General features: G+C 37.2%; 12 protein-coding genes and 1 pseudogene across 29 annotated transcripts; 6 read left to right on the top strand and 7 right to left on the bottom strand.

Annotated features, from left to right (window-relative positions):
• LOC122009812 overlaps window positions 1-10012 on the top strand; it is a 29410-nt pseudogene extending 19398 nt beyond the window's left edge.
• Window positions 10013-12188: 2176 nt separating this feature from the next.
• On the top strand, window positions 12189-16450 carry LOC122012049. 3 transcript variants are annotated; one of them, XM_042568501.1, is made up of 10 exons: window positions 12189-12843; window positions 12984-13403; window positions 13489-13652; window positions 13754-13856; window positions 14601-14651; window positions 14981-15098; window positions 15435-15523; window positions 15749-15810; window positions 15911-16007; window positions 16161-16450. In XM_042568501.1, the coding sequence occupies exons 3-10, from the start codon at window positions 13648-13650 to the stop codon at window positions 16167-16169; spliced, it is 534 nt and encodes a 177-aa protein (XP_042424435.1). In that variant the 5' UTR covers window positions 12189-12843; window positions 12984-13403; window positions 13489-13647; the 3' UTR covers window positions 16170-16450. The 3 variants fall into 3 exon arrangements, with proteins under 3 accessions (XP_042424435.1, XP_042424434.1, XP_042424433.1); XM_042568500.1 differs by having other exon boundaries at window positions 13474-13652; XM_042568499.1 differs by lacking the exon at window positions 13489-13652 and having other exon boundaries at window positions 12196-12843.
• Window positions 16451-16495: 45 nt separating this feature from the next.
• LOC122012050 (photosynthetic NDH subunit of lumenal location 3, chloroplastic-like) lies at window positions 16496-17932 on the bottom strand. Of its 4 annotated transcripts, none has more exons than XM_042568505.1 (3): window positions 17880-17932; window positions 16852-17118; window positions 16496-16753 (listed from the first exon to the last, which is right to left on the bottom strand). In XM_042568505.1, exons 2-3 carry the CDS (start codon window positions 17098-17100, stop codon window positions 16652-16654), a joined length of 351 nt encoding a protein of 116 aa, XP_042424439.1. In that variant the 5' UTR covers window positions 17101-17118; window positions 17880-17932; the 3' UTR covers window positions 16496-16651. The 4 variants fall into 4 exon arrangements, with proteins under 4 accessions (XP_042424439.1, XP_042424437.1, XP_042424436.1 ...); XM_042568503.1 differs by lacking the exon at window positions 17880-17932 and adding an exon at window positions 17615-17832; XM_042568502.1 differs by lacking the exon at window positions 17880-17932 and adding an exon at window positions 17672-17831.
• A 1359-nt stretch (window positions 17933-19291) lies between these two features.
• Window positions 19292-25196, bottom strand: LOC122012048 (calcium-dependent protein kinase 26-like). Its single transcript, XM_042568497.1, has 7 exons — window positions 24271-25196; window positions 22881-23024; window positions 22653-22805; window positions 21684-21799; window positions 21270-21437; window positions 20131-20355; window positions 19292-19664 (listed from the first exon to the last, which is right to left on the bottom strand). The coding sequence occupies exons 1-7, from the start codon at window positions 24983-24985 to the stop codon at window positions 19548-19550; spliced, it is 1638 nt and encodes a 545-aa protein (XP_042424431.1). The 5' UTR covers window positions 24986-25196; the 3' UTR covers window positions 19292-19547.
• A 20667-nt stretch (window positions 25197-45863) lies between these two features.
• On the top strand, window positions 45864-47424 carry LOC122011418. The gene has a single exon (XM_042567807.1). The coding sequence runs from the start codon at window positions 45942-45944 to the stop codon at window positions 47019-47021; it is 1080 nt and encodes a 359-aa protein (XP_042423741.1). The 5' UTR covers window positions 45864-45941; the 3' UTR covers window positions 47022-47424.
• A 1467-nt stretch (window positions 47425-48891) lies between these two features.
• Window positions 48892-68462, bottom strand: LOC122012046 (polycomb group protein EMF2B-like). Of its 4 annotated transcripts, XM_042568494.1 has the most exons (23): window positions 68295-68461; window positions 67718-67918; window positions 64897-65104; window positions 64573-64738; window positions 64366-64421; window positions 62634-62748; window positions 62397-62556; window positions 62196-62264; window positions 59351-59487; window positions 58679-58738; window positions 58478-58596; window positions 56552-56616; window positions 53710-53762; window positions 53582-53635; window positions 53419-53478; window positions 52795-52841; window positions 52484-52686; window positions 52138-52393; window positions 51954-52002; window positions 50601-50684; window positions 50387-50466; window positions 49647-49736; window positions 48892-49310 (listed from the first exon to the last, which is right to left on the bottom strand). In XM_042568494.1, exons 3-23 carry the CDS (start codon window positions 64929-64931, stop codon window positions 49187-49189), a joined length of 2082 nt encoding a protein of 693 aa, XP_042424428.1. In that variant the 5' UTR covers window positions 64932-65104; window positions 67718-67918; window positions 68295-68461; the 3' UTR covers window positions 48892-49186. The 4 variants fall into 4 exon arrangements, with proteins under 4 accessions (XP_042424428.1, XP_042424427.1, XP_042424429.1 ...); XM_042568493.1 differs by lacking the exon at window positions 67718-67918; XM_042568495.1 differs by lacking the exons at window positions 53582-53635; window positions 67718-67918 and having other exon boundaries at window positions 68295-68462.
• Window positions 68463-69573: 1111 nt separating this feature from the next.
• On the bottom strand, window positions 69574-71161 carry LOC122011453 (transcription factor bHLH93-like). The gene is made up of 4 exons (XM_042567847.1): window positions 70450-71161; window positions 70176-70361; window positions 69931-70101; window positions 69574-69798 (listed from the first exon to the last, which is right to left on the bottom strand). Exons 1-4 carry the CDS (start codon window positions 70990-70992, stop codon window positions 69715-69717), a joined length of 984 nt encoding a protein of 327 aa, XP_042423781.1. The 5' UTR covers window positions 70993-71161; the 3' UTR covers window positions 69574-69714.
• A 2656-nt stretch (window positions 71162-73817) lies between these two features.
• Window positions 73818-74348, bottom strand: LOC122011371. The gene is made up of 2 exons (XM_042567754.1): window positions 74146-74348; window positions 73818-74063 (listed from the first exon to the last, which is right to left on the bottom strand). Exons 1-2 carry the CDS (start codon window positions 74341-74343, stop codon window positions 73938-73940), a joined length of 324 nt encoding a protein of 107 aa, XP_042423688.1. The 5' UTR covers window positions 74344-74348; the 3' UTR covers window positions 73818-73937.
• An 11921-nt stretch (window positions 74349-86269) lies between these two features.
• On the bottom strand, window positions 86270-89076 carry LOC122012043 (amino acid permease 4-like). Of its 2 annotated transcripts, XM_042568488.1 has the most exons (7): window positions 88902-89076; window positions 88641-88776; window positions 88268-88501; window positions 87880-88188; window positions 87259-87416; window positions 86936-87163; window positions 86270-86831 (listed from the first exon to the last, which is right to left on the bottom strand). In XM_042568488.1, the coding sequence occupies exons 1-7, from the start codon at window positions 88947-88949 to the stop codon at window positions 86403-86405; spliced, it is 1542 nt and encodes a 513-aa protein (XP_042424422.1). In that variant the 5' UTR covers window positions 88950-89076; the 3' UTR covers window positions 86270-86402. The 2 variants fall into 2 exon arrangements, with proteins under 2 accessions (XP_042424422.1, XP_042424423.1); XM_042568489.1 differs by lacking the exon at window positions 87880-88188.
• Window positions 89077-91053: 1977 nt separating this feature from the next.
• Window positions 91054-97684, top strand: LOC122012042 (calcium-dependent protein kinase 26-like). Its single transcript, XM_042568487.1, has 7 exons — window positions 91054-91990; window positions 93879-94022; window positions 94097-94249; window positions 95736-95851; window positions 96054-96221; window positions 96569-96793; window positions 97435-97684. The coding sequence occupies exons 1-7, from the start codon at window positions 91282-91284 to the stop codon at window positions 97555-97557; spliced, it is 1638 nt and encodes a 545-aa protein (XP_042424421.1). The 5' UTR covers window positions 91054-91281; the 3' UTR covers window positions 97558-97684.
• A 402-nt stretch (window positions 97685-98086) lies between these two features.
• LOC122011530 (LIM domain-containing protein PLIM2b-like) lies at window positions 98087-99443 on the bottom strand. Its single transcript, XM_042567919.1, has 5 exons — window positions 99174-99443; window positions 98948-99050; window positions 98815-98840; window positions 98645-98734; window positions 98087-98565 (listed from the first exon to the last, which is right to left on the bottom strand). The coding sequence occupies exons 1-5, from the start codon at window positions 99306-99308 to the stop codon at window positions 98290-98292; spliced, it is 630 nt and encodes a 209-aa protein (XP_042423853.1). The 5' UTR covers window positions 99309-99443; the 3' UTR covers window positions 98087-98289.
• A 5645-nt stretch (window positions 99444-105088) lies between these two features.
• On the top strand, window positions 105089-106266 carry LOC122011693 (transcription factor LAF1-like). The gene is made up of 3 exons (XM_042568060.1): window positions 105089-105234; window positions 105358-105487; window positions 105613-106266. Exons 1-3 carry the CDS (start codon window positions 105093-105095, stop codon window positions 106142-106144), a joined length of 804 nt encoding a protein of 267 aa, XP_042423994.1. The 5' UTR covers window positions 105089-105092; the 3' UTR covers window positions 106145-106266.
• A 3144-nt stretch (window positions 106267-109410) lies between these two features.
• On the top strand, window positions 109411-112442 carry LOC122012615 (probable protein NAP1). 9 transcript variants are annotated; one of them, XR_006120281.1, is made up of 6 exons: window positions 109411-109658; window positions 109727-109835; window positions 110366-110433; window positions 111307-111351; window positions 111422-111564; window positions 112231-112421. XR_006120281.1 is itself a non-coding variant. In XM_042569219.1 (6 exons), the coding sequence occupies exons 3-6, from the start codon at window positions 110353-110355 to the stop codon at window positions 112244-112246; spliced, it is 285 nt and encodes a 94-aa protein (XP_042425153.1). In that variant the 5' UTR covers window positions 109411-109658; window positions 109727-109835; window positions 110341-110352; the 3' UTR covers window positions 112247-112420. The 9 variants fall into 9 exon arrangements, 7 of the variants coding, with proteins under 7 accessions (XP_042425153.1, XP_042425149.1, XP_042425148.1 ...); XM_042569219.1 differs by having other exon boundaries at window positions 110341-110433; window positions 112231-112420; XR_006120280.1 differs by having other exon boundaries at window positions 109411-109835; window positions 112231-112419.
• The last annotated feature ends 29686 nt before the right edge of the window (window positions 112443-142128 follow it).

The following is a 142128-nucleotide window of genomic DNA, read 5'->3' as shown; positions in this document are numbered from 1 at the left end:
CAGATATATGCTTCAAATGACCTCAAATGATCATTCATCATGCCTAATAGGTAGCAGAAATTAGGCTAGTAGGGAACCAAAGTTGGATATGCGGTAGAAGCCTGTATTTTCTTAGTAGGGAACCAAAGTTGGATATGCAGTAGAAGCCTGTATTTGCTAATGGCCAAACAAGCTCATTCTCTTTAAAATGAACCTTTTCCTCAACATTTGAGTTGTTTTGTTAATGTTAAGAAATGATAATTTCTGTGGAAATTTGTTTCTTTTTCATTACAAATTTCTTTTCCATCTGCTTCACTAGACACATGGTAAAACCATTCCAACAAATTTAATATTAATAATTTTCATAGTCTAATTTCTTCATCTATATGGAGTTCCATTTGTCCAGGTACTTCGATTTTCGTATGACAAGCGTCAATCCCGTCCTAGTTACAGATATTCTCGTAGTTTAAAGTCCACAGAGCATGCAAAACATATTGATAAGTACAATTCTGAACCGTTTGGTAGGAAGAGGAAGAGATCTTCTACAGGTGGGTCCCAAAATCTTCTCCTGAACAAATTGAGCCTCCAAGTTGTAGCAAAAGAAAGTACATATTACCCTAGGGATTGGCAGCCAAAACATTTTTTTTTTGATTTTCCAGATGCAAATGAAAATCACCTTTCAGATTCTAGAGATCATGAAAATGGTAGAAATCTTGCTGTTCTCAGTATTGTTCATGCTAAAAGATTCTTCTGGAATGATAGATTGGACAGGTATGAACATGGAATAACAGAGGTTGCTAAAGTATAATTTTCTGATCCCATTCATTTCTATATAATTCTCCTAAATCCTTGACAAGGTTGCTTTATTTTAATGTTTTATGTTTTCTTTTATGGGGCTGTGATTCTTCTAGTCAGCTAGTGATACAATATGCAAGACAGAGGGCAATCCTTGGAACTAGATTTTATCGAGTTGAGTGGAGGTCTCTTTCTGACCTTCCAGCTCTCCCTCTCACCTGTGGTAGAAGAATGGCGTTGTTGAATAGTAATAGCAATGTCAGAAGAGCAGTAATGAGATTATGCAACCTCCTAGGCGAACGCTATGTTAGGTATCTGGAGAAAGCACGCATGGAGAAGGAACCTCTCTCTCAAAACTTTTCACGTAATCATGACAGTGGTTCACAACAGAGTTTACCTCAATACTTCTGGGATAACTCTGAAGATCCTGATGTGAGGACTGCTGTTGATGAAGTTCTTCAATACAAAAGGTTAGCAAAGTTTCAGAATGTTAAGAGACTTGAACACAAGCATCGAAAAGAATGGCCAGACATTTCTCCAACTGATGCCACAAGTTCATGCATCCAAAAATTGGTATGCAGTGTGTTGTTTCTCTGTTTCATTGTGATTTTTAATCAAAGCTCTAAACTGGTTGTTCAACTTATTCTGTCTCAGCCTGCATCCACTGAACACGAAACTGTTTCGAAATGTGATGGAAATAAATCTCTGAATCATATCTCTAGGCACCAAAAAGTAAATGTTGTATCTACTAGTCCAAACAGGTCAAGCTCCCGACATTCTCATGGAAACATTGCAAAGATTCTGAATAGCAGGTATATCATGATGAAGAGGAAAGTATGTGAGTCATTGGCAGTTTCAAATGCTGTTGAACTTCTTAAGCTTGTCTTCCTTAATACGTCGGCATCACCTGAAGCACAAAGCTCTTTAAGAGTAACTCTACAGCTTTACTCCGAGCATGAAATATTTGCTGCATTTAACTTTCTGAAAGAAAAGAACTTCCTTGTAAGTATTAGATCCTTCCCAGGAATTATGCTGATTTCTAATATTTGCCTGATTTACTACATGAAATAGTGCCATGAATAGTTCCTTGCTTGAATCAAACTTTCTAACTTTGTCACTTCAAATTTGAAACCTTTACCTACTTTTTTTTTATATAAACTCAGCATTAAAAAGATGAACACCTGTGTGGTAGTTATTTATTCTCATCTTATTCAATAGTCTTGAGAGGGCTGTCTGTGGAATGGAATTGGAGTGAAAGTGATTAATTTCATGTTACTTTTTAGTCACAGATGCAATATTGATACATTCATTGTACATATTTCCCAACTAATGCAATCAGATTTATGGTCATATATGACAAATAATGTTTTCATGTCTTGAAGTCATATGGACCAGTTAAACATGGAAATGCTCAGATAGGATCCCTGTTCCATTACTGAATAAAGCCGATATAAGAATTCTAACTTGATTGTAACTAGAAGCCTTGAATTATTACGTATGAAAACTATAATTGCAAGAGACTTCTAATTGCATGGATCCACACTGTCACTGAGATACAAAAAACCTAAAGTATCTGTTATATCAGATCATTATGATTGATGACATTGGAATCAGTAAAAAGTTTTAAAAGAATGGAGAAAATAAAATGGCGTCTTTACTTTTAACATATGATGTTCAAAAATTTAAGAAAGATGTATAAAATGCTCATGAAATACTAGTTATTAGGAAATAGGAATATATAGATCTCGTGGATTTATTAAAACGAAAGAACATATTGATGTAGATATCTTTGGTAGGATAAAGAGATAATGGTTTATATGAAAAATAAGCTTCTACAGTCTTGTGGTTCTTCGGTTCAAATCTAGGAAAAAAAGTTTTAAGATGCTTGTTCAAGTAACCAAATTTCATGGATCTTAATGTTGGGCCACAAGAAAGCAATGCCTATGAAATGCTATTGTAGCAGATATGAGAATGATGTTAAAATAGATGTGAGGTTATTACAAAGTAGAATCTAAAATACCAACATAAATGCAAATTGGTTAAGGATTAAGATGATATCAACATATTCAAAGATACAAGAGATCTAATAGGGAGACAAACTGAATCAATTAGAATCAAAAGTGATAGGGATAGAGAGAAAAAATGTTATTTAATGGAATTAAAAAGTGATTTTAAAAAGCTAAATATTACTAGCAGAATAGTCTTAAATATCTGTAGGGACTGAAGAAGCTCTATGTAGCTGACCTCAAATGACTATGAGTCAGAATGTTTCTATACTTATGCTTTCATTTTTGTCTTTAGGATGGCATTCTCTCTTTTGACCTGTTATTTAGCCTATCCTTGATAAGATTTGAGTGATTCTGGAGCTCAGAATGACTGAAACTGAATATGTGCGTAATGTATTTGTTAATTGAGATAAAAAAGAATACACCAACTTTATTGAAGAGTGAGGCATATTTATATACAAACTAGGAATTTAACTTAGGAAACTATAATTAGGCTAATTGACAATTTACTTAATTGGTTGATATAGTAAGTAATATATACAAATAATATGATAACTGTTAAAGCATAGATATTCAGCATACCCAACTTGTTACAAAGATAATCAACCTGAGCCTCATTTAAAGCTTTTGTGAAGATGTTCCCGAGTTATTATTCAATCTTCATATATCCGGTAAAAATCAAGCTTTGTTGAATTTTTCTCACGAATAAAATGACAATCAATTTCAATATGCTTAGTTTGCTCGTGAAACATATGATTCGATGCAATATGAAGAGCAACTTGGTTATCACACCACAATTTTGCTGGTATTGAAATTTTAAGTTATACTTCAGTCAAGAGTTGATATATTCACATTATCTCACACACATAGAGTGTCGACTCTGGATCGTGACACAACATTTTACTTCTTACTCTTCCATGAAATTAAGTTTCCTCCAACAAAGATATAATAATCTGAAGTAGATCTTCTATCCATTTTAGAACCTACCCAATCTGTAATATGAAAAACATTCAATATGAGTGTGTCTATGATTTTCATATACGATATCCCATTCGGGTTCTCCCTTTAAATAATACAAAATTTACCCTAACATTGTCCAATGACGAACGATTGGAGATGACATAAAATGACTGACAACACTAATCGAATATGCAATATCTAGACGAGTTATGGTAAGGTAATTCAACTTCTCAACTGACCTTCAATATCTCTCAGGATGTTCAAATAGTTCTCCATCTCCTGTGAGGTGTATGTTTTGAGTCATTGAAACACTACAAGGCTTTGCCCCCAGTTAATAAGTCTATGACATATTTTCTCTAAGATAGAAATATACCTTTTTTACTCTTCGTAACCTCAACACCAAAATAAAACTTTAACACCCCCAAGTCTTTCGTATGAAATTGAATATGAATGAAAGATTTAACAGATGAGATCCCCATAGTATCACTTCAGTGATAATAATATCATCTACATATACAACTAATAGAATGATACCAGCTATTGACTCCTTGTAGAACACAGAATGGTCAAACTTGCTTTTCATCATACCAAATTTGTCAACTTGAATAAATTTTCCAAACCAAGCACGAGAACTTTGTATCAAACTATACAAAGCTTTTCGAAGGCGACAAACTCACCCTGACTCCCTCGAGCAACAAAACTAGGAGATAGGCCAGCGAGGAAGCTCATGATAGCCATCTGCTCTCGTTGACATTGTTAAACCTTCACATCAAGGATAAAGGGTGACAACATATTAAACTCCTCATGTATCTTCTTGAATGCCATCAAATAATTGATCAGAGGCTCATCTTATTTTTCAACACGGTAAAATATTTTGCAAACCTCATGCATGCGAGATAGATTCCCATTTCCATAGTACAGAAATTCCAAGTAATCCATTAGTTCTTTAACAAATTCATAGTAATTAATTAAACTAATTACCTCACTATCAATATAATTCTGAATTGATCAAGAGAGCATCCTCTCTAAGCCATGTCTACTTCAAATCATCTTGAGGAGGGTCATTACTTCGTAGATAAAAACAGATAGTCTTACTCCAATCCAAATAGTTCGAACAATTTAGTTCATAGTTTGTGATTTTAGGCATCGCAATCATCACATTTGTTACAATAGAAGGCTTATTTTCAACCATAAGATTTTATCCCAAGGTACGTCAAATAAGAGACGAAGCAAGGAAGACTTCTCTATGTTTTTGCCAAAGGAAGAACAAGATGCAGCGGCTGCTCAGAGAGGAGAGTAGTGACGACGGATGCTTGGCGCACGCAGTGACAAAGGAAGGAAGACTTCTTTGTTTTCTGCCGAAGGAAGAACAAGATGCTGTGGCTGCTAGGATAGGAGAGCAGTGACGGCGGATGCTCGACGCACGGGGTGACGAAGGAAGGAAGACTAATTTGTTTTATGCCGTAGGAAGAACAAGATGTTGTAGGTGCTAGGAGAGGAGAGCAGTGACAACGGATGCTTGGCGCATTAGGTGATGTGACTTGCAGTCACACATAGGTGCTACTCACGTTGAGGTAATGATCACAATCCCAAGGAAGGAAGGGCAGCAACTGGCGAGAGGCGACAAGACGAGCGCGGGGCCGTGAGCTTGTTGGGTCAGTGCGCAGGCATCTAGGGCGAACGTGAGGGGTTCATGGAATGTGCCGACGAACAAGGAGCGGTGGTGGCTGGCTTTGTCGCGATTAAGGCTGGCAGTGGCGGCGGAGAGGAACCCTAATTTCGACAGTGGCGGAGATGAACTCTAATTTTGGCGGCAAAGATGAAATAAAAAAAAATGAGAGGGTAGCAATGATGGATATGAACCCTAATTGTAAATCTCTAAGGCTCTGATACCATGTTAATTGAGATAAAAAAGAATACACCAATTTTATTGAAGAGTGAGACATATTTATATTCAAATTAGGAATTTATCTTTGGAAATTATAATTAGGCTAATTGATAGTTTGCCTAATTGACCGATATATATATATATATATATATGTAGTAGAAAGTTAGGATACTCACCCACGGTGAGTGACTGAGTGACACCGTGGGCGACCATGCATTTCACATTTTTTTTATTATTATAATTTTGGCTTGCGGGTTAAGATTTTGTGAGTTTAGGAGTTGGGTTATATATATAATAGTATTCTAGCTTCTGCTTGAACAATTGATCAAAGAGCAGTGCCCCTGTTCCTTTTGTCCCTACTTCATACTGTGCACTAATTCATCACATGTCAGGAAATAACATCTATACTCTTGATGGCAACTTAGATTTACTCAACTTCTCCGTCTTGAGAATTTCCATGATAAGTTTCCCAAAAAGCTTTTCCAGGTTTGGATTTTCCCCAAACCAAGCCACACATGTTGTTTTTGCCTAAATCATTCACCTTCTCACCCCACACCCCAAAACCCCCTAGCTTAATGAACAAACAAGCTTCCTCTTTTTCTAATTATTTGGCCATCAAGGAGTGTTTAAGCAATACTCCTTGAAGGAGCGTTTCAATTAAAAAACACTTGGAACACTCCATTAAAAGCTTCCCATGAAATCTCTGGTATAATTTTCTAGCATTTGAGCCATCAAGGAGTTTGTATAAGACATGGTTTTGGAAAAAAACAAACTAGACATGCCCTTTTGGGAAATTGCCAATTTCCATCTTGCATAATTTTTAAAAGTTTTGACTGATGCAATGCTATCCTGGCCAGAGTTGTATTCACCAGGCCTCTTATTCTGAGTCACTTTTTTCTCAATGCACTAATGTTAGGTTTGCGACAACTTTTTTTTTGCGTATCATATGAATTGAAGCTAAGTGGTTGCAATTAAAACTAGTGTTCGTAGAAAACAATGCTAGATTTTAAATTGACTTATCTAAGTGAATTCCTTTATCGTAACTTTGAATATTGCATTATTTCCTTTTCAAACACAATCTATTTTATTCCATCAACAGGTTGTTGGTCACGGAACACAACCGTTTGTCCTTTCCAAGAAGTTCTGGCATCATGCTTCTTCTTCTCCTTTCCCTGTTGATTCAGGTAAGAGGTCTGATGAATTTTCCGGTTGGCTTGACAAGCACGATAAAGATTTAATGGAGGATGGAGTTAGTCTGGATACGGATTTACAATGTGGGGAATTTTGTCGTCTATTTGCTCTTGTTTCGTCTGGAGAATTTTCTGTTTCACCTTGCTTGCCAAAAAAAGGGATTGGAGAAGTTGATGAAACAGTGGAACAAGAAATACTTGATGATTTAGGTAACCTAAAACGAAAAAATGATGAAGTTGATTTAAGTGATTTCAAAATAGTTAAAAAGCCCAGGTTAGAAATGATGATTGATAATGATTATAACTCTCGTCGAGAAAAAGGTTTTCCAGGAATTAAGGTTGTTATCACACGTAAAATTATTTCTCAAGCTGGTACATTTATGGTCCCTGAAGAACACAAAAACCATGAATACTCTGTATCATATGACATGAACAATCAGGGATTGCCATGTGGAACCAGTGACATTGCCTTGTCAAACAGTTGTCAGAGCTTAGAAAGTAAAGAAACAGTCCCGGACAAATTACCATGGGATGCCCTAATCAGTTATGCTGAATGTTTATCTGGACCTTATGTAACCAATGACTTGACTAAGTTCTCAGCTGAGATATTTGAAGCTGTGCATTCTGCTGTTTGCAAAGCTGGTGAAGAGGGATTGAACATGGAGGAAATTTCTGAAGCCATGAATGTAGAAGGTACCTTTTCCTACTTTGAACATTCACCTAAATGTGATCAGATTGTATGGCGTATAGTAATGCAATCTTGTGTATTCTTCCAGTCAGACAATATACAGAAATCATTGTGGATACACTTGAAGCGTTTCAACTGGTCATCAAGGTATATTTGTTTTTGCCTTTCAAAATTATCTCACATCAACTAGTAGAATACTGAAGTATCTGTTTTGCAATGTTTTAGTTTTCAACATGTTTTAGAATTTAGATACTACGACAAGGAGTTTATATTTAAAACCTTTTTGAACTTTACAAATTTGACTTTTAATCTCTCTGGTTTTCCAACATAGATAATTAGTTATTACATTGTGAACCACAGATATGATGTCATAATTCAAACAGCACTAAATTTTTGTCACCTACATAGATTGACATTTAAAGTTTGAACAGCCATCCCTTAGCTAGGTATGACATATCAGGTGCCTTTATGAAGGTTCATGGGTTCTTGTCTTTTATAGTTTCAGCAGTTTCTTCTTGAACTTAATTCTCATATTGCTTATCTCCTAGTTTGATGGGTCTGCTCGTGTCACCATAAAGATAACATACTATGCAAGGGTATATCATTAGGGAACTTCAAATTAATTAAATAATTTTTATTGCATTAACTAAATTTTTGGAGTTATTTGTGAACATTGTGATTCCATCTCAACTTTCTTTTTTTCATTCTTCTGTTCGAACTATACCGAATTGTTCTCAAATATTAGTATTTCTTTGTTATGCAGTACCTAAATAACTTGGATATCAAGGTTTACATTTACTCAAAACTACTAATATTATATGTAGTTTGTGCATGTTGGCAGCTTTTCACTGTTGCAATCAATTTGATGGGCATCATTTCACTTGGTAATGTCTCATACTATCCAAAGTTCTTATCGTCGAAATCTTGTTCAGGTTAATTCATATGACAATGTTCGAGTTCTTGATTCTTCATACAAATGCAAGTACTTTCTACAGTCTCCTGGAGTCCAGCATGCATATAAAAAAATTCCATGTTGCAAGGATCCTGTAGAAACACATGAAGCATCTAGGGACAATTTTCCACGGAGACCAGATATTAATAATCACGAGCCAAGTGAATATCTATCTGATGGGCATGAAGTGTCTTTTGTTGATTTGCCTAGTGAGACCATTGTGCTGGATGTGGAAAAGGAGTATGTTAAATCTGGCCTCACTCTTCCTGAAGAAAATACACAGGTCTCTGATTCTAAGCCAAAGAAAGATATTGAGGATGGGAATTGTTCTACTGCTTCCTGTCGTCCGATATTACCATGGATAAATGGTGATGGAAGTATAAATACCATAGTTCTCAAGGGTCTTACACGTCGTCTTCTGGGAACCATAATGCAAAATCCCGGCATCTTGGAGGTATTGCTTTCACAATTTGCATTTTATCCATCATATAAATTCAAATTCCAGTTTGTGATTTTTCCAAATGGAATTTTGGTCTTCATCCATATCTGTTTTTTCATAAATTTATGAGCAAAACTATCAGCTAAAATTTGGCTGATTAAAGCTTGTTGGTTTGATGGCAGGAGGAGATCATTCAGCGAATGGATGTATTAAACCCTCAGGTATCACTGTGATCTGAGTTATAATAATCTTGTACAAAGTATAGTCCAACCTAGATGATGATATTTGAAACTTTAGAAAATAAAACTGAGTATACTGTAAATCATGGCTGACTTTCATGACTTGATCAAATCTTTTAGTTCTATTTGAACTTTAATTATCTTATTGGATAAAATTAACTTCTTATCAGACTAATCTGGTTTGGTGCTTAACTAGTTTACATGTGTGCATGAATCAGAGTAGGTTGTGGGAGGTTTCCCATAGAAAACAGAACGTTAGGTGCATTGATAATTTCCAATCCTACATTGACCTTGTGTTTTTATTTAAGTCTGATGATATTATAGATAACTTGGATTTGTTGTTTATGACCTTGTTTGTATCTCTACACAACTGGAACTTTTATCTGATGACTTGTTTTGGATACTATACAGAGTTGCAGAAAACTTCTGGAATTGATGATTCTAGATAATCATCTTACTATGCGGAGGTTGCCACAGACATCATCCTCAACGCCGCCCACTCTATTGCGAAAGTTATTGGGACCCAATTTAACCAAAGTGCAGCCAGTTTTTAGAAAACATTTCTTTGCAAATCCTTTGAGTTCCTCCCTCTTTTAAGTTGGCAACATTTTATCCTTGCCGTGAAGTTGTGACATGTCAGGTTAGTTTTACGCATCCTGCGAAATGTAAATATATTTTGCTCCCCTGCAACAGTGGAGAAAGATTAATCTATTCGTCGGGCAAATTACTTATGTTTTCTTAGTAGCTACTTTGTGATAGTTTTTTTTTTTTTTTGGTCTTATTCCTGCCCGAATGTGATTGTATATGTATTCAAATACTCTGGAATCTTATGTTAATGTTTTCTTCCAGAAGAATCAGCTTCGAAATTAAATTAGTCGAGTTTGTACTTCATGTTGGCTCAAATAATGGCCACCTCTTGTTTTGACTCTTCTAATAAATAGTGAGCCCTCTGTGTTATGGTATAGTGGTAAGATATTCAGGTTATCACTCAGATATCCGTGATTCGAGCTTTAACTATGACGTGTTTGTAGGAATTTTTTTCTAAATAAGACACGTAATTAAAGGGTGTTGGGTTCTTGGGTTGTTTACTGTGAGCGTTTTTCGATTTATTCTGATGATTATAAAAAAATTTTATGAGATCGGACCGGTCATCCAAATTTAATGTTATCTAATTTGATTAATTATTTTTTTTTTCTTCTGATAAATAATGCTTCGAAATTCGCTAATGTCATTCTATTGGTTATTTGGTGTCATGCCCATGAAATAATCGTCCCAACTACCCTTTAAATTCTAATTTCTTCATTATATATAGTTAGTTGAATGCCAATTTCAATTATTAAAAAATTCTACTTTTTCGCTATATGTTTTTGCTGAAATATTAAATTGTCCCCTCAATCATAAGATATTAACCAGCCACTGATTAAATTGTGGATTAACATGAAGACTTTGGAGGTGGACAACCACATGGCGAGCTCCAGCAGTATCATGCATTTGCTTTTTAATTATTGCCAAAATGTAGTGCGCGAGCGACTAAAGCACCTGCGACTTTGTAAAAGCATGCCTTGTTTCATAATTATTGTTGGCTCCTTTTTTTTCTGTTTTTTTTGTGGTGACTCATCACCAGTTTCAGAATTGCTTTCGGACTTGCACAGAACCATCACGTAGCTTGAATTAATTCTTCCATGCATGGTTGTCGATAATATAGTGATCACTGTTCTTTTAATTGTGATATAAGATAATATAATTTTTTATCACGTGCGTCTCGGGGAAGAAGAGTTTCTTATAAACTAGCTAGGGTTCTGTCGTCGCAGCAAGATCATCATAAACACTGTACAAAATCTTCTATTAATAAAACAATATTGCAACACTTAAATTAACGTAAAAGATGCAGTTCGGCAAAGATACATATATTCATCAACTAAAGCAGGCTAGCCGTTTAAGTCTAGCGTCAATAAATTAAGGCAGCAGCTAGTCATCAGCTCAATGCATGATCATGCATGATTTAGCTCCGGAAAGCCATTCAGTAAACGTGAAAGCAAAATTAATATTTAACACACTGGTAGTCAAGAAGCATGATTATCGAACACACACACAGAGTAGAGCACTGATTGAATTGTAGTGGCGAGGATTCTTTCTTTCTTTGTTTGTTTCTTGAAGTGGTGGTCCTCAGGAATCCATGGTCGATAGTGAGTGTAGAGCCCTATATTTTTAGCTCCACATCATGGTCACTTGCGACTATACATCGCGGCATACATAATTCTTATTGTTTATTGAGTTAATTATTCAGCAAGTATATATATTAGATGGAACCTCATCAGGCTAGCTAAGCCTAAATGCAATTGTTCAATATATCCCCTCGACAATATTCTCCAAGGTCACACGTGTTCTTCTGCACCGGCCGCCGCCATCCACCAATTCCCAGCAGAATTGTGATTTGCGCCAACGCCTGCTGGGCCTCCCCGCCGGATCCATCTCCGCCCCTACGTCGTTTACCTTTAAATTTTATAGTGATGATTCTTCGAGATTAATATTTGCATGATGTAACTCTACAAATATCAGAATCCACTGTGGAAGTGACTGAAAGAATTTTGTCATCTGGCAGTTTGAGTGAGCGAGTGAGTGGCCTTAGCTCGTGAGCTGCTTTAATCAATGAGCTGCTTTAATTTTGTGTTTAGCGCAGAGAGTAGCTCCATTAATTCCGCCGTCGCTATCTGTGATGGACTAATCATCGAGCGTTGACAAGTTGACGACAGCCGTCATATATAGAGAGGTTGGATAGAGTTGTACGAATCTTCAATGCAATATAATCTCTGAGTTGTGTACTAGATTGCAATTTTTAATATATATTTTTCTTCTTCTTTTCTTTTACTTGTATATATATATGATTAGTGTGCATGATTTGTCGAGAAATTAAGTGTGACTTCTCGAAATGATCTTGATAGGACATTAATTTGTAGATTGATTAGTTGGAAAAAGAAAGTCACTTTCTTTTGTCGATGAAAGCAGTTCAATAAGTGCAGTATTATTGAAACATGTCAAATCGGCATCGCGTTAATGCCTACTTTCTTTCATTCATATGTTTTAATCGCTCAGGAGCTTTGCAATCACAGCACATGGAATGCAGAGGCGAAATCATTTGGACAAGACGTTTGCCTTCTTTTCAACAGATTATGGGATTAGGATGCAGAGTTACGGAGAACTAGATAATTGATGATTCTTGTGAGTTGATATTCTTTTCCCGTGACACAATCATGGAGGGGGGATTCCTCCCTTCACTAAACTAATCGTGCCAAACAGAATGTCAGAACAGGAAGGGAGTAAAGAAATCGGTTTGGGAAGGAGCACCAAAGTAACCATGTCGTTGTGGCAGTAAGACCTGAAGCCAAAAAAGGAAACCAAAAGTAGAGAGGCAGGCGTATTAAAATCGAAGAGTGGTATGGACGGAAAGGAGCGAGGGAGGAGTCGGGGGAGCGGTGCGGTTGAGAGGGCGACGAAAGGATTCGCGCGAAGTGGCAATTTATATGCCTCCACTACTCGAATGGCTGCGTCGCTTTGCTGATTACTCCTTGTCCCCAATTTCAACCTTCGTGAGGTTTATTAATTTCTCCAAAAATTGAAACCTTTTTGGCTTCCAGTTCTTTTGTCGTATGACGCGCCGCGCCCAAGTTTTCTGCTCGAAAAGTAAACGTGTTTTGGCGAAGAATTAGGTCAGTCTTTGTGGTTTCGCTGCTCCGTTTCTTCCGCCCGTTTATTCTCTTTCTCGTCAAAAATCAAACTTTTATTCCGCAGATGCCATTGTTAGGGCATGAAACTTGAATTGATGGTTGCTTTTTCTTGTCATTAATAGGGAGAAGAAGCGTTCTTCGCAGGAGATAGTTTGTTCTTGGTCTCTGATTTCCTTTGGGAAAAAAGTTACTTTTGGGATGAGAACGTCGGCTGATCATAATTGGAATTTTAGTTATGGTGGAGTTTTTCCTCCATCTTTTAGCAATCAAATCGTAGTTCCTCTTCAGCCAGCAACGTTGAGCAATGTGACAGACTTGATATCCGAGGGAATGCGTGATTCAGTTGACGTTCGTAGCATGGCAGGATTGATCTTGCCTGGCAACCTTGTCACTCAGAGTAATTCTTCACCTATAATGCCACTGCCTGGTAATCTTTCAGGAAACATCGTTCTTGACCCAGTGCCCCCTCTCAAGCTCAGTCCAGCGGCAGCTGCTAGTTGGTCTTTGGAGGAATTGTATGTGCTGAGGCAAGGCCTTGTAGAGTAAGTTGATTTTGCTTAGTTTTGATATTGTTTCTTTGCTCTGCTAGTACATGACGATCAATTATGACAGTCTACAATTAAATAGAGCTCAATGGTGGTATAAGATCAATGTAGAAAAGACCAAATAGTTGAGAAGCATGGATTATTGTGCGAAGAACCTCAATTGAACTACATTGTGGGGAAGACTCGAAGTTTTGAAGATGTTTCACTCAGATTTTTTATTCCGACATCTCTGTTCTCGAACATGAAGTAGTTGATGTTTTAACAAAATGTTTTTCTCTGGCATGTTAGAGAATTTACATCCTTTGACATGTGAATTTTATTCATATTGGTGCATGTCATATACTCAGATATGCTACTGAACCAACTAGTATAATGAAGTATATCAAGATAGCAGCTAAGCTTCCTGAGAAGACAGTGAGGGATGTCGCCATGAGGTGCCAGTGGATAGCTGTGAGTAGATACTTTTACACTTTTAGTATTTCACATTTTTACAAACATGTTTAAAAGGAAATTCAAAGTATGCCCTTCACATGCTTCATACTGCTTACCAACCAGTTGGAAATATTATTGGTAGGCAAATGCTTAATATCTATTTGAAGTACTGAAAGTTTTATTTTCTCTATTTCTTTGGTGATTTCATTATCAAATTTAAATATCCATTTGTTTCCTTATATTTTCCTAATGCTGTTTAAGGTGACAGAAAAATGAGGAGGATCCTCCAAGTATTTCATAAGAGATGAAATGAACAGGGTGCCCTCCATGCTGTTCATCCAATAACAAAAAACACAACAGGATTTTGACAAAGTAATGAATATATATATATATATATATATATATATATATATAGAATGCAAATCAGCTTCTCGAGAAAGTAGTATTGCCTCACATGAAAGACTCTCAGGAAAATCATTAGCAACAACATATGTTGGTCCTCATCCTCCATATGCACCTTGGCTGACTTATGTCACAACAGAAGTATTTGTAACTAGATATTCTCCTGAATTTCCTGTCATACTGATTACTAATACTAGTAGGTCTACCATTATCATGTTTTAATGTTCATTCTACTTTATTCTGTGTTATTTGAGAATAATCATACTTGTGCCCGTCCTGGTCTGAAGCAGTAGAAAAAGTAAGATTTTTATGAATATTCCCTTCAGATATTTTTGACTGATATTTTGGTTTTCCTTGTAGAAGGAGAGTGGGAAAAGACGCAAGTTAGGAAGTTACTATGCCGAAAAGAAGGTAAAAGATGGCAACTCTTAACGTAATACAATTTTCAGTATTGCTGATCGCGGATCACCTTCTTTTCTGCTTGTATAAAGTCTTGATGGATTCTAGAGTTTGTACTTCTTTGTCTCTTCAACTAGCTTTTTCCTTTTATTCGATCACTTATTGCTCATTAGATTTATCTATTTCCCTTATTTGTATCATTCATAGTTTGACAGTCCTTAGCTGAAAGAAACAAGTTGTGTATTTTGCGCTCTCTTGTTGTATGGAAACACAATGAGTTTGGGAATTTCTATGATTTTTGCACACAAGTAGCTAAGATGCTGATGTTGAATTTTCTTCAGGAAAAGGTGGTGTATTCTTCCTCACTGAGTACTGTAACTTCTGTTCAACCAAAGGGCACCACCTACTCTTCTTTGAGGATATATGATGTGCCCAGCAATAAACAGCCCAATCAAGGAGGTTAGGCTATTGAAATAGTTATCTTTTACCATAATTTAAATATTCTGCTTATCGCATCTCTTCATAATTTACATTGGAACAGCACTATAATCGAATCATTAAGGCAAGGGTCTTCTTTCACTTTTACTAGTGTAGTAACCAATATGTAAAGTTCTGATTACAAGATTTTTAGGCAGGCAATCACATAGTTTATCGTAGACCTTTAGTTCTTTTTGTGAATTCTCAAAGATGACAAGAATAATTTGCCCCAATTTCTTTTTTTTTTAAACTTTCTTATTTGTTTTTCTCCTTTTCTGAATTATCTCATTGCAATAACAACTTTTTGTTTCTCAACAGCTTCTCCAGTGAACACTGAGACACAATGCCTTCTAATGGAGAATTTTAACCTTCTCAATAAGATTGGGTCAAACCTCGAATTGAGTAAGGTTGATAGCATATGTCCTCTACCTTCTATTTTCTTCCTTTTGTTGCCTTCAAGTCTTACATTATCGTCGCTACTTGATACAAAGCCAATCAAGCTCGTCTTTCTTGCCAAAATAGTTGGACTAACATGACTTGCTGATGATGAAGAGTCTTTGAATTATACTTTATCAACCTTTTGCGATGAATTATTTGTTACTGTCGCTTCAATTCTCTATGATATATTCCAGCTAGAAGATAATATCAACCTATTCTACCGGACAAGAGTGAACATAGCAACCGTTTTAAATAGGTAACTCAAATTTCAACTATTTCGATTATAGCAGTCTTTTAGGTGATAAATGCTCCAACTTCTTTTATAAGAGAGTTTTCCTTTTTTTTTCTTCGATCAGGATGAGTGACAAACTAGGAATGATGAGTCAGATGCCTCCATTGCCGGTGTTAATTGATGATAACCTTTTCCAGCCCATTCTTCCCCTAGCTAGACAGGTAAGCTTCCAGTGTTTTGTTTTTCCTTCAACTATGTGTGATCGTCATTGGACATCAAATCTTCATTTTTGGTTTCAAGTTCCCTATTACTCTTTCTGATCTATTCATGGTCACTTTAAATTGATATTAATATTGGTTTTGCTTTTCTCCAAGGTTCTGTAAGAGGAAGATCATTTGCCTGCTTCATGAATGCTGCTGAAATTTCTGTCGAAGCTTGTTTGTAGGTATACTATGCTCTTCCCGGGTGATCCAATCAGGTTTATGATCATCAACCTGAAGATCAACTAGGTTCCGATCGATGCCACGACATTCAGTATAATCTAGCAATGAAAATTCAACTTCTCCTGCAATTGCCCATGTATGTCCATCTGATAGCAAGTATTCCGGTCACAACTGTATCAGGTTGAACGAACTATAATGGAAGAGACAGGACACTTTTATCATTTCTGAATGAGAAGCTTGAAAACCATCAAACGCAACACACGATCAGAAACAAGAACTCTTAACTTTTCAGCCAATCCATAATCTTTTTTTTTTTTAAGCCATTTTTCTTATGCATGACCTGAACAAACAGAGCACGCATCTTTAGATTCTGCTCCCTCGAATTAAACTCCACACACTTATTTACATCGATTCTGCATCTCTCAAAGCGCAAGAACAGCCGCGACTTCTTGCAGAACCAGAGCTGCCTCAGTGTACCTGCTCTGTGTCACAGACATGCTTCTGCTCTTCACAGCACCGTCCAGCTGAAACCAATGAAAATTTCAAGCGAATAGCTTCGAAAAAAGGGTAAATATTAGATCGATTAATGGACAAAAAGCATTGAAATTATGCTCGGCATTGCCTGCTCCAAGTTGTAGAAGAGCTTGTTGGCGAGGTCAGTGAGGAGGGCCTTCTGGCGCTCATCTCTGGCACTGGAGATCACTTGATTGAAGTCGCAGAACAGGAAGGTGGACTTGAGTCGAAGGGTGGTGCTCATCAGCTCCCATGTCTCTTCGTCTTCTTCCTCCTCCAGATCCTCCTCCATGGACAGGAGATCCAACACACAGCTCCTCATCCTACAAACGCACCCCTTCCAGTCCATGCCTTCCATGGCTGTTCTCGCAACGATCTAAAAAAGGAAAACAGGTCAAATGCACATGATCCAGAGAGTCTTGAAAAAAGTCAGCTTTGTTGCTACAAAGGGAAGCTTCCTGATCTTTTAAATGTAAACCGAGAAAAGGAGCAGGGTTTATGCTTTTGATGCTCAGAAATTGATCGCGCTCGGAGAAAAAAGAAGGGAGAAGATTTCTCTTTGATTGTTATCCAAGAAAGAAGAATCCATGAGTTCTGTGTCGTCATTGTCTTGTTTGACCGCACTATGCTACGCTGTCTTTTTTTTTCTTGAACTATTACCGAATAATAGCAAGAAAATGAAGGAGTAATTAAAGTCAACGAATGAGAATTACATCAAAAGCCAGTCATCACTTCAAAATCCATCTCTCATGGAAAAAAGAAAGGTCAATCTTTTTTTTTTTTTTACCAGAACAAGAACATTCGCTTGGGTAATCTTTCACCGAAACCATTAACAAATACTTAATTTACAAACAAAAAGGAAGAACCCAAACATGAATCAGAAGCAAACAGTCTGCATCCCTAGCACAGAATTCACAAGGAAACAAAACCTGCAGAGTTCGCTTTCCAAGCTCCAACTAGTTAGGGCCAAAGAGGAGAGAAGAAATCAGGGGGGGGAAATAACACTGACGAGAAAAAAAAAACATTGCCAGAGTTGTCCTTAAAGCTGCTCCAAAGGAAGAAAACAAAAAACACAACTGGATCTTCTCTGGGTCTCTTTAAAAAACATAGAATAGAAAGAAAAAAAAAGTCGCCCACCTGATTGGCTGAGTCGTTCTTCTCTTGCTCGTGGTATTATTATTATTATTATTATTATTATAGATTTTTTTTAAAATTATCTGTATTGTGGCATCTTTATATCTAATGAAATGGCTCTGCAGACAATTGGAAAAAGGACGGTACCAATGATCGGTAACGTCAAATCTAAGAACAGAGAGGTTTGTGTACGTGCCTTATTACTTTTAATTACTGAAACTTATTAAAATACGACAATTAACGCATGGTCCAAAGCTCACTTTATTTCGATTTTACTTTTATGCGTTGGCTGATAGTAAATTTTTTTCTCTTCGTCGTTTCTTTTAAATTAAATTAAAATTTTCTCTATCCCTCCTTTACATGATATACTGGTTTTTAAAAATTAATACTATTGATTTTTAAATATCAGAATTGTAATCATATTGATATAATTAAATTATGATTTAAGACATCCTGGTAGTCTGTCTTCAGATGATATAAAAGTAGGTAAATTATAATGTTAATCTATATTTTATCATCAAGTCACTTAGAAACTATGTCTAAAATTGATCCATATTTTATTATAATAAATTTATCATCTTCTAATCAATCGGATATTATATGAAGACTAATTGTGATGATTGTATGTTATATTAAAAGGTATTTGGAAGTAGATCTTTTGGTCCATAAAAAAATGGATTAGGGGATGATTTACTCTCAATTGAGGTCGGATCGTAATTGATTGTGATCTCTTCATAGGTTTAACATCCCCTTCAAATTATAGTTTGGATCAAAACGGATGATCGAAGAGTAAATCTTCTCTGATTATTTTTTTTAATGGATCAAGAGATCTGATCTCTCCAAGGGGATTAAAATCTAAATAAGATGAGTCTTTTTTGGACAATTTCAAAATTCTCGGACAATGTTAAATTTTGAGTTGCCCTAGTAAATTGCCTCTTAAAAATCTAGAGGAAGAACAGGAGGAGAGGAGGAGGAGGTTTTTTTTTTTTTTTTTTTTTTTTTTTGATAAATTTCAAAGTTTTGTGCGTCGTCGAATAAATGTTAAATCTTAACTGCTCGCAAATTCAACGTGTCATTGTCCTTGTCCTTGGAGTGAAGGCATGCACAGAGGCAGAGCGGAAAAGGAGGTACCTGGAAGAGACAAGACGCCACCGACTTTGTTGCAGCTCAAAATGAAGAGGGCAGAGGCTCACGTGAAAGTCTTTTGTTTTTGTCAAGGCACGTGAAATTGAAAAAGGCATTTGGCGCCGTTAGGACTTGGGAGTGACATGGCCCTTGTTGTTTATAAGTTTGAATTACGCAAAGCTAATAAATTGGACATGTCAAAGAAACTCATTGTGCTGAACGAGCCAAAGCATATTTGAGGGATGCCAACTGGTTTTTGTTTATGAAAACATTTAAAAGGCACAATTAAATATATAAACAAACATATCTTAGTTATTATGAGTTTGAGTGCATGGCTAATCTAATCAATTAGCTTGCAAGACAGATCCCAATTTGAACATCAGATTTCTCAACCTACCGTCAACAATCTATTAAACTAGATTCTAAGAAACATATTTTTCCACATTATCTCTCACAACTCAACACAGAAAACAAAACAAAAAAAATAAAAAAGACAAGGAAGCTGTCTTTTATAATAACAGATTAGAACGTTTACGAGTTAAATACTCAAAAAGTGGCATCCCTCATGCTTACTGTCAGAGTATTTCTCATTGTTCGCCTTCCCAATCCCATACTGCCCCTTTGCATCATAGCAACAAACTCCCCATAGTCGATACTCCCATCCTGAAACATTGCAGTACCAAAATTTTGTTAGGATAGGGGAAGAAGATAGAGACCAATCTTAAGAACTAGTAATATTGCAAAGACTTGGACATCTAAGGACCTTCAATGGTTGGCAAAACATGGAAACAGTTCAAACTGAAAACTTGATATATGCATTTGATATGTCTAGAAATGTCTCTTGTATAAATCTTCCTAAAATACATGTTGAATGCACTCTGGATATTGGATCTCCACACAATGACTATAGAGATTGGATACTTGTTCAATACTCATTTGATACTGTGCGTCTATTAAACTATATTTACGGTAGACAATATGGCTGTTGGGCATGTATCAATATGTGAAATTTACTTGCCTTAATGAAAGAAAAGCTGCAATATTTCATGCAAGATGACTTCCATGTACTCCCCTTGCTTGGCTTATGAAAGAAAAGCTACAGAATTTTCAAGCAAGGTATATCACTTACGTTATCTTGGTCGACTTCTTTAATTATATCTTCAAGAATAACGTCCGTCATGTTATGCTCTTTACAAGCCTGTTGGAGCTCATCAACAGTAATATAGCCACTTCCATCCTTGTCAAAGTATGAAAATGCTGCCATTAAATGTTCTTCACGTTCCAGCTTGTTCAGATGAATTGTTGCAGCAATAAATTCACCATAATCAATGGTACCACTGTTGTCAATATCGGCCTACTCAATTATAAAATGTAAATCAGTAAAAACTAATGAAGGACGCAGTCAACATTTTTTATAAACTCAGTTTCTCAGGGGTGAAAAGAAACCAAAAACTCAGCTTTGGGGGAAAAATACCATAAAAAGCAAATTTTGATAGTCACATCACTATTTTGCATATTGTAGCTAAAGCAAACACTTTTATAGAAAAAATATCTTTCGAGTCGTATTATGAATTGTACTACATTGATGTTAAAAAAAGGATAGTTTGGACATTGGAAAAAAATACTATGATAGCAAAAAGTGGAATCTACCACCCCAGCGGCCCCACACGATCGGCCCCACCACCATTTGTGAGGAGGTAAATTGGGAAGTTGTAGTTGGCCAGTGCGGGTAGGGCTTTTGCCCTCGACTTTGCAGAGACTCAAAACCTTGCCCTATGATAGCAAATCTGCCCCCGCACTAGCCAACTCAACCCCGAGATTCGAAAAAGACACTAATGCAAATGTGTGAGAGCCATGAATAATCTCCATTGACAGCAAAATTTTCTCATTGTTTCTCCTTTTTATTTGGTCAATCATTTATCTTTTCTGGTTGAAGTGAAAGTAAACTGAAAGTAACACATAAATAAAAAATCTAACAAGGCTAGTTTTCACATTAGTTCTTGCATCTTCCTAACAGAAAAGATTTTGGGAGAAGAAAAATCAAACCAATGTGAGAGGAGTTCTAGGAAATTCAATGAGCCAAATTTGGTTTCATCTATCAGGAGTTTAATGGGCACTGGGAAGAAGAAAATTAACATTACATGATGCAGAAGGTCTATTGCTATTACACCAATACACACTACCAGAATATTCAAAGTAATATGTGGGTCATGGAACAAAAATATTCTTCAAAACATTGTTGTCTTTAATCAAGCTAGATCAACTTACCGCATCCATGAGATCGCGGATCTCAGTATCCTTCATTGTAGAACCATATTTTCTCAACCCTGCTTTTAGCTCATCAAAAGTAATTGCACCACTGTTGTCTGTATCCATAGCTGTGAACATTTCTCTAAGTCCAGCAATCTCCTCCTCTGAGAGGCTTTCAGCTATAACCTAAAAAGACAGAATATCTTGTTATGAGAATACACAAGTATTAAAGGAAAAGAATAAGAGATTCTGGCATAATACAACTTTATAGGAGTTCCTAAATGATCCAGACACTTGTCAATGCATTTTTCAAGTGCAAACTGAAGGAAGCATATGGAATTCCTCAGATAAAATAATGTATTTCTTTGGAATGAGGATAAGTTGTTGCCCAAACTTATTATAGTAGCTACGGTTCATTAAATCTTCACTCACCCTCAAGGCCATCTTCTTTAGCTTGTTCATTGCAGAAAATTGTTTGAGACGGGAGAGAACTGCTGGATCTAGAGCTCGGTCAGAAGCAACTCCCTGCTCAATAATCCAGGGATGAGCTGAGCACAACATGAACAACAAAAGATGTCAGACAGCAAAGTAAATCTTAAAACAGCCATGGATTTATGATTTAGTGATATAGATATAATCATCTAGAAGTTACTCTTCTCAACATTTTGCACTGGATTTTGCTCGGTAGTTTTGAAATAGCTGGGATAGTACTGTTTATTTTAATAATGTCAGGTGTCCAACCATGCAAACGACCTACTTAGTAGGATAAGGTTTGGTTGTTGTTGTTGTATCTAAGCATGCAAATACCAAAACTTACACAAAGGATAAAATATACTATTTTAGCATACTAAATTTGCTCTTAAAGATGACCCAGGTTTCAACTTCAGGTTGTCCTTACTGAGATGGCAAAAATTGATTAGCAAAGTCACTTGGAAACTGTCCTACAAGCAAATTCTGGCAAAACCAAAAGTTTAAGAAACTAAAGAGGACTTTACATTAAATAATCAATTCATAATTCAGTATGTTATAAAAATTATATTAATCACTTATTCACTTATAATTGATCTTTCCATGTTATTGGCTATTCCAGTTTTTAGGACTCTAGTCAAATGCTGTCTATGATACTTCTGGTGTGTATAAATATTATGTATCATTAGATTTGCTAAGGGGGAAGACAAGGTAGACAATGGCTATTCTTATCTGTGGTCAGGAATTAGTAGAGGTATTTGTATCAAAGAATACTAGCCTAAATTTAAACAATGAAGTTGAGTGAAGATAGCATTTGCATGCCATCTTATCAAAGGGTTAAAAAAGAGTGTTTAACTTTCCTCATGAAACAACATCAGACCATTAATCAGGAAGTCAGCTAATAAAAACAAAAGATGATTCTCAGTCACCTACATAGAACTTGATGTGCTGTCAATCGTTCTGAAGGAGGAGAGTGGAGCATTTTCCTTATAAGATCTTTGGCACTTTCAGAGATCAAAGGCCATGGATCTGAGTCAAAATCAATGGCCCCCTTTATAACAGCCTCAAAGATTCCTTGCTGAGTTTCTGGAAAAAGAAGGATCTAACTGAGTGATTCTACAATCATGAGGCCACATAAGCTTGAGAAGAGTTGCATCATACCAGCCCAAAAAGGTGGCACACCACTTAACAGTATGTAAAGTATAACACCTGCTGTCCAGACATCAGCTTCTGGCCCATAACACTTGCACAGTACTTCGGGAGCAACATAATATGGGCTTCCAACCACATCTGTAAATATCTGACCTGATTATGCACAAAAACAGAGTTAGAGAACTAGGGACCTGCGTTTCAGCTTTCATTTGCAGTGCAAGGGCCTTGTAAAAAGCAGCTAGTAGTTCTAATCAGGAGAGCTAATCAGCGTTATGAAACCCACTAATAACAGAAAAAGGAAAATGATTACTCCGATTTGCAAGTGCAAGCTTGACAAAGAAACTTCTAGTAAAGCCACATAATAGGGCCCTCCTTGTACCTTGCATTTGCACTGTAAGGGAAGTACTTGTATATGTGCAACTGACAGTTCTAATCAGGAGAACTAATTGACCTTATGAGACCCACTAATGACAGAAAGAGAATGATTAGTAGGATTTGATGTAATTATATCTAATTTAAAATAGAAATGGTTACTCTGATTTTTCTTTTCTCTCCTCATGGTGTTACACTTTAGAAACAAATATCATAAAGAGATGACAATTGAGATCTTTAATATATCACCTGACTATCATCCTATGGCAAACTCATAGCACAGTCTACATTTTGAAGAACACATTTCATTTCAGTCTTCTGCATGCGTTTCTTCAAGTCATGGAAATTCCAAAGTTAATATCCTATTACAAATTACAAGACTCATTATTTGGTTGTTTAGGATTTGTCTTTTCTCCATTTCTTTGAGCCAAGTTGGCGCTGCCAAGACAAGGTATATAGCTCAAGAAAATAAGAAGACTGCTAATAACTATGTTCAACTTCAATCCTTACTACTTCAAAAGAAAGACAAAAGCATCAAAAACTATAGTTTGCCCACACACACACACACACATACAATTTGAAGGGTAATTGTATAGTTGTTCAATGCACCGGCAAGCAATGTAATTGTCAGTTCTAAATTTGTAAAAAGGAAAGAAAAAAGTGGCAATTTCCATTAAAGGTCTAAACATCAAGGACTAATCCAATAATATCCATAACTTAAATTCTTAATCTTCTTCGGGTTTGTTTTATAACATATATGATCAGCAAGATATTAGATCCTTAGTTGTTTGGGCTGCTACTCGCTCTAATATTTGAGGACCACCAATGATGCAATGAAGCATAATTTGACAACAATGCAACTCAGAGAATACGCCAAATCTGTAGTGGTTCATTCAGCAATCAAAATGAATTTTGAATCAAAAAAGGAAAGTTAAGAAAAAGCCAAATGGAGTGAACTTTACAACAAAAGGATCGTGGTAAGTCAAATAAAGTGAATATAAACTGCTTGAAGCTATCCATTCTAAACCTGGCTTAAAGAATACTGAGAGCCCGAAATCAATGAGCTTGAGTGATGAATCATCGTCCCTGTTGACCAATAAGAAATTTTCCGGCTTTAGATCCCTATGCATGACCCCCAAGGAATGGCAAGCCTCAATAACCCCGACAATGATCCTGATGAGCTCGGCGGCCTTGCGCTCGCTGTAGTGCCCGCGCTCAATGATCCGATCAAAGAGCTCACCTCCGGCGCACAGCTCCATGACTATGTGCACAAATTGGGCATCCTCAAAGGCGCCTTTGATGGTAACAACATTCTTGTGGCCGGAGAGGTGATGTAGGATCTGGATCTCCCTCCGCACGTCCTCCACGTCCTCCCTGGAAATGAGCTTCCGCTTGGAGATGGACTTGCATGCATATTCCATCCCGGTGGCGAGGTCGGTGCAGAGGTAGGTCGTTCCGAACTGCCCCTGCCCGAGCTTGTGCCCGAGGGCGTAGAGGTTTAGGATGTTAGGGGTTGGATGCCCGAGGACGTAGAACCCTCCAGATGCGACGACGGTGGAAACGGCGGGAGAGTCGTTGCCCAATCTCATGACGACGGCGGCGGCAGCGGCGGCTTTAGGGGTGTCCGAGGAGGAGGTGGAGCCGGAGGAGTTGGAGCAGGAGTGGGAAATAGATTGTCTATTGGATGAGGGCTTGGGAAGGTGGACTCTGCTACTAGAAGAACCACGGCATGTGTTGCCCATCAAAGGAGACGTTGACCTCGCATCGATGCGTACCTCGTTCTTCCCCGATTACCAGTTCCAGAGTCGATCCCACAGGAATCAGACGAATCTTGAAGGAGATCCGGAAGCTGGAGTTTCATGTGATCTCAATCAAAATGGAAGAAGAAAAAGATTGAACGGAGGAAGAAGGTGCTGACCGACTCTCGTCTTTATTTTGTTAACACAAAGAAATTCGTAAATTATAAAGAATGTTATCCGCACTGGTCTGCTTCACTCGTCTCATCTAACCTGCCAAAGAAAAAGACAGCATGCGTGGCAGGCCCCACCGGCTGTCTAATAGTCACTCGCCACGTATCGAACGGCTATTCTTCACGTGAAAAACGGCGTGCGTGTTGGAAATTTCGACGCGGTTCGCGGGGTGGAAAAAAAACTCAAGTTGCGCTCTGCCGACCGCCGTGAAACAAAGATTTAGAACTCGCACCCCAGGGGAGGAACCACGTCCGACGTGGATGCATCCAGATGATGACATAGGAATTTTGACGGTTGGATCTCTCAGGTTCTATTGTGGGTGTCTCAGCGGTGGGCAACGAAATGAGTTGTGTAATTGGTTAATGAGAAGTTGGTCTTGAGGGGGCGGCGGAGTGCCGTCCCTGCGTGTGCCGCCTGGCTGCTTCCCAGCGGGCTCGGACCCTGAACAACTCCAAGTCGCCTTGTTCGATGAATGTGACCGTTTGACGTGCGAAGACGTCTAGAAAACTCAACACTTTTTATGAATTTTTATTTTAAATTGAGAATAAATCATATTGTCGAATAAAATAAATTCTATAAATTAGGGCTAAATTTTGATGATGATGATAGAGAAGATTCATGGAAAGTAGTAGTGGCACGGTGTCGTGGCTATGTCTGACTACCGGGAAGGTTCTGAAATCATTGGTGAACCGCAAATTTATATTAAAAAATCTTTTTTATATAATAAATAGACGGGTTTTCTTTTTATAGTTTTAAAATTTGTTCATAATATTTAATTTATTTAGGGTCCTAAAGATAGATTAAATAAAAAAAATATTTTAAGCGCTCTACCTTTGATGATTTTAGAAGTTAAGAATATCCCTTTAATTTTATCTTTTTTATATAAATTAGCGCACAGTAGCAAATTTAATAATTTATCAACCGACTAAAAATCAATTTGCATAAATGCATTTCATAATTTTGAAGAGACCAGTCGAAATACTCGCTGCATAAATTACTACTAGGGCACTAAAGCTATGTTTATTTGGAGGTGCGGATCGAGTTGAGAAGGAATCCTACGGAAATAACATCTTTGGAATGAAGAAAAGAAAAACGAAAACAAAAGAAAGGTGAGAAATAAAATCCGGTGAGGAGGAGGGAGACACCTTCCTCCGCTCTTGTCACTGTCATTGCCAGGATGTAAGGTGTAATTGAGCTAAGTTGAGTCGAGTCGAACTTTTGGATGTTTGAGTTTGGCTCGTTTATAATCGAATCGAGCTCGAGTTTTATTTAACGAATATATTCATGGCTCACGAGCTTATTCGAATTTTTATCGAGCCTAAACGAGCTTAATAAATATAAATTATAAATTTAAATATTCATTAAAAATGAAATTATATATTTTTAAAAAATTATAATATTCTTGTTAAAATTTATAATTTTATTCTAATAAATAAATTTAATATATTTGTCTATGTTTTTCATAAGTTGAGTGTAAAATCTATAAATTCAATATCAAAACTATTATTTTTTAATTTAAAAGTTTATTTATGAACTTAACGAACATGTTCATGAGCTAACGAGTCGAATATTATGAAGCTTAAGCTTGATTTGTTTATCTTAACGAGCTTCATTAAATGAGCTTTTATCGAATCGAGCTTCGAATAGCTCACGAACGGCTTGGCTCATTTACACCCCTACCAGGATGATATGTCCACCTTAATTAAAACCCCTCTTCTAAGCCGGTTCTGAGATATGTCAACGGGAGTAATGTCCTAGCACCTTTGATTTTTGGGACCTCAAATTTGATATATATATATATTATTTTAATAAAAGCTAAAATATATATATAGTTGGATTCTTTTAAAAAAAGCAAAAAAATTGTATATTTATCATTAAAATTTAAAAAATCTAAAAAAGAAAATAAAGAAAAAAAAATCAAATTTTCCTTTCCAAGATTTTATTCCTTATATAACTCTTTATTCATTAATTCATATACAAAAATTAAAAAATTCTAAAAAGTGAAGTTAAATCCTGAATATCAATTTCCTCCCTCCTCTTTTAAATCTCATCTAATTAAATCTGAAAATTTTATTCTTTAATTAAAATTTTAAATTTATCAATATATAAACCTGCAACATAAATTATCTACTTATATGTATTTTGTTATTCTCAATATTCAATATTAATTTTTAATATTGTATTGAAGTATAATATTTTATAAATTTTCTTATAGATTTGAAATAGTTCAAATAAATCATCCTAATTTTAATTATCATAAAATAGATTATATCAATTGCTTCAAGTGCAAAGCAAGTTTTATTGCTCTTTCACTATTATTTTTACTGCTTGTGTTTGTTTCGTTGCTAACTTTATTGTTGGTTTTGTGTATTTTATTTTTACGTTTAAAATTTATAGTACAAACATGTTTCCAAAGAAATATCAATCTGGGAGTCAGTAAAGAAACAAAAGAAAAAGAATGAAATAAATTATTAAAACTCAAAAAGGTGCTCTTCATATTCAGTTGATAAATTACAAAAAAAAAATCAAGAACTAAATGATCATGCAACAAATGATCAAGAACCAAGAAATCAAGAAGAACTAAATGATCATGCAATCAATAAGCATAAAGAATTGAGAAAAAAATGATGATAATAAACATACAACGAATGAGCAAGAACAATTGAGAGAAAATATTGATAATGATTTGAATATAGAAGTTGGTAATATAATTGAGAATGAAAATAAGTTAGAGCAAACTAGTAATGTTTTGGATATATATGATCTAAGATCTTGGGATAACATTGATAATAAAACAAGAGATCTTTTAATAGAGAACTGTCCTATAAGAGAAGGTAATCATAAGTTCCCTATAGATGAGCTTTCGAGACATTTTTCATGTTCTTATTACATAAGAAAATTATCAAATGGAGAGAATCAAAATAGAAAATGACTTGTGTACTTGAAAGATGCGATTAAAGTATATTATTTTTATTGCAAATTGTTTAAATCAATGAACAATAAAAGTTTGTTGGGTCTTAATGATTGGAAACATTTAAGTGATAGACTTAGACAATATGAGAATGACATTAAACATATTACCAGAACTTGGATTGACTTTTAAATTAGATGGAAAAAGAATAAAATAATTGACAATGAACTCTAAGTGCAAATTAAGAAAGAGAAAAAATATTATTGGAAGTTTATTTTAGTAAGGATTATTTATGTTATATGGTACGGTGATGAAAATGAGCTCCACCAAAGATAGATCAAAGTAGGGAAGAGCGGCTGACGTGGAGGTCGAAGGCAAAAAAAAATAGGGTCTATAGATCAGCCAATGTCGGCTGAACGGGGCAACAAGGTCGGACGAATAGTATGCCCGATCCGAGCGAACAAGAATAGAGTCGAACGGATGAGCCTGTTCGAATGGCCAGTCTCTGAAAGCCTGCGACGAAATGATAGAGACAATAGTAAAATCCCCAGACCATCATCTCGGTCGATCGGTCATCATGACCGAGCGGCTACCGGTCATCCCACAGCGGGACCCCTTGCATATCCTATCGTACCCTTTTGAAGGTTTGTGCCACTGACAACAGAGCATGTCTAGCAGGCAAATCATACTTTAGAAACTTCTAACTTGTCACATCAGAAATTTCCATGCTCGCTTAGGGAAAGATGTCAGGGACACTTTTTAACTTGTCTTTTCCTAAGACGCTTTAGAAAACATGCACATGCTTTGAGATGCATGCACAAACACTACAGTTGTGGCAAAAAAAAATGAATACGCTCGTCCCCAACGCCCCCACCAACCCGTCCCAAGGTCAACACGGATGAGGTAAATCACGGGTGGATACTAGCCTTTGGAATAGTGACTAGCACATAAGGAATGTATTTACCTCGGCTTTGCCGAGATTCGAACCCTAAACGCTACAGTGACATTATAAAAGGTGGTTTCCATCCATAGGTAGAGGTATGTGATGCTTCACTATTGAACACGCTTTTGCTACAACATACTTACTATTTTCTTCTATGTTTGTCTGGATCACTGACTTGAGTGTCGGAGGATCAATGCCAAGAACCCCTTTTCGGCCCGACACTAACATCGTTCTTGTTGCAAGACTGCATGGAGTCTTCACCTCATCAACCTTCGAGTCACATTCTCAGCTTGTCATCTTCTCCGCTTTTGGACAGGATCATTGTGAAATGTCTTGCTAAGCGTAATTTATCTTTTCATGGGGATAAGGAAAATTTTTACCAAAATAGTTGATCTTGTCTAAAAGTGGAGGAGATGGGGCACTGGCTAGGGGGATGTCAAGATGGGTTGTATGTTGGCTGGGAGAAGACTCTGAGCTGGAAGAAAGCAGTGCTAAGTGATCCTGGAGCTAAGAGTTGTGAACCTCCGTGCACAATAGATAAAACCAACGGGAACGTTAGAGTGAGAACCAGGGAAGTGTTAGGATGTATACTAAAAGCCTAGCTTTTGATATAAACATTTATCTAGAAATAAGAATCACATTGTTCAAATGTCTACATTTATGATAAATGTAGTTGTTCAATTAATTTATATTGTAGATAACATGGTGTGTGGTGTCACACACAGAGGATCATGTTATCAGTACCTTATAAATTATAAACAGTAGCTCACGACCAAGATGGAAAGGAACAAACCATTGGAAGGTCGTAGTGTAATTAGGTATTAGTTTATCTTAACTATATAATTACACTAGTACACTTAGAGTGTATTGAGTAGGATCATTTGAGGTCGTTTCTTTTATACTGACTTTATAAAGGAACAAAGACCTCAGTTATTATGGAAGTGTGTGCTCTTAATCCTAATATAATAACAAGCACATATATTTGATATTTATTTTTTTAATTTATCAATGAGTGAGATTTAGTTCGATAAATCAATAAGCCCGATAAGTTGGGAAATGATATCATTTATAGTCACTACAAAAATACATGAGTTTAACGACGGGAGTACCAACGGAATATTAACTCCGTCGGCATATACCGACTGAATATAATTCTGTCGGTACGTACAGACGGGGTTTAGGTCTGTCGGTACTCACCGACGGAATGGTAATTCCGTCGGTAATCACCGACGGAATTATTAATTCCGTCGGTGGTTACCGACGGAATTCTTAATTCCGTCGGTGGTTACCGACGGAATTCTTAATTCCGTCGGTGGTTACCGACGGAATCACCATTCCGTCGGCGAGTAGCATAATATCGCCGTTAGAATTTTTGGTTATTTCCGACGGACTTATTATTCCGTCGGTAAATAGGCGGGTCCGGGTTTAAAGAATACCGACGGAATGATATTCCGTCGGTAATTAACGGGTTTAGGGTTATATTATACCGACGGATATATGATTCCGTCGGTAAATTTCCCCGTACCCGTTTCCTCTGCGTTCGCTAAACCTAACTTAGCCGAAATCACCGACGGAAATAAGCATTCCGTCGGTAATTACCGACGGAAGTATATTTCCGTCGGTAAATCTCGATTTAGGGCACAGAATTCCCTTTCCTCTTCGCGCGATCTTTCCCTCAGCGGCGGCGGCGATTTTCCGGCAGCTCTTCGAGCGATCTCGGCGGCGCCCTTTCCTCCCGTGCACACCGTTCCGATGATCTCTCAGGTTTGATCTTCTATTCTCCTCTCTCGTTTGCGTTTTCACACGCCGGCAGCCGCGCCCTGCTCGCTGATCGCTGCCGGCGGCCTGTTCACGGCCAATGGGGTGCTCTAGGCTGGCGGCCAGTGGGCTGCTCGCGGGCAGCGGCCTGCTCGCAGCTAGCGGGCTGCTCTTGGCTGGCGGCCTGCTCACGGCTCGCTACTCGCGGCCAGCAACCTGCTCGCAATTGTAGCGGTGCTTTGTTACTGTTCGTAGCTGAGCACAATGTAAACCCTAGAAAATTTAAGTGTTGTGACATATTTTGATCAATTTCGCTATTGTACTTGCATAAAATGTAGTTTGATCGATGCTTCTCATATATGTATGATTATTTCATTTGATAATGCTATAAGGAACAACATGTTTATAATAGTTTCATTTAATTGTTCTAGTGTAGAGGTGATTTATGGTAATATGATATGATGATTGTGAGATGAAATTGTGCACATAATTCTTTATTTAAACTTATTTCAAGTGATACAACAAGTTTAATAATGTTTCAATTTATATTCTCTTTAGGTTATACCAATGTATATGAACAAAGCTTGGATGTACAATCGATTAGACAATGGTTTTATCAGAGATGATTTTATTGCTGAAGTTGAACAGTTTGTGATTTTTGCTAAAAGTCATCCAGAATGTATGAATGGTTCTGAGTTACGGTGTCCGTGTAATCATAAAAAATGTCAAAATAGAGCATTTCGTGATGAGGATACCGTAAAAATGCACATATGTAGAAATGGATTTGTGCCAAATTACTACAATTGGTATTGCCACGGAGAGCCTTATATATATGAACCAATTGGGTCATCTGGTGGTTCGTATTCTGGGACTACTGTTACAGCTCCTGAAGCATCAAATAATATTGATATTTCAATGCAATCAATGGTTCAAGATGCAATGAATGCAGTTGATTATTCGAATATAGATGAAATACCAACCCCTGAATATCAGCAACTATATGAAATGTTAAAGGCTAGTGAAAGAGAAGTGTGGGAAGGCATTCCTTCTGGTCATTCACAACTATCAGGTACAGCAAGGTTATTGAATATGAAAGCAGAACATCATTTCTCAGAAAGATGTTACGATGACATTTGTCAATTGATGTCAGAGTTGCTCCCTACTGATAACATAATGACTGATAGCTTCTATGAAACAAAGAAATTGATCAGAGGTTTAGGTTTGCCTGTAGAGAAAATTGATTGTTGTATAAACAACTGCATGATATTTTGGAATGAAGGCAGTGATTTGAATGAATGTAAAATCTGTACTCACCCTCGTTTTAAGCATCGTAATCGCATACCAGGGAAGAAGAAGATAAATATTGCTTGGAAAGTAATATATTATTTTCCGTTAACTGCTAGACTTCAACGCTTGTATGCATCTGCTGCTACAGCTAACCACATGGTGTGGCATCATGAGCATGAGCATGAGCATGAAGAAGGTATAATGTGTCATCCTTGTGATTCTCCTGCATGGAAACATCTTGATAATGTGTTTCCCTCCTTTGCAATGGAACCACGAAATGTGAGATTGAGACTTTCTGCAGATGGATTTCAACCATTTGGTCAGTCGGGACAACAATATTCATCTTGGCCAGTTATATTAACACCGTACAATTTACCACCATGGATGTACATGAAAGATGAATTTATGTTTCTTACCGTGCTTATTCCTGGTCCAGTCAATCCAAAAGATAAGATAGATGTTTTCTTGTAACCTCTAATTGTCGAGCTTAATGAATTATGGAATGTAGGCTCGGTTACTTATGATATTGCAAGTAAAACTAATTTTACATTGCATGCGGCCTTATTATGGACGATCAGTGATTTTCCAGCATACTCAATGTTGTCAGGATGGAGCACGGCTGGTAAATTAGCATGCCCACATTGCATGACAGAGTCTGATGCATTTTCATTACCTTGCAGTGGGAAGATATCTTGGTTTGATAATCATCGTAAATTTCTACCACTGGATCACCCTTTTAGGCGAAATAAGAAAAATTTTCTAAAGAATGTTGTAGTCAGAAAACCTCCCCCAGCAGTCCATGCTTCAGGTGAAGAAATCATTGAACAAATAGATAGTTATGGATTCCTCCCAGTATCTCAGCCTAATTCTGATGAGATAAATAAGTATCTTGTGAGGATGAGCAAGTGTGGTTGGAAGAAAAGGAGCATATTCTGGGAGTTGCCTTATTGGAAGTATCTACTCATTCGACACAATATAGATGTGATGCATGTCGAGAAAAATTTCTTTGATAATATCTTCAACACTGTGATCAATGTACCTGGAAGAACTAAGGACACTGCAAAATCACGTGAAGAATTAAAAGAACTAGTCAACATACCAGAATTGCATCAGAATGAAACAACCAATAAGTTTCCAAAAGCTTGTTATACATTGGACAAAGATGGTAAACAAGCTTTATGTAGTTGGTTAAAAGAAATTAAATTTCCAGATGGATATGCTTCGAATATGGCTCGATGCGTTGACATGAACAAATTAAAGATGTTTGGAATGAAGAGTCATGACTGTCATGTGTTCATGCAAAGACTTATTCCAATAGCTTTTCATGATTTACTTCCCAATAATGTTTGGCAAGCACTTACAGAGTTGAGTCTTTTTTTCAGAGATTTGACAGCGAGGTGTATTATGACGGTTGATATGATTCAGCTAGAGACTGACATTCCTCTCATACTTTGTAAGTTGGAGCATATATTTCCACCAAGTTTTTTTGATTCAATGGAACATCTACCGGTACATTTACCATATGAGGCACGAATAGCTGGTCCTGTGCAGTACAGATGGATGTACCCATTTGAAAGGTTTTTAAGAAAATTAAAAAATAATGTTCGTAATAAAGCAAGAGTTGAAGGGTCAATATGTAATGCTTATCTGGTGGAGGAAGCATCTTTGTTCTGCTCTTATTATTTTGCTGATAATGTTAAAACTAGACACCGCAAATGTCCTAGAAATTCCAATGATACTCAGAATATAGATCCATCGATGCTTTCTATTTTCAAATTTTCTGGTAAACCAATGGGTGCATCTGTTTCTAGATGGTTAACTCAACAAGAATACCATGCTGCAAGAACATACATACTCTTAAACTGTGATGAGGTCAAACCCTACATAAAGTAAATTAACTTCTCTAATCAAGCTTTTATTTCATTGTAGTTAATTGCTTGATATCCTAATTTTCTTATAATTATCTTTTTTCAAAGCTTGTATGAGCAACAATTACATCTTCAAAATCCATCAATAACTGCAAGTGAGGTTGCTGAAAAGTTAGAGACCGAATTTGCATTATGGTTTCAAATATATGTGAGTTAGAGAAATTTTCATAATTATTTATTTATAAAAATTTGGTCCTAATTTTTCGTATTACTATTTTGATAGGTGAAAGACCGAAGAATATCTAATATACAAGATGATAGAATATTGAATCTTGCATCTGGACCCCTACGCCAAATAATGGTCTATTCGGGATACTATGTTAATGGTCTCAAATTCCATGTGAGACAACGAGATTCGCAGAGATTAACTTTTAATTCTGGTGTCTGCGTTAAAGGATCTATCGACACCAATAACACTGAGTTTGATTACTATGGTAGACTTGAGGAAATTATAGAGGTTGAGTATCCTGCATTACCGATAAAAAGGTGTGTGTTGTTCAAATGTTCATGGTATGATCCAACCCCAAGAACAGGTACCAGAATACATCCAAATTATAATTTAGTAGAGGTTAATGCAAACAAAAGGTTCAATAAGTTTGAACCTTTCATTTTTGCAATACAAGCGGGTCAGGTGGTTTATCTTGAATATCCTACGAAGAGAAGAAGAGCTAGTGAATGGTTGTCTGTTTGTCGATTGAAGTCTCGTTCAACCATAGAAATGCCGAACACTATTACTGCTCAAAACCATGATGCATTTCAGAATGACGAAGTAGAGAGACATTCGGTTGATTCACAAATCCAATCTACATCACAATTACTTGTAGATGGTAATGCCACTGACGAGGAGATAGATGATGGAGAGAAATCCAGCAGTGAGGATTTTGTTGAACTAACAGAGTCTAGCGACGACGACCTACAAACTGTTAATGTTGAGTAGAAATGCTTCCAGAGTCTAGCATTGATTAAATTTTAGCATTATTATTCATCTAGTAAGTTATGCTTTAATCATGTTTTGTTGCTTATTTATCATGTTATTAAAGATTTATTATGATGTGTGCTAATATGGTTTTTGTAGATATAAGGTATCATGACAGATCTTCCAGCACCACTTCGTGGATCCACCGTACTTAGGGTTGTTGGAGAGTCGTAAGAATTTTTTTTATTATTAGTAATTCAAGTTCTTTATTTATAACATATATCTTATGTCTTAATATTGCTTATATGTAGGTTTACTCCCGACGGCCATCGAGTATCCACCTATATCACACGGAAATTTAAGGAAAGAGTCTGCATATCTGGGACTACATGGAGACATGTAGATGCTGGAACTAAGGATTTCTATTATCAAGAATTTGTGGTAAGTAAATTGAATATGTACATTATATTTATCCTTTAATATTCTAAAATTTTATCTTTAAATTGCAGAAAAAATATACATGGGAGGAGGGATACGAGGTAGAATTTGCAAAAACTTGGAATATTTATTGTGCCAAGTTGTACAAAGACCTATTATACTATGTGAGAAAGGATGGCACACGGCCTGCTTATGTAACCGAGGAGATTTGGAGTGCATGGACGACCACTTGGTCTGCAGAAAGATGGCAAACAAATGCTCTAAAAGCTCGAGCGAATAGGAATACAGAGTCAGGTGGTCCGAGTACTGGATCTGCTCGACATACATCAGGATCTCGTTCCATTGTTGAGCACGCTATGGATCTGGTGATTTAAATTTAAGGTTATATAAATTAAATTTTTATTTATTAATGAACTTGTATAATTTTAGTCAAATTTGTTTGTGCATGCAAGAGCGTTCTTTAGAAAGACAACCCACTTGCTTGGAGATCTTTCTCAAAACTCACAAGAGAAAGGATGGCACATATATTGATGATCGATCAAAGAACATTGGGGTTTGAATTAATTTATATTTAATCTTTAATAATGATTAATTAGCTTTACTAATTGTGTATAATATATAAATTGTATATTTTTTCTACACAGGAGGAAATGACAAGCAGGGTTGCTCAGGCATCTCAGCCACCAGTAGAGGGAGGGGAGTCACAGGATCTATCCACCCAGGATATAAATGAAATTTATTATGATGTTGTGGGTGGAAGAACAAAGAACTCCTCCCTCTACGACCTTGGTTCCCAGGCGAAGGTGGTATTTGATCGCTTGAGGACTCCTAGGGGTCGTGCGAGTTCCTCTTCTTCTTCTTCTGAGGTGGAGTCATTAAGAAAAGAAAACCAAGACTTGAAGACTCAGATGACTACCATGGATCAGAAGTGGGAGAAGAAGTGGGCTGCACAGGAGCAGACATTGGCCCAGATGCAAGCAATCATTGCACGATGGGACCCATCATAGCAGCCCCAGTCAGAGGAGACCCCAGACCCATCAGACCCAGACCCCGCTGATGATTAGATTTTGTTGAGGTATGTTTATCTATAATTTGATTTTTTTTTTATATTTTTTTAGATATTCATTAAGTCAAATATATTTATTGTATATTATTAGATACTTATCTTAAAGTGTTTTACATTTTTCAGGAGTTCATACTGATACATTCACCATCACCACTATTATTGGTTATCCAAAATATAATCCAGGTATTTTTTTTTTTACAAGTAAAATTAGTCATATATAACAATGTTTGAGTTATATTACATTTGCATCGAGTTATTCTAATCATAATCTATTGTATTTGACTTTTACAGGATTATATTCGGATATATGTATAAGTGATGTATCATGGTATGTATTTTGGATATTTTGTATTTGTCGTTCACTTGTATAATTTTAGATACTTTTGATTGTGAGAACTTGATACTTAGATTTTATTATAGTTTGGAGATTTTCTATTTGTCGTTCAGTTATGTTTATATATTTGTTGTATGTTGTATTTTAGAGATTGTGGATTGATTTATATTGTGATATTGTTAATATATTGTGTGGATTGTGTTTGTGATACCATCGATTGTGATGGTTTGTATTTGTATTAAATTTGTATATGGGAAACTAGCAAAACAGGGGCTGGATTTCAAAATTTTTCCAGATTTTTACCGACGGAATTATAACTTCCGTCGGTAACTTATCGAAAAAGCACAGGTTTTCTTCGATATAATACCGACGGAATAACTGATTCCGTCGGCAAACACCGACGAAAACCCTAATTCCGTCGGCAAACACCGACGGAAACCCTAATTCCGTCGGTGTTCTCCGACGAAAAAGGCTCTTCCGTCGGTGTTTGCCGACGGAAGAACTGATTCCGTCGGAATTATACCGACGGAATTAGGGTTTCCGTCGGTAGTCTCCGTTCACCGCCATTTGTTTTTTTACCGACGGGTAAGAATCTTAGTCGGTAATATACCGACGGAAATATATATTCAGTCGGTAATTACCGACGGATGTATTTTTCCGTCGGTAAAGTTATTGCCGACCAAAATACTTCCGACATCAGAAATTCCGTCGGCATTCCGTCGGTAATCTCATATACCGACGGAATACCGACGGAATATTCCGTCGGTAATAATGGTAATTTTTGTAGTGAGTGTGTGTTGTTGATTATAGAAGGAAACTGTGTCCTAGTGATCTAGGTTGAGAATGTCCCCAAGAGGAGCTCATAAGGATTGTCATGTTAAACTCTGCAGGTGGACTTAGTCCGACATGACGATGAAGTTGAGTGGTACTACTCTTGGAGCTAGATATTAATTAAGTGAGTTGTCAGTAACTTACTTAATTAGTGGGCATTTGTTATCTTAAACACAGGGAGACTAACATACTCATAATAATAAGGAGCCCAAAATGTAATTTGGGATTGGTGCGGTAGTTCAATAATAGTTCTCTAATGGAATGAATTATTATTGATAAAATTAAGTTGTGTGTTCGGGGCGAACACGGGATGCTTAATTTTATCGGGAGACCAAAATCAATTCCTCCTCTCGGTCCCTATCGTAGCCTCTTAATTATAGAGTACTATACCCACCTTCTTACCCATCCCATAGGGGCCGACCAAGCTAACTTGGACACCAAGCTAGGGTCGGCCAAAGTTTGGTTCATGGGTGCTTCAAGGTGGCCGGCCCTAGCTTGGGTTTAAGCTTGGTGTGGCCGGCCTAAATTAAAATAAAAGGATTTTTATTTTTTAAAATTTTCTTATGTGGATAACATGATTTAAAAGAGAGATTAAAAAATTTAAATCTTTCCTTTTATAAGATTCTACAAAAGATTAAGAGAAGAGCTAAATCTCTTTCCTTATTTGTAGATTAAAAGGTTGATTTTTATTTTGGTAAAATCTTTCCTTTTAATCATGTTTATTATTTAAAAGAAAGTTTAAAAATTAAAAATTCTCTTTTATTAGTTTCTACAAAAGATTAAGAAAAGATTTGATATCTTTCCTTATTTGTAGATTAAAAGAGATTTTAATTTTTAGAGATAACTTTCTTTTTATTCACATGTTAAAAGAAAGATTTTAATTTATAAAATTTCTTTTTTATTAACCAATCATGAAGGGAAAAATTATTGGAGAAATTTTTATAAATTTCCAGAAGCAAATAAGGAAGTTTTAATTTGTGTTTAAAATTTTATTTGCTTGGAGATTTTATGGTGTGGCCAGCCATTGTAAATTGAAAAGAAAAATTATTTTTTAATTAAATAAATTTTCCTTTTCAATGGCAAAAGAATTAAGGAAGTTTTTATTAAATTTTCCTTATTTGCCAAGACCAAGGATTATAAAAGAGGGGGTAGAGAAGGCTTCATGGTGAACAACCTCTATTATTCTCTCCCTCTTTTCCTTGGTGTTGTGGCCGACCATCCTCTCTCCATCTCTTCCTCTTTGTGGTGGCCGAAACCCTCTCTTGCTTGGAGCTCTTGTGGTGGTCGGATACTACTTGGAGAAGAAGAAGAAGAATGAGAGAAAGCTTTCATCCCTTGGAGTTTTGGTTGGTGTTTTTCTTCATCCTTGGTGAAGCTTTTGATTTGGCCGAACCTAGCAAGGAGGAGAAGAAGGTGCTTTGGTGGTCCTCATCTTGGAAGATCGTTGTCCACACAACATCCGAGGTTAGAAGAGGAATACGGTAGAAGATCAAGAGGTCTTTCTAGAAGGTATAACTAGTATTTTTCCTTCCCGCATCATACTAGTTATTTTTGGAAATAATACAAAATACAAGAGGCATACGATTTTAGTGTTTCGAATTTGTTTTCGATGTAGTGTTCTTTTGTTTTTCTTTTCCTTGTGATTTGATTGTTCTTTTCGGTTGACCTAAAGTTATTTTAGGAAATTAAATATTAGTTTTCCTTAAAAGGTTTTGTCTAGTCGGTGGTGGTTGCTCTCATATCCAAGAAGGCCATGTGCCTCACCACGTCAGTACTGGAAACCAATTTTGGAAATTAATATTTAATGGAATTAATAACCTAGGTGATTTGGATCGAACGTGTTAAGTTCCGCAGGAGATCCAAGTCAAAACCTAAAAGAACAAATAGATTAAATTTTGGATCAAACGTGTTAAGTTCCGCAGGCGATCCAAGTTTAATTTAAAAGAACACATGGTAGCTAGGAAAAAGGTTCAGACCTTTGTACAAAATTTTTGTACAGTGGAACCATTAGGTTTTCCGAGTAGCAACCAACAGGAAGAGGTTCCGAGCGCAGATATTCCGACACTCAAGTCAGAATAGTAATGGGTCGAAATGGAGAACACGATGAACAGTAGAAAACAACAGTGTAAATGTATGAGTGCCCGGATGTGTATGCATTCATGCACGTACCTAGCCAACAAAGAGGACCCTCATTTTTATATCGCCTCTCATAACCTTCACATTAATGGGGCAGCAGAGAATGTCTGGTGTCAGATTATGTTGAATGGCGGAGTATGTACAACAATCTTCCTATAGGTGGAGGAAGGCTCTATTGCATGCATATGTCAGAATAATGACATATTCCCTGACAGGTTGTTACAATTCTCTAATAATGTTGTCTCCTAGAGAGAGTCTGACCTGCCCTAGGCTAACTGACTGTAGACTAGGAGTCATACTCATGTGGAGAACTGGGTCCTAAATCTCCGAACAACGCTAGGGCCAGGTAGATGTAAACTGAGAGTTATTCTCATAAGAAGTGGGGAGTTGAGCTCCTAAGGTTCAACCGACCTTTAAGCTGACCGAGTTTATGTCGGGGATTCGGCATCCGCTCGGATAATATGTGTTGGATCGAGAAATTTGCTAGAGGGGGGGTGAATAGCGATTTAAAAAACTATCGTATCGAGAGTAAGCAGCGGAAAAGAAAAAAAACAACGCTAGCACAAACCAATTTACTTGGTTCGGAGCCTTGGTCGACTCCTACTCCAAAGCCCGCACTTGTCGATGCTTTCGTTGGGTAATCACTAATAGTTCATAAAATCGGATTACAATTTTGAGTACAAGAACTATTAAGAACAATATCGACAACAAAATAAAGGAAAGAAAAACTCTTTACCAATACGATGTTGGAGTAGCGTCACAGCGTTGTCGGAGCACAGCGCAGTAGAGCAAATATCGTTGTTGTTGTGAAGCTCTGGAGAAGACCTCCTTATATAGGAAGCTCCGGGCGCCTGGATCCCTTTCGGGTGCTCGGATTCCTTCCGGGTGTCTGAACTGTGATGTAGCCTAGCCAACCAGAGCGCTCCACGTTGCGACGTCGCTTGGGGATAACTTTTGCATTCCGGACGTTCGGATCCCTCCCGGGCGCCCGGACCTCTATTTTCTAGCTACCTATAAGAAAACGTTAGTCTGAGGTAAAATGCAAATTATACTACCCTGAAAGATAAATTGTTAGCACAGTTATATAAGGAACGAGTAGTAATTATATTTCATTTCACCGAGATCGGAATCTAGTCAAAATCTCAACTTATAGTTTTGAAATGGTTCTAAGTTGGATCGGCGCCTAACCATCCTTCCCGGGAACACATCCTCACAGTCACTCCCCTCTAGTGACTTACCTGTCAGACGTCCGGTCAGCCCTTCGACCCGTCTGGACATCGTGTCAGACATTCGGTCAGCCCTTCGACCCGTATGGACTTCGTGCCAGCTATCCAGTCGGTCCGTCGACCTAACTAGGCTTCGTGTCAAACATCCAGTTAGCCTGTCGATCTGTATGGTCCTCGTCCTTCTGAGTGACTCCTGCTCGAGCGATATGGCTAACTTTGTCTGCCCGATTGGAAGAATTTCATTGGTAGTAAATCTGTACAGCGGGGTTGTCATTGGCAGCAACTCGCCCCGGTCGATTTGGAGCTGGTCAAACGCCTTCTTAAAAATTATACTCACCGAGCTGCCGGTGTCAATGAAGATTCGGTGAATAGTATAGTTAGTGATTACCGTTCGGATGATGAGGGTGTCGTCATGAGGAACTTCAACTCTCTCTAAATCTTTGGGCCCAAAGTTTATCTCAAGCTCATTCGCCTGCTCTCGGCTGCAGCCTACTGCGTGGATTTCCAGTCACGGGGCGTATAATTTTTTGGCTCGATTGGGGTCTCCGCTGGTCGGACCACCGGCGATGATGTTGATTTCGCCTCGCGCAGCATTACTTCTATTCTCCTCCTCCCGAGCGAACGATCTGCTTCACTCGCGTGCGGCTCGGGCGGGGTCGGCTCTTCTCCTATGGGGCAACTGGGATGATCCCCTTGCATCCTCTCATCGCCCGGTGTTCTGATGCCCGGGTCACTGGTCAGGGGAGGGAGATCGTCAGTAATAATTTTTGGTCGTCGGTTGTGCGACCGAATTAAATCCGTGACAATCACGGTTATTGTGAGTTATTGACTGGTGGAAGGAACAGAACACGGGGGTCCATACCTTTCCTTTTAATTTTGGACACCCAGAGGCCACGTGCTGAACGACGTGTGACCTTGCTTCTTGGTGTGGTCGTGTTCCTTCGGCTCGGGGTCCCCGTGACGGCCGATGGCTGATCGACGACCTTCGTTCGGTCGGAGCCGCTGGTTCGGATGGTGTTTCCTTTCTTCTCGTCGCCTGGGCCTCTTCCACGTTTATATATTCGTGGGCCTTCTTCAACATGTGGTCGTAATCCCGAGGTGACTTTTAGATGAGCGACCGGAAGAAGTCTCTGTCCATGAGCCCTTGGGTGAATGCATTTATCATGGTCTCTGACGAGACCGATGGGATATCCATAGCTACCTGATTGAAGCGTTAGATATATGCTCGGAGGGACTCTCTGGAACATTGCTTCATGGAGAAAAAGTTGACGCTCGTCTTCTAGTAGCGTCTGCTGCTTGCGAAATAGTGTAAGAAAGCCGCTCGAAACTCTTTGAAGCTCCTTATTGATCCGTCTGGCAACCTTCTGAACCACCGCTGATCCGAACCAGAGAGCGTTGTGAGGAAGACTCGATACTTCACTCCATCTGTATATTGGTATAGGGTGGTGGCATTGTCGAACTTTCCCAAGTGGTCGTCCGGGTCAGTCGACCCGTTGTATTCCCCGATCATTAAGGGAGTGCAGTGCCTTGGTAGTGGATCATGCAGTATCGCCTCGGAGAACTGGCGATTGATCCGCTCAGGAGACAAATAAGCTTGGGGCGCTTTTCCTTTTCTCGCATTTTAAACGGGCGCTTCATCTGAAGAAGAGCCCCTCTCCTGATTGGCCTGAGAAATCTCTGAGGGCGTTTGAAACAATGTCTAATGGAATGGAATAGGCGCAGGTATAGCCTCTCTGTGAGTGTCGGTCGACATTTTATTTTGCCCCTATATGGAGTATTGCTCCGATCGGTCTTCGTGAGCCACCCGGCCTCCCGAAGTTGAGGTCGCTTGTTGTGCTTGCCGATCGGGTGCTACTGTTGTTGCTCGATTATCTTCGCAGCTCGTGCATGTATGAGCACATCGAGCTCCTCCTGGGTGAGCGTCACAGCGTGCAATCGTCTAGCTTCTTCCATCTCCTCACTCGTAATGCAGGTGTGTTCCCACAGATGGCGCCAAATTTGATCATATCCGAGAGTCGAGGCGGTGAACGCTGGGGGTGTGACGCTCACGCTGACTGGGTGTAGACTTCGAACGACTGAGACCTACAACCACAAAACGTCAGTGCCGAGCCAGGGAGGGGTTCCCCGACATTGACCCTCTGACGCTCAAGTCAGATCTCCAGCGGAAGCAATAAGGAAGTGAAGGGAAACGAAAGTGGCAGAGTAACAGTAGCTACAGTAGAATCGAACATATATCTGTCGAAGCTTGAGGTCCCTTATATAGGGCTCCCTGGAACGTGCGTGCACGCTTCTTGAGGCGTGCACACATCTCAAAAATTTCCCTAATAATACGTGTCAGAAAAATATCCCTAACACCATACCTCAATAGCCCGAGCATATTCTGACAAGACAGTTGAAGCTTTTATTGTACGATTCTCTGCCTGACCATGCCGCCCACCATGCTGTCTGTCGGTGGCATAAGTCCCTAAGAGGATAGCGGTTGATCTTTGTTTTGTCGGTTACTTGGCCGAGCGGGATGGCTGCTCGGCTAGCCTTCATCAGGCTACATGCCCTCATACCATCATCCACTATTCGCGCCGAGCGAACTATCCGCTTGGCCTATGCTCTGCTAGTACATAGGTTTTCTGAGCGTCGGAAGCTCGGTTCGGTGGCCGAGCTGTGATACTATCAGGTCAGGTCTTCCGATCGAGCAAGTGAGTTGCCCCCCGAGCGGATGATGGTATGAGGGCATTGACTGCCTTGACTTTAACCTTCCACATGGCCATGACCCCCTGTGGGGCGGGGGCCCCACCTTACCACCGGATCAGAAAATGTATTTTGTATGGTGTATACTTTTTTAGAAAATATTGAGAAATATATTTGTATAGAGTTTATCATATTTTTAAATGAAATATATTAATTTTTAAGTTTTTCTGTCAAATTCTATTCAAATTGTATGTTAGTAATTTTTTTTTCCTATAGGTCCCTTTTTCTCTTTTTGCCAAGGCTCCAAAAATCATGGTCGGCCCTATCAACACTCAATTAGAATGACGAAAACGAAAATCGACTACAATTAAGTAGATCACGCGCACATTACTTAAGATGTCGACGAGTGCTCCCCCTCTATTGCCACCTCTTTCGACATCTCGTTTCTTCTTCGATTCTATGCTCTCGTCGGCGATAGCAAAGGTTCTCCAAGCGAGGTCCAACCGTCGAGTGCGCATAGACCTTCTTCCAGCCCTCGCAGCGTCGCCGACTCAAGGCTACCGCCCTAGGTCAGTCATGCTGCATTTACGCAGGGATAGTGAGGGTGGGAACCGTGGAAGGAGCTAGTTGATTCACTAACATCAACGGTGGTGGAGTGGAGACTCTCCACTCGCTGCCATGAAGCCAAGTCTTTGTCGAAGCATCCGTGCAACCGCGCGTTGGAATATAAGAATAGGGTTATAAATAAACTAAACATTCGTGAACAAACTTGATGTTCGACTCAGTAAAAGCTTGTTTATGTTTGTTCTATATACATAAGATTAATTAACAAACAAACTTGAACAGCTCGTTAAACTAAACAAATAAGCTTAAACTCATATGTATTCAACTCGTTAACGTTCGTGAACAATGTTTACGAACTATATTCATTAATAAATCTTTTTTCAATATGCTAAATAAATAATAAAATAAAATAAAATAAATAATTTTAAAACATCAAGTTCAATAATCAATCAAACAACCAAAAGTTTTAAACAATCAAATAAGCTTGAATTGAGAGCTCGATAACATCTAAACGAACCAAGTTCAAACCAAGCTTAAGTCAAGCTTGAATTGAGAGCTCGATAACATCTAAACGAATCAAACTCAAGACAAGTTTTAAACAAGCTCAAACTTATAAAAAAATAAATCAATCCAAGTTTGAATAATCATTTCAAAAGTTTGGTTCATTTTAAGTTCGGCATGCCTCAGATCAGTTACCTTATCAAATAAACTTAAACACTTCAAAATTGGACTTGACTCGACTCATTTACTGCCCTATAAACACTTCAAAGCTTGACTTGGCTCACTCATTTACTGCAGGAGCCCGGATCCTCTCGATCACTTTTTTCGGTTCAGAGGATGGTCCCTAGACATGTATTAGTGGGGATGAATGATCCTCATCTATTTTATAAATGGGGATAATGTATCCCACCAATGCATGCTTAGGGACCATTCCTTGGACCGCAAAAAATGATTTAGAGGATTTGTCCTCCTAGAGAAGAAGCATGCAAGTTGAGTTTGGTGCATTCTCCTGCGCTTCAGTGGCCGCAGAGGGGCAGGGATCCTCTGGTCCAAGATCCCTAGATCAATTCTGGACCCTTGCATGTTCATTGGATGGATGGACCGTACCTCATCTGTTAAATAGGTGGGGTCCAATTCATTCTATCAATGAATATGTAGGATCTCTCAAGTCCAGAAGATTCTGGATCAAAGGATTTTATCTCGTCGTAGAGGACGAGGAGAGAATGAAGGGGTGATAGGAGAGGCGGTGGACGCAGGTGAACTAGAGCCGCTGCCCGTCTCATGGCGTCAACGGCGAGGTGCCCGTGTGTGCCGCGGCAGAGGAATAGAAATGCTTTCCATCCTATTTGGGCGGACGGAAAAAAAAAAAAATCCATAAGTGATCTGCCTATGGATTTACAAATCCATCCCTCCGTTATTTATTAACGATAAGAAAGCGACGGAATGGATGAGTAATTCATCCTCCTTCACAAGGAAAAGTAAGCGGGCAAATTTTCCTTAATTTTTTCAGTCCGTCTTCTCAAGTAAACAGTGCCATGCCATCTCGGGGATGCCTCCCGCTCACCTGATCTTCCCCGTTCTACTTCCTCCCGAACCACCTTCACCGGCGCTCTATCGCCGCTGATCTTCGTCGCCTCTCATCCGAGATCAGAAGGACGGGAGCGGAGCGATCGTCGATGCGGCGACATCCTTGGACCCGTCGTCGATGATGGGCCTCGCGTTGACGGCGCAGCTCGGCGCCCTAGCGGCGTGCATCGTCCTCTTTCTGCCACTCGGCATGGCCGGATGGAACCTCAGCCGCAACAAGGTCCTCTTCTTCAGCGGCGCCCTTTTCATCTCCCTCGCCGTTGTTATCCACCTAGCTCCCCACCTCTCCTCGCTCTCCCTCTTACTCCTATCCTCTCTCTCGCCATCAATCGGAACCGACGGCACCTCTTCCTCTTCCTCCGATGCGATTCCCGCTGCTTCTTTCTCCTCTTGCATTCCTTTCCTCCACGACATCACTTGGCGTCAAGAATCTCCTGCGTCCTCGGCGGCATGGCAATGGACCCCGGCCACCCATGCTGCGGGTTGCGACTTCCAGAGGGTCTCCCGCCCCGACGCCTCCGACCTCCTCAACGGTTCTTGGATCCTGGTCGCCGGCGATTCCCAGGCCAGGCTTCTCACCCTAGCCTTCCTCCGCCTACTCCTCGACCCCGTCGCCCTCCCGCCCATCGAAGCCGACCTCTTCCGTCGCCACTCTGATTACCACGCCTCTCTCGCCGACCGCGGGATCACCCTCGACTTCGTCTGGGCGCCCTTCGAACCCAACCTCACGACTGTCCTCCGCGGCCTCCGCAGCCGCAGTCCCGCCGCCCGCCCTGACGTCATCGCCCTGGGCTCTGGTCTCTGGCACATGTTGCATTTCACCAACTCGTCCCTCTTTGGTGAGTCTCTCATCTGGCTTAAGCGGGCCGCCGTGGCGTTGCTTTCGACTGCGCCGCTTCACCCGCCCCACATGTTCTGGCTGGGATTGCCGATGCTGGTGAACTCGATGCTTAACACCGAGGAGAAGAGGGTGAGAATGAATGAAACAGTGTGGGATGAGTATGACCAGGAGCTAGCGGAAAGCACCATCCTGAGAAGCGACGGCGGGCCTTGTTTACATGTAGACATTGGATCATTGAGCCAGGGCTGCGGTCGAAGATGTACGACTGATGGGATGCACTACGATAATGTGGTGTATGAAGCGGCGCTTCACATTATGCTTAATGCTCTTTTGATTGAATCTCAACAGCGAATTTGAAACTTGCCGAGCTTGATTACTTAGAGGATTTTTTGAGATTTCTGCTGAAAAGGTGTGCCTTCTGCTTACTGATAACTCTCTTGTGTGCTGTTGAAGATTCTCCTATGTTTTTCACTTCACTTTTGATCGTAGTTTTGAAAATTGGGAGCATACTTTGTGGAATACAACATTCTTTTTTGCCTAACTGGATAAGATCTATGATGTAACTTCATCACGATAATACACAAGGGGAAAAAATATATAGAGAAATCTTACTTGTCCTGTGATGTAAGAACAAATATTCCATCTTTTTTCTTTGCAATGAAAAGTTTTTTGTTCTTCTTTTCTAGAATTATATTATATTTCTATGTGTGGTCATGACTTACCCAGCATGTGTTATTTTCTTCTGAAAGCATTCTTTTTTTTCCACTTAGTTTGAACGTAATTATGATTTGCTGCAGGACAACATTGAAAGTAACTTATTTATTTTTCTTTGCAAGAGATCAGCATCCTCTCTATCAAAAGAAAGATATAAATCGTATTTCCTGTTCACTCATGTTTTAGTATACCATTAGAACCAAATCATCCCGAAAAGTTTCGTATTAATGCTGTATCTGTAAATACAAGATGATCTCAAGGACTTGAGCACCTTACAATCTTGTCTTTAGAAGTTGCTGATCTCTCCTTATAGTGCTTCAAGAGAACGATTTTAAGAGTGCTTCACTTGTTATATCTACAGCACTTGTGATTGGCATTACCATCAGACAAAAATCAATAAGTGGGATTAATTTTTTATGCCAAGTGCATGAGCAGTTTTAGTGCCTCAACCTTAGTTATATAATGTCTTAATTCAGTTGAAGAAATGGTCTTAAATGTTATTTCCAAAGATTAACACATCCTCTCTATCAAAACAAGATAACCAATCGCCTACCTTGTTTCCTAGATTAGCTAAAGAATGCTGATTGACTTAACAAGCATTCTTTGGGGCTTTTGACAATGAACCAATGATTGAATGTTGTTCCTTTGATGTTGTAGCAAACAACTAAACTACAAGCACATGATTAAAAGTACAGTGACTTTACATATTTACCAAGGTGGCGCAGTATACATGATAATATTTAGTCCATTTTATGCTTTAATATGATATCATATTATGTATAAGTAAGATATTCTGCTGGTCTTACATCTCCCAGTGTCCTAAGTATTGTGACAAAAGACGAATACGCTCACCAGTCCTAAGTATGCTTAAATATAAAGTTGCTTTCTATTTTATGGTAAATTGCTTGATTTATAGTACAAATGATTAATATAAGCCACGCAAACTGGTATACTATACCCTTCTATTCACAATGTCCATTAGACTTTTAGTATTTATCTTCCAAGTTCTTGTAGATTCATTTTGGTGCTGGAAGTGCAAATGTTCTCACACGGAAAATTGTGGACTTACAAAACAAGTTCAGACTTAAAATTATTGAACTACTATTTATTTATGCTTAAATATTTTTGCTCAATGGCTGTTGCCTAACAAAATCAACACTCAGAGCTACTTGAGATCTAGCATGTGAATTCTATTTTTTCATTAACCATGTGTTTAGACGGGCAGTTACTGTAAATTACGAGTTGATTTAATTCAACAAAAAAATATTGAAGCTACATTATGTTCATTGATTCGAGCCGTCTTTTGAGGTAATTTATTGAATTTAAATTGCTGATTTAGTCAGCCTATCAAGAAGCAATCAATAATTAATTATACATCTAAAACTGTAAAAGAAAAAAAATAGTCTTGACTGTTCACGTAATTCTGAAAACATAAAAAAGATGCACAAGTATAGCTCAACCAAAGTTCCAGGCTTTTAAACACCAGTAATTGTGAACTATAATTGATAAAAGATTGCGAGAATAAAAAGGGCATCGACGCATTCATGAATCGAATTTGACCATCTCAGAATATATGAACAAACTTGATAATGCGGCCTTAAACAGGCATTTTACTCCCCAACTCACAATCTACAGTTGAAGACAATGATACCCCCAATAAATTACCCAAAACTAAAAAAATGATACATAGGAAACCTACTCAAAAAAATGGTGTAGTTGCAATGGCGAGGGTATAGTGTGCTTGTTCCAAGTTGTTCTGGTTCCTTTACCAGCCGCCCAACCTAACGCGGCCTGAGGGTTCATGCATATCAGATTTGTTTGGGGCCTGAGCTCTCGTTTTGAAATCGCTCGAGTATTAGGCTACAATTGTTCATAGTTCGAGCATCCAAGAGACTATGATTCCAGAGTTTGACCATAAACAACTTCCAGCACCTGCATGCCACAAATGAAAATGTCATAGTTAAGATAACATCACAACCAGGATTGTTGAAAATTTGCGACGGAGACTCAGCATTTGCAAAATGAAACGATGGTTATGAAAACCCTTCCATTAGAAATCTTTATTAAATAACTGGTAAGATGCAATTCAAAATGTCTTGAAAACTCAGAGTAACGACATTTATAACTTCAAAATGAAGTCTGAAGAAAATGACAATGTGGTTTGTGTTGAACCAATGTTTATAGCATGCAACAAACAGAAGGAACAGAAGCAAGTTCGTGTAGTCATGTCGACTAAATATTTAGCACTATCAATTTAAAGAACAATACCGCATTAAAGCAGGGGACTGCATAAGATCTTGCCCATGAAGCTGGGAGAATGCTTCACATGCCCATGGAACATGACCGTCAGCAAGAACACTGCAAAGACACCATATAATAGTTATCTTAGAAATCAAGTCTACGCAATGCAAACAATATATATAAAGGAAAGAAAAATTAAGAGGTTTAGAAAAGTCTGTTTCTACAGACTGCCAAACGAGTTTTGTGACAGGTGGTGGCAAAGATTAGAGTTCTTCAGTTGTAGTACCCAATCAAGTGGCCTATCTTTTTATACCATCCATTAACTACGCACCACCACGGAATTCTTGCTTGCAAATAACTGGAGACATGACTCCATATTCAAAGTGAAATAAGTTTCACTGTCTCTTTGCCTTAACTAATTAATTCACGTCTGAATCAGCTCAAACCCCCCCATCTTCACTCATTAGTGTGATCTCCAATCAAATCACATTTTAAAGTTCAGATTTGTTTTCCAGGTAATGCACATTCGCTTTGTAACCCAAATGTTCAGAAGTGGTAACCATGAAACTTAAAAATATTCATTAAATGCAAAGGTAAAACACATTCGATTATCTCCTCACAGGATACAAAATGACTTTTCCATGTGAGAACTATACACTTAATTAAACATACTAATAATGACAAACAAATATCTTTTTTCAATTAAAAAAAAATAAGGAAGGCAATATCTCAAACGAACATTAGTCGGTCAAAGAAAAGAGAATTACCGTTGCTTCCGGACAAAAGAATTCCATAAATGCATTATTTGTTTTTCATCCCTAGTAACATCCACAAAATCATCAAGCATCTGCATCATGAAAATGTTAGATTTGGAGTACAATAAATAAATGAACAAGAAAATAAAAAACATTTATTCAGCATCTAGTTCTACGTCACAAACTATTTGTGAGGAAGGACAGCTATTCAGTTGAGACAATATACCCTTCTATCTTCAAAATCTGCAATGTCATCATCAACTTCATCTTCGCTATCCCAATCTAAAAATACTTGCTCCGATGCCATTGGCTTCAATATAATAACAATTACAACACAATTTTACAAACTCGAATAAACTAAGTAATGGAATGAAATGAACATTATAGAAAGAAAGTGAAAATCCTTCATGAAAGTTACTAAAATCTAATTTGATTCTACATTACAAAATCTTCTACATGTTTGTTACTTTGTTAGTTCCCATAAAATTAGTCCTCAAACAAATGGTTAAATGGACAACCGAGGTTCATCACAATGACTAGCACACATATCAAGTAAAAATTAACACTTTAAATAATCAAGCATTATCCAGTGGACCAAGTGAAGTGCTAGAACGCCTTAGAAATACAAGTTAGTGTACAAAAACAAGCATATATCACAACTATTTGAGGTAAGCATCATACATTCTATCCCTCCATTTACCACTATGTGCATCTCTAGGAAGTAATACTAATAAATTTTTTCCTTTATATCGATATAAGTTTCTTCAGGTCACTCTTTGCCATTCACATCATATCTAATTTACTAAACTTGCCTATGGAATCTCTTAAGTCCATACTATATTTGATTTTGTTTTACCTCATATTATTACAGAATGCTTATATAATTTCTCATGAATAATAGCATTGTTGTTTTATCTCATGGTAAAGTCCAATAATTTATCTCAAATTTCTTATTTCTATCTGCCAATGTTAGTAATTTTACTGCCCAGTAATTTGATGCATAGCATAGTTAGCCAGACCACTATCATACAAAAAATTTTAGGCATGAACTAGCTTGGCCAATTCATTAAACTGAATAAAGAATTTGTTAATGTCCGTGAATAAAAATTGTGAACTATTTGAAAACAATGTTCATGAACAAAGCTTGTGAATCATCAACAAAAATTTTATCAAACTTGCAAATAAACAAAAAGCTCTTCAAATAAATTACTTACTAACTAACTAAACAATCTTAAAAATATAAAAAATTTCAAACACTCATCAAATCTCAAATTAAGAGCTTGATAACATCTAAAAGAAACAAGCTTAAGTCAAGCTTGAACTAACCTCGCGCTTAAAAATAAAATAAAAAATAAAAAACAAGTCCAGCTTGAACAGCTTCAGCAGCTTAGTTCATTTTAGGCTCAGGTTAGCTTGGCTCACTTACCTATCAAACAAGCTCAAACAACACAATGTTTAATTTGACTTGGCTCATTTACTACCCTAATTCTGGTCAAAAACATGAGTAATATATCTCAGTAATCTCCTGAGAATACACATGCATGCAACAATTCAAGGAAAGAAAGATACAGTGAATCACCTGAGCTCTGTGGGAATGAAAGAACTGCCGCTTTTGGAGAAGTGCACGACTGTCAAATGAGGAAATTTGGTTGGTAAAATAAGTAAACATATTATAAAAACTGATGTAGCACACTCATAAAATTTGATGTCCCTCAAAAGACTGCTTTTCAACCAGTGCAAATTAGAATGAGATGGAAACTAACTTTCTTGGATCAGCCCGTTCATCAGATATCTTCCGTGTCTTTGCAAACTGCAGCATATTTTGTGAAGCTAAATTGGTTACAGATGCTTGCTGGGTAAAATCATTACTGGTAGAAGCTTGATTTATGGATGCACATATGCCTATGGTGTCAGCATGTCGTGTGCACTCTTCAGCATTGCAATGTTGTGAACTGATTTCAGATTTATGCCTCATAAAGTGAGCCTCATGCAGTAGTGATTTACAGCTTTTTCCTTCATCTGTACAAGAGGTATCAATGGCTAATAACAGAAATGAAATTCTATGTATTTACTACTTAAATGTGTTAACAAAAACTGAACTCAGCATACCATTAAGCCCATTTGTAAGTGAACCATCTCTCAAAGATACATAAGGCCTTTGAGAGTAACATATGTCATTGTCTTTGTTATCATATTCTTTGCGAGAACCTGCCAGTGATCCTTCAGGTGAACCTGCTTCCAGAACATGTGGATGCACATGACTTGCTGTCTGAACATTATTCTTTGATCGTCTACACCTCTTGAAGTTTGAGCTGCCATTTCAATTTTATTTTTTTTTACTTTCAGTTCATGGAATCCTAACACTTGAAAAAAAAAAGTGCAAAGACAGACAAGAACTAGAGTATCATGAACAAGACTACCGGTAGAAAAATGTTTGCAGCCTTGGATCATTTCCATCTGATGCAATCTGGACATCACATAAATTACAAAAAACAAGTTAGATACAATTTCCTTATTTTAGACATAAAATCAACAATATGATGGACCTACCAAAAAATCAGGTAAAATTTCCCTAAATCAACAATAGCCACTTTTGCAAAGTGAAACTTTAGGATATTTCCTCTACTTATCTTGATAGACAAAATGATGCAGAAATCCAATTATGTGACGTAGATCTTCAACACCTTTGAACCAATATCAACAAAAAGGCCTTGCTCCTGACTATTTACATTTAAGAGTAATATCTAGATTTGAAACATATTTGAAGATAATTATTCCTGCTAATATTTATTACCATGTCAGTTTAAAACTAAATCAAACCAACATTTACTCAAGAGTACACCATAAACCACAGATCCCGAGTTATTGTAACTTAGGCCCAACGTGCTATCTATGCTCAGCGTAGCACTAGTCTAGAAATATAGTTGTTCATATATTGGATGAAGTGATTTAGGTGCAGCAAGGCCCTTGATCAAGACCAATGATGCTAACAGAAGAAGTATAACCACACAACTTCAAGGAAAGGTATGTTAACTGAATCTAACCTCAAAGCTCCATGTATCAGTTCGCACAGAAACATTCACAGCTTGATACTCCTCGGTTACCTGAAGAAAGGTCAACCAGTCAATATATGCTGCTTGACACAAACCAATAGAGAGAGAGAGAGAGAGAGAGAGAGAGGGAGAGAGATTCCAAAAGCTTACAGACCCAGAACTCAAAATTAAATAGGTCATGAGAAGAGTTTAAGTGATATCTCAGACCCTGTAGGAAAACACTATTGCACATGAAACCAAGTAGTCAAAACAATACAGAATCAATAAAAGCATGCACATTACCTTAAAGCTGGCACACTTCGCTAAACAAAAAGGACAAGAGAAATCTTCCGTGACTGTTATAGAGTAGAGAAGGTCAAAACTTGAAACGAATTGAAAGAGAAGCAACTAACGGTAATTTATGAGGTTTGGAAGTTAGAAAAATTATATGAGCTAGAAATATACTATTCAGGACTATGCCCGTCAGGCCGTCACAAAATGAGACTGGATGCAAAGAAACAAAAACTACAAACATCTTGCAAGCCCTTCATAGAACCAAATTTCAGATACTGATAGGACTTTATGCATTAATTACTTAGTTAGCATGTATGATTCCATCATCCAAACAAGCACCAGTGACAGGCATGGCCAATATAGCATTGATTTACACTTTTCATTATTTATTAAATAAAACCAGAGAGCATAGTTATGTATATTGGCCCGATAAATCATCTAATAATTAAGCCACTATCTTGAAGCTCGGTGGGAACATTATCTCAACCAACAAGGAGAATTTACCAAAAAAAAAAACTTCCAATTGTTATAAAGAATTCCTGAATAAAAACAAAATCTTAGGTGCAGCGGTTCCAAAGCATGTGGAGATACTATAGACAGCTAAAACATTAAAGTAAGGAAATAAAGAGGAAAGCATGAAAAACTTCTGAGGAAGCAAATTAAATATGCTAAAAGATTGATGTTACAAGGACATTAAATGGGCCTAATCTAAATTTGAGAATTACAAACCTAACCCCATTAAATAACTAAAATAAAATCATAGGCATGAAGATCATAGAAGGATGGGGAGATATCAAAGGGAAATTATAACTCAACAATTAGACTGAGAGACATTAAATGCATCGAACGTTTTCATATAAAAGTTAATGAAGAAACTAGTCAAAGAAAATCTAACTACTGAACCTTTATGATTAACTAAGTAATGCATCATTCCCTCTCCCAAATTCCACAAGCCAAACTTGATTCTAACCAGTTAAATTGCAGACAGTGCGGACCCAGCCATTGAAATAAAAATATAGTTCTTCAACTGTGCCCAGTTGGATGGGGTGACGAATCTCTCACTTATGATGTTAAAGGACATGAGTCATTCTTTCTTTCCAACATACTTTTTCGCAAGTCATCATCTTTCTTTCCAACATCTTTATTCTTCTTTAGGAATAACTTCATATATACAAAACATACATATGGACGTACATGTGTATGTAATTTAAATAGAAAGACTGATCTTATTGCAAATAATATATAAATTTTAATATGCCTACTTTTTATATGAGTTAACATAAAATATATTTTCTAATTATTTGGTCGAACCTGAATCAAACCGGAAGTTTCAACGTGATTGGGAAATCTTATAGTTTTTTATTTGGCTTGGTTTTGTTTTGATAAACTATAAAGCGAAATAATTTCAGTTTTGTTTGTAAACCATTTAACAAATCAAAAACTCAACTGTGCTCAACCCTATTCATGGGCCTCCTTTTTTAGTCAGAAGGTGCAATGTCATGAATGGAGGAGGATCGGAGTAAGTGCACAAAACCCAAAGCAAGGATCATAACTGGTGGCAAACTCAAGCATGCATGGCAGGGAGACGCAAGAGATGGTGGTACGATGCCCCATCTCCATGAAGGAGATCAGCGGCAATGGCTTAAAGATTGTGGAGACTCAACTTGATGATGGTAGGCATCAAAGAAGATAATGGATTTAATGATTTTGAGAATGTGTAACTAACAAAGAAGATGGTGGCAAAAGATGGGTTCTTCATCTAGTATAAAGAGATACAGGAAACACAAACTTAATAGAGATGTTGCAGTGGGTGGTGAGAAGGAATGCAGCACGAAACTTTTTTCATGTGCAGCCAGGAATTGACAGTGACACCACAATGGGATTCTGGTGGTTCAACGTGGATTGAGTTGGTCTTATACACCAAGGTTTATTGGAGATGATGGGTAATCATAAATGTCAAGGGTGGTTGAGAAGAGAAAAAATAGGGTATTGAGGCGAAAAACTTAGAGAGATCATGGGAGGAGAACAATAGAGGAAAGATCAAGGAACTGGGGAAAAAATGAGAATAACTAGGGAGGTGAGAAGAGAATTGGAGAAGCATAAGAATACCAAGGTAATCAAGTAAGATGATGGAAAGTGGAGGAAAAGAAGAGAGCTGAAGAAGACAAAAGGGGGGTCCCAAGGGAAGAGGAAGCGGAAGAAGAAGAGCATGAGTAAGATAATAGGAAGATTCTTGCAAAAAAAAAAAAAAAAAAGAATATTATTTTAGATCAACATTGTTTGCATCGACATATTTTACATTAGTTTATCTAACTGCAAAGCTATTGGTACATTATATTACAACTGGAGTTCAAGATGCCCATTTAACCTATGACAATCTGAAAGCAAATAGAATTGATGTGTGAATTTATGTAGTAACCCAAAAAGATTAGGAATCTAATAAATAAGAAAGAGAAAATGTAAGAGTTTATGATGCTTAACTCAGAGTCTAAGATGGCTATTAGTATGGTTGCATAATTGGTCAATTCAATAGCCACAAGATCAAATGACATTTTCCAACATAGTGCTTCAATCCGCAAAGATAGAACTTTGTATTTCGACAAGGAACTGATACTATCAAGAAGAATTATAAACTTGTCATGACAGTAAAGCTAACATACAAAACAAGACTGAGTTAGATAGACAACATTTTAGAGAACATATGAACATCAACTAAAATAGATTAGAAATTCATCCTAGTTAATAATTCCTGTTATAATAAGCAGTAAAGAAACAAAAGGAAAATATGTTTAGTATTTAGAACTGGACTTGTGGAGTATAACAACATAGAGCAAAACGAGAAGCTGATCACCTTCGGTCTTTTGCAGCAAGTTGTTGTAGTATCTGTAGTTAAAAAGAACATTCCCTTTTCTCAATCTACAAAGTGAGGGGAAAAACTAATTAGGAAAGAAAAAGTAGCAGGAAACTAGAAATAAAACTTCCAGAAAAAAAAACCAAGAGAGGTGAGATATAATGATTGGCATGAGCCTATGAACTATGAGAAAAGTCAAACTGTGAGGCAAAGACAAATGCTAACGCTATTCAAAATTAGACGTTAATGTGTCAATATTTATATTCTGTTAAAATACAGAAAGATTTTTCTTATTACTAAAAAAGTTAGTTATCACTAAAAGATATTTCTTATTTATAATTTATGCAAATAAATTTTGAAATAAATCATGCATTACACGTATTATGCTTCATAACAAAATATAAAAATATATTAGATTGTCAAAACTGATATCAAAGCTTAAATAAAGGTTCAATAAATATACCTAAAATGCGCATGACATTAACAATATTACCCAATAATTTCAAGCATCAACATGAAATACTTCAATTAGCACAATCTAATATTGTACCTAACATTCAAATGAAAGTTCAGTAAATGATAAAAGAGATGGTCTTGGTTCAAATAAAAGTCATGATAAGAAAGAGGAAGTGTTATTGTATGTAAAGTACAGTTGTGCACTATATTCGATGATTTTTCACAGTTATTCAATGTATGATAAAGGATTCTAGTTTAAAGAAAGGTTCCCACATTATTGAAGACTATGGCTTTGATCATGAATAATAGCAAGCAATTACCAAGAGCAAGTTAAGGCCCAAACAGATGGCCAGACATTGAACCAAATAATGTGAGTTGCATGGTTCATGAAAATTTTGTGTCTCCTGTTTATGGTTCTCATTTTCCAGGAAAAAATTGGAAATTCAAAAGGAAAATAAAAAATATTTGTCACCAGTGCTTTAACATTATCATGTAATAAGTCTTTTTTTACACAGCAGATGCTTGATCTTCTCAAAAAAACTAAGGTGGCGTTTGGTTTATGGGTTTGGAAATGAGGGAATGGATTCATTCCCAAATCTTGTATTTTCTCTCATCATACTTTCTCTCTCTTCATTTTTTCCCAACACACTTTCTCTCTCATCACACTTTCTCTCTCATCATATGTTTCTCTCACATTTAACTTTTTTTCCCATCTAATTTTTTTCTTATTTTCCAATAAGGGTAAAAAAGGAAATTTAGGTTCATTCCGATTGAAAATATTTAACTAACCAAACATCATTTTTAAGAATGATACCCAAGCTCATACTCATTTCCATTCCATAATACTATAATACTCATTCCCATTCCGATTCCTAGGAGAGAACCAAACGCCCCCTAAGAAAAAAAATTACTATGAAAACAAATTTGAAAATATATATACAAAAAAAGGAAATGTAAACGGAAAACAGTGAATTGTTTCCATACTGCTTGTAAGATGTGATTTTTTCCTGAATGAAATGCCAACTAAATAGCCTAGTAGGGCAAGGCTGTGCTTAATAGTGATGCGAGAGGATGTATAAGGCCTAAAATTCAGGATCACTTCGCTTTTGTTGACACTTCACCTTCAAGCCGAGTAGGAGTAAGAAACACATAAATGACCAAAAAGAGATACTAACCATGTAGTTAAGATACGTCAAAAGGAAGAATCTAGAACATCAAATTAATACCATACAGTTCTTTCCCATAAATTACATTATAATAAACACACTCCAGATATTTATGTATGCATTGGTTAACAATAACATAAGAAAATTAAAACTGCCAATTAGCAGAACAAAGTTGTAAATGTTGCACCACACCAAAGCCAGCTTGAGAAACACTCAAGTGTTATGTAAAAAAACTAAGAAACAGATTAAGAGGTGTATAGGGCCAAAAAAAAAAACTAATTGTGGTATAACAAGCCATAACAACCTGATGATGTGAGGTAAAGATGATGTTGGAATATCGTCATATGAGTAAAGATCATAAGGAGAAATTTCACTTGCTCCCGCCTCTTGAGCAGATATGCTGACTTGGACTTGGCAAGTACTCTGAAATGAAAGAAATAAGCTATTAATGCAAGAGATTTACAGTTCAAACTAAACAAGAAATTATATAAGGGCATGAACTTACAGCAGAATCCATATTTTGAGTTTGAAAAAATATGCAGTGATGGCTTTCCAGGTATTTTGGCTGCTAATACCAAAGGTTTCAGTGTTTAAATGAAACTAATAACAAAAGAACATGATAGAAAATTTTTACAAGAAAAATAGCAAAGAGCTCAGTTCTTTTAACTAATGTAATACTAAATAGATATTAATGTCAATATATAGATATTAAATGTTAATTCAAAAAATGAATACTAAATAATCTAACCTGATCAAAACAATGCATAGAACAAAAGAAAATAACCTTAAAGATTCTTTCTTCTTGTTACTTAATAATAACAATTCATCTTTTGTTTATCATATATTTTAAAAACAATTGTCCTCTGTTATTATTTTCTTAATCCAAAATTATCATTTTTCCAATTTCAATCCTACTGGTCCAACAGATCCAATATGGCTGATATTTACATATTACGACCAACCGCCATGGAATGATATTGATTCCACGAACCATGTTGCACGATGCCATAAAAAATGTTCTTGGAAAAGTTGATTGTGTAAATATCAATGATAGAGATGGATTACTCATGCCCAAATCATATTGAGGCTTAGATAAGCAATATCCATCATAAGAAATAGAACAATCAAGAACAAGTCAGAATGATATTTTTCAGGCACAATATCATGCTTTGCATACCTGCAGAATGCTTGGTTTCATAGAAACAGCTGAAAGCATATCCACTTGGTGTCCTAAGCTCAAAGTCACAGACTTCTCCATGGATAAACAAAGTGAATTAACTGCAATTTTTCCCCAGAGGCACTTTCCTTCACATTCTGATAGTAGGACAGGAAATAACATTTAATTGCTTTAGGTGATAAATAGTTCACATTACTTAAAGACAATAACAGGAATTAATATATATGTAGTCAATATCATATTTTGTCCCATGGTTATCGTCTTTTGAAAAGTCCAACCACAAAAATTAACATAAAAAAACAGAGGAAAGGAGAATGTAAGAAAAATATGTAGGCGTGTATCAACTCCCAGAAAATTGGCAATTTACATTGAAAGATGAATGCTACCAGACTCTTTCTGGGAACAAATTCCCCTTTCTCATTCTACCTTTCCTTTTACTAGGAGAAGTTGCATCCATGGTTTAAAATTTCGACCCGTGCCGAGGTTTCGGTCTCAGGCCGGAACGATACGGTTTCGGTATCGTATCGTGCCGTGCCGATATAGTTTCGGTATTTTTTATTTATCTATAATAATGATAAGATAAATATGTTTATTGTGTATATAAAAATAAGTTATATATTGATTTATTATAAGTTCTCAATTATTGAATAATTTAATATTGTTAGAAAAAATAATTAAAAATAATTTTATTTAAATAGAATTGATATATCAATAATTCAAATTAAAATGGAAGTATCTATTATAATAATAATAATAATAATAATAATTAATACAATATATTATTTTATATTAATAATAATTATATAAATTAACTATTTATTCATTTAATTAATTATTAATTAAATAATATATATTTTAAATAGTAAAAAATATCAAGTAAAAAAATTTTAAAAAAATCAGAATATAAATATAATTTTTTAGAATTTTTTTACATTTTTTAAAAAATTTAAATGAAATTTAAAATAATAAAAATATATTAGAATATAAATAAGAATTATTATATATTTTTAAAAAATTTTGAAATTTAAAATATTATTTTTTCAGTATATTAATTAATTTATTTAATTTATTTTAATTTTAAATATATTTTTTATATATTTTATTAGGATAATTTAACTAGGTTTATAAAAGCCTCTTCGAAATATCACACATGCTCTACCCATCCTCCTTAGGAATTGTTTAAATTAATAAAATAAAATAAATAATTATTAAAAACAGAAGAAAAAAAAAACGCAGTAGCGTACGCGAGATCGTGCTCGCGCGCAATCGATCTCACGGACGTGTCCGGCGAAGCTGGAAGCGTCGCCGGACGCCTCCGGCGGCGCCGGAAGCCTCCGGCGGCGCCGGAAGCGTCCGGCGACCCTGCAGGACGCTTTCGGCGCCGCAGCAGAAGGCGTCGCGCGGCGCCTTCTGCACGCCGAAGGCGTCGCGTGCAGAAGGCGTCGCGCGCGACGCTTTCGGTGCCGAAGGTGCCGCGGGACGCCGCCGGAGGCGTCCCGCGTCTCCTCCAGCTCCGAAGGAGGCGTCCCTCGTCTCCTCCGGCGCCGCCGAGACGGGGACGCCTCCCGTGCCGGTTTCGGCCGCCCGGCGGAACAGTAAAAACCGTCTGTGCCGGGCGGCACGGAACGGCACTTCAAACATTGGTTGCATCAGTTTAGATAATCTTCCAATGTAAACTGATCTCAATCTTGATAAAGAAGAGATTGCCGCATTTTCCACTATGCAATATTTGCAATCATCTTACCAGTTAATTGAAAATTGTAAGAGTGCATTCAGCAGCATACCATTTACTATGGCTAAACATAACCCCATGTAAGACTCATCCATGATATTCCACCTAAAGAGCTAACAAACAAAAAGGGATTCTACAACAAGACCAAGAAAATTGCAACCATGGGGAACCGTTTAGTTGAATGCCTTGATATTATATAAGATAGCTGTTGGGTAGCTGAAAAGAGAGGATTGTTCAACAATATTTCATCAACTAATCACGTTGTAAATTTTCAATAACTAACTTCATGAGATGTTGCAAATATAAATGTAACAATGCTTGGAATTGGCTTTAACTGTAAGTCACTTTCAAGGTACAAAGGGAGTCAAAATCAATTTACAAATATGAAACGTTTGTAGTTCGTGTTGCTAAGCACCAAACTTCCAAAACCAAACTATTTCATTAAAATGACAACAGCCTAAGGCAAAAATTCAAAAGACCATTTTGACAGTCTAAAGTTACTTAGTATTGAAGAAATGATAGAGAAAAGATTATATGAACAAAGTCGAATTATTAGAAAAAATAATAATGAATAATACAAGCTGAAAGGAACTCATAAAATGATTAGTTGCTTCATGTTTCATAAAGTAATTAGAAAACAGAACCTAACAAAGTTTTAAAAAGCAATTATGATAATCTAGAAAACACTCAACCCACTAATCCTTCAAACTTTTGGTTTTAGAAGACCAACAAACTGGACACATCAGAAAACCTAAATAGAGTAATTAAATTTCTTAGCTAAATACAGGATCATCAGCATGCTAACAAGCTTTTCTCTGTTCTTGAGATCAACAATGCCATTACACACTATCTTATGATTTGCAGGAAACTCCTGCTAGTTGCTGAGTTCACAAGGAAGCAACCTAAACTTTCACCCCTCATTCTTAGGAACTTTATTGCAGAATGTCGGTTCTGAGTAACATTCTTAAAACAATAACTTTTTATTGGACATCTCAAATTACTTGTTCAGTTAAATTTGACAGGTCAACACAAGTGATCTGCATGAGAACAATGCCCACACATTATTCCTGACAACGCAAGAATCATAAGATCCTGCAAGTAATTGTGCCTTACTGAGAAAAGAGGGCCACTCTTCACTATCTTTCGACAAATGATATTCACCACAGCCACCATTTGATTCCCCTGTAAGATAAAAAAACATCATTTGAAGCAGCACAAATCTTGATAAATTGAATGTATACCAGTCAATTAAACAAAAGGATAAATGCACAAAAACACAGATGTATGCGTCTGCATGAAATAAGCAACACCAACCCTTGCTGATGATGATAATATCAAGATTGTTAACTCTTGCATCAGTTGTCAGTTTCTTAATCTCTGGAACCAAAAAGCTGGCTTCAGCTTCATCCTTGTTCCCAAACTTGGCAAAATTAGTTAGCACACAAGGACGACTCAATTGGTACATTGAAGAGTGCTGTACACCACGACATCAGGAATAGTTCAGCATTTAACAAAAACAGAAACTTAAAGCAGAGTACGAAGCTTATATACCTCTGCAACTAATGTATCAGCAATAGGTCTAGCTAATAGTACATAGAGTGGAAACACATGCTGTGGTTCTATCTCAGCATTCAGACTTCCAATCAGAGAAATGGTTATTTGTATTCTACATGATAGAAGAAATCTGTGTAAGTAAATGTTAAGAGTGAATTAAAATATGCTTCAACCATTTAATTAGCATGCCAAATCAAAAATACAATTAAAAAAACTCAATAGTGGTATTAAAAAATTGCAATTATGGTGGTCAGTTCCCAAAGGAGTTCAACATGTGCAATGTCGGTGCAAAAGAAAAAAAAGTTTCAATATAAATGATAAACACAATAAAAGTTAACATTCACGGGCATGGAAGCCCAATCTATAATCATAGGAAATGAAGATTTAGCATTATATACAAGAACAACAATATTAACAACCAAGCCATATCTCACTAGGTGGGGTTGGTTATATGGATCCTTTTACACCGTTGAATTCTATCTCCTATTATATCATCATCTATACTTAAATAAATTTTATCTTGTTTTATTATTGCTAACCAAGTCTTTTTTGGTCTTCCTCTTCCTCATTTAATATGTGTGTGTGTCATAGTTTCACATCATCAAATTGGAGTATTTATTGGTCGTCTAAGTACATACCCGTACCATCTTAAACGTGTCTCTCAGAGCTTTTCCTCAATAGATGCAACTCCGGCTTTCTCTCTAATGCTCGCTCTCATTTCTTATTCTATCCATTCTCGTATGTCCACACATCCACCTTAACATCTTCATCTCTACAACTCTCATCTTTTCTCATGTTTGAGTCATAGCCAAACATTCAGCTTTATATAACATAGTAAGTCTTAACTACGATTTTGTAGAATTTTCCTTTAAGTTTTAGAGGTACTTTACGGTCATAAAACACCCGAGGCTCTCCTCTATTTCAGTCATCCTACTTGTATTCTATGTAAGACATCTCTTTCAATCCCTCCATCATTTTGCAAAAATGATCCTAAATATCTAAAGCTTTAAATTTCAGACAACTCGTCATCTCCTATCTTAACAATTATCTCATTATGTCTAATATTACTAAACTTAAATTTCATATATTCTGTTTTTATTCTACTAAGCCTAAAACCTTTCCTCTCTAGTATTTCCAACACGATTCTAGTTTAGCATTTACTCTTGATGTGTGCAATGAGTTCGTCTATAATTAGTGTAAAAAGATAGGGACTTAGAGTTGATCTTTAATGTAACTCTATCTTTATAGGAAATGCTTCAGTTACTCTGCTTAAAATCTTTACTCTAGTCATTACATCCTCGTGCATATCCTTAAGTAGTTCAATATATATTACGCTAACACTTCTCTTTTCTAAAATTCTCTATATAATTTCTCGACTCTATCATAAGCTTTTTCTAAGTCAATGAATACCATGTGTAGATCTTATTTTTGCTCTCAATATTTTTTAATTAATTGTCTAAGAAGATGTATAAGATTTAGCATTATATCAAAGTAGAAAATGGTAATGCTCATAATGATCAATCCAACAATTGAGCAAAATATGTTTTTCATTTGTTATAGAAACAATCTAAACAAGAGCCACATGATCAGTTTTTGTAGTTCAAACAGCTTCAGAACAACTAGTTTATCAATGATACGGAAGGCAACCACAACTATTGCATAGCGAGAATTATTACAAAAACACATGTCTACTCCTAAAAGGGAAATTACTATATCAGAGAACAAGAACCTCCTTTTGTGCTTAGCCTGTATCTTGTACAGCAACGATCTCTGCAGAAATGAAGGCTGGGAGATAATGGAAACAAAGCTGTTAGCATTTCAGAAATTTTTCATATAAACAGGTTTAAAAATACCTTGTTTATGATATACATCTACATTGAAGAGCTTATCCACAAAGTCCAACTTAATAAAAAGAAAACAAAGATCATGCACTTACATTTTGTATTGCCCTACGTTGAAGTATATTGTAAAGTTCAACTGGTTTACAGTATACAGAAAGACTTTCTTCAGCTGCTAGTTGCTCTTCGGTAGTCAATCGAACTCTAGATTGCTGACGGCACATTTGGTTAGTCCTTGAATGGCTACAACTGAAACCATGATTCCTACAAAAGTAATTGGCATGGAAAGGTTGCTCTTGTTCTTAGTTTGGAATTGGTAATATACATGCAGACATAAATTAGTTTTAAAAAATTGGTAAAAATTAAAAATCAAGATTAGAGCTTGCAAGATCTATCAAAATCTTTCTTAGAGTTAGGCTTACATGGTATCTCGAACTGCCAAAGGTAAGCCTGGCATTTCGACAGATAAGAGACCAACTACAAGTTTTCACCACCTTCCACAATCTCACAGAATAAGTGCAGTGACAACCTACTGTGAGCAACATTCATCTGTACTGAATAAACAGAATACACAGGATTTTTTGTAATTTTATCAATGTTCATGAGTCATTGAAATAGGCAGGTTCCTTCCTGAAATGAACAAACAACAAAAAGAATTTTGATAGAGGTAGTAAGTACAAATTAATGCAACAATACAGCAAAAAATATTGTTTTTCCGCAGAGCATAATAAAGGAATCATCAGTTGTAAACATGTATAAGATTCATACATTATATGATGAGGAAAATATTGGCCTTAAAGTTTTGTATCAAATTGTCTGCATTTTGCTGCCAAGTATCAAAAACTTCAAAACCGACCCCACCTAGCGGGATAAGGCTTGATTGTTGTTGTATCAAAAGCTTCAAAATTCCAAGCATATAATTACCTATGTCCTTCTCTCCATAAGATATGAAGAAAAGAATGTTAAATTGTGCACAAAATTTTATATGAAGAACAAGGAATAGATTCTACATATCTCAAGAACCTTATATCTGTTCCCTCAGTAGTTTTGGCTAATTCAAAATACCAAAATATAAGGATTATTTTTTCTCTTAACCTTAGATAGAATCACTCTTTTTATCTTGCTCCCTAGGACTGCTTTTCCCTTAATCTTGGATAGAATTAATCTTTATCTTGCTCCTTCTCCATATTTAGTCCTCAAAAGTAATCTCTATTAAATGGCAGTGACATAAAAACTCACCTTCCTTTACATAAAACTAATTCATATGTAATTAAGGACCCAATTGAACCTTTATAACATAAAATAACACACAAAATTGTGACATTATATATATATATATATATATATATATATATATATATATATATAACACATCAAACAGCAATAACCAAGCCTTATCTCACTAGATGGAGTCGGCTATATGGATCCTTTTACGCCATTGAACTTTATCTCCTACTATATCATCATCTATTCTTAAATAAATTTTATTTTATTTTATTATTACTAACCAAGTCTTATGTGGTCTTCTTGTTTCTTATTTGATATGTGTGTTTGTTATAGTTTCACATCACCTAACTGGAACATTTATTAGTCGGCTACGTACATGCTCGTACCATCTTAAACGTCTCTCGAAGTTTTCCCTTAATAGATGCAACTCCGACTTTCTCTCTAATGCTCTCATTTCTGATTTTGTCCATCCTCGTATGTCCACACATCCACCTTAACATCCTCATCTTTTAAACTCTCATCTTCTAATCATGTACTCGAGTCATAGTCCAACATTCAACTTCATATGATATAGCAGATCTAACTGCGATTTTGTAAAATTTTCTTTTAAATTTTAGAGGTACTTTACGGTCACATAAAATACCCGACGCTCTCCTCCATTTCAACCATCCTATTTGTATTCTAAGTAAAACATCTCTCTCAATCCCTCTATCGTTTTGCAAAAATGATCCTAAATATTTAAAGCTTTCGGTTACGCGCAACTCATCATCTCCTATCTTAACAATTGCTTCATTACGTCTAATATTGTTAAACTTAAATTCCATATATTCTGTCTTTATTCTACTAAGCCTAAAATCTTTCCCTTATAGTGTTTCCCATAAAGATTCTAGTTTAGCATTTTTTCCTTCATGTGTTTCATCTACCAAAATAATATCATCTGCAAATAACATACACTACGGTACAGTGTCTTAAATGTATATAGTAAGTTCGTCCATAATTATTATAAAAAGATAAGGACTTAGAACTGATCCTTGATGTAATCCTATTTTTATTGAAAATGCTTCAATTACTCCTGTTGTTACATCCTTGTACATATCATTAATTAGTTCAATATATGTTATACTAATATCTCTCTTTTCTAGAATTCTCCATATCATTTCTCTTAGGACTTTATCATAAACTTTTTCTAAGTCAATGAATAACATGTGCAGATCTTGTTTTTACTTCCGATATTTTTCAATTAGTTGTCTAAGAAGATATATAGCTTCTATTGTCGACTTCCTGGCATGAACCCAAATTGATTTTCGGTCACCGTGGCCTCATTCTTAATCTTTTTTCTATTACTTTTTCCTAAAGTTTCATAGTATGACTCATTAATTTAATGCCCCTATAGTTTGCACAATTTTATATGCCTCCCTTATTTTTTATATAAGGGAACTAGAATACTTACCCTCCATTGATCAAGCATTTTTTTCATTTTCAATATAATGTTAAATAATTTTGTAAACTATTCAATACCTTATTTTTAATATCATCCTCGTGCATATCCTTTTTCAATATATATACATAACACAAAGTAATGATACGATCCTATCAAATGAAAATCAAATAATATAGTTTAATTATTTATACTATCTATTATTAATAATTTGGTATTTTCAGAAAACATTTTATTCATCTGTTTTAAAATTTTTAACCATTTTCGGTGTTCTTATATATAAATACGTTGATTAATGAGACAAATGATTTAAGCTTCATTCTGCTTAGAGTTTCACTGCATAACACTGGATCATTTAAGAAATCCGAACTGTTGAAAACTGAAGTAACGCCAAATCATGCTTCAGAGGAAGAAACTTGGAGTTGTTTCATCATAACCAAAGACAACAGTCTGTATTTCAACAAAAATGATTAGGAAATGGCAGGTCATGGACATGAAATTTGAATATAAGACTTGGCAAAGGAGAAGGAAGACATGAGCCAGCAACCTACAAGCTAGCTTTGCATCAAAGCAAGTACCTTGGAGTTGTTTGTTCATAAACACAGAAAACATGTGGACGAACATTTGCTCAGCAGAGGAAGGGAGCCTCGAGCCCCCAGCTACCAGCTAGTTTGCATCAAGGCAAGTACCTTGAACTGCCTCTTGATACTGAGAATCACACGTTCCGGGCATTGCATGACAAACATTTGCTCTACTCGAGAGCAGATATTGTACACTGACTGGGGAAATTTGGTATATACACAAACAAAAAACTAGCAAAACGTTAACCTAATTTAAGCGCAGATGCACAAGATATATCGCAAGGAAATTTAAAACCAATTCCGTGAAAAACTAATTTAATTAAACAACAAGGGTTTCAAAAGAACAGAAAAAACAACTACGAAAGAAGCCGCTCGAAGATTAAAGACAATAAAGATGCATTAATTCAGCCAAGAGAACGAAGATAAGGACAGAAAGGTTCAATTTTTTTCAATAGGACGACGAAAAGTTTCAACTTTGTCCACATCTCCATTTAGGAGAACAAGCAAGAAAGAAATTATAAAGAAGAGTAGAGAAAGCGAATAGCAAAGACGGAGAACAAAAGGAAGCAATCACCATGGCAGATCCGCGTGCCGTCCACCATCGCAGGTCGACGGACGTTGTCTGCGATTTCTGGGAGCGATCAATTGAGAAGAGAGGGAGGAAGATGAATTAGGGATTAGAGACGCGCTGGGGTCGGGGACGGTCGAGTGGGTGTTTGGTCGCATCTAATCACAGAAATAATTAAACAGCACACAGTAATACATTGATAGACTGTACTTATAATCAGGCTGGGTAACGTGGATGATCGTCTTGGTACCATAGAAATTTTTTATTGATTATCAAAGTAAATCGGTCTACTAAAATTTTTCATTGGCCACTAGGATAAATTAGAAAGTAGAGGATAACTTTATTTTAGAGTCCAATATCCTTTAGTTGTATGTCTCATTTGAAATAAATTTTTTTATAAATTTATAATAACTGAGATTTGAACTGTAAATATATGGATGACAATTTAGATGTCCTACTGATACATCATAACCCCGGAGGCTAGACTGCACCTACAATAGAACCTATTAAATGTGGATAGGTATATTAAGACCCACCCAGTTTAATTTCAAATTTTCATATGGTAATTTTATATGTCTGAATTATTACACCATCCCGAAACATACAGAGGAAGAACTAATGAATAAATGGATAGGACTTCATACGTCCAATTCCAATTCCAATTCCAATAAATCAAAAAGTAATAAATTTATGTTCTTAATTTAATTTGAATTAAATAATTACCCGATCTAATTAGATGTTAAAAATGGATGAGTGCTTGATATAGGAAAAGAGGAGATCATTAATTCTTTTTCTTTTATGAATCTTAAATATTTATTATTAGACGAATGTATAAAAGAAATAGTATACTGATAATAAAGATAATTAATTTCAAAATTGAAAGAGCGATCAGGTGTAAAAAATAAAGGTCCTTATTCTCTTACAAGTATAATGAAGATAAATCATTTTTGTTAGAAAAAGGGAGTAAAAAATCCTATTGTGGTGGGAAAGAGTGCCATCTTTTAATTATCGTGACAAAAATTTAATATTTAAATCGGCTTAACAGAAAATCATGTCGTTTTGCACTGTAACATATTTGCTTAAAACGCCAACTTAAATCTAAAAGAATATTAATTAGATCATTGAGTGTTTTTTTTCAAGAATAATAATAATAATTGGTTTCTCTTGTTTATGAAAAAAAACCCCCACAACCCTTTTGTGTGTAAATAATAATAATTCTAATTAATAAGTACCTTGGCTAGAGACCACTTTTCAACAAGATGTAAAACCTCAATTACTTCTTTAGTTGTGGAAAATAACTTCATTGAATCAGCCAAGTCATGGACATATGTAGCTTCTGATGAACAAATCAAGGACACATCTTGGCCGAAGATACAGTCCTCTTCTTCCAACAATAATACAAATTTCTGTCTTGTCCTTGTCTCAATCAAAACTTTCTTCCACAGCCTGCTGCCCTGAAAAGCTCTTGCTTAATATCCTCAGAGCTGAATCTTTCCCTGTTCCCATTGTCCTAGCATTCACAAGCGACCCATGAATTGAATCATCCAAAAGCAAATTAAAATAACAACAATATCATCTCAGATTTGTAATTTAATCTGCTACAAGATTGATTGTCAGTGGTAGGTAATTAGCTTCCTCATACATGATCAGAGCAAGAAGCACGCATGCCAAAGTCACTGAAGCAGCTCACAACACACTGCTCTACCTCCAACCCCAGTGCCTCCATTGTGCTCAGCGTGGACACCAACAGCCCCGGCTTCATGCCACAGCAAATCCCTATCCTGGTGTCTGCATCTCTCCTTTCGACCTCAAACTGCATGAAGGATACATCAACCATCGAAAGTGATCAAAATGTAGTAGGAGTTATTGCTTTAATTTGATGCGTGCCTTTGGGGAATTTGACGAAGGCACTAGGATGTTGGAGCTGTTGAACTGCATCATGCCCAAGCCCAACAAATCGTTTGCTTGGTTCGGATCAACATCTGCATCTGCATCTGCCTGCAAGTCCTTGAGCTTCTCCAACAGCTCTTTCATGTAGTCGATGGTGTCCGCCAGAATGGCTGTCCTGTCCATCTACTAGGATGGATAATGGATTGAAACCGACAGACGAGCAGAAATCTAAATCAACACTCACAAATAATAAGCAATTATTGTGCTCTACCTTGCTGATCTTGGGGACGACAGATCTGAGCATGGAGAGCCTGTCGTTGAGCCTCTTCCTCCTCCTCCTCTCAGCCATGAGGTTCTTGGACGGAACACCATCCACCTTCTTCGACTTGCCGTTCCTTCTCTCCAGGCGAGAGCCTAAAACAAGGGCCGAAGGAGCTTGTATTGCCTTTGTGTTGTCTGCAGCCATTTCTTCATGGCTTGGTCGTCTAAGCTTCTTCTGCTCTAAGAAACAGATGTTTGCATGCACCGTGCCCCCTGTTGCAGAGATCGATTGTGGCGGTGCCACTGCTGCTGCTGCTGAGAGACCTCCACCTGATGCGGCCGGGAAGCAGACGGAGTCAGAGTTAAGCCCTTTGATCAGCTGCTGATCATCGCAGTCGTCAGGTGAAACACTCCAAGTCGAGATCTCTCGTGAGCAGCCTATGTTTCCTTCAGTGGGCAAAAGGAGCTCGCTCATTCCCACAGGGTAGCTGTCCCAGGCTTCTCTTCTGAGGGCAAGAAGCTCCTCCAAGAAGCTTTCCTCCTCAAACTCCATGACTCTGGCTGGCTGGGTGTGAGCTTGCACTGACCGAATGAGTTCTGAGGGCTGCAATATTTAATTTTTTGAGTGACAATTATACCTTGTATTGGATGCGATTGCGAGCGAATAATAGAGAATAAAGAATGCACAGGGTATGGAAAAGGCATTCGGCACAAGACAGAAATGGAATCACTCTGCGATTTAATAATTTCTCTGCTTGGCAGAGATCTGTTGCATTGATCTGACATCCTTTTCACCGAAATATGTGATCATAAATGGCAGTGGGTTTGTTCTCGAGACAAAGGACGAGAAAAAGTTTAGTTAATTATCATAAAAGCGTTAATCAATCACCGTACAAACCCGGCCTAGCTATCATCCTCTGGATTCAAAAAATTAAAATAAAATAAAATGACACCAATTGTACCTATGGTGTTTTCTTTTATTGTTTATTTTTTATTTTTTTAAACTATCCCAGGATTGAATACGTAAATTAGTGGATATTTTTTTTACTAGATGGTTGATTTTAAAATATTATATTGATAGACTACTCGTTACTTACAAGTAGAAATGGAGTAGACATTTAATATTAAAAAGAAAAATATGTGTATTCTTTTAGGATGGTAAACAAGTCGAGTCCGTCTACGCTCAAGCTCAGTTCGGTTTAATTCGATTGGATTTATAACAGCTCGACTCGAGTCGAGCTCGCTCATAGAGTCAAGTTTAATTTCAAGTTCAATTTTTAATCATGACCTTAAGCTTGGGCTTAATTGTTTTATTATTTTATTTTTTTAATAAATAAATTATTATATTATATTATAAAAATATATTAAAAATTATATTATTATTAGTGTGTTAGGTTCAACGAGTCACCTAGCCAATAATAATTAAGCTTCACCTCGGCTCGATTTCTAATCAAGTCGGCTTGAAATCAACTAGAGCTCAATCAACTTTAAACTCGAGTCGAGTTTTGATCGAACCATTCATGAGTGACTCATGAGCGGTTTGATTCATTTATACCGCTAGTATTTATATTGAAAAGGAGCATTCGTATCATTAGTCTCAATTCACACCTCTCTCTCTCCCCCCCCCTCCCCCAATATTTTCTATAATCATAATCATATATCTCTTATACTAAAAAAAATTGAGAGGGCGGTCGCTCTCATCGCCTCCCTTAACTCCGTCCTTGGCTACAAGTACTTTCTTATTTATTTTGGTGATCGGTAAAAAATTTCTTTAGAAAAGGGTCGATCATCTTAGGATTAATCGACATAAGCTAGATAAATAATGTCAACTATAAAAAACTAAAATAAAAATTAATAATGTCTTATTGCCCCAAATTATGGTGCAACGGTTAAGCCTTTTAAGTGATTAATTAGACATATAGTATTCAAATTCCAACTGCAGAATATTATAGGAATTTTTTTCACTAGAACGACAAACCTAAAAATGTTGATTTTGGATGGATCTCCATGAGCACTTATTGATTTATCTTAGTGGTTAGTAGAAAACTTCTATAGGATTAGATCAATCACCTCTATAATTAGCCAGTTAAAAAAATTAGATTCCTAAATTATAAAAAAAAAATAACATCTTATCAAATTTCTTGAGGCTCACAGGAGAGTTTGAAAAATCTTACAACGCTAAATTATCTGTCAGGATTCATCTAAGCTTCCCAATTTTTTTTTAGTGGTTGATGAAAAATATCTATGGGATTAAATTGGTCATCTCGAGGAGTGATCTAATTATAAGAACTAATATCTAGATTAGTAAAAAAAATTTTAAAAAAAAAAACACACCTTTTTGACAGTCATTTGCACTCTCGAACTTACGTTAGTGGTCGATAAAATTTTTTCACGACACTGGACTAGTCTCTTGTAAAGTTTGTTGATTTGAAAAATTAGATACCTCAGTTACTCAAAAAAATAATAATAATAATAATAACGTTTTACCTGAGGGTTTTGGTGCAATGGTAAATAAAGGGATGAACTATGTAGATAACGAAAATTTAAATCTTATGCAAGACCTATTCTATACCAAGAAATTTGAATTACTTAGGAGGTTGGGCGTCCGTGAAGATGAGCGAAGTGGAAGGAATGGGCTGAATGCACCGATTGAGCCAGGCAAGAAGTAGGTATGCGAGAAAGACTAGGCAGCCTAGTACACTAAATGCATCGAATTAAGTATGACGTTTTTTTTTCTGAACATGAAGTCTTGTCGGCAAGTTTAACATACTAATGAAGCAAATGAATCAGATTGATTGGGTTAGACAAATAAAAAGCAATTTTAAGTTGGATATTTATACTCTATATAAATCATGGCCCATATATAATGGGGCAATTATATGGGGCATATTTATACTCTACATAAATCACGTGGTAAAAAGACAATTTACTCAGTCAAGTGCTTCCGTCAACCCATTCCTAAGCCAGTGCAACACTCACGTTTCAACCACCGCAACCCACAGGAACTATACTCTATATAAATCATACCCCATATAGCAACAGGTAATACCAGAGATTTTATTAAAAGCACGGTCTGCCGAAAATAAAGGAAAAAACTTTGGCAGAATTTGGCCAAAAACAAAAAAAACAAAAAAAAAAAAAAAAACGCAAAAGCCATGATTCATGATTACTTGAACATAGCTGATGACGAAATCTTCAATGATTTCCCCTTAATCGTCCGACATAAATACAAATAAAAATGTTTCTTCTGGTTGCCTTTTTGAAAAAGGATCAATTGATTCTCGATAATTTTGAGTTGGTCACACTCGTCATAAATCAAACGAAACTCGCCATCTAAAATCGACGAACAATTAGATCAAGCTTTGGAAGAAGGCAAAATTGGGGAAAAGGATCACTATTCCTTCGAAACAAAACTGGTAGCAATCCGACCTAACAATCCAAATGAAAGAAAACAGACGCGAAGCGAAGCCATCCCAAGATCGAATAACGCCAGGGGAATCACCGATGCGCCGTCACCAGGGTTTCGATGAACCTGAGCCCATCGAATCTTGGAGCGAATTTGTCCTCAGCACCCTTTCTCGACCCCGATCCCGCAGCATCCTTCTTCCTCGACGATCCAGAGCCCTAATCCACCAAACTGTATAATCAATTGATCCATCGAAACAGATGGTTTCTTGCTTTTCTATTCGATTTGGAAGCGGCGTACCTCTCGAGAGGGACTGGTGGAGGAGTCGTCGCGTTGGTCGGAGACCACGGAGGCTAGAGTGGCGGAAGACGCGGCAGCGATGGACGCGGCGAAAACACCAGCTTTCTTCATTTCCAAGGCGACGAGAACGTGATCGCGGAAGCCTTCTCGGAGATGATGCGCCGTTGAATGTCGACCACCACCACCATCATCGGCCATTTTATAGCCTCAAAAATTGACCCGTGACCTAAAAATTGTACCCAATTGAAATGCGTTTGGGTTCCGACGCTTCCGAGTGCACCTCCCGCAAGAAAGTGAATCGCAGCCGTCAAATTTGATTGTACGAAAAACTAAAATATAATATTTTATATTAGTGAAAAATAAATTAACATTTTCAATTGAGCTAAAAAAAATAAATTTTGGAATCTTTCGGCGGGTGCGGTCCATTTTGAAGTTGTGGACGCTGTTCGAGGAGGAGGACTTAGGGCCCCACTCAGTATCTAGATTTTTTTAAAAAAAATATGGCTTTGAGTATTTCAATTTTTCAGAGGATTATATAAATATATATGGATGATAAACGGGATCGAGTTTTTGATATCTCATTTTCACATAATAAATAAGTGGGTCGGAAGGGGATGGGAACGAAGAAAAAAGATTTTTTTTTTTAAATCAGTTTCGCTCACTAAATTTTGGAATCCGAGAGGATTTATCTGAGGAATATAACGTAATGATATTTCATCCATGGAAGTTGATCACTTTGGTTAGTCGCCAGTATACATTCACCTATTCAATGTACCGCTCCATTTGATGATTGGACAACAATACAAATCCACCTCAATTGTTTGTCTGATGATGTCACGTATCTATCTGTAATATGGCTATCAAACACGATTTGGCTTCTCGACGTAAATAAATAAATAAATAATCTACCGTCCGGGACCTCAGGCGTGACGCTTGCGGCATGCCCGTGGAGGGGAAATTGCACGTTTAAGTATGAGGTGTGCTAAATGGATCTGACTACTTGTGAACCAATTTAAGACGATATTATTTGAGTCGTGTCGTCATAACAAAGTTGGCTTTTATAACACGGAATTGACTTCAAGATTGGACTAAGATTCTCCACGCAGTTCGCGTTTGAATCTTGCAGAACAAAGCACCTGACCGGACCGATCAGGGTCAGCGTGCTGGACCCATTTTCACGCCCGGCTCATCAGCGACAAGCCGCTAATTGCGACGCGTAATGTAACGCTCCTCGAGATTTATACTTAACCTATGAATCGGCGGCTGCATCTTTGCCTTCGCCGCCGGCTCCGAAGGCATGCTCACGCGATGCCCGTTGCAGTAGCAATCAAGAGCGCGCACTGTCAAGTCTGGTTGCGATGTCCATGTTCCGAGTTTCCTTCGTTCTCCTATCCAAGTGCACATGAACGCATGAATAATATGCGTTCATGTGCACTCTTCACAGATATGGTCGTGACTTTCTTTATAAACTTCAAAAGGTTTTCTCTTATCAGTAGAAACCAAGCAGAAACCTTAAACAAAGTGACTGAGACTGCAGAAATACATGGCTCAATGTCACCACGGTGTAAGATGCAAAAAGAGATGCAAGGAAAAAAAAATGAAAGGTGTGTTTGTTACGTGTATTTTTCATTTTCATTTTCTGAAAAATGTGTATCTTTTAGAAAATAGAAAATGATTTTTTATTGTTCTCTATTTTTCTAAAAAATGTTATCTATTTTTTTAGAAAACAGGTACGAAAAATGTAAACCAAACACCATATTTCAAAAAACATGTATTTTTCAGAAAATAAAAATAAAAAACGCACAAGAAGTCTTTCATGCTTACAAACATCAACACCCACCTCTTTAATTATATGTGATCTTGCACTAAGATTTTAGGAAGATCTACTGATTAACTGGTAGATGTATTTACTATTTTGTTGGAACCATAAAGAGGGGGAGATCGAAGGACACCGAAGCATCTAGAGATGAGCAAAGGCAGAAAAGGAGAATGGCATCGAGTTGCCCCGGCTTTACCATTCCAACACTCAAGTCAAATGACAGAAAGTTAAAAGCAAATTAGGAAAAATGAATAATAGTATTTTAGGTCCCAAAAAATTTATCATACCTTCTTCCACACTAATGAGCTTCTTTTATAATGTCTTCCCCAACTCTTTATCTTTCGTGTTTATTAAGGTATTTTCTAACTTTTTGTTTTTCATGTGTATTAATGGTGCATAATATCTTCCCCAACTCTTTGTCTTCCCTGTGTATTAATGGTTGATTGGCACGAATGTCGATCAGAGGAGCCCCCTAGTGAATCAATCAATCCGATGATCAACATTCACCCAAACCTTTTGCCGGTTGGCACGAGCGACGGTCATTTGTTGACTGGGACACATGGGGGCTCCTTTGACTAACCTAATAAAATTTTTTACTGCGTCAAGACCCTCGGAGGATGATCCACCGATAAACTGATAGATGTGTTAATTGTTGCCGCTGGAACCACGAGGAGAGGAAGATCGAGGGGAGAAATCACTATCACTTGGGGCACCTCCTTCCACGCTAATGAGTTGCTTTTATAATGTCTTCTCTAACTCTTTTGTCTTCCCTGTGTATTAATGGGCGGTCAGTGCGAACGTTGATCATCTCATTGATTGATTCACTAGGATGAACTCGGTAGATCCGCATAAGCGACAATCATCCGTTGACTGGAACGTTGACTGAGACACATGAGGGCTTCTTTGACTGATCACAAGTCTTTCCTTTATGTCCAGTCGAAGGAGATGGAAGCCCGATTGATTAGATGGTTAGGGGAGCAGTGGCAGAAATAAATAATCAAGGAGTCATGACCATTCAGCTCGAACAAGCGCAGTATAAACTGGTGGCATATAAGGTTGGGGAGGAAGAGTGTCCAGCAACTGACAAGCAAGAGTTCTTGCAATCGTAAGAATATTTTTATTTGCTTAGCGCTCAAATATGAAAATGGCTCAAACAAGGCTTTATAGGAGCCATCAAGCAAGTTGTCAAAGTAGGCCCGATTCCGTGCGACACATCTCTGGAGTTTCTCAACCTGCAAAAGGTATGGGCGAAGCTACATGACTCGGAGAAGTCTTAAAGAAATCTACATCCTCATTTTGCACAAATACCTAGGTTTTCATGTGAATTGTTTGAAGAGCCCTCGAATGGTTAACTTTCACTTGAGGAGGTTGAACCCCTGAAGGGACGTTGTTGGTTAGTCCTAAGAAAATCGTACCGGTTCCACTGTACAAAAATTTTTGTACAAGTGTCAAACCTTTCCTTAAATAACCTATTGTGTTCTTTAGAAGTTAAATTAGGAATCGCAGACGAAACTTAACATCATTGATTCCAAATTTAACTTATCTGTTCTTAATGGTTTAGATTTGAATCGCAAGTGGAACTTAACACTATTGATTCAAATCTACCTAAGTTATTAATTTCATAAATATTAATTTTCAAAATTAGTTTTCAGGACTGCATGGTGAAACACATGATCTTCTTGGATATGGGAGCAACCACCACCACCTAGGCAAAGCCTTTTAAGGCAAGCTAATATTTATTTCCTTAAATAACTCTAGGTTAACCAAAAAGAATAATCGAATCACAAATTCGAAAAAGAAGAAAACACAAACTCAAAAAAAAAACTATTTCGAAAACTCTAGAATCATATGCCTCTTGTGTTTGGTATTTCCATAAATAACTATACAAAGAAAACTAGTATGATGTGGAAAACAATTACTAGTTATACCTTTCTTTGTAAGCAAAATAACCACTTGATCTTCTACCGTATTCCTCTTCTTATCTCGAACGTTATGTGGACAACGATCTTTCGAGACGAGAACCACCAAGCTCCTTCTTCTCCAAGCTAGATTCGGCCACCAAGAATTCTCCATGAGAAGTAGAGGTCCGACCACCACCACCAAGCTCCAAGGGATGCAAGAAACAAAACCTCCTTTCTCTCCTTCTTCTCCTAGCTTGAACCGGCCACCATCAAGAGCTCCAAGAGGGGATAAAACCGGCCACTAGAGAAGAAGAGAAGAGGAGAGGGAGAACCTCTAAGGGCCGACCACACCAAGGAGAAAAAGAGAGGAAGAAAAGAATAGAGTTGTTCACAATGAAGGCACCTCTACCCCCTCTTTTATATTTCTTGGTCTTGACAAATAAGGAAATTTTAATAAAAACTTCCTTAATTCCTTTGCCATGAAAAAAAAAATATTTAATTAAAACTAATTTTCTTTTCTTAATATCAATGGTCGGCCACTTATTTCCCCAAAACAAGGAGAGTTTTAATTAAAACAAAAATTAAAACTTCCTAATTTGTTTCCGAAAATTTATAAAAAATTTCTCCAATAATTTTTCCCTTCATGGTGGGTTATTAAAATCTTTCTTTTAAACATATGGATAATTTCCAAAAAGGAAAGTTATCTCTAAAAATAAAAATCTCTTTTCAATCTACAAATAAAGAAAGATATCAAATCTTTTCTTAATCTTTTGTAGAAACTAATAAAAGAGAATATTTAATTTTTAAAACTCTCTTTTAAATTATGATCATGGTTAAAAAGGAAAATTTTCTCAAAATTAAAATCTCCTTTCAATTTACAAATAAGGAAAGATTTCAAATCTTTTCTTAATCTTTTGTAGAAAGCTATAAAAGAAAATTTTTAAATTTTAAACTCTCTTTTAAAACCATGATATCCACATAAGAAATAATTTTAATAAAAATCCTTCTTAATATTCTAGTGGTCGGCCACCTAAGCTTGGGACCCAAGCTTTGGCCGGCCACCAACTTGGCTCATCCACTTGGTCTTAGCCGGCCCTAGCTTGGGTTCCAAGCTAGCTTGCCCGTCCCCATTAGGATAGGTATGTGGTGGATATAAATCTCTATATACAAGAGGCTACGATAGGGATCGAGAGAAGGAATTGGTTTTGGTCTCCCGATGAAATTAAGCATCCCGTGTTCGCCCCGAACACATTACTTAATTTCATCAATAATAATTCATTCCACTAAAGAACTATTATTGAACTACCGCACCAACCCAAATTACATTTTTGGGCTCCTTCTTATTATGAGTGTGTTAGTCTCCCTGTGTTTAAGATGTCGAATGTCCACTAATTAAGTGAGTTATTGACAACTCATTTAATTAATATATTAGTCCAAGCGTAGTACCACTCAACCTTATCGTCATGTCGGACTAAGTCCACCTGCAGGGTTTAACATGACAATCCTTATGAGCTCCTCTTGGGGACATTATCAACCTAGATCACTAGAACACAGTTTCCTTCTATAATCAACAACACACACTATAAGTAATATCATTTCCCAACTTATCGGGCTTATTGATTTATCGAACTAAATCTCACCTATTGATAAATTAAAGAAATAAATATCAAATATATGTGCTTGTTATTATATTAAGATTAAGAGCACACACTTCCATAATAACTGAGATCTTTGTTCCTTTATAAAGTCAGTATAAAAGAAATGACTTCTAAATGGTCCTGCTCAATACACTCTAAGTGTACTAGTGTAATTATATAGTTAAGATAAACTAATACCTAATTACACTACGACCTTCCAATGGTTTGTTCCTTTCCATCTTGGTCGTGAGCTACTGTTTTTAATTTATAAAGAACCGATAACACGATCTTCTGTGTGTGACACCATACACTATGTTATCTACAATATAAATTAATTGAACATCTACATTTGGTATATATAAATGTAGACACTTGACCAATGTGATTCTTATAAATGTTTATACCAAAAGTTAAGTTTTTAGTATACATCCTAACAATCTCCCACTTATACTAAAAGACTATGCTGTCATACATCTGATTCCCAACCCTTCAATATGTCCATCAAAATCTCTTGCCTTAAGGACCTTAGTGAAAGGATCTATAGGTCATCACCTAATGCAATCTAGGTGGCAACAACTTCTCCTCGTTTATACGATTTCTCGTATTGGGTGGTACTTGCGCTCTATTGTGTTTACTTACCTTATGGACTCATGGTTTCTTCGAGTTTACTACTGCACCACTATTATTACAATAAACTATAATAATCTTTGGACAAACCAGAAATCATATCTAAGTTCATATTGAGGTTACTGAGTCATTCAGCTTCTATGACTGCCTCAGAGGCTGTCACTTACTCAGCTTCTATGGTTGAGTCCGAAAAAAACACTTTTGTTTATCACTCTTCCATTGTTATGACTTTATCTCCTAAAGTAAACACAAAACCCCGAGGTCGACTTACTATTGTCCCTATCTGATTGGAGGTTAAAATCCGTGCAACCCACAGGGACCAAATTATCTGCCTTGTAAGCTAGCATATAATCTCTAATGCCTCTAAGGTACTTCAATATACGCTTTACTGCAGATAAATGTTCTTGTCTAGAGGAAATAAATTATCTGCCTTGTAAGCTAGCATATAATCTCTAGTGCCTCTAAGGTACTTCAATATATACTTTACCACAGACAAATACCCTAGGAAATAAAAATATTTTTAAACATTAAATTCTCACAATATACATCTATGTATCAAACTAATTATTTTGATAATAAAAAAAAATAGTATGATTGTGAAAGTTTTTATATCCGAATACTTATCTTTATCATTATTTTTTTCAATATTTTTCAAAAAAAAAAAAAAGTTTTATATTATTTTTTACAAATCTGAAATTTTATTTTCTTTGTAAATTAATTTCGATAAAAATTCATGGTTTGGGATGTTTGTGTATGACTCCTAGAAATTTTTTTAGATTTTTTTTCTAACTCTAATTATTTGTTCCCTAATTTTGGTTTGATATGATCAAAGAGGAGAATATGTTATTGAGTTTAGAGGGATATTGTATTGTATTTAGTACATTAATACTTGTGCATTTATTTTATTGCATTTAAATATAAATTACATGTTACATGTTTGTTTAACTCGAATCTTAACTTGGATTGATATACATTAAAAAGGGAGAGATTGTAACTATCTTGGGTTAGTTTTAATGCGTGGTTAATCGAGTTAAGTTAAGTACTACGATTTTGATGCTTTGTATCTGAGTGGGTAGGAACTTAGGAACATAAGAAGTCGAGCGGAAGACGCAGCTAGCAAGAAGGATTACATTGGAAGCGAGTCGACAAGCTCAGTGCATCCGAGGAACAAGGTGTTGCGGAAGAGTATATGAGTGGATGAGAAGGATATAAGCGAAGAGTTCAAGGGACGAGAAGCCGGGAGAAAGTTTGCTCATGGAAAAGGTCGGAGTTGAGTTCTAGTGAGCTCAACTCCGGATGGGCAAAGCATCAACCATGCGAAGAAAGTCAACTCTGAAGCTGACTTTAGAGTATGCTACAGTTGGAGGTGCCTTCGCGCGCGCCTCTTCAAGAGGGCACCCTGTTGGACCTTGGAGGCACCCTCGCACCTCCCTTGGAGGCATCCTGTAGCAACCAAGGTGCTTCCATTTCCGCAGAGTCGTTGGCCGACTGTTGGAGTTTGGATAAATATTTATCTACATTGGAGGCACCCTAGACCTCTTTGGAGGTGTTTCCAAGCGACGAATACCAATAGCTGCTTCATCGCAGGAGGCTATAAAAAGCCTCCTGGTGCTAAGAATAAAGTAATAACTCTTGTATTCAATTCTTAGTCTTTCCTTGAGCTATCAAAGTGTGTAAGAGACTTCTTCTCCTTCAACGAAGGAGATCTTTTAGTACTTTCAACTGTCTTAGATTAACAAACACTTAGATTGTAATCAAGTAAATCTTAGTCTTCTTACTTATTATTTTTAAATTGTTATTCTTTAAAATGTTTTGTTTATTACCAACTAATCTTGTGTCCTTGCCTAGTTCAAAAGGTAAGAGAATTTCTCTAACTTATTTTCAGAACTATTCACCCCCTCGAGCCAATCTCACATGGTCCTACAATTATTGATTGTCATATTCGTCGAGTTCTATTGTCCACTTAATTAGCCGCTCGAAGGCCTCTGGGTTCGTTAATACATTTCCCAAATGGCAATTGGTGAGGATGGTTATTGGATGAGACATAAAATAGGGCCTTAAGCGCCAATCGGTTAAGTCTAATCCGAAAGCTAGCTTTTTCAAAGTAGAATATCGACTCTCTATATTTTTCAATAAATGACTGAAGAAATAGATAGGGCATTGTGTGCTACTATCTTCCCGTAGTAAGGTTGAGCCAACTGCTTGCTCGGCTATTGATAAATATGATAATAATTTTTCACATGAAATTGGCTTGATAAGGGCTCGATAAATACTCTTTGAGCTTAGCAAAGGCTTGATCGCATTTTTCGACCCACTCGAATTTAGAAGTCTTACAAAGAATTTTGAAGAATGGAACACTCTGGTCAGCTGATTGGGAGATAAATCGAGAAAGTGGTGTGATATGGCCGACCAACCTTTGTGCCTTTTGGAGATTGCGAGGAGGGGACATCTTTTGGAGCGCTTGAGAACCTTCTCTGGATTAGTTTCAATTCTTGCTCAGTCACCATATATCCGAGGAAGCGCCCACATTTTACATTGAAAAGCATTTACTCAGGTTCAGTTTGAGCCTGTATTTACTCAAGGTGCTTCAGGTTTCTTCAATATCGGTTATTAAATCCTCAGTTTACTTGGTTTTGATGAGAATATCATCCACATAGACTTCCACATTCCTCCCAATCTGGTGCCTAAACACCCAATCCATCAGTTGTTAATAAGTAGCTTATGTATTTTTTAAACCGAACGACATAACATTAAAAGCATTTAGCATCGATCTTCCCAATATAGCATTATAAGAGGAAGAAATTATTGGAGCAATCCCAATGGTTCGTGGGACCATGTGTTTTGGTGTTTGTGCAAATGGTTTAAGTTAGGTTCACCCTTATATTTGATATGTGTACTTGAGTTATGCAGTACTGCAGGATACACATGTGACTCAGGTTGGCTGCTTCAGGTCCGGTGAAGGATGTAGCATCCGAGGGACCGTGGACAAGGTAACGAGGACAAGGGTCGAGGGAAGCGACTTCGAGGCATACGCGAAGGATGACATTCGGGACGAGCCGCGGGCTTGAATGCATCTGAGGGACGAGAGCCAAAGGAAGTAGGCTTGAAGGCAAGAGGTCAAGGCTGCAAAGAAGCGTCAAGTGAGTCATAAGGGTGAGGGTACGAGTGCACAAGAGATTGTACTCGGAGTAAAATCCTAGTTTTAGGGTTTTACTGTAGCGTTATTGTAGCAGTACTGTAGCGCTACTGTAGCAGTCGACTGCATGTTTTAGCAGTCGACTGGGATCGAACAGAATGCTTCTGTTCGTTCGGTCAGTGTGGATCAGTCGACTGCTAGTTTTAGCAGTCGATTGGTATCGAGCCGTTAGGATGTAACAGTCAAATTTTCATAGAGGGCAATCGTTGCATGTTTTGGCAGTCGACTGGTAGGTGGAGTTTTCAACCCGCGGCCTATATAATCAAAGCTTGGGAGCTTGGTTATAGTTGACGAAATTAATGGTGGTAAACCCTAATTAGTAGTCTACTAGTCTCAAGAGTCTTGGTTGATGTTGTGGTGAGGTTTCTCCACCCACAAGGAGCTACTTGAGATAGCCGGAGTTTGCCGGGGGTTAATCCACCGACGGATCGGGATTGTCCACCTCAAGGACACGCCGTGGAGTAGGAGCCTTAATCTCCGAACCATGTTAAACGAACGTGTTAGCGGTTTGCTTGTTTTTCTTTCCTTTAGTATTTGTATTCGTGGTTGTATTCTTTGTTTTCCGCTGTGCACTAACGAATAAGTAGGAAGCGAGTATTTGGAGGTGTCGTCTATCCAACCCCTTCAAGCCGGCCACCGATCCCCTACAAGTGGTATCAGAGCTAGAACGCTCTCTTTCGGACTAATCATCGAGGAAGCAAAAAGATGACCGACTTGATAGCACCTCCAAAGTTTGAAGGAGGAAGCCTTGGGGACATCACATTTTGGATAATGAAGATGAAAGTCTTCTTCAACACGGATTGGAATACCATGATGGTGATCAACGACCCGTTCGAAGTCCCAAGAGATAAGAAGGGAAAAAGACTCCGACCACGACATTGGACGGAAGAGCAAACCTCACGTTCGGAGGCAAACTCAAAGGTAATATCAATCTTAATAGATATATTACCGTCTAATGTGATAATTGGTGTAGGTGAATATAAGAACACCCACGATTTGTGGAGCAAGGTGAAGATGGTTCTATAGGAATAACCTAAACCTACACAAAAAGAAGAAGAATCCAAGGAGATGAGTTTAATTGTTCAAGTTGAGGAGGAACAAACGGAAGTTGAGTCACGCTCAACATCCGAGGAGGAAAACGAAGATGAGATATCATCTACATCCTCAAGAATTGAAGAAAATTCCAAGACAAGTGAAGAAGAAAAAGAGGTCTTGGAAGTGGTCAACCTAGCAAGCACCTCCACCGAAGTGAAGTCAAAGGACCACATAATTTACTTCGGGTGCAATGAGAAGGGACACTACAAGAGTAGGTGTCCAATGGGTAAGAAGAAGGTAACTTCTAAAACCATTCAAGTTAATTTGAATACTAACAAGGGTTGTAGGAATGAAGAAACCCAAGGAAGGAGGATGCGCATCATATGCTTCACGTGTGGAGAGAAGGGTCACTACCACACCAAATGTCCCAAGAAGGGAGAGATTAAGAAGCTAGCGCATCTAAAGAAATGGGAGAAGAAGGAGAGAAGCAAGTGTCAAGGGGGAGCTTCAAGGGTAAGGGAGGTATACTCTACCTTGAATCGTAATTCAAATTCTTATACTCTCATGCAGCTAGGAAAAATAATGATTATCATTATGTAGCCATATATGCAAAATTTTGGATTTAAATATCATGATAGAAGTAGGGTAAATGTGGATCATAACCCTAGGAAACCAATTCATGATATATCTAGAAACGTTAGACCTAAGGAGACCCAAGACATTAATCCTAAGAAGGAGAGACACATGCCTAGAAAGGGTAGGTCTAGGAATGTCCATGGTGGACATGTTGACTCTAGGTTTACGAACCTAGAAAGGGAAAATCAAGTTTTGAAGGCAAAACTTGATAAGTTGGAGAAAACCCTATAAATATTTAATGTTGGATCTAAAGGTTTAGGTATGGTGTTGGGTAGCCAAAGACCCAATAATGATAGATCGGATTTGGGATACCGATCTAGTATCTCCAATGCTAAAGGAAAGTCATATGCTAGGGTTGTATATGACTATAACAAGGAGAAGTCAATAAATGGCAAGAGAAAACTATTTAATGGTAAGGTTAAATTAACCAAGGACAATGTATCCAAGGTTAAGAAGTTTAGTTTTATAGGCCAAGTGTCACCATACCTCCTTACATGCTAATGAACTTCTTTAATGTATTCCCAACTCCTTATTTTTCATGTGTATTGATAGTGCATAATGTCTTCCCTAACTCTTTGTCTTCCATTTGTATTAATGGTGCATAATACTTTCACCAACTCTTTGTCTTCCTTATGTATTAATGACCGGTCGGTACGAACGTTGATCATCCGATTGATTGATTCATCAAGATAAACTCGGTCGATCGATACGAGCGACGATCGTCCGTTGACTGGAATATTGATTGGATGCATGGGGGCTCCTCTAGTTGACTTGATCAAATTTGATCATGCGCCAAGACTCTCGGAGGATGATCCACTAGTGAACTAGCACATGTGTCAATTGTTACCACTGAAACCGCAAAGAGATGGAGATTGAGGGGAGAAATCATCGTCACCTAGAGTACCTCCATCCATGCTAATGAACTTCTTTTATAATGTTTTTTTTGTCTTCCTACATAGTCTGTAGGTGCGAAGTACCTTCTTCGACTCTAATGAACTTTTATAATATCTTTCCTAATTTTTTATCTTCCCTGTATATTAATAGTCTGTCGGTGCAAACGTTAATGATCTAATTGATTGATTTACCAAGATGAACCTGACTGTCGGCAGCGCAAGCAACGACTGAAATGTAGACTGGGAGCTCCTCTGACTGACCTGATCAATCTGTATTGTTGATGAATTGTGCGTTTAGCTTTCTTTCTCGAGTATGTTTTCGACCTGTGTATATGTTTACCTTCTTAGAGGCAACCGCACATCTCAGATTTTCCTTTTAGTTTATTGTAAGCCGAGAAATATTTAATTAGATTAATAAGACGCTATTTAAAGATACAGATCATTAGCTAACCCAAAGATAAACCAGCATTGATTGGTCATGGTGCCATGATATGCGGAATACTCACTACTTAATTAGTACGTAGACTTGAAGGGGCGATACGACTTCAGGTCGAGTACGACCCCAGCGACGGAGCCGCAGGCGGCAGCGAGGGAGACGAGCAGGCAGGTGAAGCTGAGAATCCGGAGGCCGAGCCAGCGGCTGGTCCAGGGGCGTATCTTATTCTGGGCAATGTACATCTCGACGGGGAAGTAGACGGTGAGGGGCCAGAATCCGAAGGCGCCGAGGATACCGACGACATCGTTGAAGAAGGGCATGAGCATGGAAATGACGGTGGTGAGCACGACGAAGATCGTCCGCCACACCGCCCGGAAGAGGTTGAGCTTGTACGTGGTGCCGGTGCAGGGGATGCGCACCTCGTACTCGCGGGTGATGAGCTCGCTCTTGTGCCACCGCGACGCGCTCCACTTCTCCACGAACGCAAACAGCGGCTGGCAGAACACCTGCACAAATCAAACATAATTTACCATTAATTATTGTTATTAATCTGTCGAAACTAAACATCATAGTTCAATTCCTACGCATCTGATCGTTCATAGCCAGGTACCTGATAAGCTCCGACAAGGTGGATGACAATGGCGAGGTTGGCGATATCCAGAAGCCAATAAGGGTTGTAGAATCCGAAACCCGTGAGCAGGTTCCCTGGGGCTTCGTCACCAAATGCTGCGTAGCCCATGCAGCCACAGAGCATGTAGAAGATGGTGGTGATTGCGATGCTGATCGTGCTGGCTTTCTTCATCGTCTTGCTCTCTGCTGGTGGAGACCTGACCGTATCCTAATTAATCACACAGCAGAGCATAAAAATGAATCAAATGCAAAACTCGAAACCAGGGCCGTAATCAATTCTAAAGAAGCAGATATCTGCTCCACCTGGATCTCGATTAGGATGATGGAGTAAGAGTAGGCGAAGGCAATGTCCCCAAGTGCTTGCAAGTTTCTCCATACCTTCTGCGTCGTCGTTACCGTACCTGATTTCGTAACTGTACCTATGCTTATCCCCATAAGGCTGCCCCGGAAACTTCCGTTCTCTGTTTTTTTTACATGTAAATTTGTATTATAATCAAGCTACAAGTGAAATTGTACATGGACCTAAAAAAAGATTGGCAGGGAATCATAATTAATATACACTATACAGTATCTGAAAATGCTATCATTTGGTTTGGTTTCTCTGTTTCCTTATTGTGGCTGTCTATATTGAGCTTTAGTAATGGTTTCTTAGTGCTGTTAAAGATAGACTACATAGGACCGCCATTATCGATCACTTATTGCTTCGCGTCAGTAATGGGATGAAGACGTCCCTTTTTACTCGACATTAGCCCCTTCTCCATCCCCAACTACTTTTGTGCCGACTTTCCCATAAAGAGAGCAATCGTACCAACCGTCCAGATTCTCTCAAAGTTGTTTGGCATAAGCCACTTTTGAATTAGTTTATTCATACGCATAACTGTAAACAGTAGTGGTGATGCATGCAGTAGGAGATGTATCGTGTACCTGCTACCTTAGCAACGCCTAAGGCGAGGCCAACGGTGGAGTAAGTGAAGGACATGACGGCGGCCACAATAGACAGCCACCAAACTTGATCAAAATCTGGAATCTGGGAGAACACAATCTCCGTAATCCCAAATATGATCATGTACATGTTGCTCGACATGTGGCAAGGGTCCTCCCCTCCACTAGAATGGAAGCAATTGGATCTTTTTATAGCCATCATGCTGATTGAAGCTGCAATCGTGTATCCAATGGCCACACCAAATAGGTTCACATATTGGATTGCTCCACACAGCTTCACCTGTCCTCCTCCTTTTTCGTTTTAAGAAAGTTTAAGTGCTTCCATTAGGTACCTTGTAGTTAGATAATGAGATCGATAGGAGGTAATTACCTAAGTTGGACCGGACAGCATCCATGTAGGTGTAGTTTCTCCGGCCGGTGAGGGGGTCGCCGGTCCTGTAGCAGTTGCACAAGAGATTGGAGGTGTAGAGGATGACGAAAGCGAAGAGGATCATCACCGTTGGTCCGGCAATCCAACCCAATTGACCGATGGCCCATGCCAGCGAGAGCACGCCTGAGCCGATCACTGCAGTTATTATGTGTGATGTCGCCGTCCACACAGTTCCTGCAGGTACTCAGAGACCGATTAATTTCTTCATCCAATATATATGATTATGAATTTTTAATCAGAAGATATATATTTTGATTGGATTGAAACAAGAAGATATATATATTAGTCAGTCTAAGTCAAGTAAACTTATAACCTGTTCGTTTGAGACGCCCGTCGTCGTCGAAGCACTTGGAGTTATACTGGCCGGGATTTAGGCTTTCAGTGTCCTCGTCAATCTTGGGCTGTGCTTCCACTTGCAGATACGATCTCTGGTTCCGATTCTCATCATTCTTCATCAAATTAAAATTCAAATCAGTGAATAACTCAAAGCAAATAGAACATGAACCAATTAATCCTCATTACATATGCAACTAATTAATTAAGATCGATGTACATATCAAGCATTGGAACTTACGACACTATCATGAATCCTGGCTGGCAGTGTTCGGCTTCTGGGCAGCATGGTCGATCGATGATGAACACAAGGCACACTAGATAGCTAACTCGACTGCAACACAATTATCAAGAAACTTGGAGCTCTACTAAAGCAAATGCTGTGAAGGGATGCCCAAAGGAAGGAGGACTGAGGGGGTGTCTTATAGGCATAGATGGACAGCCACACAGTTCCATCTCCCTATCCCTCCACTACGGCCGATACGTGTCTGGTAGGCTCAAAGCTAAGAGGTGTGGGTGAGGGGAAGGACGAGCACTACCGAACCACCTCTCCTTCTATCCTTGTCATACAGTGAAAAGTTAATTGAATGGCAACGTGCCTCACGCTCAGACACTGTATCCCCAATCGGCCCTTGCTATGGTATATATATCTCAATTATTTGTTCCTACAGACAAACATCTTTAGAGCTAATCAGTGTATTGGTCACTTGTGGTGGGAAGAGAAGCAGCAGGTTGCATGCGTTCAATCAGGAGTCAACGTAAGGTCCATCTTGTCCTTAAAGGAAAGGGTGTTTGTGCTAGCTCCATGATGCTCACAACCACCATAACAGTTCAAACCTATATGATTACGAGCACGATTATTAGTGATCACATGAAGTATATATATACTCTTTTCCGTCCTTTTCTCTGCGTGTCCAACATTTGTATTAGTGATTCGGGCCGGGCGAGAGCGTGCGTTAGGTATTATTCAGTAGTTGTTTCTTTTTTCCTTTTTATCTTTTCTTGTCCATGGAAGAACATTCCTTTGAACCAACAAAAATGGAGAATGAGATGGGAGGCACTGAACAGATAGAGTATATGTTGGAGCCTGAGGAAGAAAAAGAGATGGTGATAGTTTTTTCCAATTTTTTTTTTAAAAAAATTATTGTTTGATGATGTCAAGATGAGTTTCTATTAAATTAATTAATATATTAGCATTTGAGGCTGGGCAATAGAGTTGATCATTTGGATCACTCAATTCCCTTTTCACGAATTTAATATTCGTTATTGCTCTGTTAAGGATATACATGACCATCCATTATTTCCGATCACTTCTTCATCGGTAATAATTAAAAGGATCAGACATTAATAAAGGATAAGTGTACGCTTTATTCACGGAATAAAATCCATAATAAAAGGAATAACTATCCAAATTCCGATTCTTATTTTGATTCAAATATATGCTTCATTTTTTTATTGTTATATTTGTTTTTTCTTAAAAAAATATCTAATATAAGCAAAAAACAATTCACTTTTGCTCAGTATAGCAAAAAAATATTTTGTCTTTTCTTTTTATTTTTATCCATAAAGTAGTTTGAATAGAATTTTCTTTTAAGAAATCAGTTTCCGGTATGTTGTGCTCTCGATTTTTTTTTTTTTTAAAAAAAGACGATTAATGAAAGGAACATGTAAGATCAGACCACTAACAAGTGGAAGAGTAAATCTCTTACATATTTGTTATTTCATTTTACCATCTGTAAGTGAAAATGACGACTAGAAACAAAAACGGGTAGCGATCGATGATAATGATGATAAATTTATTCACAATATATGTGTAAAGTGTTCTATAATTTTGATCGACCTTGAACGTCTCGCTTTTAGAAAAGGACATAATTTATCTGCTACTTAAAATTATACTCTAATGTGACCATATAGTAGTTGAACTAGGCAAACTAACTTTTCAAAGAGCAATTCCTACGCAAAAAAGGGAATAAAAAATAAAGTTAGATGGCGATTAGACTAATCGATTTATGCTAGTTTTGTTGGCCACGCTGTTTTTGATAAATACAACTTTATTTGAATAGCAAAATCTTGCCGGTAAATTCATGAATACTTACTGAAATTGAAAAAAAAATCTAAAGAGTAATACATTTGGGTTTCTTGGAGTTCTGAGCGCATTCCATAATTGGATTTCTTTTATTATCAAAATATATAAATTGTAAATATCTAAATAAAAAATATATATATATTTTTTTGACAAACACAATGTTATTGATTTGGGAAATCATAATAATACTAAGTATTCTGATTTATGGGGCGTCCGGTCAGCACGTGACCTTTTGCCAGATGGAAAATCGTAATTATTATTTATTTATTTGCTAACTAATCCCCTTATTAAATGAATTAAACCTCACTGTTACTGGATGACGCCTCTTCCTGCTCACATCCACAGCCCTTCTCCGGCGTTTGCGTTTCCTCTAACTTCTCCTTATCCTTTCTCTGCTACTTTCACCTACGACCCGATCTGTCCTATGCTTCAGTTCAAGGGTGTTTTTTTCTCGCTCTTCCTCTCTTCAAATCCTTGATCGAGAACAATATCACTCGCACTCTGAGGATCGATGCTTTCTCCTGGCTAGGGTTTCATGGGCAATTTGTGCCGCGGAAGCAAGAGCCGCGACGAAGACAGAGACGCCAAGCCCTCCGAGCGACCGGCGTCCCAGAACCAGCACCAGTCCGCGCCGAGCTCAGTTGTTGACGATTCCCCTAAGAAGCCCCCCAAGCAACAGCAGCAGCAGCCTGCCCCTGTCGCCGTCGTGATGAGGCGTGGCTTTGATCCTAGCAGCAGCTACGTGCTCGGGCACAGGACTCCCAACGTCCGGGAACTCTACGTCATGGGGCGGAAGCTGGGGCAGGGGCAGTTTGGCATTACGTACCTCTGTACCGAGATCGCCACCGGAGTGGAGTACGCCTGCAAGTCCATCCCCAAGCGGAAGCTGGTGTCGAAGGATGATGCGGAGGATGTGAGGCGGGAGATCCAGATCATGCACCACCTCTCCGGCCACAAAAACGTTGTCACTATAAAGGGCGCGTATGAGGACTCGCAGTCCGTGCACATCGTGATGGAGCTGTGCTCAGGCGGGGAACTCTTCGATAGGATCATCGAGAAGGGGCATTTCAGTGAGCGCAGGGCGGCTGAGATCATTCGAATTATTGTAGGGGTCGTGGAAGCCTGCCATTCACTCGGGGTCATGCATCGGGACCTCAAGCCGGAAAACTTTTTATTGGTAAATAAAGACGACGTCACCTCCCTTAAGGCCATTGATTTTGGCCTCTCTGTGTTCTTCAAGCCAGGTAAGTAGTGACTAAAGCATACAACTTTAGCAATTTAGGCATGAAAATAATGGTTTATTCGACATAGTTTGGGTAATGACTGTTTCTGTTGCTTTCCATTTCACCGAATTGATTCTCTAATTTACCCTTCGTCAATCCCTTTTTTCTCTTTTTTTAATGTGCATTGATAATGCCATATAACGCGGAATTCATAATGTACAAAGATAAGTAGGTCTCTTTTTTTTTGTAAAAAAATAAAAAATTAAAGCCACATAATGAGTATATTTACCTAGTAAGTGTAGTAGAAACTACTTATTAACATGGGTTTAGCATGAGATAGATTGATATAGCGTTTTAAGAATTCTATAAAATTGTGGTTGAGCTTCTGGAAAAACAGAATTGTCAAACACTAACAATTGTTAACCATGATTGAAATCATGAAATTTACTTACTAAACAATGAATATCAGGCATATTAAGGTTCCAATAAGATAATACCATATAGGAATCACTTTTTTGGCCAAACATAATCATTAGTTAATTATCCATTATACTTGTCTGAAAAGAAAGGTAAAATAGCATATAGTTGCATAAATCAGTGCTATCCGATGTAGTTAATAAAAACTAAAACAAAATTTGAACCGGTGGATTGTTTTGTAGTTGAACCAATGGATCAACTGGTCAAAACTACATGTTCACCCAAACTTTAACTTGGCCAGACGAACTAGGTCAATTCTTTAAACTACAAATTTATTAATTTTATTCATAACCTAAAACTTCAAGTAACAAAGAAGACCAACTAGTTGTGTCATATAAATAAATTTCACGTCACAAACTGCATTGTAATTATAGTTTGTTGGTGCTTCAATGTGGTTGTGGATACGTGGGATTGTGGGGAATGTGGCATGGAGGAGTGACAGTCAATAGAATCAAGGATTAGATGTAGTGGACTGATGTCTACACCGTAGGCATAAGCTGTAGGGCAATGGACGCCAGTGAAAAACAAAATACACACATATATATGATCCAAATGAACTGATCAAATCCATGATACAAATAAACTGATGGTTTGTCCAGTTAGCTCACTGTCACTGGTTCAGATTTTGAAACATTGGATTGCTGCTGAATCACTTTCCCTGCAATGAACTTCTCATTATCATACATTTGTTACTGTTTGGATTATCAAAGAAAGAAAATTTAAAACATTTTTGGTTGCTGCCTTGGCCATTATTCCTGGAGAAAAGATGTTCTAAGGTGAGGAAAAGGTTAGGGTATACCGAAGATGCTGACTATGAATTCTTACTCCCTATTTTGAATGACCATGAAAGTAACAGACGATTAGCTTAGAATTAATTAGTATTTAAAAAACTTAGGGTTATGGAAAGTAAATAACATTGTTAAGCATAGCATGAAAAATCAGATGGCTAAATGTACTGCTCCAGAATAATCTTTTTCAGTCTTTGTAAATGAGGCTATTGAAGATAAAGAGGAATTTTTATATTTTCATTTTTCATCTATTGGTTTTACATCAAAGATGAAAAACACTAGCTAATCTCCATCTTCAATTCTAAAAATATTGACAGAATAGTCTTAAAGAATTAACAGCTGTGTGTTCAACAAACTATGAATACCTTAAACCATGTCAATAGTTCTACATTTTTGGTATAGAGTATAGTACCTGTTATACCAATAAAGCATAGTAATTAGTAAGAAGAAAAAAACAAAAGAAAAATAAAACAGAAAAAAACCCAGATGAGTTCAATCTTGTAATGGCTTTCTTTTAATTATATTGGTTTCGATGCACATTGAAGTTAAACAAAGAAGAATTTTATTCTTCATTTTGCTTGATGATCTTTGTTCAGTTTTTATCTGGGAACTTAGTTAGTTAGTTTGGCTTTCATGTCTTTCAGATCAAATTTTCACTGATGTGGTTGGAAGCCCATACTATGTTTCTCCCGAAGTTCTCTGTAAGCACTATGGACCAGAAGCCGATGTTTGGACTGCTGGTGTTATATTGTACATACTCCTAAGTGGTGTACCACCTTTTTGGGCTGGTATGACCTTGATATCTGTTTTCTTTGACTGTATCACCAGTAAAAAATATTCATGATGATCATTTTTATTTCAGAAACACAACAAGGAATATTTGATGCAATTATGAAGGGAGTGCTTGATTTTAACTCAGCTCCATGGCCTTTGATTTCTGAAAGTGCAAAGGATCTAATAAAGAGAATGCTTTGCTTTCGTCCTTCAGAACGATTGACAGCCCATGAAGTACTATGTATGATATTTTTTTATTCAATCTCAATACATATTTGGTTCATGATTCGTGTTGGTAGACATCAAACCATGGAGAAACTTATAATTTGTAGTTTGAGTGTGTTCCACAGCTTGGCTCAAGCCAAACCATGCTGCCTTGTACAGGCGGCTGTGTATTGGTTCAACAAAGGATTTTTTATGTCTGTCTATGCATGCTTTTGGTTTTGGGTAGTCAAACAACTTCTAAATATTCCCTTTTTTGTATCGAGCTTCTGTGCTTCATGCGGTGCACAAAGCAACACATCAGTTTGAACCTTTATAACTATTGGAGGGTACTGAAGTGAAACTTTGAGCCATGGTACATATATATCTTTTTTTTCTTATCTTTTTCACTATGTTGGTTGATTTTAATATAGAGGATTTGAAAATTACAACATCTAGTTTGTTCCTCATGATTGACTATATTGCATTTAGTCCTTGCTCTTCTTTCTTAAATAGTATTTAAACACTAGTTATAAGTGGATGCTTGGTATATTCCTGATAGAGATGTCATCACTCTTCATATGGTATACCTAGGACTCTGCCTTGTTGAACTCGAAACTGTTAAGCAGTAGATGAACGCCCCTCTAGACTCTATCCATCATCTATTGCCACATACAAAAATTTGAACACTGGGCACAACCTTATTGTTTTACATAAGTGGTAGAGCACCATAAACCTGATAAGCTCAAATTTTTTTCTGAAGGATCATTCCCTTCACAGTTAATCAAGAGCATAACTTGCTTTAGGTATAATGGGCGAGTGCCACTAACTGAGCTAGATAACTCCTAGCAGTTTGGAGCAATCTTGAACAAAAAATTGAAGCAATTGAGGTTACAGTTGTAAAAGCAACACATTGTATGTGGTATGCACCATCAATTGTTTGTTTGGATATTAGTGCTTATAGTAGAATGATAGTGGCAGCTGATGCTTGAAGTATTTTCTCTTGTAATCATTCACTAATCTATGTTTTTCTCAGAATGATCCTTATATTCCACATTAATGACATATCTACTTTGAAGTACAGGCATGAAGACTCTTCTTTCTGTGGCAATTTTTTTGTGGTTTCATTTGTTATTGAAATCCAGTGTTCTTTATTAAGAGAACTTACTAAACAAAATGAGTTGTTTTGTCCGTCTGCTTACAGTTTACATTATACAGACAACATGCATGGAACTAAACAGAAGTTACAAAAATCACAGAGATGTTATAGGTCACAAGCAAATTTTTTCTCGTGAGTACAAATTTTGGGTTTGAAAGAGCATGACTTGGTTGCTGTGAGTTAGGTGTCAATCTGTTGAAGTGTATACTTCTGATATTTTAATAATGGTCACCTAGCTTGTAGTTGGATAGTTAATCTATCAGGTATAGGTCAGGGGATCATGCATTGTGATTTTTCCATCTTTAATATGTAGTTTCTTAAAGATTATACCCATGTCAAATGTGCAATTTTCTACTTTTATGCTCAGGTCATCCATGGGTTTGTAAGCATGGGGTTGCTCCTGATCAAGCACTAGATGCTGCAGTTCTCTCCCGTCTGAAGCAATTTTCAGCAATGAATAAGTTAAAGAAGATGGCTTTGCGTGTGAGGACCACATCCTAATGTTCCTTTAGCTTTTGTAAATTAGAGGCATATTCTATTTTTGATATTTATGATATATATTTGCTTAACAAAAAACTATATGGGGGAGCACTATAGGAACAGTTTGAAGGATGAATTTGACCTTGCTATTGGAATTTATCCCATATAGATTAATAGAAGTTAAATTCTAGCTGCTATTTGTCAGGTTATAGCTGAAAGCCTTTCAGAGGAAGAGATTGCTGGACTTAGAGAAATGTTCCAGGCAATGGACACAGACAACAGTGGGTCAATTACATTTGATGAACTTAAAGCAGGTTTGAGAAGATATGGTTCTACTCTGAAGGATACAGAAATACGTGACCTTATGGAAGCTGTAAGTTGATATTTCATGGAACTTACTAGTTTTATTGTTGAGTGCTTATTAAACTGAATGGTTCAATTACTGCATTTTTTTATGTTCTTGTTTCAACTTAGAAATTTCACCATAGTTCTACTCTAAATTTATGCACGGAACGGAACTGAATCACAGAATGAATGTACAATGCATCAGAAATTGCATTTGGGAAGCCATGACTCTGACTAATTTCTTTACCTATTTTTTTTCTTTACAGAATTCAGTTAAATATAGAGTTTGGATGCATTCTTCTTGTTTAGGTTTATATAAGTTAGTTCATGTGTTTCTAGAAGTCAACTTTGTTAATTCTCAATCGTTTCTTCCAGGCTGACATAGACAACAGTGGCACCATCGATTATGGTGAATTCATTGCTGCAACAATACATCTCAACAAACTGGAACGTGAAGAACATCTGTTGGTAGCTTTTTCATATTTCGACAAAGATGGGAGTGGTTATATTACAGCTGATGAGCTTCAGCAAGCTTGTAAAGAGCATAACATGGCTGATGCTTCTCTTGAAGATGTCATTAGGGAAGTGGATCAGGATAATGTAAGTAGCATCTTCTTTGTGCTTAATGAGCACCTGATGCTAACCAAAATAATTATTCCTTGATTTTGGACAGGCCTGATTTTTAAGCCTAATTAAGAGAACTCATTCCATTCCATAATAACTAATTATTTGGGAGTAAGACGCTCAATATAAAATCATAGTAGATCACTTCACTTGGCTACACCAGACTATGAGTTGTAGAGTACTTAACAAAATAAATTTAATTACATCATTCGGTGTATGTGTTTATAGAATTTGCCTGCATTAGAATGAATTCGAAGGAAAAGAATAGGACATTGAATCTATTATTCCTCAAAAATAAACTGCTCAAATGTGCCAGAAATTTGATAGAAAAGTAACTTGTTGGATAGTGATAAAAAAATCCATTTTACTCTTCATTTGGTGTAAATTTTGATCATCTTACTTTCAGTTTGTCATCTTAAAAACACAAGAGGAAGATCATTTATCCTTTTTTCCGCTTTTCATTTTGTTCTTGTTGTAATCTTTAATCTCACGGGTATTATTTGGATTACCAGCCCAAGTAATACAATCATTGTTTGCAAATGGCTAAATCTAACATAGCGAGAATGATAGAGGATGCTGTTGAAATTTGTCTTACTTTAAGTTGGCTGATGTTACAGGATGGTCGCATCGACTACAGTGAATTTGCTGCTATGATGAGGAAAGGAACTATGGGAATAGGCAGGCGGACATTGCGCAACAGTTTGAACGTGAGCATGAGAGACGCACCAGGTGCTTTATGAATAATTTAATATGCAATTTCTGCCTCAAAAACTACTTTGGTTTTGAAAGTCTGTGATGATGGAAACAAAAATGATTGCGCCGGATTTTACTAAGTTGCACGAAAACACTGTCCTATTTATGATTTCATTGTCCAAACATCATTGTCTACCAATAGCAGATCTCTCTAGTTTCAAAACAATAGTTGAAACAGTAATAATAAAACACATCATTCAATCAAATTATTACGGGCTAGACCAGGAAAACAAGATGCCTACTTGTGATAAATGCTAACCCATGTACTTGATATCAAAATTGTCCATTCAATGACCGTGCATTATTAATCAAAAAGTTTGAGCAGATTATGGAGTTAGAACTAGATAGAAGTTTAGCTGTGTGTACGTTATTTTCATTTTCTGCAATTTTATGTTGTACGACCATCTCTTCGCTGATGTTTTTTTTTTATAATTCTACCTTTTCAAGCCTTAATTCTAAAACAAAAATAAAAAAAAAGAAAGTAGATATGAAATTGCCATAACACACACCCCCTCTCTCCCTTAGTTTGGTTTGGTAACACCTGATTATCAGATTTTGTATCAATTTAGCAGTCGATACAGGTCACCTTTTGCAACAGCAGATGGACAATATCACATTATTTTTCTTGCCTTCAACTCGATAAAATCACAAATTAACACCTGGCCGTGAAGTGGCAGAACGCAAGATGCAAACGACAAACAAAAAGTTGGATGCTTAGTTCACGATTGCTCCTCATCTGGCTTCCCCTGCTCCTCTGCCGCTTCCGCCGCCACCGTCGCCGCCGCCTCTTCCAGCGCCGGCGAATCCTCAGACTTGCGCTTCATCGCAACCTGGGTGAGGTGGTCGTAGCTGCCCTTCTCCTTGAACAGCTGCGCGAAGTGGTGCTTGCAGTACAGCACGCCGTCGAGCGCCGCGTAGGAGGACGGCGTCAGGGTGCACCCGCCATGGAAGCACCTGAAGCACGTCTTGTGGTATATTTCACCCTCCACCGAAATCTGCCTCATGAAAATAATTAAGCAAGTGCTGGATTAAGTTTATTAGACGACTAATTAATCGATCGGCCGGTTAGCAAACCTTTTCCAGTGGGTAAGCAGTTTTGTTGCAGCTTGCACATTTGTCTTGTGTTCCAGAGAACATAGAGGAGACCTTGCTTGGAGCCTTAGCCTGCAAATTCTATCTAATTTAACATCACAATCAGAGAAGAAAATCAACGATCGATAATTAACAATTAATTAATTAATCACCTGTTCCTTCTCTCCAGATTTCCCCCCTTTAATTATTTGTTCATCGAACAAAAATAAAGAAGATCAATCGATGTGCATGCTTTAAAGAAAATTTCAGCAATATAATTAATTAAGAGGACGAAGAATATATCACCAGATGCTGGGAATTTTGTGCTGAAGTTGCCTGTCTCCTTGAAGAGCTGCTCAAAATGAGGTTTGCAGTAGAGGACGCCTTCCATCGAAGAATAACTACACATCTTTGAATGCCAAGAGTAATTAATTGTCAACTAGTGTTTCGTTGTTTTCTAGAGGAAGTATTTATTTATTTATTTATAATATGCATGTGTACGTGTAAGTTGAGAAACTTGGTTGAAACATACAGAAAGAGTTCCTTTGCAGTGGCTGCACTTGAAGCAGGCCTTGTGATAAGGGACTCCATCAGCAGTCAGGAGATCAATGAAATGCACAGTCTTGTCGCAGGCCTTGCATTTGTCCTGGGTTCCACTGAACGACATGGTGATCAATGTCTCCGAATGACAGACTTGTAGATTCGATATCAAATCTGCTAGGCACGAGAGAGGTTAATTAAGTAGTTGCTGTCCTTCTCCCTCTCTCTACGACCAAGTTGGGAGGGACCAGATAATGCAAGGTACGAGCAGGGAAGAGAGGGAGAGAGACAGAGAAAGAGAGAGGGAGAGGAGAATGGCACTGTGAGGCTGGGCTTTTAAAGAGTGAGAGGGAGTTCCTATTTTTGGGATGAATACTGAATGAATGAGCAAGGAGGAAAGATAGGAAGCTCTCTAAATGCATGTTAATCTCTAAGCCACAGAACCAGAAAACACTATGAGAAAACTCTTAATTATTGATCGAATTAATTTTACGACAGATTAAAATTTTTTATTATTAAATTAATGACCAATTTAACTGTATTAGATAAAATAGTGACTGATTTAAAATTTAAGTAGCTAATTTAATTTTAACGATCGAATTAATTAAAATCAATGTTAAAAATTAACAATGAAAAAATTAGAGATGGTTGATAAATACGTTTAGTCATCGACCAGCAAATCGAATATTCGATGCAAAATGACGAGGAGAACAAAGTAAATAGCCCTGTCCAAATTCACTTTTTAGGAACAAATTGATTGGTGATGGAACTCATCAGTTCCCAAAGGAAGCTGTCTATAACCAAACTATTGAATTAACTCTAACGATGCGTTTGGTTCGGGGTTATTCTTGATAACCTTGGTTATCCATCCAAGGTTATCAACAAAAATCTTGTTTGGTTTAGGTATTCGATGATTCCCAAGTAATGTTTCATGCCCGACACGTCAGCAAAAGGGTCATGCAGCCCGGAATCGGAAAACCTCAGAAAACTAAGATTTTTGTTGATTCTGGGGTTAACGAATTTTTTTTACCAAAAATACCCTCCGATAAGAAAAAACATGAAAAAATGTTTTAAAAAATTTAAAATTTTTTTTTTTAAATAAATAATTTAAAAAAAATAAAAAATAAAAAAATAAACATTTTTAAAATAAAAATTTTAAAAATGTTAAAAAATTTTAAAAAAGATTAAAATTTTTTTTAAAAAAATTTAAATTTTTTTTAAAAAATTATAAAAAATTTAAAAATAAAATAAATTAATTAAAATTAAAATTAAAAAATGTAAAAAAATGAAAAAATATAAATATAAATAATATAAAAATATAAAAACATTAAAAAATAAAAAAACACATAAAAAAGTAAAAAAATATATAGGAAAAGAAAAAGTAAAGTAAAAAAACATAAAAAAATAAATAATAATAATAATAATAATAATATGTATAGTTGGTTTTGTAACTGAGGGTAATACGGTAAAATATTAAACTAGGGTATTCATTAAAACCTTCAAATAAATAAGTTTTTGTTGTATTACCTAAGTTGAACCAAACAACATTTGGTTATGTTTTATTCCCTATAACCTTGGTTATGTGATTATCTGGTAATCATATAACCAAGGTTATAAATGATGATTTGAACCAAACGCACCCTAACAGCTAATTGATGATCCGTAAGATTGATTGTTTTTGAAACATTGTATTGTATTAAAGAGTCACTGGACATAACGTATAGTTGGCAAAAAGTGATGCACTCACTCAGCGTCCCTGTCAATTCGTCTTAGGACATAGACGAAATAAACCACAAATGACTACTAACCCTTGAAATAATGACGGGGCATGAGGACATCACATATAGAAACATAATGAGATTGATTCTGTGACTCAACTACGATACGATGTATTTTTGATTTTTTTTTTTTAATGGATAGTGGACTTAAAAATAGTGACTGTCAAGATGAACCTTTATATACACTTTTCTGATTTATCCTTACCGTTTGTGAGAAACTGTCTTGGTGATATACTGATCGTGTCAAGTTCGACTTATTTGACATGATTAATTATTTATTTATATAATGAGATTAATTTATAGGTCGATATAGTTGGTATTTACATAAATACTTATTACAATACGTCTTAAGTTAATTTTTAATGGATATAAAAATACTTAATCTCCCCATACTATTTTAGAATAAAATGACCTTAGTATTTATCCCCTTTCAAAATATACTAGAGTGTATAGAGTTATCTTAGAGAGACCACTTAAATAACGATCTGACACCTTTTACCAAAGATGGGTTGGAATCAATTATAATATCCACTAACACGTGATGTAACATGATAACAATGAGTTTGACATTTTGTTTAATTGTTATTATTATGCAGAAAAAATAAAATTCATGGTAAATATTTGCTTAGCAAAATTTCAACTGGTCTTTTCTTGCTGTGAGTGTTGTTCTAATCTCATAATGCATGCATACAGGAACATCCAGGAGAATTAGAGTTCGGAGGCCGGAGTTGAACTTAATTATATATTTTTTTATCACCACCAGTAATGTCACGATGGTAATAATTATCAAAATATATAATCAACAAATCTGTTAAAAGGAAAAGTCTAGAGCTATCATATTCACATAATTTAATATTAATTATTATTCGACATGTCGTGAACATATGTATCCTAACTGCGACGTCAACTTGCTACCATATATTTTTGTGGACAGTCATGGTGCCTCTAAATACTGACGGTGCATGGATGATCTCTCACTGACATATACCCTTGTGGCCAGTTGACTATTCTATCATAGACTAAACTAAGCTCAGAGAATCATTATGAGATGATGGTGTTTGCTATTTATCTCAAGTTTTATAATCAATAATCAATGATCAATATGAATTATTCTACTAGTTTATCTATGCATAATTAAGTAAAATTAAATATGAATAAGAAGTATACATTAAAATTCTACTAATTCTAGCATGTTATCATATGATATGTAAATGTATAAAAAGTAATAAGAATCATAAATAAAGAATAACTAGATAGCAAATGAGGTCTCAGACAAATATATAACACCCATTTTATAACTTTTCTCTCATTTTAATTTCACTAGATTAATCTCAATATTGATCCATATTTAATATCATTTTTTTTAAAAAAATAATGATACAATATATATAATCTATTTAAGTATTTATTATGCATAAAAATAATTTAAGTATACATGTACTCACCATCTACCTGCAGAATTATTCTAAGAATTTGTCTATTATTGAGCTTTCCAAGAAGTTGTATATATTAAAAGAAATAGTTTAATATTTTAATATAATCCTAAATGACATGAATAATTAATTCCAACATTGTTTAAATTAATCAATTTAAATTATTTAATTTTATTATTATTAAATACTTACTCTCTTAATTACTTTGACAACTAAATTCACATTTTAATCATCTTTCTATTTGTAATTCTTATTCTTAATCAATCAATCACACATTTCCTTTATACTTGCTCCTTTTGAATTGAATGTACCCTTTCCTTTTCATCATTTTTTTTTTTTTTGCTTCCGTTGTTTTTCTTCTTAATTTCCCCTTCTTCTCACTATGCAAAATCAACAAAAACTTCGAAAACTCAGGAAGGAAAAATCACTTAACCTCACCCCATGCATAAGTTTCAACAATATCATAATCACAGGTCACGACAACAATTAACATCATTGTATTGTAGCTGAATAAAGATACAAACTTAAAACTGGAAATTGAGTTGGAGTAGTTAAATTAATCATGCCCGAGAAGAATCACAGTATCTTTAAGCTAATGAGATGATATAGCCCCGGGGTTATGGTGTAATGAAAGGGTGTCAAATTGTCACTCAGATATTCATTGTTCGATCTCCAACTACGATGTATTTATAGGAATTTTTTCTCTAAATGAGACGTACAACCATTGAATGTTGGGCTTCTGGACAGTCTGCTTGGAGCGCTTCCTGATTTATCCTAGTGGTCCGTAAAAAATTTCTATAAGACCGGATCGATTATTCTAAATTCGGTGTTACCTAATACATATTTTAATGAGATGATATATTTATTGTCTTCACAAAAATGAATTGGTTGGGAATAAGTACAGAAAGGTGTAACATGTGGAGTGCTTTGTACGTACGCAGACCAATGACTTAGCTTTCGCATAAATACAAGGCTGAGTTTAATTATTCTCTGTTGATTAAATCCAATTTGGATTTTTATTTAAATCAATTCTGTCATATAAATTGATGGAAAATTTGAAGAGAAAGGAATTGAAAAGTGCATGATGAATTAATCTCATGGCAATGGATCGATTGATTACCTACTCGAATTGTCGTTAACGTAAATCCTAACAAGTCGTTTTCTGGTTGAAACGGAGTTAAATTCACTTTGCTATTCAACTATTCTTATCTGTTGATTAATAATGGTTAGGATTCAATTAAAATCTTATATTAAAAAAATTTGAAAAATATTATGTGATTAAAAAGAGATAAGATATTTTTATTGATATGAAATCTTTTGAAAAGAGCCTAAGAGTAAAGTCACGAGGGTCTAGGCTCAAAGTGAATAATATCATACAATTTTGGAGATATGTGAACATCTTTTGGGCACAACAAATGATATCAGATCTATGGTCCATACCAGATGTAATGCGGGATGATCTTGAATGAAATTGAGGATAGGCCTACACTAGGTCAGGGTGACCGGATGCTCGCAGGGAGGTTTGGAGTAAGTCAAGAGTTATCGGAAGTGGATGCTCGCGGGGAAGTCTGGAGCGGGTCAGGGTGACCAGGTGCTTACGAGGAAGCCTGAAACATATTCGGATGACCGAATACTCGCAAGGATGACCCAGACTGAGTCAAGGTGATCGGATGCTCGCATGAAAGGTCCGGAGTAGGTCAGGGTGACTGAATGCTCGCGGAGAGATCCGGACGGGTTAGGGTAATCAGATACTCACGGGAAGGTTCGAAGCAAGTCAAAAGTGACTGGATACTCATAGGGAGGCCTATATCATGAGAGTAATGGTGATTCTTTGTTTGAAGGGAGGATTGTTGGGATTCAATGAAAGTCCCACATTAGGAAGATATGGAAAAGATCATGAGATTAAAAGAATATAGGATATTTCCATTGGCATGATATTTTTTAAGAAAAACTTAAGAATAAAGCCATGAAAATAAAATCTAGATCTAAAAGGGATAATATCATACTATTATACAGTTAATTTATTAAGGCTCTAATTACAGAAGCCTAACAAAACCATAAATAATATCTAATTAAATCGTCTATAATCTCATTTGCCAACTGCATGACAAGGAAAATTATCTGTCTATATTTAGAAAAAAAACAGATGAAAAATAGTGCCAAAATCTCCATTAGTGTATTTTGGTTCAAGCATCACTATTACAGAGAAGAAAAAAAAAAAAAGCTAGAATAAGACCGCGCGAACTTTAAATTATAACACCTAATCACGGAAAAAAAAAACTAGAAGAAGACCGAACTTTAAATTATAACACCTAATCTCGGAATCAAAAAGGCAAGAATTAAATCTGACGTAAGGAGGAAATTAAGGTTAATATGAACAGTAGGAATCATGCGTGGTTGCTCAAGGGGGAAATTATATTTTATGAACAAGTAAATTAAACTAAACTATAAATTGAAGAACTTGGTTTGATTAAACAACAAACATTTATTAATACGTGCTCTGCGGCATGCATGTTTTACATGATGAATCATAGTCATTGTTAAAATTATCATAATTGAGGTTGCAATTCCATAAGGGTTTTGGTGAGACATTGATCAGTCACCAACCCTATAATATATATAAAATCCCAGACCTCTGCCGTAGCGGTTGACCAAGTGCCTATAAATTCGAGCTCTTCTTCCTTCCACTCATTGCTCGTGATGGTGTGCAAGATGTGTGAGACTGAGAAGACAAAGGTGAACTGCAGGAAGGGCCTGTGGTCTCCTAATGAGGACCAGAAGCTCAAGGATTACATCCTCAAACATGGCCATTGTTGCTGGAGCTCAATCCCTCTCAAAGCTGGTAATTAATTAATTAATTAACTAGAGTTTATATATACTTCATGTAATTAAACTACAACAGTTCGCTTTAATCAATCTTTTTGGCGAGGAAAAAAAAACAAAATGATTCTACTATTTTTTATAGGTTTACAAAGGAATGGAAAGAGCTGCAGGTTGAGATGGATAAATTACCTGAGGCCAGGGCTCAATCACGGCGCTTTTGCTGCTGAGGAGGAGGCGACTATTGTGAAATTCCACACCATGTGGGGCAACAAGTGAGGGTTCTGAAAAAGATCATTGATTTTGTTGTCGAAACATTTATTGTTGTTATATATATCTAGTTTTGCTCTGCTTTGCTTTGTTCGTGAGAGTCATAAGCAATTTGAAACTGGCGCCACAGGTGGTCTCAGATTGCGATGCATCTGCCAGGAAGAACAGACAACGAAGTGAAGAATCACTGGAACACTTATCTCAAGAAGAAGCTCCCTAAGGTTGATGAATGCCATTCAAAGCCTGAACAAGTACTGTCGGAAGAGAACGATAGCCAAATCTCATTTTCAGAATCCTCAATTTCACAAGAAGTATCATACTCAGTGAGTCCTGAATCCATCATAAACAACAGCAATGATCAACCTCCTCTTCCGAAAGTACTATTTGCAGATTGGTTGCCAATGTTCGGTTACAGTACTGACCAGAGCTCATGGGTTCTGAATGGTAGTGGGACGACGACTTATGTCCCGAGTCCCGAGCTTAGGCAGGCTGAGAATGTTGAGATGGCGAGTGCGAACACGGGTGTGCATGGCATGGAGGACTTGAGCATGTATGGAGAATTTCAGTTGCAGTTTGAACCTGCGGAATCAATTCCCTATGATCTATCTTCATTTAGTGAAGCAAACAGTGGTTTTGAGCTAAATCATGATTTGTTTTATTAGTCTACAGGCGAAAGATATAGACTTGTTTGTAAGAAAACGTCAATTTGTTTGTAATTATATAAGACATTCTTATACCGTGTGCGAGAATCAGCAGTTGTATTATTGTTTTCAAGATGACGACTCTTTGATGGTATGGATGCCCACACCGAATGAAACAAAAGAATAAATTTCGGAATAGTTTATCTCTAGCCACCATCACTATCAAAGCAGAATATGATATGAGGTGACCTTCAAGTTAGACAAAGGGAGAAAAAAACATGTTTCTTTTTTATTTTGGAAAAATGATTGACAGTCCATGTCGATGTCTCATTTTCATGATCAAAATGGGGGTTGCTTCCATATGCAACTCAATAATTTGATAGCACGATTAAAATGGAATTAAACGAACCGGTAAGTTTGAGAATAAATTTTATATTTAAATATATATAATTTGAAATGTGACAGACACTATTTATATTGACAGTTAACTTGAAATATTACTAGCCTTGAACAATTATATTTTCAAAACAATGCACACTGATTTTTGTTACAAGTTTTGATTGCTTATATATGCTTATTGTGATAGTAAAAGGTGGAATCCGTCATCCCAGCGATCCTACATGATCGGCCCCATGACCATTTGTGAGGAAATAAATCGGGAAACTGTAGTTGACCAGTACAAAGGAGGACTTTTTTTTCTCAACTTCACCGAGATTTGAATCTTTGTCCTATGATATCAACTCTATTATGTACTAACCAACTCAATCTTATCCGGGAGTACTTATATATGCTTGTTGTGAACATGCAGATGGTGTGACATTTAATGCTAATTCATTAGACTTCTCATTTCAACCGGTAGGTAAGTTAATGATTGTCCTAAACTTTAAATTTATTCTGGGACAGATAAAATATCATACTTGAAAAATGAATAGATGGTACGTTAACAATGGTGTCTTAGTTGTTAATTGAGAAAGAACTCTTTATTTCGAAGAGAGGTTTCCTTTTGATCCTGCGCATACTAGAACGAGCAAACATGACGTCAATCCTATAAACTACGGAGGGGGTTCCTGGCGAAGACCCTCCGACGCTCAAGTTAGTACCAATTTCGGATGGGCAAATGAAGAATAGTAGAGAACATGTGCACGAGAGTAAACCTCAGGTGTTGCAAATCGCACCTTGCCAACGGAGAGACCCCTATTTTATAAACTACCTCTCAAAACCTTCGTGATCATAAGGTGACGAAGAATGTCAGAAGTTGTCGAGTATTGGAAAATGTACAATCTGTGTAATAATTATCCGAGGAATCTTCCATTACCTATATTGTGTACCTCCTTTATTATTTATAGTTGATGTTATTGATGAGGTAGTTAAAGGAATACGCTGTCATAAGTAGTCGACTGATGAGAAACATGATAATTCTCAAAGAAGGTTTAAGAAGAATATTCTCTGACATATGGTTGTTATTCTGCCGGGTTGTTAAGATTCTTTGATCATGTTGTCTGCTGGGTATGTCTCGGCCAGCCGATAAAGGCGACTCTTTTTATGCCTTTATTGTTTACGAAAGGCCATTTGTTCTTTGACATATGGTTGTTGTCTGCTACCACTTTCGTAGCATTGTTTATGTAGACAGTGATCTCCCCTTCATGTAGTCGTCGAGTTTCCTGGAACCCTTGCAATGAATTACAGAAATGATCAGTGGCTCCCATATCTACCAGGTACTGGTATATAACACCGCTAAACATGTTTCAACAACTAATGAATGAGATATACCTTTATTGTTCTGCTTTCTGCGAGGACAGTCCACCTTCCAATGTCCAGACTGCGTGCATGTGAAGCACTTGCCCTTCGGCTTCTTCACACCTTCTTGCGGTCCAGTCCCTTAAGGTCGAATCACTTTCTTTGTTGAACCAACTTGTTTCTTCTTCTTCTTTCTGTCTTTCGGCTTAGAAGCAGAAACATTTTCAGCAATGTGAATTTGAGAACTTTGACGAAATAACCCTTCTGCTTCTTGGAGTTCTGTCAGAAGTTCTGCCAACGAATATGTCCTTTTGTTCATATTATAGTTCAGGCGGAGCTGCTCAAAACTCTTGGGTAGTGTTTGGAGAATGATATCGACCTGAGTTTCCCCATCAATTTTGGTTTCAAGAATTTGTATTTCGTTCAAATGAGCCATCATCTTAAGGATATGATCCCTCACGGGTGTCCCCTCAGTCATGGTGGTTGTAATCAAGTTTCTCATAGCCTCCTGTCGGGCAGCCCGATTCTGGTGTCCGAAGAGTTCTTTGAGATTGTACATCATGTCATAGGCAGTAGGCATGACCTGATGCTGATGTTGCAGCACATTTGACATAGAAGCCAAAATGTAACACCGCGCCATCTCATCTGCCTTGACCCATTTTCTATGCCTATCAATCTCATTTTCACTAGAATTGCTATCAGACACGTTAGGACAGACCTCAAAAAGTACAAACTTGTACCCTTCAGCAGTTAAGACAATGTCCAAGTTTCGTTTCCAATCAATATAATTGAGACCAGTAAGTTTGTTTTCTTTTAAAATAATAGCAAGAGGATTGAAAGTCATTTTGAAATCCTGAGAATCACAAAATAAGATATTTGGTCAAAACTTTAGAATTTAAAATAATATTGATCCCTCAAACAATATAATTTAAATTCACCAACACCTTAAAACACTGTGAATTTAGTATGTCATGATAGTGTGGACGTATAATAATTCAAACATTTGTAAGAGGAGGTTTTACCCATTAATTTTATTATCTTGTCAACTTAATTTTATGACAAATAAAATTAATAGTTGGTTTGTCTTCGGTTACACAAAATAATAGCAATGACTCCAATGGGGAGGATACTATTAAATGCGCCTAAGTGTATACCATTACTTGATACTTAGTCCATTAATTAGGAATGTGCCCCTTTAGATGGGGAAGATCACACAAAACTAAATAATTTCCTATAATCACTATGTGAATTTTATTGATATACTTCGCTACTGTTCTTGAGTAATTATTTATTATGAAGTAATATATAATAATCAACTTTAGTAATAAATTTGATGTAGTAAATACTATTTTATACTTCATAGATTAAAAAATATAAAAATATGGGTTCATTTCTAATTTTATTTAATATTTAACTTTGTAGTATTTATTTAATGAAGTAATAAGTTATCAAATACAATTGATATGTATAATTACTGAAGTATTAAGTTGGAAAGGTTAAAATATTTTTTTCATAAATTGAACTTGTTTATAATTCTTCCATTCCTTGCTAACGAGTTGAACTCACTTGTTGGGTGCTAGGGTTTGTTCTCCTCTATTTCCTCGGCGAAGTTCTTGCCGTCGACGACCAATACATGAGCATCACCCAGTCCACGCCTCCCGCTACACCTTTGGTGCTGCTCTAGCTCGTGAGCCCCCTATCCCAGGCATAAACTTCATCATCCAAGTGCCCAACTCAGGATTCTTTATGGCACTCGGCCGCCTCGGCCTCATCTCGGTTATCGACAACCACATAAAAGGTTTTAGTGCCTCCTTCATCTCCCCTAAATAATCTGCCCACTTTCTGTCTGATCATGTTTTTGTACAGCAAACTCTCTTCTCTCAAGATCTACCGATCCTGCTATTGCTTCTTCTCGATCAACCAACAATCTGGACCACAAATATACTCAAAATCCAAACTTTGCAGTTATAATCAAGTAATTCCAATGTTTTATCATCTTTGAAGAATATTATCAAAATCCGATAGTTCCTTTCACTATACCAACCACACAAATCACTCACTCAATTCCAGTTCATATGCTTACTAGAATTATAGTGGCAAAAACATAAAAAAAATATTTGCAGGCACATTTTCTGATTGGGGTTCAACTAAACAAGTTGTGCTTTGTTGGTCTTGGTTTATCATATACCATATAGAAGTTGCATTGGTGCTTATAAGCTGATCTAAGTGAAACAGGACATGTTTGTTCTTTTTTCTATCAATATTTGTATTTATGAAATGCATTTTAATTGGATAGACCAGAATAGGTATTCTATCTATTTTATCTTTTGTACCGGTGTAAATATGGAGACTGGCATAAGTTAGACATGTTATCTTTTGTTACGTTTCCATAGTTTTAATTATAGTGCTTTGATGCTTTTCTTTTGATGCATGCATGCTCTGACCATAGTTTGCTATTTATCACATTTCTTTTCTTTTAGATTAAAAAGTCAATGGTTTTGACAGCTGATTCTGCAAATACAAGTGCATCGAGTGGTCAAATCGTAGCCAATAAGAAAGCTCACATGGCTAAGGTACAAAGAGTAGGCTCTCCAAAGGCCTAAGGTCCTTCCTAAACATCAAGGCTACAATGAAAGAACTTTGTCATAGAGAAAAAAAAAAAGACCACTATCCATAGCTAACTTTATATCTATCGTAACACCACTAGTTCAAGTTTACAAGCAATTAGGTCAAGAATACTTCTTCATGAATTCCTAGATATCTAGGCTATTTAATAGTTTACTGAAAAATGTATGCTCCTACTAAGCTACTATACTATATGTAATGTCGGTTGTTGAATTCTTTAATTTAATGACTATGGAATAGGTTTGGAAAACATGTCTAAATTTAACTAGATGTAGATGTATGAAGATTGTTGTTCAAAAGGCATTTTCTGTCAAATGTTGGCTTTGTTTTATCTTCCTTCAGGCTTGATTAACTAATTTGTTCACTGAAGTATTCTACAAAAATTATAGGTGATGTGCATGTTTCACCTGCAAGTAATCTTGGTATTTGTTAATGTAATTATCGTATCTTGGGCATATAGATTTTGATTGTATGCTTTGCTTCATGAGGCTAAAAGGAAAAGAGGATTATTATATCTTTGTTAAATAAAAAAATTTCTTGCACATGACATCGCTTATGAGCATCTATTGTTGCTTATTTGCTTATCATGTGGTATTAAATCTTTTCTTATTCTGAATATTCCTCTCCATGAAAATTCTTATATGAGGTAATATGCGTGTCATAATCCTTCTTATTTAAGTTGAACTTTGATATACCTTACCTGCCTTAATGAGAAGTTATTTTTCTTTAATTATTATCATTATAGTTTTTATCAGTTCATCCAAGTTCAAAATAAATGTTCTCTTCCCTTTTCTTAACAAATACCATCATTTTTGTTTCAGGTAGTATTGAAGGAACACTTGGTTCTAACTTTGTTTAGAGATGAGGTAGGTAAGCGTTGTACTATAGTATATTTGGGTTAAAATTTTTAAGCAGATTTTAACATATTTCATACAGTATGATCTATTACATGAAGATTATCAGCTTTATCTTCTTCCAAGCATTTTGGAATTCGAAAAGTTAGTTAAATCTGGACGAGCGAAACAAAAGTATGCAGATTTGGAATATAATGTGGCAAAACAAGTTGAGAAGATGATAAGGTTTGTACTTTAAATAAATTGCATTCATATACACTAACATTTTAACTTATATTCCTGCGCTTTTCTAGATACTTAAAAGATCTTAGCATGCAAATATTTTGAGTCTGCTTACTTTAAAATTTTTCCTTGGCTAAATTTCTGAATGTTTAAGCTCTAGTAAAATTAAATTTCGCAAGTGGACTAAACATAGAAGTATTGCTTGGAGTAACTCTTTATCTTCTGTGAGGCGTATACCATAAAGTGGTCTCTATCTTTTTTGGTCAAAACAATAGAAAACATACTTGGATGAGTACTATTGGATTTTTCTCTTTTATAAATGAAAATTTTCAAGTGGATTAAACATATATAGGTTCTTGTTAACTACACGTTATTGTTATCTTGTGATCTACATTATCTTTGAAATTTTGCTTGGGGTAACTCTTTTTCTTCTATTTCGTATGTGAGATGTAGTGGTATCTATCCTTTATGGTTGAAATAATATTGAACATACTTGGAGGACTAGTGAAATTTGCTCTTTTAAGTTTCTCTTGCTTTGTTTTATATTTTGTGTTTAATTTCAGGTGATAAGTTGACATGTCTTTATACTTTGAAGAACATAAATGCTACTCTTGTCATTGCTCTATAGTTTGATATGTGATTTTTATTTTTCTGTAAAAAATTTTGCAGGCACATGAAGAAGTGAATGGAGCGAATTTGTCTACTCCTATGTGGGTGCCTATGAGTTGTGTATCTTCTATATAAATTTTTGGATTGTATTTGATATATATTTATGATATATTTATTCAATTTTGATTGTGAAAAATATTGTGTTGGAGTAACATATTATCATATACTCTTTTGGTCAATTAAAATTGTATTGTAGTAAAATATTGTCAATTACTTCGACGGTATAAATAAATGATGGAGTAATACAACACAAAAGACTACAATAAATTTAAATAGTGACGTAGTTAAAGAAACTATTTACTTCATTACTGATCAAATTTGGGAAGTAGTTCGTATAAATTACTTCGCTACATTTGAATTTATTTGTTGTAGTAAAATATGCTCTATTACTTCTATACTACGATGAAGTAATTCAAAATATATAATTCGACTAAGTCAAATTATATAGAAGTAAAATAAAATATTTACTGCACCAAAATTCAAAAAAATATGAAGTCGTATACATATTTTACTTCATCAAACAACGTAACCTATAAAGTAATATATCATCAATTACTTTGGTATTTGTACTGGTCTTGATGAAGTAATAAAGCTTTTTTATTTCGAAAACGGTTCAATTTTGAACCGGTTTTGAACTGGTGATAGACTTCGGTAACGTGAGGTGAAGTAAAAAATTTACCTTTTTACTTCACGTGCGTCTACTTCGATAATTAACTACCTATTACTTCGGATAATATCCGAAGTCTATTGTGAATTTTCACATAGTGAATCATTCATAGAGGAAGTTTGATTTTGGAAAAAATGCTTGACAGTCCATGTTGATGTCTCATTTTCATGATCAAAATGGGGGATTGCTTCCATATGCAACTCAATAATTTGATAGCACGATTAAAATGAAATTAAACGAACCGATAAGTTTGAGAATAAATTTTATATTTAAATATATATAATTAGAAATGTGACAGACACTATATATATATATTGATAGTTAACTTGAAACATTACTAGCCTTGAAAGAATTATATTTTCAAAACAATACACACTGATTTTTGTTACAAGTTTTGATTGCTTATATATGCTTGTTGTGGTAGCAAAAGGTGGAATCCGCCATCCCAATAGCCCTATATGGTCGGCTCCATGACCATTTGTAAGGAGGTAAATCGAAAAGTTGTAGTTGGCCAGTACGGAGGAGGACTTTTTTTCCTCGACTTTACCGAGATTCGAATCATTGTCCTATGATAGTAATTCTGCTCCGTACTAACCAACTCAACCTTACCCTGAGGTGCTTATATATGCTTGTTGTGAACATGCATATGGTGTGACATTTAATGCTTCATTAGTCTTCTCGTTTCAACCGGTAGGTGAGTTAATCATTGTCCTAAACTTTAAATTTATTCTGAGACAGATAAAATATCATACTTGAAAACTGAATAGATGGTATGTTAATAATGGTGGCTTAGTTGTTAATTGAGAGAGAACTCTTTACTCCGAGGAGAAGTTTCCTTTTGATCCTGCACATACAACAAATAGGATGTTAGTCCTAGAAACCAGGGAGGGGGTCCCTGGCGAAGGCCCTCCGACGCTCAAGTTAGTACAAATTTCGGACGGGCAAATGAAGAATAGTAGAGAACATGCGCACGAGAGTTAGCCTCAGGTGTTGAAAACCGTACCTTGCCAACGGAGAGGACTCCTTTTATATATTACCTCTCAAAACCTCCGTAATCATGAGGTGACGAATAATGCCAGAAGTTGTCAAGTATTGGAAAGTGTACAACCTGTGCAATAATTATCCGAAGAATCTCCCATTACCCATATTGTGTATCTCCTTTGTTGTTCATAGCTGATGTTATTGATGAGGCAGTTAAAGGAAAATGTTGTTATAAGCAGTCGACTGATGAGAAACATGATAATTCTCAAAGAAGGTTCAAGAAAAATATTTTCTAACATATGATTATTGTTCTGCCAGGTTGTTAGGATGCTTTGATCATGTTGTCTACTGGATATGTCTCGGCCAGCCGATAATGCCGAGTCTTTTTATGCCTATCCTTACATTAAGCTTAGGTTCAATTGGCTTTTTATCCGTTAGGCCATATCCGTTAGGTTCAAAGCAGAATGTGATATGAGGTGACCTTCAAGTTAGACAAAGGGAGAACAAAACATGTTTCTTTTTTATTTTGGAAAAATGATTGACAGTCCATGTCGTCTCATTTTCATGATCAAAATGGGGGGTTGCTTCCATATGCAACTCAATAATTTGATAGCACGATTAAAATGGAATTAAATGAACCGGTAAGTTTGAGAATAAATTTTATATTTAAATATATATAATTTGAAATGTGACAGACACTATTTATATTGACAGTTAACTTGAAACATTACTAGCCTTGAACAATTATATTTTCAAAACAATGCACACTGATTTTTGTTACAAGTTTTGATTGCTTATGTATGTTTGTTAATTGAGGTAGCAAAAGGTGGAATTCGCCACTCCAGTGGCCCTATACAGTCTCCGTGACCATTTGTGAGGAGGTAAATCGGGAAGTTGCAGTTGACCAATACGGAGGAGGGTTTTTTTTTCTCGACTTTATCGAGATTCGAATCTTTATCTTATATGATAGTAACTCTGTTCCGTACTAACCAACTCAACCTTGCCCTGGGTATTTATATATGCTTGTTGTGAACATGCAAATGGTGTGACATTTAATGCTTCATTAGTCTTCTCATTTAAACCGGTAGGTAAGTTAATGATTGTCCTAAACTTTAAATTTATTCTGGGGTAGATAAAATATCATACTTGAAAAATGAATAGATGGTACGTTAACAATGGTGGCTTAGTTGTTAATTGAGAGAGAACTCTTTATTCCGAAGAGAGGTTTTTTTTCGATCCTACGCATACTAGAACGAGCAAACAGGATGTCAATCCTAGAAACTAGGGAGGCGGTCCATGGTGAAGGTCCTCCGACGCTCAAGTTAGTGCGAATTTCGGATGGGTAAATGAAGAATAGTAGAGAACATGTGCGCGAGAGTAAACCTCAGGTGTTGTAAATCGTACCTTGCCAACGGAGATGATCCACTTTTATAAACTATCTCTCAAAACCTCCGTAATCATAAGGTGACGAAGAATGTCAGAAGTTGTCGAGTATTGGAAAGTGTACAACCTGTGTAATAATTATTCGAGGAATCTTCCATTACCTATATTGTGTACCTCCTTTGTTGCTCATAGTTGATGTTATTGATGAGGTAGTTAAAGGAATATGCTGTCTCAAATGTTATTAATGAGAAACATGATAATTCTCAAAGAAGGTTCAAGAAAAATATTCTCTGACATATGGTTGTTGTTCTGTCGGGTTGTTAAGATTCTTTGATCATGTTGTCTGCTGGGTATGTCTCGGCCAACCGATAAGGGCGACTCTTTTTATGCCTATCCTCACATTAAGCTTAGGCCCGATTGGCTTTTTATCCGTTAGGCTATATAATGGGATGCCCAGGGAGATGGAGCTGTATTCTGAAAGGTTCAATCGGTACCTCAAACCAATCATTAGTATAATAATGTGTAGGAAAAGTGAACCTTAGATTTGGAATTCTAACTGGATTTATAAAAAGAGCTACCTTACGTATGGAGCCATATAAGGGATGGGTATGGCGCCCAGAGTCCTGGCGCTCGGACCAATTTGGGCCAATAGAGGCACCCTTTCGGAGACATTGCAGTGGGGATAGAATTTTAGTCCACGTCAACAACATTCCTGGCATTCGGACCTGTCCAAGCGCTAGAGCATGGATAAGAGACTTATCACGAAGTCGTTGTAGAGTCGTTGCGGAGCAGATAAGGCACCATAGTGGAGGCACCAAACCCGTTCCTAGCGCTTGGAACCTGCCACATCATCAATGGCTATATTTCGACCAGTGAGCTATAAATAGAGCCCCGGTCCTCTTCATTCAACACAACACTCATAAACGACACACTTTATACTCGAATTCTAGTTGCATTTTAAAGTCTGCACTTTCATCGTTATAAGAGGCTACTCTGCCTTCATCAAAAGGAGATCTTTAGTGGAGCTTTACATCGTCTTGGATTAGCAACCTCCTTGGTTGCAAATCAACTAAATTATATCTTGTCTTTTAATTTATGTTTATTATTTTTAATTGATCTAATAGTGTGTCTTTGCTAAAGCTCAAGTAGCAAAAGAAAGTTCTAATTTTACTTGCAGGGCTATTCACTCTCCTCTAATTGGCCGTGAAGGGACCATCAGGGGGTGGGCTAGAAACGAAGACCACACGGAGTCAGGGGTGGTCTGGAATCGAAGACCACACAGAGTCGGGGACAGTATTGTTGGGTTTTTCGAGCCGCGAAAACCGCTTTTCGCGTCGCGGAAACCCCGAATCGCCCAAGCCACGGATCTCGTGCAAGGTAAAACCGAACGAAAATACGAGTACGAGTTTGAAAACTTTAATCTACAGTAGATCTACATAAGGATAAACCATTTATACCTTTGATGCGATGCCCTTCGCGTTCCCGCTCGTCCAAATGATGCCGGATCTCAAGACCGTCAAGCGCCGGTCCTCTAGAAGTATCCACACGGACACACTAGATGGAGATGACCAAAAACCAAGGTGTGCTAGCACCTATGTGGTTCGGCCAAGGGAGGAGAGGGAGAGGGAGAGCTTGAGAGGGAGAAGGAGGAAGATGCACACAAGTGAATGAAAAATGAATTTCTTCACCCAAAACAAAGTGGCCGGCCACTTTTCAAAATTCACATTAATTGCATTAATTGCAATTAATATGAAACCATAAAATCACATTAATTGCATTAATTGCAATTAATATGAAACCATTAAGAGAGTGGCTTTGTCACTTCCATGAGGTGGCACCCATGATGATGTGGAACATCATTATTGGTCCACCTAATGCCAACTCACCAATGAGGTGGCAAAAGGTCAAGTCAAAATTGACCTTTGGTCTTCCTTCTCAAGTCAAGTCAAACTTGACTCAATCTCTACCATGGTGGATCTAATCCAACCATTTGATTCGAGCCAACTTAATATAATGAATCTAATTCATTAAATTAAATTGATTCAATGAGTCAAAATCTAAATTAGACTCATTTAACACATGAATCAACTTGAGTCGAACTCAAGTTAGCCCAATTAGGATTACTCTTAATCCAATTTGATTCATCAAATGAATCTAATCCTCTTGGTTCATCATATGAACCTAATCTCCACCTAATTGTCCTAAGTGTGTGACCCTATAGGTTCTTGTAACGTTGGCAATGCCCTAAACCCATTTAGGAGCATAAGTAATGAGCGGTATCTAGCAACACATCATTACTACCCAAGTTACAAGAATGTCGAGATCCGACATCACCTTGTGACTACCAATTGTGACTACTCACAAAATAATGACAAGTGTCCTTCTATCCTAGACATCTAGATTAATCAATATGAGGCATAGACCGTGTCATCCTCTAATCAATCTAAATCTTGAACTCCAAGTAGACTCACTCGATCAAATAAGCTCAACATCTCATGTTGACTCATTTGGGCATGGCCATGCACTTTGTGGTCTAACTCTATCAAGAATATTGATGTCGCTCCCGTCATATGGGAGGGATAGATTCCATCTACATCACTCACATCCCTCTGCATAATTTGTTACATACCCAGTAATCGCCTTTATAGTCCACCCTGTTACGGGTGACGTTTGACGAAACTAAAGTACATAACTCCTTATGTAGGGATCCATGGTGACTTCAGGTCAAAGGACTAATAGTCATACTAATAGCCACATGAGAAAGTATATGACACTCATATAACTATCCATGATACTTTCTCATGGCGGGTCATTCAGTATACATTCTCTAATGCATACCCATGTGTCAGCTTGATATCTCTATATCCATGACTTGTGAGATCAAGTCATCGAGCTGACCTACATGCTAGTCTTATTGTATTAACATTGTCCCTGAATGCTAATACTCGACTAGGAATGTTTTAGAGTAGTGTTCCCTATATCATCTCACTATCGATTCAACTAATCGATTGATATAGGTATGAACGTTCTACTCAAGGACGTTACTATACTTATTTTATCTGACACTAATACAAATAAGCATAATAACCAAAAAACCAATGCCTTTATTAATATACAAGAATATGATATACATGAGTCCATACAATCATCAAATGATTGGCTCTAGGGCTCTAACTAACAATCTCTCACTAGCACTAGTGCCAATCAGTATAGGCTCTAAGGCCTAAAGACCTAGTGTGACCATCATGCTTTCTCTGTGCCAAAGCCTTGGTCAAGGGATCTGCGACGTTAGCCTCTGTAGGTACTCTGCAAATCTTCACATCTCCTCTATCGATAATCTCTCGAATGAGATGGAAGCGCCGTAGTATATGCTTGGTCCGCTGGTGTGAGCGTTCGCTTCTGTTATAGCTCCATTGTTGTCACAATAGAGCTCAACTGGTCGGCGATGCTAGGAACCACCCCAAGTTCGATGATGAACTTGCGGATCCAAGCGCCTCCTTCTTTGCCTCGATGCGGCAATATACTCACCTCTGTTGTAGAATCACTCATGTCACCTTGAACTCTTCGACTCACAGCACCACCATTTAAGCAAAACACGAACCACGACTGCGATCGGTAATCATCACGATCGGTTTGGAAGCGCATCACTGTAACCCTTTACGGTTAGCTCATCATTGCCTCCATATATCAAGAAATATTCTTTAGTCCTTCGTAAGTACTTAAGAATATTCTTGACCGTATCGATGACTTTCACGGATCCGATTGGTATCTGCTCGTCATGCTCAAAGCATACGAGACATCGGTCGAGTACATAACATGGCGTACATGATCGATCCTATGGTGAAGCATAAGGGATCTGATCCATGCGGTCTCTCTCTCTCTAGAAGAGGGACCTTGAGTCTTGAAGACTCACGCCATGTGACATCGGTAGAAATCCCTTCTTGGAGTTACGCATGGCAAACCGAAGGAGTACCTTGTCAATGTATGTACTCGACTTAGGCCAAGCAATCTCTTAGATCTATCTCTATAGATCTGTATCCCTAGAATGCGGGATGCCTCACCTAAGTCCTTCATTGAGAAGCAACTCCCTAGCCAGGTCTTGACAGACTGAAGCATAGGGATGTCCTTCCCAATGAGTAGTATGTCATCCACATACAATATGAGGAAGACAACTATGTCCCCTACAACCTTCTTGTAGACACAAGGCTCATCTTCGTTCTTGATGAAACCAAACTGTTTGATCGCATCATCGAATCGAAGATTCCAGCTCCGAGAAGCTTGCTTTAGTCCATATATGGACCTATGCAGCTTGCATACTCTACTAGTATGCTGTGGATCTACAAAACCCTCAGGTTGTGTCATGTACACATCCTCGAGTAGGTTTCCATTCAGAAACGCGGTTTTGACATCCATCTGCCATATCTCATAGTCATGGTAGGCAGCAATAGCAAGCATGATCCGAATGGACTTAAACATCGCCACTGGAGAAAAAGTTTCATCATAGTCAATACCATGAATCTGCTTGAAACCTTTAGCTACCAAGCGACCCTTATAGATAAGTCCATCCATGTCAGTCTTTCTCTTAAAGACCCACTTGCACCCAATGGGTTTTACCCCTTTAGGTGGATCAACCAAAGTCCATACTTGGTTGGTGTACATGGATTCCATCTCGGATCTCATGGCTTCTAGCCATTTCTCGGAATTTGGTCTCATCACAGCTTCTTGATAGGTGGTAGGCTCATCCTCTATGAGCACAATGTCATCATGGTCAGACAAGAGAAATGAGTATCTCTCAGGCTGACGACGTACCCTATCAGACCTGCGAAGAGGTATGTCTACTTGAACTGGTTGTTGTTCCTCAACTCCTTGTGGAACAACATCATCCACAACACTTTGTGGTTCCAGTTCAATTTCCATCGAGGCATCAGTGCTATTGTTCGCATCTTGAACTTCTTCAAGATCGAGCGTGCTCCCACTAGTCTTTCTAGAAACAAAATCCCTTTCTAGAAAGACTCCAGTCTTTGCCACAACTACTTTGTGCTGACTGGGAATGTAGAAGTAATATCCCTTAGTTTCCTTGGGATATCCGATGAAATAGCACTTGTCGGATTTGGGTCCTAACTTATCTGAGACTTGACGTCTAACGTAAGCCTCACAACCCCAAATCCTCATGAAAGACACCTGGGCATCTCTCCCAGTCTATATCCTATATGGTGTCTTTATCACGGCCTTTGATGGAACTCGGTTGAGTATGAAAGCTGCCGTGTCTAGAGCATATCCCCATAGATATGTCGGAAGATCTGTGTGACTCATCATAGATCGTACCATATCTAATAGGGTACGATTCCTCCTTTCGGATACACCATTCCTCTGTGGTGTTCCAGGAGGAGTGAGTTGGGATAGAATTCTACACTCAGCTAAATAGTCACGAAACTCATGGCTTAAGTATTCTCCACCTCGATCGGATCGAAGTATTTTAATACTCTTGCCAAGCTGGTTCTGTACTTCATTCTTGAATTCTTTGAACTTTTCAAAGGATTCAGATTTATGTGTCATCAGGTACACATAACCGTATCTACTGAAGTCATCAGTAAATGTGATGAAGTATCTATAACCGCCTTTAGCAACGACATTGAAAGGGCCACATACATCACTATGTATGAGTCCTAACAAATCAGTCGCTCTCTCGCCGTGCCCACTAAAGGGAGTCTTGGTCATCTTGCCTCGTAGGCATGACTCGCATATCTCATATGATTCAAAATCAAATGAGTCCAGCAAACCATCCTTATGGAGCTGGGATAAGCGCTTGTCATTTATATGACCTAAGCGACAGTGCCAGAGGTAAGTTTGGTTCAAGTCATTCGACTTGATCCTCTTGGTATTTATGTTATAGACAGGGCTCTCTAGGTCTAGAATGTAGAGTCCGTTTATCAGAGGTGCACTACAATAGAACATATCGTTTAAAAAGACAGAACAACATTTGTTCTTTATTTTAAACGAGTATCCTCTCTTGTCCAAACAAGAAACTGATATTATGTTCTTAGTCAAGGCAGGCACATAACAACAATCATCTAATTTTAGTACAAGCCCAGAGGGAAGAGATAGATGATAAGTTCCTACAGCAATAGCAGCACCTCGTGCTCCATTGCCTACTCGTAGGTCTATTTCACCCTTCGTCAATGCCCTGCTATTTCTCAGCGTTTGTACATTAGTACAAATGTGCGAAGAACATCCGGTATCTAATACCCACGATGAAGAAATAGAGAGGTTGACTTCTATAACATGTATACCTGAAGTAGAAATATTATTTCTCTTCTTCTTAAGATCTTCCAGGTATTCTTTGGAGTTCCTCTTCCAGTGCCTTGCTTGTCCTTGATATAGGTGACAAAGATGTTCAACCATATCGTAAGCGCTCATAAACTCATGTTGCTTCTGAAACTCAAAGTTCATGGTTGCGAGCATAAGACAAGACACATCTAATCGTCATCTTGATGCTTCTTGTAAGCATCTCGATGCGCTCGTGTGGCGGTGGCGGGAGGGGGAATGGGTTGCTCGAGCGTACAGTTTTCGTTCTTGGGTGAGAACTATTCTCGATTCCTGTCCAGGAAATTTGCTCTGTTGAGCTTGTCCTTCTTAAGGGCGGATCGCAGAGAGAAAATGTTCGTGTTGACGTCATGGTTATCTACAACAAAAATTTGCAGAAATAAATATCATATTCTTTAAAATCATTTAATTAGGCCTTTAATTAAATGATGCTCCCACTGACTTCTATAATTCTTGTGGAACAAGATCCACATCATACTAACCCTTGAGTTAGCTTTGGCTAATACGCCCAAGGCTTAGTATGATCGGTAGGTAACGATTACCAATTACATCTCTATGCAACTCTTGTTTATAGAATCAATATCCGCATTTATATTAAAACTCGAGTTAGCTTTGGCTAATACGCCTGAGAGTTAATATAGATGTGATTTTGACCTATCTTTTCAAACCGTTGGAATAATGCCTATAGTTGACTCGATCCAACCGAGTAACTAGGAATACTCAATCTAATTGAGTTTGTATTCACCCATGCGTTGATAGGCGGGACCAAGATTGTCCCTCCGTACCCTACCAAGATAATATGTATTGCTCTGCTTTGGCAGATTCAACAATACATGTGATCGAGGTAGTGATAGGTATCACGGTACGGTTAGGCATTTAGAGTTGGTTCGATCTAGATCTAATCTAATCGAGAAGGATGCATCTTGTGCACGACTTAGATCTAATCTAATCGCAAGGGTGCATCATGTGCACGACTTAGATCTAATCTAATCGTTAAGGCACTAATTAATTAATTAACTATTAAACATGCATCAGATACATAATAATTAATTAATTAATCTATTTGTGATTTAGTCTTGGTCCTACTACGATCTTCTCAAGCCAATGAGAAGATCGAATGGTCAACCTAGGGTCAACAGCTTCTCCAAGCTCCTCCCTTTGACCACCTTGTGTTGCTCGTGCCCGCCTCGGAACTCCGTCTCGTGTGGACCCTCCACCGCTCCAATTTGTACATTACAATTTGAAACTCGAGTTACATTCGAGTCTAAATCGAATTTACAACAAGAATAAAAGACGAGGCACGACGCGCAGGTCGCGAATAATAAAATAAATACAACACGCGAAAACACATCACGACACGCAGGCCGTATTATGAATTACAACACAACCAATTATATTGGGCTTTGGGCCATGACTATCACAAATTAATATATATAATTCAAAATTATATATTTTTCACAATTTTCTATAATTTTAAAATTAATTTTTTTTACAATTTTACGAGTAAAATTTCCCGGTGGTCCCGTTTAGCGGTTTCGGGCGCAATCGCGGAACGGATCCCCTTGTGGGGCCCAGGGGCATCGCCCCTACCCGTGATCTAACCATCGCGAGGGTTCCTTTGCGATCCAACAGCGCCTAAACCCGCTGTCCCAAAACGATTTGGGTCGAGACATTGCCGTTTCGGAAAAATCTTCCCGGCGGGTTCGTTTTTAGCGATTTCGGGTGCGATCGCGGAGCAAATCCCCTTGCGGGGTTAGGGGAAGTTCCCCTACCCACGATATAACCATCATGAGTTGCTCCTTTGCGATCTAATGGCACCCAAGCCCGCTGTCCCAAATGGATTTGGGGCAAAACGAAGCCAGTTTTGAAAGATCTTTCCGGTAGCCGAAGCCTACAAGTGCCGAGACACTTGTGCTTCGCTTCTACGGAAAAATTACCCATAAAATCATAAAAAACTAATTTTTACAGAAAATCACAGAAGGTTTTATTTTTCATAAAAATAAAAACAAACTCGTACAAGCCTTGCACGTGGCTCTGATACCACTGTTGGGTTTTTCGGGCCGCGAAAACCGCTTTTCGCGTCGCGGAAACCCCGAATCGCCCAAGCCACGGATCTCGTGCAAGGTAAAACCGAACGAAAATACGAGTACGAGTTTGAAAACTTTAATCTACAGTAGATCTACATAAGGATAAACCATTTATACCTTTGATGCGATGCCCTTCGCGTTCCCGCTCGTCCAAATGATGCGTCAAGCGCCGGTCCTCTAGAAGTATCCACACGGACACACTAGATGGAGATGACCAAAAACCAAGGTGTGCTAGCACCTATGTGGTTCGGCCAAGGGAGGAGAGGGAGAGGGAGAGCTTGAGAGGGAGAAGGAGGAAGATGCACATAAGTGAATGAAAAAATGAATTTCTTCACCCAAAAACCAAGTGGCCGGCCACTTTTTCAAAATTCACATTAATTGCATTAATTGCAATTAATATGAAACCATAAAATCACATTAATTGCATTAATTGCAATTAATATGAAACCATTAAGAGAGTGGCTTTGTCACTTCCATGAGGTGGCACCCATGATGATGTGGAACATCATTATTGGTCCACCTAATGCCAACTCATCAATGAGGTGGCAAAAGGTCAAGTCAAAATTGACCTTTGGTCTTCCTTCTCAAGTCAAGTCAAACTTGACTCAATCTCTACCATGGTGGATCTAATTCAACCATTTGATTCGAGCCAACCTAATATAATGAATCTAATTCATTAAATTAAATTGATTCAATGAGTCAAAATCTAAATTAGACTCATTTAACACATGAATCAACTTGAGTCGAACTCAAGTTAGCCCAATTAGGATTACTCTTAATCCAATTTGATTCATCAAATGAATCTAATCCTCTTGGTTCATCATATGAACCTAATCTCCGCCTAATTGTCCTAAGTGTGTGACCCTATAGGTTCTTGTAACGTTGGCAATGCCCTAAACCCATTTAGGAGCATAAGTAATGAGCGGTATCTAGCAACACATCAAGTATGGAATCAGAGACCACAAGGAGTTGGGAACGGTTTGGAGTCGGAAAGCGGCTTTTGTTGACTTTGACCAACACCTTAAATAACTATTGACTTCCCATTAACCATGTGACACCCTCCGATTACCTCCAGTATCGCTAGTCTCCCCTTCAAGTCTAATCAAATGAGGTAGGAATCCAGTTGACTGGACTATTGTGTGGTTGGATAAGGTGGTTCCTTCTGCCCTAACTGTATCAGCCACGTAGTGAATCTCATATGTGATTTAGACGACGTTATGCATTAAATATGGTCATGCCTATTGAATGTGCACCACTCATAATTCGCCTCAATCTCTGAGTTGAGTGTGATTGGTAGTATGTTTCTGAGGTCGTGCCTATTAATGTAATGTGACGATATGTAAAAAAAATAAAGCATCATCCAAATCACAATGATTACTGAGATTTGGTTTGATCCATGTACTCGATCGAACGACTGAAAATTCATCCTGCCATTTTGATTACAGAGATCCAATGGTTAGAGTTGGGTGAGAGAAGGTATATTAGTTCAAAAAAAGATGTCATTGCTTTTATCGCTCAATATATCCTTGCTTTTGCGATCGCCGCTTTTGTCTTCTTCGTCTCGGCCGAGTGCTCCATGTCTAACCTTCCAGTAAGTGTCTATTCTTTGACTTCACCCTCTGCTTTGATTGACTATTGATCTTCTAGCCCTAAGTTTCAACTTCCATTGCTCTGTATCCAACCTTTCGACAACAACAGAGTTGTCTTCCATTCCCTAGTTCAGGTCCATTGAGTCAAATTTTAATGGAAGTGAATTGGATAGAATAAGAATGTCCTATAAGATCGGTGTCGACCATACTACATAGTATTTCTGAATAATAATAACCGTCATGATCGCCCTCCCCCAATTTTGTGACTTTCTTTCGGGGTCATTTATTGCACGGGTTTCGCTTCCCCATTGCAACTTTGTTTTTTGAAGTGTCTTACTATTTTCGTATTCCTCTGTCCTAGCTTAGTCCAAAATCTTTTCCAATCCTCAATGGCGTAATCATCTACTTTTGACTATACCAAATCCCCTTAACTCCTTGAGTCTTCCATTATTTCATTTACATAAAGAAAATGGAGGATAGGGTATTCTTCATTCCCTCTAGAGCCGGGTTCAACTTTTTAAAGAAATTCCCTTCCTCTTACAAGGGGTGGAAACCCCACTTTTTCTTTGTGATGCCTAGAGTCTCATGTCTTGGCCCACTCGATGGCAACTCGAGTTACTTGTAACTCCATCCTTAAAGAATTATCATTTGAAGTCAGCTTATTTTGTTGCATCCCAAAAGCTACAAGATATGAAATTCAATAGCAACTTGGTACTCAAGGAGGGGTTACTTCACAAATTTGGGATGAGCCCCATCTCGATTCCTCACAAAGCTCCATTCGATAAGACTTTTCACCTTTATAAGTTTTGATATATAACTGAAGACTTGTCGACTCGTGTAATTAACACCATGCTGAAGGCCTCTATCAACAAAGTGGTGAAAATGACTAAGGCTGAATTGGAGATGAGGGGGGGGGGGGGGGGTGATACTTATCAACTTAACCATGGATGAAACTATGCTTGAGGAGAGGGCATTACCTAACACTATCGTGGCTTTGATAGAAGTTGTCTCTCAGTTGGCAGCTGTGGAGTCGGTCCCCTCTGATGGTCATGTTGAGGCTGACTAGAGAGGGAATAGGGGGCGGGGGTGAATAACTTGCAAGTTAGATTACCAAATTCTTTTGCTATCAATCTTAGGAAAGACGAACACAAGTTAGTTGAATACTGAAAACATAAACTGAAAGAATAAGAGGTAATGAATTTTACTTGATTGCAATTGGAAAGGTTGTTAACCCAAGACAGATGATTACGCACTATAAAGCTCCTTCGTTGAAGGCAGAGTTGCCTTTTACAAAGATTAAGAAGAGAAAAAAACTACAAAGTATTGAAATGAAAGTACAGTGTTCGTCATGAGTGTTCTGTCGAATGAAGAGGATCAAAGCTTTATTTATAGCTCAGTGGTTGAAATATAGCTGTTGATGATGTGGCGGGTTCCGGGAGTTTGGACTAGGTCTGAGAGCCTCCATTGTGGCACCTTATCCGCTCCGCAATGGCTCCACAACGACTTCGTGATAAGTCTCCTATCCATGCCATGGTGCCTGGACTGATCCATGCATCTGGAATGTTGCTGACCTAGACCCAAATTCTATCTATGTTGTAACGTCTCCAAAAGGGTGCTTCTGCTAGCCTAAACTAGTCAGGGCACCCGGACTGGTCTGGGCGCTTGGAGTTCGGGCGCTTGGACTTGGTCTAGGCTCTTGGACAAGTCAACTTTGTGGTGCTTTCTATTCTGATCGTTTAGGTGATTCTCTGACCATCTAGAGTTGAGTCACCTGAATCTAACTCTGACCTTCTTCTCGATCAAACTTCCTTCCCAGCTTCTCATCCCTCAAAAGCATCGCGGACGTCCTTCTCATCCATCGGTGTACTCTTTCGCAACTCTTCATCCCTCAGATGCAATGAGCCTGTTGACTCGGTTCCTGTGCCATCCTTCTCACTTGCCGCATCTTCCGCTCGACTTTCTGTGTTTCTAAATCCCTGCACACTTAGACACAAGACATCAAATACGTAAAGCCTAACTTAACTTGGTTGATCACATCAAAACCAACCCGAGGTACTTACAATCTCCCTCTTTTTAATGTGCATTAACCCAAGTTAAGTTAGGGTTAAACCAAAATAAAATAATTTGAACAAGTAAATGAAATGTGTAATTATAACAAAAAAAATTGCAATAAATAAACCTCCCCTTTAACTTAATCCCTATTTATCCTTCTTTGATCACATTAAAAACAAAATAGGGAAAATATGAAAAATAGTTTAGAAAAATATTGAAAATATTTCTAAGGGTACAAAACAAATTTTCTAGAGATATATCTTTTTATTGAAATTTATTTTTAAAGAAATAATTTTTTATCAATTAATTGTTTTGACAAAAATAATTTAAAATTATTTTTAAATTTAGAAAAATCTTGAATATTTTTGTCCATATTAATCATGATTAATTTAAGTATGAAAAAAATTTCATACACAAAATCTTTTTATTTTAACTATCGAAAATATTTTAAACATATAGAGTTATTTTCAAAAATAAAAATCTAAAAAATAGAAATCACCATCTAAAAATCTTGCTGATTTTCTATACATTTATAATGCAATGTTATTTTTCTTAAAAATTAGTATCTTCAAAATTAATCTTTGAAATATTTTAAAATTTAAAATTTATTTATTTTAATTAAAAATTCATAAGAAATCAATTACTATTCAAAAAATTCTAAAATTTTTTATACTGATAGTTAATTCATTTATGCATCACAAAAAAAAAATCAATAAACATATGAATAGAAATTATATGCCGTAATTAATTTTGTAAGCAATGCTAAAAATTAAGACAAATTAAAATTAAAGCATGCATAAAAATTAATTTTAATTGGTACCTAAAATAAATCTTTACCTACTGAATTTATTAAAAAATTTTATGGAATAACTTTTCTATCTAATTGGCCCCTATAGTTCCTAATATACTAGTTAAGCCCTTTATTATTTCTTAAATTTGGAATAACAAAATTTGATTATGCAGAATTTTTAAGACATTCTATTTGTTCTTTTAATTTTGCATTTTCATTTTTAACTTTATCAAATTCTTCTAGTGGGCATGTTTGAGCTAAGATAGTTTTCAAATTTATATTTTCCTTTTTCAATTTGATATTCTTAGTTTTAAGCTCACATAATGATTTAGACATTAATGTTATACCTGACTTATCAGATCTAATTTGAAGCTGGATTCTCTCTTCGTTGTTGCTTTCTTTAGATGTAACTCCCTCTTCATTGATGTCCTCATCTTGGTGACTCATCATTAGTGCTAGTCCGGTATACTCCTCCAGTTCAGACTCTAATAATGACTCATCCCACGACGCATTCAGATTCTTGTGCTTTGATTTTCTTGTTCCTTTATTTTTTTTCTTCATTTTTAGCTTCGGGCGGTCATCCCTGATGTGCCCTTTTTCTTGGTAGTTGTAGTATCTGACTTTTCTCTTTCTTGGAAGAAACTTCTTGGCCCACAACTTGTTAAATTTGTTATATTTAAAAAACTTCAAAAATTTTCTTACCATGAAAGCTTATTCATCTTCATTTAACAATGTGTCAGACTTTGGTTCATCTTTTCTAGCTTTTAGCGCTAGATTCTAACTTAGCTCCTTTTCTTTCCTCATACTCACACATATTGATTTGTGTAATTCCAAAGTTGAAACTAGTTCTTCTAAATTACTTACCTCTAAATTCTTTGATATATAATAGACATCTACTATTGATGTTCACTATTGAGTTCTAGGGAAGGCGTTGAGAGCATATCAAATTGAGTCTCGATTTATTACCAGTTCTCTGAGGTTTGTCAGTTCGATGATAAGCTCCTTTATCTTGTCATGCAATTGAGTTATCATTTCTCCTTCTTGCATCCAAAGGTTTGCTAGCTGATTTCTAAGCAAGTCTCATCTTGCTAGCTTAGCCTCCGATGCCCTTTTGTGTAGCTCCAGGAATTTATCCTAGAATTTCTTGGCGGAGTCATAGACATCAATCCGGTTGACTTCTTGCAGTGGGAGAACATTTAGCAGATGGAATTCTACTTTGTCATTTGTCATAGAGTCGGCTTGCTCCTTGCTCCAAAATTGTTCCTCTTTTTTGGTTTCTTAATGATCTCTGGATGCTACAAAATCATATTTAATTGTAAGTAATATATCAAAGTATATTTTAAAGAATATCTCCATTTTCTTTTTCTAGATCTTGAAGTCTCTCTCATACTTTGGTGGATGAATGCTCTCTTTGGCCATTTGTACTTTAGACGGTGGTTAGTCCTACTCAAGAATCCTCACTCTGATACTACTTGATGGTCCCATTGAGGCCAGTTAGAGGAGAATGAATAGCCTGCAAGCTAGATTACCAATCCTTTTGCTATCGATCTTAGCAAAGACGAACACAAGTTAGTTGAACAATAAAAATATAAACGAAAAGAATAAGAGGCAATGAATTTTACTTGGTTATAATCGGGGAGGTTGTTAATCCAAGACAGATGAACATGCACTATCAAGCTCCTTCGTTGAAGGCGGAGTTGCCTTTTATAGCGATTAAGTACAGAAAAGAAATTACAGAGTATTGAAATGAAAGTACAGTGTTCATCATGAGTGTTCTATCGAATGAAGAGGACTAGGGCTCTATTTATATCTCACTAGTCAAAATATAGCCGTTGATGACATGGTGGGTTCTAGGCTCTTGAACCAGGTCAGGGTGCCTCCACTGTAGCGTAAGCAGCTCCACACTAACTTGGGATAAATCTCTTATCCATTCTCGAGCACCTAGACCAGTTTGGGCGCTTAGAATGTTGTTGACGTGGACCCAAATTCTATCTTGTTGCAATGTTTCCAAAAGGGCGCCTCTACTAGCCCAAACTGGTCTGGGAACCTAGAGTCTGGGTGCTTGGACTTGGTCCAGGCGCCTGGATAAGTCAACCTTGTGTTGACCTGCCCATTTGCTACTTCAGTCATTATTGAGATTGTCAAATTCAAATTTCATTATTCAAACTTAAATTGTCAAAATTCAAATCTAATTATTCAAACTTATATTTTTAAAATTTAAATCTAATTATTCAAAGTTATATTTTCAAAATTCAAAGTTAATTATTCAAACTTAAATGTTTCAAAATTCAAATTTAAAATTAAATATTTTGAAGTTCAAAATTATTTTTTTTTTAAATTCAGAAATGATGTTCTCAAACTTAAAATTAACTTCAAAATTAATATTAACTCCATCTCACACAAACTCATAAGTTTAACATATGTGATAATTTAGAAAGGGTAAGATGGACAAATCAGGAAAATAAATGATTATTTTAAAGATGTTTCTATATTTTTTTCTCATGCTTGGACTATAGGATTCTCAAACTTAAATAATTTACTTAAAAATTTCTTTTTGGGCATTAATCAAGGAGGAGAAAAAGAAAGTTAAGTTAAATATTTTTATTTTCAAAAGTTAAAGTATTGTTCAAAAAAGGAAGTTAAGTTTTTTTTTAAGTTTAACTATTTTTTTGAAAAAAAATCAAGTTTAATAGTTTTAGAAAAGCAAGTGTGTGTGTATATATATATATATATATGAAAAATTATTTTTAACTAGATTTTTTTAATCTTTTTAAAAGCTAAGTACTTAAGTAAGTTTTAATATAAATCTTTTCAAAAGCTAAGTATTTGACAAAGTGTTTTTTCAAAGCTAAGTGTTTATCTAAGTTTTAAAAAAACTCTTTTAAATATAAACAATTTTTTTCAAAAAGAAAGTTAAGTGACGTGTTTAGGGGGAGCTTAAGAGAAAAGATTAAAAGTTACTTTCTCAAATTTAAAGTTTTTTTAACAACTTTCTCTTTCTCTACTTAGTACTCTTTTTGATGTATGCCAAAGGGGGAGAGAAAGGTTAAAGTTAAGTTAACTTGAATCAAAACATAATTTTTTTTATTAAAAAGGAGCATTTTTTTAAAAAAATTGTCAAATTATTTTACTTATGCTGATGCTCAAATTCCTTATATTACATTTATTTTTTTGTTATACTTTATTTAATTTTGAACCAGGTTGCCAAAATAAAAAAGGGTGAGATTGTTAGTGCAGGAAGCATCAGCTGATCAAACCTATGTTTTGATATGGTAAAGGAGTTCAAAGTTAAGTTGTCTTGTGATCTAATAAGTGTGACTGAGTTTGTAAAAAAATCCTAAGTGATCTTAGGTAAAGGAAAAATCCTAGTTGAGACTAGGTATGTGGAAAGTCCTAGCTACGGTTAGGCAACGAAGTCTTGGTCTAGGGGACTGGTAAAGCCTCGGCGAGTTGAGGACTTTGGGTAAAATCTTAGAGTCGAGAACTCTAGGTAAAAATCCTGGGGATCGCAAATACCAGGTGGAAGATTGGACGGGTCGTGGATCAGACGTTTACCATGAAGTCCTGATGTCTCGGACGCTGAGCAAAAGTCAAAATGATTAGAGGACTGATTTGGCAATTAATTGTCTCTCCTAAGAGGAGTAGGTGAGAATGCGTTCCCCGAAGAAGAAACAGTAGGTGTCGGGTTGACCTAAGATTTTTGGGAAATCTAAAAGTCAGAACCGGATAGTTCGGAGGTTGTCAAAGTTGTTGGTCCCTTGGCAGCGGGTAAGAGGGGGTGAATTGTCCTACACAATATAAAATAAACAAAACACCTTTCTCAACTTTTTAAACTAAATTAAGACACACTTATTTAATAGTAAGCTAATTAATAAGAAAGAAAGTAGAGGCAGATCTTTTTACTTGGTTTGTAATCAGAAGATTGCTAGTTCAAGGCGTTGAAAGTTCACTATCAAATCTTCTTTTGACGGAGAAGCCTCTTACAGCAGTTGAAGCACTATATCACAAAGTAGAATAGAAGAGAAGATTGTTTACTAGTGTGTAGACTACTAAGATCAGGGTTGTATTTATAGCCTTGCTCCGGGCGTCATAAAGGGTTCCGGGTGCCTGAGTATGGATACAACTTTATCTACGATGCAATGGATAGCAACAACTCGATCTGAATAAATTTCTCTGGTCCAAGTGCCTGGAATAACTCTGGGTGCCTGGACTTCCTTCACACAAGGATGCCTCGCTAAGGCGCCCTCGCTGGACTAAACTGGTCCGGGTGCTTGGACTTTGGGTGCTGGAATAGCTTCGAGCGCTTGGACCACAGTCAACTCCTTGTTGACTTTCAATCCAGGTCTTCCGCTTCGGCTCTGCTCACTTGGGTAATTTCAGTCATCCGGAATAAGGTTCACCTGAACCCATTTTCCAGCCTTCTCGAGCAACCTTCCACTCCGGCTTCTCATTCCTCAGAAACGCCGCGCGCTTCCTTCTCGTCTGCCAACGTACTATTATGCAACACCTCATTTCTCGGACGTACTGAGCCCATTAACTCTCTTCTGTGCCGTCCTTCTCGCTAGTTGTATTTTTCGCTCGACTTCCTGTGCTCCTAAGTTTCTGCACACTTAGATATAAGACATCAAAAGATAATAAGACCTAACTTGACTTGATTAATTACATCAAAACTATCATGGGGTATTTACAAAAGTTACTTCTTATATATTGTTTGCCTATTATTCTAACTCTATTTTACAGGAAGACTAACATTTTACAAGATCAGATTTTTTACCTTGTTTGGTCGACCGAACGTATAGTTCAGTTAACCGAACCCCCAAACAAAAGGATCATATTTCAGCTCGCGATGGAGTTTTCACCGAGGGATCGATCGACCGAACAGGGAGGTTCAGTCGACTGAACGGTGGATAATTAGTGAGTTGATCGGATTAGATAATATGGGGATCATTGAGGATCAATTGACTGAACGACGGAATTGGTCGACCCAATGAAGAGTCATCCGAAGCAGCAATGTCTGGATGGGAAGCTGGGCTGATTCAGGCAGGTTCAGTCGATCGATCAGGAGGATTAGTCAACCGATCAGCGTTGAGTCAAATACTGATCCCAAAATCAGTGGATCTGGATCAAGTCCAACTCAGCTATAAAAGGAGACCTCGACCAACACTTCGAGACAACGAATTCAAACATCTTCTGCTCCTGTATGCTACTCCAAAGACAAGTCCATGAAGCCGTAACGATGTTTCGACAACTGAAAGCTCACATCTCCAACCCTTTAAGTTGTTGGTATAGTTTTTCATTTATTACACTTAATCTACTCAATTGTAATTACACTTGTCTTTGTAATTCTCCAAATTTATAGTGAATTACCCAAAGTAAACACTCAATGAGTGTGGGGCTTGGAGTCGGAGTTGTCACATGCTTCGAACCAAGTAAAACTACTTGTGTCAGTGTTTTGTTTATTTCTTTATTTCCCCTGCACGAACTATTATGTGAACATTTTTTGAAAAGTGTAAAAAAAACTACGAGCGTTATTTATCTCCCTCTAGCGCTTTCGATCCTACAAATCATACTGTTGCCCTTACTTTTGTAGTAAGTACTATTGCCTGAGACTGCATTCCTTTGATCTCCTCATGTTTAGTATCATGCACTATCTTCTTAATCGACTAAGTTGCTGTACTCACTACCCCTTGTTTTTCCTTTGACTTTCAGGTTAGTAGATGGAGATGTGTTGTGTCACTCAGAGGTCCTGACTGCTAGTCCCACATCACACTTGAGATTGTGTTTTTTCATGTTATATTTTACTACTTTGTATTTACACTTAATTTTATTTATGGATTTTAGTCTTGTAGTGTACTTTTATTCGATTATGATATTTATTGTGTTAAGTCGTGCCAGTACACAATCATTTATGTTTTCTATGTTGTGTGGAGATTGTGTAAATCCTCTATATTGTTGTCGTTATATTTTATCTTTCGTTGTTAATTTATGTGCGTGTTGTGGAATCATACCATGTTGTTTCATACATTGTCACTAGGGGATGCCATCCATTCCATCGGACAAGTATACCCTCGAGGCGTGATACATTATGATTGTGATACTCATAATTATCAACATTTAACATCATATACATAGCATGCTTACCTAATATGATTGTGATGGCGCTAGCTGATGAAGCTGTAAGCCTCTTGATGTGGAGCTCATAAGAAGGCCGGCAAATGCAAGAGATTATGATCATTGTAGAGGAGGGTTCAATTGGATATTTGGTTCTTGAGTAGGCTTCTTGATAAGCCGCTCAAGGTAACTTCTTTTCAACAAATTTAATGAGCTTTTTATCTATTGTAACTATATATGTTTGAACTTTTTAATCTGTTGATTTGGAATTTGATTTCCATTGTAGTCAAGGTCAATGGTTTTGACAGATACATCGATCATGTATCACCTATAGACCAAACTAAAGAGTTGGACATACAAGAACTGGAAGTCAGTGAAATGGTATCAATTTACACTTCCTCTTGTGGCTAGCCAAACATATTTATAGGTTTTTAACTTACATATATGGGTTAGTATAATGAGATATTTGTAATATGTTCTGTACCATCACTATATGTTAATGAGATGTTTGTAATCTTTGGAATTACATTCGTTTCGTGCTGACACCAGCTTCTGCATATAAAATCTAGAGTTATGACCTTGCCTTATGAACTCTTTCCTCCACAACGTCAGTCGAGCACTTAACGTACATCGCACGAGATGAAATTCAAAGTCAATTCAATGAAATAATGAGTGAGTGAAGAGAAAATGAGTGGTAGTAGAGGTAGCAATGAGTGAGTGAAGATAGGATAGTAATGAGAAGAATCAATTTCATTCAATAAAGTTGCACTTCCGGGTCCGGAGGGTCCTCACTTTGTCTAGACAGCAGTACAAGCAGTACCCTTGTTGGAAGACCTATTTTGAATTTCATAACCTTTTTCTTTATATGAACTATATCCACTACACAGACTTTCCGATACATAAAGAGAAAAATTGCCTACCAAAACACTTTTTTTCGATCTCCATTCTCTAATGAATATCTCTTTTCTAGTAGATCTATATTCTCTGGAAGATCCCCCTTATCCATCAGAAGATCATTATGATAAAATGGGTGGAGAAAAATGAGCAACTAACATTTTCATAGACCAATCCTTGACCTCGATCGAATCCCCCAAGCTCACTCGAAAGCCACATCAAGCAACCTTGGAAAAGCACTCGGAAAGTCTGTGTAGTGGATATAGTTCATATAAAGAAAAAGGTTATGAAATTCAAAATAGGTCTTCCAACGAGGGGAGGGGCAATGTCTTATTAGCACTTAGAATCGATGATTTCTAACAAGGCACTGGAGAAGACTTATGATTGTGAAGGATGCCTTCAATCTAGAGTTCCCTGATGCCCAGAGCAAAATCTCTTAGAATAAAGTGACCTTAGCCATTGATATGAAGAAAATCGTGCCTATCTAGCTATCTAACTAAGACAAAGAAAAGGATTCAATTGCTCTGTGCTATGCTAGGCCCTTCGGCCCCTCATGGATAAATCTGTGGTTCTTCAATGGATGTTCTTTCCACAAGCTAGAAAGACGATGATCAGTGTCTCTCTGCTTTATGGGTCTGACTAAGAGCCGAGATAAGAAGAGAGGCAGGGTACAATTAGCCACATTAATAGAAAGGGATCTACTTTCTGTGGTTCTTCAATGGATGTTCTTTCCACAAGCTAAATCTGTGGTTCTTCAATGGATGTTCTTTCCACAAGCTAGAAAGACGATGATCAGTGTCTCTCTGCTTTATGGGTCTGACTAAGAGCCGAGATAAGAAGAGAGGCAGGGTACAATTAGCCACATTAATAGAAAGGGATCTACTTTCTTTCTATATATGGGTCGTTAAATTCGAATCTCAGTTAAAATTTCAATACATGAGGTTTAATAGCTATCTAATTACTCGAGGAGAGGGCTCTCAAAGTTGTAAAGAAAAGCACTTGACACTCAATTATGCAGCTATGCCTGGGGGGATTTGCACTCCTTCTTGAGCCGACCTACGGTGACTCGATCTATTCTACTTCCTCTCTTTATATTCTTCTTCTTCCAGCACAAGAGCCTCATAGAACAGATCTTGGAGCTGGCACCTTCTTCTTGGGTACGTGGCCTAACCTACCATAACCCAAATAACCTAAGCTCGAGGCATAGTATGAAGCCTGGCCCGTCTCTGTGCTTAGTTTTCTTATGAGTATAGATCTACTAAGTGAGGATGCCCTACTTGAGGGTCTTCTTCATCACACTTTGTGAAGGAATCCAATCTCCTTGTCTATAGTGGTGAATAACTTTGATCTACGTCTCATTTTAAAATGAGGGTTGAGGCTGAAGGGCGCCAGTCTGTGCTGTGAGGAGACTTGCCCCACAGGCAGATCTTTCTACATTTTGAATAGCCATTCACGCTATAATTGTTGAGTTTTATTTTAAATTCAAAGTAATTTTTGTAGTGGTTCTTAGTCTCATATTGCTAAGTGGAGAAGCTTGGAAGGGCTTATATATGAAGCCCTTCCATCCTTGCTTAGCAATAATAAGAAGAACTACACGCATGCGCGGGCCAAGCCCAAATCGAGTGGATTTGGGGGGTTCGAGCCAGAAATCCATAAACCGGGTGTCACGTGCGTGATTAACACGCGCAGGGGGGGGGGGGTGCAAATCCCCAGCCCGTGGGCCTTGCGCTCACGGGCGGCCCGGTTTGTTTTTGCTGGTTTGGTTCAGTCTGAACCAAACCAGTTTGGTCTCGTTTCTGGTCTGTGTGAGGAAACGAAGCAGCGCATTTCTTTTCTTCTGCCTTCTGCTTCTTCTTCTCTCCCCTTGTTCCGAGTTCTGAGGCTTGGTTTGCGATTTGAGGTTGAGTCCGAGTGCGGTGCTCATTTTGGAGTGCACCTACGAGCGACGCGAGCGGTTGTCGGATCTTGGGAGGATTTTGTCAGAGAGTCTTTGCACCGTGGGCGGCAATCAATTCTCTAAAGACAGTCGGCACGTCCGACGCTTCGACCGGAGATACACAATTTCTTAACCCTTTACTGTTATTAAAGTTTATTGCATGCTCGTCGTTTATTAGTGCAATTAAATATTACTGTTTTAGCATAATTAGTTCTATTATAGTTCTTACAATTTTAGAGAATTGATTGCAGCATCAATAAACATGATGAACGATAGGGTAACGGGGTCTGATGAGGCTAGTGCCCGACCCGAAAAATTTTACGGGCAAAACTTCAGACGTTGGCAACAACGAATGAAATTTTGGCTTACTACGCTAGGGCTATTCTCCGTTATAGAAACAGACCCTCCTTCACCTAATGAAGAGGAACCTGCCCGTAGTGCTACCTTAGAGAGGTTTAAGCAAAGGGATTATCTCTGCCATGGGAGAATCCTGTCTGCCCTCTCAGACTCACTATTTGATGTATACTGCTCAACCTCTTCAGCTAAAGAGCTGTGGAAATCTTTGGATAAAAAATACAACTCAGAAGATTCTGGTTTAGAAAAGTATACTGTGGCAAAATTCCTGAACTTCAAAATGGTTGAAGGTAAATCTGTGGTTGAGCAGACACATGAATTCCAAGTTCAAATTCATGGTCTTGCTGAAGGAGATATGCCATTACCTGAAAAATTTCAGGTCTTGTCTATCATCGAAAAATTGCCTCCGAGTTGGGAAGATTTTGGCATGACTCTTAAACATCGGAGAGGTAAAATCTCTCTCGAAGATTTGATGATTGCCTTAAATATCGAAGAAGAACATCGGAAGCAACATAAAAGTGATGAAACAAGAATGCCTATGGATTTTATTCCAAAGGCAAATGTAGTAGTCTCATCTGACAAGAGGAAATTCAAAAACCAGAAAATGAAAAACAAGATGAAACCCAACCCAAAGGTTCAAAAGAAAACTGGAACCAAACCTAAGTCTTGCTGGGCATGTGGACAGGTTGGACATTATGCCAAATTCTGCCCTAAGCGAAAGGACAAGGAGAAAAACCAAAGCAATACTAAGGCACAAGTAAATGTCGTGACTGCTAGTGACGACACCAGCGATAGGTTTGTTACCTTCAAACCCAAACTAAACTTGATCTATCAACCTAATGAATGGTTAGTTGATACAGGTGCTAATGTACACTGTTGTGCTGATCGCTCTGCCTTCCTTACTTATCAGGTAATTGAAGGCACTTCCGTGACCATGGGGAACCATTCTGCAGCCAGGGTGTTTGGGATAGGACAAATTGACCTGAGGTTCACCTCTGGAAAAGTCCTGTCACTACATGAGGTGCATCACGTTCCAGCGGTCCGTCGGAATTTGATTAGCGGATGAAAGTTAGTCCGTGCTGGTTATGAGTTGAACTTTAAATGTAATAAAGTTGTAATATTACATTTAGGAACCTTTATTGGAAAAGGTTACCTTAATGAAGGTTTATTTAAACTCAATGTAGAAAATGCTACTTTAAATAAAACTTCTGATATTGGTTGTTCATATAACATTGAGTCTTATGATCTGTGGCATGACAGATTAGGACATGTCAATTTTAATACCGTAAAAAGGATGATGAATCTTGACATGATCCCTAAGCATGCTATAAATGATAAGAAAAAATGTGAAATTTGTGTGCAATATAAACAAACCCGTAAACCCTTCAAATCAGTTGATAGAAATTCTGATATTTTAGAATTGATTCATACTGACTGTTGTGAGTTTAACGGTGTAATAACGAGAGATCATAAAAGGTATTTCATTACCTTCATTGATGATCACTCTCGTTATTGTTATGTTTATTTGCTAAAAACCAAGGATGAAGCTTTAGATAAATTTATGAACTTTAAATCTGAAGCTGAGAAACAAACCGATAAAACTATTAAGAGGTTAAGGTCTGATAGGGGTGGAGAATTTACCTCGAACCTGTTTCAAAAATTTTGTCAAGATACAGGTATAATCCATGAAGTAACTGCTCCATATAGTCCTCAATCCAACGGTATAGCAGAACGAAAAAATCGAACCCTTGAAGATATGATTAATTCCATGCTAGGCAGTTCTGGGTTACCCAACTTTATGTGGGGGGAGGCTCTATACACTGCATGTCATGTGCTAAATAGAGTCCCAATGAAGTCAAGGGATAAAACCCCATATGAGCTTTGGAAAGGCCGAAGGACAAGTTTGAAATACCTTAAAGTGTGGGGGTGCCTTGCAAAGGTACTAGTACCTGAACACAGAAGGAAAAAACTTGGTCCAAAGACCGTAGATGGTATCTTCTTGGGTTATGCTCAAAATAGTATTGCATATAGGTTCCTGATTATTAAATCAGAAATTCCTGGAATAGATGCAAATACTATTGTAGAACTTCGCGATGCTACATTTTTTGAGGATATATTTCCTATGAAGACGAGAACACCTCAATCTAGTATTCCTACTAGAAATGAGCCTTCTTCTGTAGAGGTCCCATTATCCGTAGTGGGTACACCTTCCTCAAGTCACTCTAGACTAGATGAATCTAGTGAGTGTACAGAACCGAGAAGGAGCAAGAGGCAACGTGTGTCTACGGATTTAGGTCAGGACTTTATCACCTATAATATAGAAGGTGACCCTGTGACATATAGAGATGCTATGGCTTCTCCTGAAGCTAAGTACTGGAAAGAGGCCATTAAAAATGAAATGGACTCTATTATCTCTAATGCTACTTGGGAGTTAGTAGATTTACCTCCTGGGTGTAACACTATAGGATGTAAATGGGTGTTTAAAAGAAAACTAAAACCTGATGGGTCAGTAGATAAATTCAAAGCCCGCCTAGTTGCTAAGGGATTCAAACAGAAAGAATGGATTGATTATTTTGACACTTATTCTCCTGTTACAAGAATTACTACAATCCGAGTATTAATAGCATTGGCGTCCATATATCATCTTGAGATCCATCAAATGGATGTTAAAACGGCATTCCTTAATGGAGATCTTGAAGAAGAGATATATATGGATTAACCTGAGGGATATGTAGTTTGTGGAAATGAGAACAAAGTTTGTAGGTTAGTCAAATCTCTTTATGGTTTGAAGCAAGCCCCAAAGCAGTGGCACGAAAAATTTGATAGAGCTATGCTATCATTTGGCTTTGAAGTGAATGACTCTGATAAATATGTATATGCTAAAATGAAAGGTGATAATTGTATTATCCTATGCTTATATGTAGATGATATTCTACTGTTTGGAACTAACCTTTCTATTATAAAAGAGACTAAGACCCTCTTAAGTGGTAAGTTTGATATGAAGGATATGGGTTGTGCTGATATGATTTTAGGGCTGAAGTTGACTCGATCAACTGAAGGAATAACAATTTCTCAATCACTCTATGTTGAGAGAGTATTAGAGAAATATGGCTATAGCCAAGTTAAATCTGTTGTCACACCATATGACCCTTCAAAAACTCTCCACAAGAATAATAGTGGTGTGGCAGTGTCTCAATTAAGATACTCACAAATAATAGGTAGTTTAATGTATTTAGCTAATTGTTTTAGACCTGATATTTCTTTTACTATATCGAAATTGAGCAGGTTTACCAGCTGTCCGGACAGAACGCATTGGAATGCATTAGATAGAATACTCAGATATCTGAAAGGCACTATATCCTTGGGCTTGTGGTATGGGAGATTCCCTGCAGTCCTGGAGGGATATAGTGATGCCAGTTGGATAGCTGACACTGCTGAGTGTAAAGGCGTTACTGGTTATGTCTTTACACTTGGAGGCGGTGCAGTTGCTTGGAGGTCTGTTAAACAGACGATTATAACCCGGTCTACATCTGAGGCAGAATTGTGTGCTTTGGATACCACAGTAACTGAAGCTGATTGGCTTAAGGGTCTTCTTTCTGAAATTCCCTTGATGATGAAGCCAATACCTTCTATTTCAGTACACTGTGATAATCAAACAACAATAGCTCAGATTAGAAGCTCCAAGTATAACCAGAAACAGAAGAGACATGTACGAATAAGATTAAGTCTATTCGTGAGCTAGTGTCTCTTGGAGTGGTGTCATTGGACTTTGTAAATTCAAAAGACAATATTGCTGACCCACTCACTAAAGGACTTGATTCTGAGAAAATCAAGAGATCCAGTAAGGGAATGGGACTGAGGCCTGTCCTGGTTTCATCTATAGCGGCAACCCAACCTATCTGATTGGAGATCCCAAAAAGTAGGTTCAATGTGGTACAAACAAGCTATAAGGGTGAAACGTAAGCATCAAATTAATTGAGATATAATCTCATAGTCTCTTCCCTGGATAGATGCTTGACTGCTAGTAAGGATGAGCTTAAGAGCTCTTAATGAGTTCAAGGTCTTAATGACAGGATGCTTGCAGTACATCCTTGGAGAACTCACCTATGTAAGAGTAACAGTGAGGCCGCAGTGTGGGGGGTCTAGGCAACTCTCCTTAGCACTTATGAAACAAGATTCGGTGGCATGGCCGTAATGCACCAACCCAGAAGGATTCAATCGTCGCCAGTGATGAGTTGTTACCAATTGATCTTCACATATAAAAGGTTTAAGATCAAGACTCTGTTCTCTTCAAACCTATGTGAATAAGATTGGTGTACTTAGGTGAAAATTCAAACCGGAAGGTATTTTCACTGAAAGCTCATTGCAACCAAGCCTCAGAACATATCTTTGTTTTTGACTAAAAAAAAATTGCTTTGAATTTGTGGGGGATTGTTGAGTTTTGTTTTAAATTCAAAGCAATTTTTGTAGTAGTTTTTAGTCCCACATTGCTAAGTGGAGAAGCTTGGAAGGGCTTATATATGAAGCCCTTCCATCCTTGCTTAGCAATAATAAGAAGACCTACACGCATGCGCGGGCCAAGCCCAAATCGAGTGGATTTGGGGGGTTCGAGCCGGAAATCCATAAACCGGGCGTCACGTGCGCGATTAACGCGCGCAGGGGGGGTGCAAATCCCCAGCCCGTGGGCCTTGCGCTCACGGGCGGCCCGGTCTGTTTTTGCTGGTTTGGTT

This window comes from Zingiber officinale, chromosome 8A (assembly GCF_018446385.1).
Source record: "Zingiber officinale cultivar Zhangliang chromosome 8A, Zo_v1.1, whole genome shotgun sequence".
Taxonomy (NCBI): Eukaryota; Viridiplantae; Streptophyta; class Magnoliopsida; order Zingiberales; family Zingiberaceae; genus Zingiber; species Zingiber officinale.
This window is presented reverse-complemented; position numbering and strand designations above follow the sequence as displayed.

Bases quoted from the DNA above. Each gene is read 5' to 3' on its own strand.
- LOC122012049 (XM_042568499.1), top strand. From the start codon at position 13,060: ATGAGAACGTCGGCTGATCATAATTGGAATTTTAGTTATGGTGGAGTT. The intron at 13,404-13,753 runs GTAAGTTGATTT...TCATATACTCAG, and splicing joins CTGAGGCAAGGCCTTGTAGA to ATATGCTACTGAACCAACTA. The intron at 13,857-14,600 runs GTGAGTAGATAC...TTTTCCTTGTAG, and splicing joins TGAGGTGCCAGTGGATAGCT to AAGGAGAGTGGGAAAAGACG.
- LOC122012050 (XM_042568505.1), bottom strand. From the start codon at position 17,100: ATGGAAGGCATGGACTGGAAGGGGTGCGTTTGTAGGATGAGGAGCTGT. The intron at 16,754-16,851 runs GCAATGCCGAGC...CATTGGTTTCAG, and splicing joins TCTTCTACAACTTGGAGCAG to CTGGACGGTGCTGTGAAGAG.
- LOC122012048 (XM_042568497.1), bottom strand. From the start codon at position 24,985: ATGGGCAACACATGCCGTGGTTCTTCTAGTAGCAGAGTCCACCTTCCC. The intron at 23,025-24,270 runs GTTTAGAATGGA...GTGCATAATCAG, and splicing joins CTCAGTATTCTTTAAGCCAG to GTCAGATATTTACAGATGTG. The intron at 21,800-22,652 runs GTAGGTGACTGA...TGTTGTGCTCAG, and splicing joins GACAGCACATCAAGTTCTAT to CTCATCCCTGGATTATTGAG.
- LOC122011418 (XM_042567807.1), top strand. From the start codon at position 45,942: ATGATGGGCCTCGCGTTGACGGCGCAGCTCGGCGCCCTAGCGGCGTGC.
- LOC122012046 (XM_042568494.1), bottom strand. From the start codon at position 64,931: ATGCCAGGCTTACCTTTGGCAGTTCGAGATACCAT. The intron at 62,265-62,396 runs GTTGGTGTTGCT...TTTATCTTACAG, and splicing joins TATTATCATCATCAGCAAGG to GGGAATCAAATGGTGGCTGT. The intron at 49,311-49,646 runs GTATTGTTCTTT...TGTGGCATGCAG, and splicing joins CAGTCCCCTGCTTTAATGCG to GTGCTGGAAGTTGTTTATGG.
- LOC122011453 (XM_042567847.1), bottom strand. From the start codon at position 70,992: ATGGAGTTTGAGGAGGAAAGCTTCTTGGAGGAGCTTCTTGCCCTCAGA. The intron at 70,362-70,449 runs GTAGAGCACAAT...CCATCCTAGTAG, and splicing joins TCGTCCCCAAGATCAGCAAG to ATGGACAGGACAGCCATTCT. The intron at 69,799-69,930 runs GTATGAGGAAGC...TGTGAATGCTAG, and splicing joins GTGCTTCTTGCTCTGATCAT to GACAATGGGAACAGGGAAAG.
- LOC122011371 (XM_042567754.1), bottom strand. From the start codon at position 74,343: ATGGCCGATGATGGTGGTGGTGGTCGACATTCAACGGCGCATCATCTC. The intron at 74,064-74,145 runs GTACGCCGCTTC...TTGGTGGATTAG, and splicing joins CCACCAGTCCCTCTCGAGAG to GGCTCTGGATCGTCGAGGAA.
- LOC122012043 (XM_042568488.1), bottom strand. From the start codon at position 88,949: ATGCTGCCCAGAAGCCGAACACTGCCAGCCAGGATTCATGATAGTGTC. The intron at 88,777-88,901 runs GTAAGTTCCAAT...AATTTGATGAAG, and splicing joins CCAGGATTCATGATAGTGTC to AATGATGAGAATCGGAACCA. The intron at 86,832-86,935 runs GTACCTGGCTAT...TGATTTGTGCAG, and splicing joins ACCTTGTCGGAGCTTATCAG to GTGTTCTGCCAGCCGCTGTT.
- LOC122012042 (XM_042568487.1), top strand. From the start codon at position 91,282: ATGGGCAATTTGTGCCGCGGAAGCAAGAGCCGCGACGAAGACAGAGAC. The intron at 94,023-94,096 runs GTATGACCTTGA...TTTTTATTTCAG, and splicing joins TGTACCACCTTTTTGGGCTG to AAACACAACAAGGAATATTT. The intron at 96,222-96,568 runs GTAAGTTGATAT...CGTTTCTTCCAG, and splicing joins TACGTGACCTTATGGAAGCT to GCTGACATAGACAACAGTGG.
- LOC122011530 (XM_042567919.1), bottom strand. From the start codon at position 99,308: ATGTCGTTCAGTGGAACCCAGGACAAATGCAAGGCCTGCGACAAGACT. The intron at 98,841-98,947 runs GTGATATATTCT...AAATAATTAAAG, and splicing joins CACAAAATTCCCAGCATCTG to GGGGGAAATCTGGAGAGAAG. The intron at 98,735-98,814 runs GTGATTAATTAA...TAGAATTTGCAG, and splicing joins AATCTGGAGAGAAGGAACAG to GCTAAGGCTCCAAGCAAGGT.
- LOC122011693 (XM_042568060.1), top strand. From the start codon at position 105,093: ATGGTGTGCAAGATGTGTGAGACTGAGAAGACAAAGGTGAACTGCAGG. The intron at 105,235-105,357 runs GTAATTAATTAA...TATTTTTTATAG, and splicing joins CTCAATCCCTCTCAAAGCTG to GTTTACAAAGGAATGGAAAG. The intron at 105,488-105,612 runs GTGAGGGTTCTG...CTGGCGCCACAG, and splicing joins CACACCATGTGGGGCAACAA to GTGGTCTCAGATTGCGATGC.
- LOC122012615 (XM_042569214.1), top strand. From the start codon at position 109,713: ATGTTTTTGTACAGCAAACTCTCTTCTCTCAAGATCTACCGATCCTGC. The intron at 109,836-110,340 runs GTAATTCCAATG...CTTTTCTTTTAG, and splicing joins AACTTTGCAGTTATAATCAA to ATTAAAAAGTCAATGGTTTT. The intron at 111,352-111,421 runs GTAGGTAAGCGT...TATTTCATACAG, and splicing joins TAACTTTGTTTAGAGATGAG to TATGATCTATTACATGAAGA.